Raw genomic sequence first — 144,179 nt, 5'->3', positions numbered from 1 at the left:
AACTTCCTTTTTGGTGTTTGCTGTTTCGATACACAAGTACCTTCTGCTGGCTGCAGCCTGCCTCGTTTATGGGGAAGGGAGGGGCTGGGCTCTCATGAGCCAGCGCCTCCTGAAGCCTGCTGGTGGCCACTCAGGGTGGGGCCCTGTGTTGGCTTTGCCAGGCTGGCCACCAGGCTGCTTCCTATGGCTTCCAGAGCCGAGTCACAGGTGATTGGCCTGGGGGGAGTCCGAGCGTTGTGGGGACTCCAACCCTGTAGCCATGAACAGGAGAGTGAACTTCCCGAAAAAAAGCTCGCCCACCAGTGACCGGGGTCAGCCTTGGAGAGACCGGGGTGGCGAGGGACGGCATCCCCAGGATATTCTGCACTTCCACAGGAGCTGTTACTCGAAGTGGAACCCCGGCGGCGCCGATAATAGTCGTGGGTGGCCGTGAGTGAGCCGCTGCAGGGAATGGCTGCCATGCTGTCCCTCGTGGGCTGGTGGAAATCTCCGCGTAGGATCACGGGTGGCGGGGACAGGGATGCTAGGCCATGGAGCCCATTTGCAGAGGAGACTGCCAAGGCCACTCCATAACCAAGCGTGCGTGGGGAAACTTTCTTGACCTCATGCTTGCCAGTACTGTGGGAGCACAACATGAGCTCAGACAAAAATCCTACAGACTCTCGTTTTCCAGTAACCTCGCCATCATTTCCCAGTCACCAATCTCCTGTCATCGTTACAGTCACAACTGTTCATCAAGAGAGGCAGAAGTGGGAATTTGGGTCTTTAGAGGACCACTTCTAGACTTACATGGGTCCAGGCTTCCAATATTTTTGCTTCTAAAAGTGTTTTTGAAAGTTTTCTCTATGTACAGTAACCATAATTCAAAATCCTAAGTTACATGAAATGAGGGGAGGTCCCTAATGTACCTATTATATTCTAATCACAACACAGATTACAGAAACAACCTCCCTTGAGCCAAAAAGGAAGGTTTTCAGAGGTCCTTCCTTTGGTATAATCCACTAGACCTTAGAAGAGGAATGGAGTGTCAGACAAGACTTCTAAGTAGAAGAACAGGGACACCTGGGTGGCTCAGTCGGTTAAGCATCTGCCTTCGGCTCAGGTCGTGATCCCAGAGTTCTGGGATCAAATCCCACATCTGGTTCCTTACACAGTGGGGATCCTTCTTTGCCCTCTGGCCCTCCCCTGGCTTGTGCTCGCTCGCTCTCTCTCTGACAAATAAATAAAATCTCAAAAAAAAAAAAAAAGACTTGTAAGTCAAAGAACAGAAAGAGAAAGATCTTTGGCAAGTAGACTTCACCCTGAAGACTTCTCCCCCTCCTTCCTCCTAAAATAGGGCCCCGAAATTATTCACCCTCATTCTGTTTCATTGCCTTTGTAAGCTGCTGCCAAGGCAGATGACTGCTCAGGTCCCTTCCAGTAGAAATCTAGACAGGTCAGAAGCTTGTATTTAGGAGAAGTACTAAGGAAGATTCAGATGTCCTTTATCTGTCCGAGTAGGCAGGAGGTCAGGTGCAGTTAAGGCAGAAAGTTCAGGAAGATGCCACAGATACAAGCTGGCAGTTGGAGTTACGATGGCCTCGTAGTGACCTGGAGGGAAAACCACAGAGAACAAACAGTCATTGCGCAACAGCTATGTACCAGATAATTTCTTGGGTCTTGCTATATATTGCAGAAACCAAGAGAGCTTTGGTCATTTGCCTGAAGGTATCTAGCTAGACCATGAAGCTAGGCTGTATGATCGAAAGCTCCCGTTCTTGCCGTCCCACTCTGGCAGAACGACTCTTCCCTGCCTTGGGGATGGCAGCCATGTGTTCTGCATCCCGAAGCAGAACCGGCAACAGTCTGTGGTGACGGTGTCCCTGATTTCGCTCACCTGCTGATGGTGCTGTTGAATCCCAAACAGCTTTTCTGTAGAGGTCATGGGAGTGTGAAATAGGGCAACAAGCGTGCAGCAATAGCATCTTCCTCTGCCGGGGGGGAAATGCAGAAGAGAAACCACTGTCTAACAGAGCTGCCCTTTCTACCTTTTTGTCTTCTTCCTACCTCCCCCAGCTCACTTTATTTCAGGGCTTGAACACAAGAGGCTAAGTTTAAAACGACTTCCTTTTAATAGTATCAATAGATTTAATCAAATGGTTAAAGTGGAGCCAGTTCCTTTTCCTGTAAGTGCCAGTAATGAAATTACCTCCAGTGTATCCTGTTAGGATTGGGTATTCATTCCACTTTTCAAAGAGAGATCCTACTCTCACCTTGGTTCATTGTTCTGTCACCCGGTAGGTCACCCCTGAGTAATTTGTGAACACCAGAGTGACTTAAAAATTGATTACAAGGGCTAGGCTTACACATAGATGGAGTTAGCATCACCTACTTTGAAAAGCACAAGGGGGTGCCTGGGTGGCTCAGTTGGTAAGTGTCTGCCTTTGGCTTAAGTCATGATGCCAGGGTGCTGGGATCGAGCCCGCAGCGGTGGCAGCCCCCCCCCCCAGCTCCCTGCTCAGCGGGGAGTCTGTTTCTCTGCCCCTCCCCTAACTGGTGCTTTCTCTGTCTCTCTCTCTCTCTCAAATAAATAAATAAAATCTTAAAAAAAAAAAAGCACAAGGAAGACTTCCTTACTCAAATAGACATAGATATAGATCTCCTACTAGCATATAACATTCCCTGAAATCCTGTCATTGCAGAGTCCTGACCTTGTGTTACTAGATCAAGTTGTCTTCAGAAGTGCTGAGAGCTTTGTCTCATTGTTTGAAGGGAAGATACTTACAGCTTCTTTTTGTTTTTCATATTAGAAATACTTGCTAAGAAATGAATAAAAAGATTAAGAGATGCAGGATTAAAATGACATGAATGGGAGAAGTACAGGACTAAAAACTTACCCGCGTCAGAATGATTGGCTGATTTCCCAACTAAATAAAATTGTGAAATGTATGAGTATAAATGGTGATTCCTGCTATGAACATTAAAGTGACCCTACAGATTGTTTCAGTCTTCTCCAGTTCCAGGACATTCCTAATAGATGGTTTTGCTGTCTTTAGGACATTATTCAGGTTTGAACACATTAGGTGTTTTTTGCAGTGCTTTTCAGTTTATGGCTTAACATATTCAGAAAGGGTCACGGTAGCCCAGCCAGCTGATTTCAACATTTCTTGGTTGTCTCCAGTTAATAGGCTGCACATGTGATGCCCTCTTTTATTTTTATCACCAGAAACCACAGAAATAAAGGGGGAAACATTATACCAGGAAGTCTGAATTAAGCTATGACTCAGATTTCCTAAGAAAGAGAAGATCAGAATCTACTTTGACCTATTCAGTCTTAAATTCAGAACCACTTTTGGGGCAACATTAACTAATATCCAAATTGGTGACCTTTCTACCTTTTTGTCTCCCTCCCACAAAAGTATAGCACATCTTCCCTAATTATCCTCTTCATACAATATACCTACTGACTTGACGTATCTTCATTGATAAGTTCTTCACTCCTGGGGAATGGCTAATTATAAGTGTATATATGGAAGGCAGTGGTTCCAGGGTGTGTGGGTTTAAGTCCCATCTTCTCCCTTAACATCTATGTGATCTTGGGCAAGTTACTCTTTATGTCTTAGTTCCTCTATCCATAAAACGGGAATACTAAGAGCTTTATTAATAAAATTACTGTGAGAATTATGTGAATTAATATGTGTACAGCACTTAGAGCAATGCTTGGTACAGAGTAGGTACTCAATAAATGTGAGCTGTTGTTATTCTCTTTTAGTAAATAGTGAATTTTACATATATAGTTGTAGAATTTGGTGAAGCCAAGCCAGGTGCTGTGCAAGACATTACAGAGCTGTGAGGGAGTTTTTGTTGCACAGTGTGCATTCTTTCATGTTTATACGGTTTTGTTTTTTTTTTTCCTTTTTATTCATGTTACCATCAGTCTCTTTGCTCATCACCATCAACCTGTGGTCACCAGTCAGGGCATTCTATTTCTATTTAATGCTGGAAATTCAAGGGTGCTTTCAGAGCAGAGATCCATGATTTTAAGATTCCCATTAAAGCTAAAAAGGTATGTGACAAGTCCATTTTTCCTGCCAAGAATCTAAGAATGAAAAGGTGAAATCCCATGTGATTATATTTCTTTTTTTTTAAGATTTTATTTATTTATTTGAGAGAGAGCGACTGCATGCGCGCAAGCAGGGGGGGAGCAGAAGAAGAAGGAGAGACAGACTCCCCACTGAGCAAGGAGCCTGATATGGGGCTTGATCCCAAGACCCCGAGATCATGACCTGAGCAGAAGGCAGATGCTTAACTGACTGAGCCACCCAAGTGCCCCATGTGACTATATTTCTTGATTCGATGAGGATTAGTTCTCTAGAAAGTCCCTCATTTTTTCATCCTAAAGGAAGTCAGTATTCAAAGTAAAAATCCTTTTTTAAAAATCCTTCATATTTTGATCTATGCTTTGCTAGTTTCGATTTTTATTTTCTGATAATGGTAACCATTAGCAAACATTTACTGTGATGGTTTTAAAGATATTCCGACATATTCCTTGATGCTTGTTCTCTCAAGAGGTGGAGCTTAACTTGTCTCTTCTTGAGTGTGGGCTGGACATAGTAAGTCCCTTCTATGACCGAAGATAGAATGACCAGACATCATGTCTGATATTAGGTTCTAAAAAGACTGTGTCTTCTGTGTTGGGTATCTCTCGTGTTCTCCCTTTGTTTCTTGAATCACTTGCTCCGAGAGAAGTCCGCTGTCATCATGAGGCAGCTTGGGGAGTGGGGAGTCAGCTGCCATGTCATGAGGACACTTGGGCTGCCACTGGAGAGACTCACAAAGTGAGGAACCGAGGCCTGCCAAAAGCCAGGTGAATGAGCTTGGAAGAGTACCTGCCCCTCGTTGAGCCCCAGGTAACTGACAGCTTGACCGCAAATTCATGAGAAACGCTGAGTCCCAACCACCGAGCTGAACCATTCTAGGATTCCTTCAGAAGCTGTGTGAAATAATAAATGTTTTAGCTGCAATCATGATGAATGAATCAATCTTGTATCCATTTCTTCAGCAATAGACTAAGTCACATTGCTTCACATAATTTGTAGCAGAAGGCTAGTTATAGGTTGTATATAACAATACGTGTGGGCAGGAGTTTTATTTTTCTGTTCAAAAACAAAATTGACTCCATCCTGACACCTTTTCATTCTTTATCATAAGTACATCTTCTTGGTGTGTATTATAATTCAGTCTCTCCTCTTTAGTAATTAGTCTGACAATCATGTGAAAATTTTTCCATTTTCTTCAGTGGTTCTGCCAGTCAAGGAAGAGCCGTCCCAAAGACTCTCTGGAAAATGATCCAGGTTCTTGGTGCTCTGTCCTGTTACAAAGCAGGGTAACTGAATGGGGAAGCAGTAGAGAGGAAGCATGTATTTTTTTCATCTGAAGCTATCTTAGTATTGGAACTTCCAAGGTTCAGTTTCTCTTAGAATTGTATGAAGCTCGTACCTCACTATGTTTTAAATTATAATATGTAACTTGTACTATTTGGCAAATTTAGGTAGAAAGCATTGAATAAACTTGTTTTCCATCTTCTGATCAAATGGAGTCTGAATTAAATAAACTTGTCCAATATAGATGCTAAAATCTGGTTTCTGCAAGCCTTTGAATCTTTAAAAGTTGACTTCCAGAAATGTGTTCCTAAATCTCAGGCAACCTATACTCCCTTTGGAAACTAGGTATAAATCTACCAGGTTTGGGTCTAAGATGGATTATTCCATTTGTGTACCCTCTCGAAGGCCATAAGAATTTGCTAGAGTTCATGATCATATTTTGAAAAGTATTAGCTGGTCAATTCCTTGATGCTTAGTGAAATACATTCTTTTATCTCTGGATAACCCTTTATTCTTTATATTAAAATAATTCTTTCATGGAGTGACAGTTCAGTGTTTTGTAATCAGGAACTTTCAGTATAATACATAGTTCTAGAATTATTTCTAAATTATAGCCTTAGAGATTTAATTCTTAAGTAGTGCTAAGACACTCCTCCCCACCTTTATTAAACTCCTCAACTGAATGTCAGTCACCCATCATTAACAGAGGACTGAAATAACATGTGTTTTTAATTTAAGATCCCGAAGGCTGGGAATTTCCCTTTGTACATTCATTTAAATCTGCAAGCAAGCAAAAACTCTGTAGAAGGTTAAGCATGTAAACTGAAAGTAGAGCAAAAGAAAATCAAGTACAGTAATTTACTATCTCCAGTGCGGAAATTGGGCACTACAGCATATGGTCAAAGCTTCTACTATTAATTAGGTAATCACAGAAAATTCCATATGGATGATTTGTGAACATTCTAAAGTCAGACTGGGAATTTGCTTCATCATGTTTTCTTTCTAAACAGAATTTTCTTAAATAGCATGTGGGTCCATATTCATATTTACAACTCGGTGATGTTTAAGAGCTTTGACATTTCTTAATGTCACTAATTTCCATTTTAAGATTTGACATATATTTGGACTCATGTTAAGTCAGCTGTCTTAGTCGTTATCACATGAAAAGAATATTTGAAAAATCTTTCTTGGGTATGGAAGAAGAAAAAAGATCCCCTTTCATTCCTTTCCTTAACCCCCACCCCCACGCACGTGCACGCATACACATGTACACGTACATATACACAGACATATACACACAGTCCGAGCCTTCCTCCCCACCAACTTTGTTCCGCTAACTCCTATTCATCATCAGTCAAAACTCAGCTCAGATATCTTCTTTTCATACCCCTGCAAGCAGGTTTCAACCTGCTTCAACTTCAACCGAAATAGAATTGTTTTTCTGTTCTCTCCCCTCTGGCACCCCACTAAACTGTGACTTCTTCACCTCGAGACTTCATCTTTTGTTTTTGAGTCCCCAGTTCCTATCAGAATGCCTGGCAAGGAGTGACAGTTCATCTGAAGCTATTTATAACCAGAAAGTGCTGGTTAAAAGCTTGCTAAATGAATGAATAACTTCAGCCTCCAGGCTAGCTCGCAGATGAGTTCAGAGGCTATATATGCATCATTTATACGCTCAGCCAGAATCTTGTTGCAGCCAGAGCGGCAGAAACTCAGCAAGTCAGAGACAATGCCACCCTGGGGTTTATAGCTCCTTCAGGGGCTGTATGAGGCCAGGCCAACATGGGAAACCACATGTGGGAGTGTCCTCCTGCCCCACATCCCTGCTGCCTGGCAGTTTTGTACTGTCTGTGGGCCAGGACCACCTCTGAGTGAGTGAGGCTCCTGCAAACATTTTGCCTATTCAGGAAGCCCAAGAAGTGAAGTAGTGAAGAGAAACATTCCCCCTGTGGGGCTCTAAACAAAATTCAATCACATGAATCATACTTCATGTTTAAAAACCTTGTTTTCTGTTCAGGTCAGAGGTTGGCTTCATTACTTTGGCTGGAAAGCAGGCTGGTGACAAGTGAAGAAACTACCTTCAAAAGAAGCCAGTTCAGGTTGGGGTGGATCCAGGGGAGCGGTGGGGACCTGCGAAGCTTCACTTCTCGCTGCCAAGCAGAGGGAGGGCTTTCCGGGGATGCTGGGGGTAGTGCTCGGATAACGGGGGTGGTGTGCCTTGGAGTACTCTTGATTGTCGGTTCAAGAGATGTCGCCCGCAGTTCACATAGTAAGTTAGGGTCAAGAGGGGATTTAGACTTACTCAGAGCACAGTGTTCCCTGTTTAATTATAGAATCTCCTTCTTACCTGACCCGGCCAGCTCCTTTACCAGGTGTGTTCCTGAGGCTCATGCCTGAAGTGTCGATTTCAGCTCGTGGGCCTGTAACTGCTGAGGCTTTCTTTTCACACTTGGAAAATAGGAGCTTTTAGGTTCAACAGAGGCTCGAGCTAGCAGCCCGGAATATGCCAGAGTTGGGGAAAATGCTCAGGGTACCAGACTGAGCCACTGAAATGCAGCTTACATTCTGGTTCCCTTGCAAACCAGCCACTGATTTAGTTCCTGAACCTGTTGCCTCGTTTGATAAACGGAAATTAGCAATGTCACTGCAGATGATCGGAAGAAGTATTTGACATCACTCCACAAACCGAATACTATCCAAGCCTCCATCTGCTGCACTGGAAGCATTACACTCTAAATGCCCCAGGGCCCCTTCCAGCATGACGTAGTCTCAGAGATCTGGGAGACGGTGTGTGTCGGACAGTGCTTCCAAACCGATCAACCCCTCTCCCTCACTTACGCCTTGGGTTTTCACTTTATTATTGTTCTGCCCACAGAAAACCACGTCCTCATTTTCCCATTCAGCCATGTATTAAAAAAAAACAATTTAAAAAAAATTTTATACAGCATTAGTACACTTGACCAAAAAGTTTTCTTTGAATATCTAAGTTATATATTGTCCCGTATTGTTCTTTAGTAGAAGCACATACAAGCTTTAGAGAATCCTTAAATAAAGCTATTTGCTGCCCAAACTGACTGCGTCCTTGCCACACGTCTGAGAGAAAATTTTAGAAGCCTGATTGAAGGTGTCAGACCTGGGTTCAAATTCCAGCTCTTCCACCCAAAAGCTTCTGTGGCCTTGGGGAGCCTCTTGTTCCAAATCTGTACAATGGAGGGATGATGATGATGATAATGGTGATACATACCTTGCAGGACTTTTGTCAAACTAAATGAGGCCCGGTATGTGTGAGCAGCAAGCAGAGTGCCTGGCCCATTGTAGCTTATAGTTAATGACTTTCATTTTCTTTTGTGACTCGAAGTTCTGGCATCCTGTAACTCCTCCTCTTTCGTCTCCTGTTCTCTCCCCTGACCTTCCTTCAGCCTCGCCTTCTGTAATGTGACACCCAGTTAGCCAGGGCCTGTAGCAGGAACCACCTGGCTGCCTTGGAAACTGGCTCTCCCTGGTAAAGGTTTCTTGTGCAACAGTTGTGTCACAGTCAGTCGGTTCCTGCTGCCGTCCACCCTCGATGGTCATCCCTTGTCCCTTTCTGGGGAGCAGCATCTAATCGTGTCATGTGGTAGTGTCCCCCAAGTGTGATATCTGCAAACCCAGAGCCTTCCGAGCACCACCCATGATGAGTCTGGGGCCTGGCGTTCTTCCTGATACTGTTTCTTCTTTCCTTGGAACTACACTGGCCAAAATGAAAGCAGAGAAGGTGAAGGCAGTAAGGCTTATCGGTATTTCAGTCGGGTAGCCTCAGTCTAACTGAAATGCCAGGCTGGTTCAGCAAGGAAAATTGAACTACTAAACAGAAAGTCCTGTCAAGTCATTGTGGACCATGGCAGAAGATTCTCAGTAGGAAGGAGAAATAAGTGCCTCACATTAAGAACACAAAAGTAAAAAGCACTGAATCTGGTAAAAGTGAAATAATTCCTATAAATGAATTACATTAAATGTGGAAAATTCAGAAAGTTTTTCAAAAAAATTTTTTAAACCAGCCTTAATAAGCGATATTTTCTTTTGTTTCCATTTAATCTTCTGTGTATATTTATATACATATTTATTGAAGTAAATGAAAATTAGAATAATATTTTGTATGGTTTCTTTCAAGTAAAAATACTAATTGTAATATATTTTTAAAGAAATTTTATGTACAGTTTTATTTCATTTTTCACTTATGAGCACTTTCTCATGACAATATATATTCTTAAGGAACAGTAGATTTAATGTTTATACTGTGCTTTATTATTTGGATATTTCATAATGAATATATCTCTACTCATTTTCATTATTTCTGTTATCTTGCTGTTCTAAATAATTCTGTGAGATCAGTCCTCGTACATGAGGCTCTGTTCACATCTCTGATTATTTTTTTAGGATGAAATTCAAGAATTGGCATTATTGAGTCAAAGAGTATAAACAAGTGTTTATTCTGTTCCTTGTTTCAAAAGTGAAATAGGAGGAAACCCCCTTTAGAAAACTGTTCCTTTTGTGCATTTTTATTCTACAGATTCTTTTTTTTTTTACCTCTTTCTTTATGCCAAATTTTTTTATACCTCTTTCTTTTGGCTATAGAAATTCATTAGCCTGCTGCACCTTCAAGAGAGGGCTATGGTTGGGGTGCCTGGGTGGCTCAGTCTGTTAAGCGTCTGCCTTCGGCTCAGGTCATGATCCCAGGGTCCTGGGATCAAGCCCCGTGTCGAGCTCCCTGCCCAGCTGGGAGTCTTTTCCTCCCTCTTCCTCTGCCCACCCTCATTCATGCTCTCTCGCACGCACACTCTCTCTCTCTTTCAAATAAATAAATAAAATCTTTAAAAGAAAAAAAAAGAGAGAGGGCTACAGTCTCATTTCCTCCCATCGTCCTCCCTGGATTTCTCCCCACCACCTACCATCTCCCCAGACCGAGCCAAGCTCCCTCCCTGCCATCATTCCCATCCACACACCCAGACTCTCATAGCACTGTCAAAGCATTTGCAGGCAGGATTCTAAGGTCTGTTTCCATCTGGTCATCAGGCAGTAAATGCCTTGGGATTAAGGACTGTATCTTATTTATCTTTATTGTTCCAGCATCAAGCCTAGTAATTTGCATGCAGTAGGCACTGAATGAGGGAACAAAGAACATAAAACTAGTTAGCATGAGCACACAGACACAATCTTATTATTAGGTGCAGGAGATAGAGGTATGAGAAAGAGGAGAAAGAAGGTCATTTTCACAAAGTAACATGGTTGTATTTTCCCAGGTTTTTAAAAAAGATTTGTTTATTTGAGAGAGAGAGAGAGCCGGGAGGAGGGACAGAAGGAGAGGGAATGAGAATCCCAAGCAGATTCTACACTGAGCTTGAAGCCCAACATTGGGCTTGATCTCACAACCCAGAAACCATGACCTGAACCAAAACCAAGAATCGGGGTCACCCAACTGACTACACCATTTGGTATTGTCCCAGTTGTTGAGGCATAGATGGGATATCACTTTTTGATATGCATCCAGACGGGCCAGAAGGATTTTACCAGATCTTTAGGACAGCAGCTTGCCCGGAGACACAGCTTTTGAGTCGTTTTCATGGTCCACTGAATCCAAAGCAAGCTGGAAAGTTAGTAAGTATTGGATCAAATTGGCCCAAATCTGATTTGGTTTTATTTATTTGTTCTAAATGAACATAAGTGTACAGCCTTTATTTTGTCCCTTTAAATGGGGATATCAGTGACTCTGTTGTGCTTGGACGGAAGAGATCGTCTGGAAATAATTTATGTGTAACTGCAGAAACTGCCAGTGGCATGCTTCTCAAGGGCAAATGGCTTTGGAGACTGTTTCTTCTTCCAGCTAGAATTCTTCAGTAGTAGATGTGTGCTGAGTCGGTGGCCAGGGAAGTCACGCTTGGTTATCAAACAGTTTTGGTACTGGCTATAGTATTTTTTTAAATTAAATTTCATAACTTCTAGGCCAGCGTAAAATTTAAAATGTGTAATGTGCAATAGACAGGAGATACCTATCCTCTATCTATCCATCCACACACACTACACGGCTGCAAAACAAACGTATAAAGATGTCGCTTCATTTCTCTCTCTAGAACTGAATATAGCTTGGATTTTTGAATCCACATTGGACCTGATACTAAAATCTTGCTCTATTTACTTCCAGATATATTGCATTATTTCCTGATTTTTCTCAGGTTCTTATATTAAGTTCATGTTTTCATCCCCTTTTCCCCAGGGGTGATCTGAGTGTCTGAATGTTGTTACTGTCCTGGTATCTGCTGGGATGACCCAGGGTGTCCAGAACCTGTGGTTGGAAGGCCCACTCATCCCAGCTCTGAAGCACCTGAGGGTTGCCGTTCCTCCCTCAGGGGAAGCCCAGCACTTCTCAGTGGTTCTGTCTGCTTCACACGAGGCTGCATTCATGAGCTCATTCAACCTTTGCGTCTCCGTACCAGGACGAAGGTTTATGATTTCTTGGACTGTGCCCTGGAAAGCAAGATTTAGCTCTTCTGTGCTTCAAGTTCCATGTGATTCTAGGAGACCCACACATCAAAGACACCCTCCTGTTTTCCTCTTTGTCTCCGCTCCATCTCCCCCACCCCCACCACTTGGCCAACCTCAGTGGGGGGGCCGGCAGGAAGGAAGGACTCATGGGCAGGAAAACCCGCTGTTTGCTCCATCTTCATATGCCTGTGGTTTAGTCCAGAATGTGGGCTGATGGATGCTCAAAAAGATTTTTCTCTTGAGAATACTGTTTCTTTGTGAGTTTCCATGGTCTCTTTAAAGCCGAAAAGCTACACGTGACTACTTCTTTTTCTTTGCACTTTGGCCGCAGCAATCCTAGTCTTCCCTAGGATGACAAGTGCCGCAAACTGAATGAAGGAGGGTCGTAGACACGCAAGGGATGCAAGGGCAGGAACTTCAGTGGATATCTCCAAATGGCGTTCTTCCAACACATGAATATGTAAATAGATTTATAGCTATGCGGTAATTTAAATAACAATAAATGAATAAACTCAAAGGCCAGGTTTGTTTTTAATTGAAACCAAAGGGTAGAGGGTTGATTCTACACTAAGAGAAAAAAAGTCAAAGAAAGTGTGATTCTACACTAAGAAAAAAAGTAAAAAAAAGTGTAATTCGTGGTTAAAGCACCAGAGGAATCAGGCTTCCTCTCCCCTCTTCTCTCTCCGCCTTTCTCCTCTCTGCCTTTTATTAAAAAGCAAACGGCCCTTTTATAAAGCTCAATTTCCGAAGTTCCTATTATACCCACTCCCACAGCATTCATAAAGAAGCAGAGACAGTACTTGTAATTTGCTGGGAACCCTAAAGAGAAGTGAGATATCTCACTGAAGAATTCTCAAATCACGTGAAGACATGAAAAAATGTAGCCAGTGCTTCTCTGGCTTATGTGGGAAGAATCAAAGAACCATGAAATTAATGTTATTTATCATTAATAGATACTGGACTTAGGATCCAGTATGTGATAATGTCATTATAAATTAAGCTCAGGAGCATGCTATCATCTGAACTAAATGTTAGCAGTAGTTACGAGAAGTGTATCAGTAGGCATCACAAAAGCTTGTCTGCTTACTTCTACCTCAAAATAGTCACGTCCAGCAAGTATGGATGAAAGCTCCTGCAGCAAGAGGACCTGCTAGGGCTTTCTAAGACTCCCCAATGCATGAGATCAGTTTAATAGAAACCAGCTCTCTTTAACATGTTCATACTTAACCGAAAAGGAAGGATTAGAAGGATGTCCATAGGCCACACTCAAAGGTGAAAAAAAGATTATTATTACAACAGTTGAAAGTAAAGTTGAAGAACATTTCAATTTCAAAACGGCATTCAAGAGCATCAGATGACACATCTATACTTTAACTCTGGTGAAGTGTGAAAATTAAATGAATATATTCCATCGGATTCTAAAAGCTTGAATTATGACCTCCCCCCACCCCATTAAATAGATTATTTTTCATATTTAGGATGTCACACCTCATTTGTGGAAAAGACCTTTCTGGCACTCATCAACTCTTCCTTATTTCTTCTAGTCATTTTATTTATTACTAAATTTTTGCCAAGGAAGAGCCCAAGTGTACCTAAGTCTAGAATTAAACCACATAGCACTAGGGTTTAAAATAATAGGATTTGTTATCAAGTTGACTGGCTCACATTCAGCGAGTGTCAAACCCAATGGGTGAAATTTTTGCTCAGGCAAAAATCTCACTGAGGAAATGAAAATTCACAATTTGTAATAGACCTTTTTCTCATAAAATGTTATTCCTGCCACTCTGCCCTCTGGCATGTGATGGGGGGGAGTTGAGGCAGCTTTGGGTTGCAAAGGAGGACCCAAAAAGGTGCAGTTTGGAGGAGCTTTCTGTCTGTGCCCAGCCCAGGGACTCACATAAGCCTCCCTGAATATGTGGGTGTGTCCCATCCCTGCTTCTTCCCTTTGGAAACCCGCAGAGATAGTTTGCCATACTAGTACTTCGGCTCTGGAGTAAAGAAGTCCTTAATGCGTCCTCAGTAACACTCAGTAACACTCCCATGTGGCCTTAAAGATGTTGCTAACAATATTTCATTCTTCAGGTTGGCTTTGGGGCTCCTACGAGTCCGCGTGCTCTTCTGCTGGAATTCCTCATTGAGTGGCCTTCTTCTATGGTGCTTTCTTCCTGGGGTGGCTGGGGGCCGGGTACGGCCTGAGAAGCAGGGCTCCCCATATCATTGTGCAGGTTTGACCACACAGCGTTAGGAGGCACCGTTCACGCTGTGGTCCTTATCAACTTGAAAATGTATTTTAGTGATTTTATGGTGATGGTAATAAAACGTCTTAGGGAAGAAATACCTTTTTCTGCTTTGCACAAAAACGCTAAATACGGGCTAGCAACCGCCTGCCCCGAGGTTGAAAGCAGCAAACACTCTGGCAACACACTGGTTGAGCTCTGCCTCTCACTAGCTGCGTGACTTTGAGCTAATCCCTTAATCTCGGCTTTATCATCTGCAAAATGGAGATAATAGTACCTCATAGGCTCTTAAGGTTAAAGAAATTACATATGTCAAGGACTGGGCATAGGGCCTGGCTCATAGTAAATGGTCAGTATGTGGTAGTTCTCATCACTGGGCCCGTACAAGCCTCTCTACACACATAGATCTCTTTCCAAACACCTCCCACTCAAGGCTCTCGTAGCACAAAATAGCTTTCAGGCTCATCACTACAAGACTCATTGCACTGGAACTATTTATTTTTAGTATGAGTCGTTAATTAGTATTAATTCAATAACCTTGTCTACAGAGTTAGCCTAAAGAGTGGTGATTCTCCCAGCCCAGGTACCTTGAAAAGGGCCTGCATCTGAGAGAATTTAGAGCAGGGACTACAAGGACTCAGGCAGTAGATGAGAGAAAAGGAATAAAGAAGGAAAGCTTAGAGCTCTTTAGCTTTCCAGACAACAGATCGGCCCTGACAGGACTGTCTCTGTCATGGCGTTAATTCCTACAAGAAAGACCAGTGAACAAGCTCTGAGCAGGCCAAACTTTGGCGGACGTAAAGATTATGCAGACAGGGGATGGGGGCCGGGGAGTCTTATCTACAAACTACCTGGCACTTTATCTGTGTTTCGGGGCTCTGCGCAGAGGTGGCTACGGGAGGTGGAGGCTGGAAGTCCCTGCTGACAGTGATCTTATCATTCCCCATGATTCTTTCATTAAGGACTGCCTTCGCCTGCTCTGTTTCCAATATGTTGCTCACCAATATAATTTCTGTCAGTCACCGAGCCCTGATGTCATCTAGCCTGAAATTGTGTTATTGAGCTAACATTCATTGTCAGACCTTTACAAGGTAAACCTACTTCTCCTCATCCTACGAATGTGTTGGTTTTCCTACGCTGCATACATTGAACGGCCTTTAGACTGTTAACACCTTCACTGAAATCCTCTCCCATGCATCTGCATGTGTGTATGTCCCCTTCTCCCTCTCCCCTTCCCTACCGCTGGTGACCTCTTCTCCACCCCACCCTCAATCTCTTGCTCCCTTTCCTAAAGAAAAAAATGGCACTTTTCCTTATACTTTTACAAAAGACTTGATGTCACAGAGGGGAGTCACTATGTGGCATTGTGTGGGAGCATGTCCCGGAGCATTTATGAAGCAAGGCTCCTGAGCTATGTTCATTCTACCCGGTTTTCCCCATTCTGCCTGGCCTCCCACTCCCACTCCAAGAAGAAATAAAATTACAGTATCTCTTGCATAAGAAAATGTTGTGGTAAGGTGAATTTCAGAAAATAAGGATTCTTGAGACTCCAGTTTTTATCTTTTTTTAAAAAAGAGTTATTTATTCATGTATTTATTTGAGAGGGAGAGAGAGTCTTTTTTTAAAGATTTTATTTATTTATTAGAGAGACACAGAGAGATAGCAACAGTGAGCCTGAGCAGGCACGAGCCAGGAGGAGAGGGAGCCCAAGGCCGGGCTCGATCCTCATGACCTGAGCCAAAGGCAGACGCTTAACCGACTGGGCCACCCAGGCGCCCCAGGGAGAGAGAGTCTTAAGCAGACTCCACACTGAGCAGAGCCTGACATGGGGCTCCATCTCACAACCTTGAGATCACGACTGAGCTGAAACCAAGAGTCAGATGCTTAGCTGACTGAGCCACCTAGGCACCCCATGTGACTCCAATTTTTAAATCACAGCTGTGGGCATACAGAAAGTGGGGGTGGGGAGTGTAAGGGATTGAGGGTAATGTGCTTTGGCACCAGGGCGGGGAGTTCTGCTCTGAGTAGAAGCTGAAAGTAGCTCTGCTAGGCATAAGGTGAGGCTGTTGGGCAGGGGGTGGGGGAGGTGCAGGCCTAAAGACAGGGGGGCTTGCTTGTCTGTCACTGAGTCATTGACGGATAGTCACTGATGATAGAATTTGAATCTGAACTTGAACTATCTGTGGGCAGGGCTTCTGTCACCGTTGTCACTGCTATGCTCCTGGGCTTTGTTTCCACCTGTACCAAGATTGTCAGCTCTGCTTTTCCTGTTTCATGTCTTGTATATTTTGGTTTATTCAGTGGATACGCTCCTGAAGTGTCCTGAATACATTTTGGTTTTAAATGACATATCGTGTTCATCTTAATACAGAAAAGTATAAAGAAAACAAAGTAGTCTAAAATCTTATCACCTAGATAACCCTGCTAATATATTTGTTAAATAAGGGTATGAATATTTACATGGTTAGAATATCTATATTTACAAAGTCCAAGGTGTGAGTCGTACCAATGCTACCATTAGTACGGGTTGCAAAAGCACCTCATGTCCGCTCAGTGCTTAGCACCGGCCTTAGCATTCGGAGTCTGCGCAGTGTGCAGAGCCCTGTTATGGGATACAGCAAGGAGTGCTGTATATAGCTCACACACATATAGAAACGTGTATACACACACACAACAGTGAATAAGGAAGGCATCACCCTGGCCCAAAGGGAGGCTGTTAGTCTAATGAGTCAAAGAATCATTTGACCACAGTTGCCTTTTGTTTGGCTTGCGCCTTTTTTTTTTAAATAAAAACTGCCAACATTTAAAAATCAGGAGAGTTGGGGATGCCTGGTGGCTCAGTTGGTGAAGCGTCTGCCTTCGGCTCAGGTCACGATCCCAGGGCCCTGGGATCGAGTCCCTCCTGGGGCTCCTTGCTCAGCGGGGAGTCTGCTTCTCCCTGTGCCTGCTGCTCCCCCTACTTGTGCTCTCTCTCTAACAAATAAATAAAAAATAACAAATAAATAAATAAATATCAGGAGATATATCTCTAACAAATAAAAAAATCTTAAAAAAATAAATAAGTATCAGGAGAGTTCACATAGTAATGGCTTCCCTTACAAAATCTGAAGAAAGGGGCGCCTGACTGCTCAGTCAGAAGAACATGTGACTCTCCATCTCAGGGTTGTGAGGTCGAGCCCCACGTTGCGTGTAGAGATTACTTAAATAAATAAATAAACTTTCTTAAACATCTGAAGCACTATTCACAAGGGGCCATATTCCCACCTGGCAGTGACCTTAACTGCTGAGGAGCAGCTGCCCCCTTCCCCTGTGTCGGCCACAAGCCCCACCCACATGCCGTGTTGTGGCCCTGACACCGAAACCTGAGGTCCCCTGTTCCTTATCCTCATGCCTGCCCTTTCGTAGAGCAGAAAACATTTCAGAACCCGTGCTCCTGTCACAAGTAAGAGGATAAGACTCCTCCAAGAGGGCCACAGGCTTTTCCTAACACATGACCTACTTCCCTGGAGACACTGGGGCCTGCAGTTCCAATTCAAGAGCAGCAGCATATTAAAGTTGAGAAGGACCCAGAGGTCAACTCATCCCAGCCACTTGTCTTTGATTTCGGAGTGGTTTGGCTGCCTTCTGATTGCTCATTATTGAGAATTTTCACTGTACCAGCTTTGTTTAAGTGAATACAGTCACCATTCTATTAAATCAACTTCATATCACATGATCAAATATTGTCTGGATTCACAAACTGTTCTGTGACTTGCACCAGTGTATACTGTAAAAGGGGGCGAGTTGATGGGGACTATTCAAAACAGAAATATGGGAAGAGGTCACAGAAATCTCTACTTCTGGGAGGAGGAGGAGAACAGCTTAGAACAGGAAGAAGTGCTGATTGTTAAAGTGGAGTCAGACCGTCCAGATATGTGACCTGGCCACCTTGTTATGCCACCCGAGACCTAGTTTCCCCATCTGTAAAATGGGGATAATTATGCCTTATCTCAAAGGGTAGTGCAGATTAAATTACACAATGTAAGTAAACGTTTAACATTATAATGAAAAACTTCAGTAATAGGGTCTATCATTGTTATTACTAGCGTAATCACTCTGGACTGCCAGGTATTTTAGTCACTTAATCACTAAGTATATACACCTTGAGCAGTGTCACCAAGGATAAGACACATGGATAAGACACTCTCTGCGCCCCATTTCCCCATCTGCTCAAAGGGAGGAATAATGCCTGCCCCTCACCCACACTGACGAGTCAGGAAATCAGCAACAGGTGTGTTTGTGAGCCACTTATATTGATATTGATAACTAGGGTTTCCGAAGATGCCCGAACTAACCGAAGTTACTTAACCTTCATTAGGTTTTACATTTTTCTCCGGGACACCCCAGTGGCTCAGTCGGTTAAGCGTCCAGCTCTTGATCTCAGCTCAGGCCTTAATCTCAGGGTTGTGAGATCCACGCTGGATATGGAGTCTACTTTAAAAAAAAGAGAGAGAGAAAAAAAGGATTTATATTTTTCTCAAGCTCAACTCACCAAGTGAATGAAGTGCCTAATTATATCCAACCAGAATATTTAGATCAGTCTAGAAGAGATTTTCTTGTGTGCCTCTACTTTGCCTTCCAGAAATTAAATCAGAGGAAAGAATTCTGGTTTAGAGGAACAGACTAATGAATAATTTGCATTTGTGGGTTTTCCCTAAAGAAAACAAGAATTAGCAGGCCAACGTGAAACTATGCCTGGTTTGCTCAAGTACAAATGGAGGTCAGAAGCAGACACAGAATGTGCATGTAATGACCACCACGAGGCACTTTTATCACTTCACAAGGTGCCACGGCTTTGGAAGGTGTGGTAAGGTAGAAGCCCTACCCATGTTTCATTTGCATTGGACTAGAAGCCTGGGCTGGAGGGAAGAACTCGGGACAGGCCTGGGCAGGAAGCTCTCTCTAGTTACAGGCAGCGTGCCTGTGAACGTTATACATGTACAGAGGCGTCCTCATGTTTTGATCAATGTGTAAAATGTATTTTGCTAGAGTTGGGCATCTCCCTGCTGTGGCAGTATCTGGAAGATGGTGTGCATTGTACTATTGACCTAGGTGGACATGTTCAGAGCAAGTCAGAAGGAGCTTAGCATTACGTCAGATCGGGATCAAAGAGACAGTGTGTGATTATTTATTCATTCGTCTATTAATTTGTTTATTCAGCAAATATTGAGTACCTGCCATGTTCTAGGCATCAGCATTGTAGTAGGGAAAACAAGCAATGTCTTTACCCTTGTGAAGTTTACATTGTACGGGGGAAGATTGGTATTGATTAAATTGTTTAAATAAATATACAAGATATTTACACAATGGTGTGTTGTGAGGGCAGTGAGGAAAGTAGAGGAGATAAGGTCCCTCCAATCAGAGAAGACCCCCTCTGATGATGTCACACTTAAACTAAGATATCCATATGCATTAGTCAGCCAGCATCAAAGACAACGAAATATACTAGGCAGAGGAACAGTGAGATCAAAGGCCCAAAGACAACAAAAGGATTGGCATGTTTGGGCAGCAGAAGGGAGGGAAAGCAAGGGAAAGAGTAGTATGATATGACATTGGACAATTTGGGTGGGGGCCAGACCATGCAGGATCTGGCCAGCAATGTTTTTCACCTGACTGGTGAAATAGCAGAGCTTAGAAAGGACAGTGACTTGGACTAGAGTCAACGTAATGAGAACAAAGAGAGCTGAAGGGATTTAAGATGTACCTTAGAGGTAAGAGTGGCAGAACTTAATGAGGGATTGAATGTCAGGAATGAGGAAAAGGAGAGAAACGAGAAAAACAGGGCTGACTCCTAGCTTGAGTAACTAGATTGTGGTGCCATTTTCTGAGGCTTAGAAGTTAGATAACTTGCAAGACCTCACTCGATTAGGACATCGAAGTCTAGTCTATGGGAATTCGCTTTTTTCATTTTTTTAATCTGTGAAGTGAGGTTAATAGGTTAAATTTCCAAGATATCTTCCAGGTTTGCAATTACATTCTTTTCTAGATTAAATTGTTAATATAGAAACATTCTGAGGTATTAAGTAATATTGTCAGACTAGTACTATTATGGAATAAATCTTTTATATCAAAACTTGTAGCCAAAATTTGGTGGGTGTTTTTTCCTCATGCAAGCAAAAGAAAAGGTGATTTTATCCATTTTCTCTTGGACACATGTTTTTCTGGAATCTTTCAGCAACAAGGTAGTTTGTTCTGTAAAGTAAGATAACATTATAAACTGTCTTTTGCAACCCCAAACTACAGCTGCAGAGCCCAAACGATAAATTGCTTACAGTGAAGCAGTTTTGTAAGATTATGCTTGGGCCCCCACCCAGGATACAGGCAGGTTTCTACAGGGAAGGAATGGTGACATTTCCTTGATCCTAAAAACTCCCTGCAGCTCTAATTCCACCATCTGGGGCTCACCCATTTTGGCCAGGTCTAAGATTCTATTGCTAACAAAAGCAGCTCCCATTGTTTCAAAGCAGTAAGTTTCTGAAATCCACATCATGAGATCTTTTTTACCCACAGAAACAATGGAATTGTATCCTTGACAAAGGAATTTGCGGCCAGAAATCTTAGGTATATGCAGCAACATGTGAGTAAAGCAAAGCAGCCTCTCTAAATCTATTCATAGACCTCCCCCCATTAAACTATAAGCCCCTGAATCAGGATGCTAAAAGGAACAGAAAAATCCAACTTAAAAATCCATGAGCAGCAAAGATATTTAATGTGTCACAGAACAAGTCAGTTTCAGGCTGGTTCCGCAGTTCCACGGTATGTTGGGGACTCAGGCTCTTTACAGTGATCTTTGCTCTACCCGCAGCAGAGTGCCTTGACCCAGAGGCATATGGCCTCATAGTTCAAGATGGCTGCCACGGTTCTGGGAGACACCTGAGGCAACACTGGACCAAAGAAGTGGGTTAGTTTCTTCATTGTGTCTCCTTTAGTGAGAGAGAAAGCCTTCCCAGAAGCCCCAAGCAGACATCCCCTTAAGTCCTTGTCTATGGAGCACCCAGTTCCCCTCATCTAGATAGTAGGACATTACCCCAGACTTGTTCCCCTCTCCTTTATTTCCTTCACTCTCTATGACCTCTCCATTCAGGTTTTAAATAATCTGTCTTCTCTCTATCTCTGTGTTTACTACATTAATTCAGATCTTCATTATCTCTGTCTTTCTCCCTGGTTCCACTGTATCTTCCATATTGCCACTGAAACGATATTTTAGAACACATAATCTCATCATGACACTATCCTGCTTAAAACCCTTCAGTGACTCTTAATCACATATGCGATTACATTTCAGGTTTTTTTTTTTTCTAGCTGTAGGAATGACCTCTCCCTTCCCTCTTTTATTAAAGAAGACTTATGTGGTGGCTCAGTACAGCTAACAGACGGGTGTAGAGCTGCTCTGCTGAAATGGGGTGGGGAAAGGGCCCAGAGCCAGGTGGATCCCTCTGCTCTTCTCACAGGGAAGCCGCAGACCCCTTCCGTGGATCCCCGGTGGTATAGGCAAATCGAAACACCTCTACCCCAGTTGATATGGATCTCAGGAGTGTCAGCCAGGCTAGCGACACAGGCTTAGATGGTAGTGGAGGCCAAGGTCAGGAACATGGTCTCTCAGAGCGTGCAGAGTGAGAAAGGAGGGGAAGAAGGCCAAAGAGAGCTCAAAGGGGTCTATGAATGCACTGCCCCCAAACCATGCAATATCTAATAAAGTATCTATTTCATCATCAAACTTTATGAATGTGCCTTATAGTCTGTGATTGTGTTAGACAGGTTAACCCAATCAGGTGCTTGAGGACAAAGTGAGAATGGTTGAAGACCAAAGGCAACTAATAGCAAAAACTGAGAATAACGATTTCTAATTGTATGAACTGTTTTTGTGTTTACATTTTCATTTTTACAGTGTTTTTTTAAAGGTAAAAGACTTGCAATTTGCTTGGAATCCCTAAGATTAGTCTTTTTTTTTTCTTTCACAAAGCTTTTCATATCAGAAATCCTGAGTTGACCAATATTTCATGTATTTCCATTTCTGGCCAAGACAGTTTTGAGTTAAATAGGCTTAAGAATGGAATTTCAAACTGAAATATAATACCTGAATATGCTAAATATTCTAATCATTCTCCCTGCTCTTGATATTGACCTTTATTCTTTATGTCTGCTTAAGAATTCAGTCTTGTTTATGGTTCTGTGAAGGCTAAAAGCTGTTTCGACACAGTTTACATTCTGTTACAGAATATGACCTTCTAAATGAGGAGGGAGATATTAATGAAGACATTGATGGGTAATTTTCACAAGCAAAGGCGTTAACAGTTTGAAGCCACAGCTTAATGGGTTGTACATTTCAGCAGGCATTTGCATACTCAGTGACACTGGGGGGCGGTGGGGAGAGGGAAGAGCTGGACAAAGGACACCGGGCAGGAAATAAGGCCGGGCTTGAGGTGGAGCAGACTGTCCATCTCTATTGCTTTTCTCCATTCTCATTTCAAGAAGGGTTTGTCCTTTTGTGTCTTGCGTAGGTTCCAGGCAAGCAGCCTGTCAGTCTGGCTCCCCTTCTGACTCTGACCACCCCAACCCCCACCTGCCATCTACCTAGATCTCATTGCTGTCTTTGTAGGTTTTTCTGCTCCTGCCTTTATAGTCTGCCCCCATCCCACGCTGAAGCTGACCTGTGTCTGGCTGCCAGGCTTTGCGTCAGACTTTGTGCAGGCAAGTGTGTGTAGGCAGCTCCTTCATGGAGCCGTAGGATCAGGCTGTCGGCTTCTGTCATTTACTGCCTCTTCCAGACTCTCCAGCCGAGGAGCCCACTCAACCCTCTCCTTCCCACTTTCAACTGGGACAGAAATGAGGCACCAATGAGAAGCAAAAAACATATATCAATTGTCAGAAGCTTCAAACTGATTTTGATTCTCTCCTAATCCTTTTAAATGGGATATGTGTTTAAATTAAGAGGAGCAGAAAGAAAAAGGATTTGGGAAAATGATAATGTTATCCTGGGCTATTTCAGTAACGTCCTAACATGGTTAAGAAAATTGACGGTCAGATTTGATCAGGGTTGTTGAAGTGAACAGCCATCATTCTCAAGCATGTCTGGAGTTAAATCTCACCCAGCAGGAGCAGCTTTAATGACCAAAGAATCCAGTAACAGCAAGCAATAGCTGCATCTCAGTGCCACTGCTGACCTCTTACAATGCCTCTCTCTCGGTCTCTCAGGTACAACGTGTCTGATTGCTCTGCTGTCAGATAAGGACCTCACCGTGGCCAATGTGGGTGACTCGAGAGGGGTCCTGTGTGACAAGGACGGGAACGCCATTCCTCTGTCTCATGATCACAAGCCTTACCAACTGAAGGAGAGAAAGAGGATAAAGAGAGCTGGTGAGCTTGTGAACGCCTCCAAGGACTGTCTGCCATCCTGTTGGGTGAACAGGTGGCTTGCTTAGATTGCCCACGGGGGATAAGATTTCAGTTACCCCGTGGTTAGTAGATCAGCACAGAGGCTGCTGCTGAGGCAGCTGGGGCTTGACTTTGTGACATTTCTTGTCAAATAAACGGCCGCCGAACTTGCCATTCCTCATGGCCAAAGATTCCCAAAGGGCCCTCCAAAAAGCCCTTTACTAGTTTAAAGGCTGATGAGATCTTTGGGCTCCTGCTTGCCATACCCTGCTTCCCTCCAGCTATACGAAACTAACCGTTCCCCAAGTGAACCATGTTTCTGCTAGCTCTGTGCCTCGGCAAGCGCCGTCCCCACCAGCCAGTGGATAACAATTACTTGTCCGTTAAGACTCAGTTTAAGGGTATCGTTTTGGTAAGCCTTCCCTGTCATTGTGCCAAAGGGTCCGCCAGTCTAGGTTAGGTGCCCCTTCATTTTCCCAACATCCTATGTGGGTGACCTATCAGGTTACCTTTCACAGTGTGCGGACATACTTGGCTCTCTTATCTGTTCTGCCTTCCTGATTGTGAGCTCTTTGAGGGCAGGAAGTTGGTCTTGTTCCTCTCTATACTCCCAGCATCTAGCTCAGTGCCTGGAATGAGTAAATATTCTGGGGTTGGGGGGGGTCCCTTTTTCATTCATTTTTTTCAACATCTAGAGACTGGGGTTACAAACTTAAATTCTGGAATTGGGATGGGATGGGGTATGGAGTAGACAGACATTAATAATAAACAAGAGAAAATAAGTAAATTATCTAGTATATTATAAAGCGATAACCATTATGAAGAGACATAAAGCAGGCAAGGGAATGGGGAGTATTGGGGAATGGTCACTACATGCCTCTCTAAGGTGACATTAGGACAAAGACTTGAAGGGAGATTATCAGTTGCTGATTACATTTTCATGATTCACTTTGGGGGATTCTCTCCTACCCATGGAAAGGAGGAATCCCTCCCTCTCCAGACTGACACTGCAGCATGTAGGCTCTGCACAATATGCCGGGCGACAGGCCCAGCTGTCCAAGGGGCGCTTATGTACTCTGGGTCTCTAACCAGAATGGGCGCCCACTGCCCAGGGTCATTGCAGTTGACTCTTGGTCTCTATAGGTCAGCATCTCCCCAGAACCTAATCAATATTTGGGTTTTCACAGTAGGAAACTGTACTGTTGAGTCAAAAAGTGTCGAAATTTATTATCACGTCCTACTTCAGTGACTGCTTGAGACGCAGAGTAACTTGTAAGAAGGCTTCAGTCAGGTTCTCTGTTGGTGGGATGGAACGAACGATGCTTTAGGAGTAGCTGTCCAGCTCTGCTGAGCTGCAAGCAGTATGAGTGAAATACTCTGGCCTCCTTACTTACAAAGACACCATTTCCCCATGAGTCTGCTGTGACCCTGGACTTCAGATACAGTTAGCCTACTCTAGTGCAAGCACAGGCAAGAATGTGTATATGATACCTGGAAATGTCATTTAGCATCCCGCGTGCCCTTCTGAAATGGCGTTCCCATTTTATCTTCTCTCCTTGTCCCTGCCATTCCCCCCACCTACACCCCCACCCTACAGGGATGCTTTACAGAAGCCAGTTTGGACACTGTCTCCAAGGAGGTTAATCTAGCCTGTGTCAAGGGTGTATTTTATAGCAAGGCTTAAGGGACAGTGATTGGTTTTATTACCTTTATGTGTATTTTCTCTGACCTCAGCCTTCCTTTCAGGGCACCTTTCCCTGTCCTGCTTAGTGTAACAATACACCGCGACCAGTCTGGGCCAAATACAAGTTGGTCCTTCCGTCTTCACTGCTTTTGTTTCTTCCAACAGCAGCAATGATATCAGCTGCCATTTGTTTGCTCACCCTGTGCTGGGAGCCAAGCCTAGCTCTTTACATAGGCTTTCTCTTTACTTACCTTATGAGGTTGATAATGTTGTCCTCATTTTACAACCAAGGAAATAGAGCCTCAAAGAGGCATGTGTGCGCAAGGACACACAGCTAGTGAATGGTGAGATGAGAATCGAGACCAGGACACTGACTGGAGCCCATGCTCTTGCCTACTAGACCACACTTCTGGAATGTTCTCATACGTCCCTGCCCATAGAAGTCCTACCCTTCGTTTGAAGCCCCACTTTATTGCTCACTCCTCCCTGATCGTCACAACCAGATATCATTGCTCCTCCTCCATCTGACTACAGCACTCAGCAGATACTAGTTTCATCCCGAAAGCATACCACTTTGTGCTTACAGTTGTTAATACGTGTAGCTTTTCCTTTCTGCTAGACGATCTGCTTCTTTAGAGAAAGGTCTGGATCTTGTATAACTTTATAGCCTGCAAATTGCCTTGCATGGAGCATACATTTATTTAATAGATATCTGATAGATAAGAGTGAATGAACAAAGTTCTAACTCCCTTAAAGAGAAAATAATAATATATGGAATAACTCCTTTATTTCTCACGACTCAGGGAATAGGAACTCTTATTGTCCCCATTTTGTAGCCAGGGCAACCTAGAATGAGAAAGCTAGAGCTTCTCATTTGAAATGACAGAGCCAAGAATCAAATCTATGCAGTCTGACCCAGGAGCCCGAGCCTTTCACCACTGTGCTAAAATATACCCTTCTTTAATCCCGACCCTACGTAGGGAGCTCTTTTGAGATCTAGCTGCACCCAAGGGCAGCTCAAGCTAAATGACGTAGCCCAGTGGTGGTCTGTGGTTCCCATCCTGGTGCCTTTCAGCGCTCTTTGGCCATTGTCCTTGAATCCCTACCGTAGGACTCCCTACTGTCAATCAATGAGCAGCTGAGGTGTTAAGTTAAAACTGATGCCCTCACCTACATGTATCTTCCTACCCTCAATATTTTTACTGATAGTCCTCAGAGCCTTTAAGATGCCAAGGATGAGGACATGAGGATCTCCTGGTAGAGTGTGAAACCTCAAGCCGTGCAGTGGGAAGGCTACTCCTTCCTGGCAGTGCCCGGGGAAGGTGAGGGGGGCGCATGCAGGAGATGAGCCTGTGTACATGCACCCAGACTCTACCGTGTGTGTGATATCAGCTGCTCAAGCTAATGGCTCATTCTGTCTTTGCAGGTGGTTTTATCAGTTTCAATGGCTCCTGGAGGGTCCAGGGAATCCTAGCCATGTCTCGGTCCCTGGGGGATTATCCGCTGAAAAATCTCAATGTGGTCATCCCAGACCCAGATATCCTGACCTTTGACCTGGACAAGCTCCAGCCCGAGTTCATGATCTTGGCATCAGATGGCCTCTGGGATGCTTTCAGCAATGAAGAAGCCGTTCGATTCATCAAGGAGCGCTTGGATGAACCTCACTTTGGGGCTAAGAGCATAGTTTTGCAGTCATTTTACAGAGGCTGCCCTGACAATATAACGGTCATGGTGGTGAAGTTCAGGAATAGCAGCAAAACAGAAGAGCAGTGAACCCTCCCAGGTCCTGGCTGCCTTAGACTAAAGGACTCTCAACACACTGGTCTCTTTTAATGTAGCGAAAGGCGTGGGAGTTACAGTTAGGATCAGCCACCTAGACGTGGGATTCCCTCCCTGGTGGTCATAGGTCTGTATGCAGTTATGAACAGAGGGTGCTCTTGGCCAACGTAGCTGAGAGGCTGGAAGATGGTTTCTTCATGTGTTCCCAATTCTTTCCTCCGATGTGCAAAATATATAAATATATAGCTGTAGAGTCACATGTATGACGTGAACGGCATATGTGCCATATATTCTCCCCTTTGGGATTCTTTTCAAGACCTCTTCCAGGATTCTCCAGGCATCAGGCTCTGTCCTCTCTTTGCAGCAGTGCACAGAGCAGGCCTTCAAAGCTGCAGGAGACAGGCTGCAGCGGCCCCTGTGAGTCTGGGCCGCCGGGCCGATGGCCGCTGCTGAGGGGCAGAGCTGTCCTGAGAAGGCTTTGTCCTCCGGAGCCCAGCTTTTCTGCTCAGCCGCAGCCCAGACACAGATTTGAAATGGTTTATTATTCCGTGGCTGCTTTTGGAGACGGAGGGAAGTGGGGAGGATGAGGGCCGCCTGCACGGCAGACATAACATTTTCCCCCGGCTTCCCTTCTTAAATGGACTCTGTGTACCACCTGACCCGTCTTCGTGCGTTTATCCTAATCGTGCATGACCTTAACCTTTTGCTTCGACCCCACCTTATGTAATAGGCAGCTGTGAAACTTCACCACCAGACACCACGATTTTTCGTCTTACCAGAAACCTGTTAGGGGAAATGAACAAAGCGAATCACAATACCGTAATTTCTTCAATCGTTAAGGGTAGATAGAGGGAAATAGCAGCCAGAGAAGTCACAGTGCCCCCTGGGAAATCTGCTGTTTGCATTAGAAGAGAAAGCTGGGGAGGTCACCACCCTGAACTGAGCTCCAGCGGCCATTTTTGTGCGGGTTTTTTTTTTCCCCTCTTGTCCTAGTAGCTTTCAAGTGTTGTTCACGCGGTGTTCTGAGCAGCACAGCCTAGAACTGCGTGTGTGTTCCTCGAAGCCGAGTACACAGTTCCCAGCGCAGTTTGGCATTTGACGATCAAATGCTGGCATGTGCTTCTCCTTGACAGTGGAAAGGCCGCCGCCCGTGGCATTCGGTCGCAGATCACTGTCCACACCAGGTAGCTTTCCCCAGGCGAACACAACCCGCCCCACACCACCCTGCGCTCCGTGGCAACCATGCTGGCTGGGAATTCAAGCTCAAACCTGTATTGTTAAGTGGCTCAGAGTTATTTCTGGGCCAGGCTTGCTGCTCTTCATTTCCTATCACCAAAGTCATGTTTCCAATCTCAGTATTTTATAAATTAATTGACAGAGAGTCCTGGGTCAGCCTGTTTGCCTGACTTAGGTGGCTCAAACAACCAAACAAGATTTTTGTTGTGTCCCCACCCCTCTGTGTCTGAAATGTCAAGGTGTCCACCTGGTTTCATCCTTCTCAAGTGGGCACTTGTTAAAGCTTCTCAAAGATCCAATTCACTGGCCACTCCAGCCCCAGCCCACTGTGTCGTCCCCCACCCCCACCCCCGCCCTCCACCCTTCCTCAACTGTGGAGCTTTCCCGAGGCAGGTTCCAGGGAAGAACTTGGGAGGATGAAGATTCCCTTATGGCCGCCAAGGACTGCAACCTGTCTTGACTCCTCCAAGCACTTCCATTTTTTTTTTTTTTTTTACTGCAATGAGAATTAATAATGGTTTCCTAAGAGATTTGCTCACTTTTGTAAACTGTAATATTAGACTTTCCAACGTTAGAATTAGAACCCTGGTTATTTCTTTTAGCTATAGAATGTTCTAGTACAAAATATCTGTCACCATTTTAGATTGAAATATTGGCCTGTCGAGAGACAGTGAACATTTGGATGTGTGTGTTTGGGGTCAGGAGAGAAAGGTAGGAGACAGGCTGGTTGTGCTTGGTGATGGGATGGGCAAGCCAGGTGGCCTGAGCTTGCTTGGAGATCTAGGACATTCCAACTCTGGAGAGTTACCAAAGCCCACCCTCTAACTGAAGGTCAGGAATAAGCGGTTTCAGCATTTTATGCTGTACAGTCCATTTTCCTTTTCTGTTTTTAACTTAACCCTAAAATTCATATTGACAAGGGAAAGATTTTTAAATTCCATCATCGTTACTGTCTAAAATGAAAAGAGACATGCTTTGGTGAAGATGAAAAAGCAAAGCTAGAGGAAATGAGTGTTTCTTTATCCCGAGCAGGGTCTTCCTCGGTGGTGGGTGGTGCCAAGGGCAGGAGCGCTCCCCTTCCCCTCCAGCTGAGGTTACCGGGTGTCTTCTAAAGTTTGCTTTGTAGAATTAATTCATTTCTGAACCTAACCATGTAGTGTGTGTATTTCCTACCCCCTTTCTTTCTGCCTCTTTTCCTCCCACTTTGGCTTGTAGATTTTTTTAAAGACAGATGTTTTAGGCAGAATAGTAGCAGTTTGATTAAGAGTTATGTCTAAAATCAGAGAACTTTGCTTCCTTCCCCTGTCCTGGAGCACTCCGCCTGCTCCTCGTCCAGCTGTTCGGGGTCTGCAGACATCACCCCCAGGGGCCCTGTGGCTCATTTTCTAGGGACAAGGGAAAAGTTGAATCTAGCCTTTAGGGAAATAGATTTGAGAAGTTTGCATGTGCAGCTTCCCCAAATAGCACTGCCAAAACTTTGGAATTGTCCCATGATGCTGCCCAGACCCCCAGCCCGAGTTCGCATTGCCAATACCCCCATGGTGCCAAATTTTGGGATGGTTTTATGGTCTTTTAGAAATGGAGTTGGGAATGAATGACCACGTGCTTACGAGCCCCCAGCAGATGCCAAGCGCAGACCCTCATGAATGCGCCGCTCCGCTGCTGCCCCCTGGCAAACTGTACTCTTAACATGGGTTGGGATTGGGAGGTGGGGGTAGGACAAGGTAGGGAAAATTTTTTTGAAAATTCACTGTATTTGCAATTCTCTAATTAAAGGAATAAACAATACTTACATTAAAAATTCCAAAGCTAGTTCCCAAGACCTGCATTGATTTTATGTGACCAACTTGCCCAAGGCACTGACCTCTGAAGTCACTATTCTAATACAACATGACTATGCACATATGTACACGTTACTGGTAACCAGTGACTACTTCTGTTCCTTGCCTTAGAAGGTATTGGCCTCTTGAATCTTGTCTATGTAGTAAGACTTACAGAGAGTGTTTTCTAGAGTAAAAGAGCATATGCAATCTGGGTAATTTAAAACAGGGCTTATTTCATACACATTTCAACCCACATCCATTCTGTGCAAACGGGGACTGCGTGAGAATCATGGCATCGTTTCAGTATTATCTGGAGTAATTCTGGGAAACTGATTCCATTATTGAATCGGATCACTGGAATATCCAGCAATACATGAGGGATACACAAGGGAGTGATCACTTTTTCCTTTGCCGGGTATATCTTGATTTTCTGGTTTTTTTCCCCTCTGAATTATTGCCAGATCTAATTCTCTTACAACTATGTCAATGAAGAAGGTTTAGAAAGGGCAATATTTCACTGTACATTTGAAAGTATGTGAATAGACGCTCTGGATGAAACTGTATTCTTCCATGATTCCAGAAATGATTTTTATCCTTTGACCCATCATCAGTAGACTGATGTTCTGTTAATATTCTCCTAAAATTGCCTTCGCTGGTCACACAAGCATTCCCGAACCAGCTCTGCCGAAATGACTTGAGTGTTAGACACCACACTGGGGCCTATCTCATTGCCTCTAGATTCAACCATTGGTATCTGGACTTTTGAACTACTTAGTTGGACACTGCAGGAATAATAGAATCCAGTGTTCCCCCAAAGTGTGTTCCATAGAACACAAGTTCCAAAGGTGATCTTCCAAATATAGCGTTCCATGGCCAAATGAGTTTGGGAAACATACTATTTTAAAAAGTCAGTACCTATAAGCACATAGAAGGTTTTAATTTAAATGTCCTATGTGTGGGCGGCGGACAGAGGGGAAGAAGCACACCACAAATGTAATTTCAGTTAGCTCAGTGTTTTCCAGATTAATTTGGCCAGAGAAACTTACCTGAGTAACACCTAGTAACATTCCAAGGAGCTCGTGTTCCATAGGACCCACGTTGGGAATTTCTGGTATATGGAAATATGACTATTTTCTTATTCATTACAACTCTTAGTGGTAGCAGCACAATTTGCAATTTTGAAACACTACTCCTTTTCACACGTGAGGCTGATTTGTTAATGAAAGCGGTGTTAAGAAACAGTATGACTTAATAAGACCCATCAGCAGCTTCCCATCGGTAACAGAAGCCCAACAATCCTACCTGAAGCTCTAAACTTCTCTCTTTTATAAAAGTTAGTAAGAAGCAGGAGCCTTGCCATATAGCCAGGATTTCTCAGATTCATTCCAACAGCTTTCAGTTTTGTTTTTGAAGTCATCTTTGCTTTCCAGATTGAATCAAAATAAATATTTTTACATTTCACCTCTATGTGAAAGTTTAAAAATACATATATTTAAAACAATAGAAAAGGGGGGGAAAGACATTTGGTTATAGTTCATTTTAAAATTTTAACTAGATTTTTTAAATTATATCCATTGTATAATAATGGGAATGTGAACTATCAACACTTATTTACTCTTTCCTCTGTCATTCTTTCCAGATTCAGTGAAATAATCTGAAATCAATCAAAGCTCATTCGTTCTAAAATCCCTGTCCCATGTTGTCCCACCTTTCACATTTTATGTATAGGATTAAGTTTGGTGAGTTATTTCTTGCCTAAAATATAGGGCTTGGCTATAGCTCTCAGCCACTCTTAGCCTGGGCAAGGCGGGGAAGCTCTAGGTAATCCCGAAACAACAGATGAGACAATTTAGTCCAAAACATGGTACACAGTGAATTTAGGGAAAGTCATTAATCAGAATTACCTCCAGTGTTTAGGAACGCATCCACCCTGTGGACATTATCCAAAATAGTAAAAACTGAAAGTAGAACTGCTTCAGCTAGATGGCAGATTTCAGAGGGGAAGTGACCGCTGACACGATGAGGCTTCCATTAGATATGTGCTTCTAAACCTGTTCGGTAATATGTAATTTTTTTGCTAATTCTTCATATTGATGCTTTGTCCATTTTTTTTTTTTTACCACTGTTAAACCACAGACTGTTTAACTAAGGGTGGATTATGATAATTTTGATGTGTTTAGTAGTAACCACACCATCATCTGTACAATCACTTTAATAAATACAAGTTAAGGACTTTGAAGAGAGCATGTGGTAGCCATGCATTTGAATGAATCATCATAGGCATTTTCACAGCTCAAAACTCTGCCAACAAGCAAGCTAGCAGCAAAGGTGCAGTTTGTATTTAGAGATGTGGTGCCATTTATTCTAGAAGTCCTATAATCTAGCATTATTTAACCACAAAATCCCCTCTGACATTTGCCAAATCCAAATTAATCTCAAAATCTCCAAGGACCTGAGTCCTTGGCTCTGAGCACAGGCAGATTGCTATGAAGGTTCTGGTGGCAGATTGTGATGGGGGTGGGTCGGGGCAGGACAGTGTGCCTGGGTCACTCGCTAGCTCTGTGGGAGAGGGACCGTGTATCAGCCACACTCTTCACCTTTTGTCATGAGGAAGTTCAGGGGTTAAAGATGATATCGTGTTTCTGTATAAAATCTGTCAATGCATAATTCAAAGCTTGTTCACCAACGGCAGAAGTAATAATCAAGGAATTGGGGAGGAAAACCTTTAGGGTACCCAGACATTAAAAATGTAAAAAGTAGGTTTTCCAAAATTTGGATTATCAGAGTTCGGTCATCACAACTGTGGCCACCTGCACACAGATCAGTAGAAGGCCGTCGTTCCCACGTCTCCCCTGTTCAAACAAGAGGCTCCCTGTGTAGAGTGTTGGCTAGTGCTTTTTTTATGTGTTAATAAAGACAGATTCTAAAGCTTTTATAGGACTGTTAGAACAGGCAGAATCACCTAAGAAAAATAATTTGGAACATTTTTTAATTAAAAAAAAAAGGCAAAATTAATTTCCAGTATGGCCAAAGTCAGAATGTAAAGAAAAGCATTTTAAGAAAATATGAAAGACAAAATTAAAAGATAATAATATAAGAGAAAATATTTTAAATTAAGAAAGGAAGCATATTTTATTACATTATGAATCATGCTCTCCAATATTTGTGTTTTTTCTGAAGTTAAGGAGATAACATTGAAATAAGAAAATGAACCTTGGGTTATTTGTAAAGTCAGTAAAATTACAGTCCTATTCTATTCTCTTCCAATGAAAATGGATATGCATGGCCTTATTTATTGCTGTCGTAAAGCACCTTCACTCTTCTAGCACCTTCACTCTTCTAGGTTCTGTTTACTTTGCAAATCTGAGTGGTTTTACCCTGCATCCTTCAAATTTTTGCATTTTCCAGGAGGAAATGCCCCCTTTTTAGAGGTTTTTAAATAGTAAGATAGAGTAAATGATGGGCCTTTCATTTTCGAGTGCCCAGGTAACACCGAAGTCAGATGGATGCAGTTGATCCAACAGAGAGTGAGTTTTAGTAGACGTAAGTTTTCAAATGCCAACATGGATACCAGTGAGTATTCAATTTAAAACAGACAATCACAAAAACAACAGGGTGATTCAATGTTCTTGCTTTTTGGAGGTTTTCTAGGCCATGTAATACAAAGGGTGGTATTTGCTCATAGTTTTTTTAAAAAACACCAATCGCAGAGAAATGATGTTTTAGACATCTTTAACCCAAGACAATGATGTCTCTTGTGCAAATTTTAAATTTCTGTCTGTATGAGTACATGTAAGAACAATGATTGCTTAGTGTACTAATGAAAAGATATAAATCCTGCTATTCGAGAAAAAACTAGAACCATGGGATGTTAAGCAAGACTACTGCCCCCATTTAGGCTTCGGGACCACAACCAGACAGTCTTCATGTGCTGACCATTTTGGTTGTCCTTTCCCCTCAGGTATACATTCAGAAAGTAGGGTAATAAATACAAAAATGTAGAAAATCCAATAACTTTTGCTTCTGTTTTAGAAGCAGGGGTGCCTGGCTGGCTCTGGTGGTGGAGCATGTGACCCTTGATCTCGGGGTCATGAGTTCAAGCTTCTCATTGGGCAGAGAGATTACTTTAAAAAACACTAGAAAGCAGTGTTTGCCCTTTTTAATTTGTCTGAAATACTTGTTCATATTGAAACATTAACACCTACAACATTGTCTCCAGTTTACCCTTTAATTACTAAAGCAAATGGATTTGATTTATGTCGCACTTACATGACTTCAGTTCAGGCTGTCCAGTTACAATTCATTTTCAGTGCCTCAGCATTCCTATGGTGAGCCAGGAAGAAGAAAACAAAAACAAAAGAAGAAAAAGCTTTAGTAAAGTCAAAGAATGGTTATTTTGACAAGCCTGGAAAATAGTAATGAAAAAGTTAATTCGAAAACACTCCAATGTGAACCATGTTCACGTACGTCATTTCTCTATGCCAAATGTACAGGGTGTATTTTTAAATATAAGCTTCCTTGCATTTATAACAGATTGATCTACTTTATCAACATATTTAATTAGAAAAGTCATTATTTTTGCTGTAAGTACATCTGCTTGTATGTTTTGTTCTTTTCCTTTACTTTTTTTTTTTTTTTTCTGAGCACCTGCCATGTGCCACGCAGAGGGAGTCTGAGTGGATCTGGTGGTGATCGCTCAGGCATCGTCTCTGCCTTCTTGGCGTTTACAGCCCAGTGGAGGCTTCATAGATACTATAATGCTCATTGGCTGAATGGGGTGAAAATTGGCATCTTTCCTGATTTCTTCCAATGGCCTTGGATCTGTGAGAACAGGGCAGAATTACAGTATTTCTCTCCTATAAGAGAGTGCATGACAAAAGATTAGGGACATTTTGCTCACATCCAAGCAAATTCCATCAGATAATTACTCCATGATAGATCACCTAGGTTTCCCAAGGATAGAGTGAGGAAGCGAGACAGGGAGCCCCTGCGGACCAGGGCAGGGGTAAGGCTGTCCCCGAGGGAGGCCATCACTGAGGCCTCCACCCAAGTGGAACAGCAGCTGTACAAGGGCTCAGTGGTAGTGTGGTCAAAGCCAAGGTGTCTCTGCCTCCAGGATCCTCTCCTGATGAAAGAGAGGATTGCAGAAAAAGAGAATAAGGAATAATGAGAACACCTCTCCATGGCCTGTTTTGATTTTTGTTTCCAAGAAGCTATATAGTGTAACAACCCTATGCCCCAAAAAAGAACCCAGAACCAAAAGTGTTTTGTTTTAAGATTTTATTTATTTATTTGAGAGATAGAGCACAAGCAGGGGGAGCGGGAGAGGGAGAAGCAGACTCCCTGCTGAGCAGAGAGCTTGATGCAGGGCTCGATCCCAGGACCCCGGATCATGACGTGGAGCTGAAGGCAGACGCTTCCCCGACTGAGGCACCCAGGCGCCTCTGAGAGTGTTTATCAACAGTGTCCCTGAATCTATGAATTAGTGAATTCATTACACAAAAAATTGACATGTCTCAGGAACATAATAATTTCTTGGTTTTAAATATGAACAGAAGACTAAATGCCAGATTTTTCTTAAATCATAAGGTTGGTATCCATAGTAACTTTAGACATTCCAGAGTCTGGGCATGGAATTTAAGTTTTATATTTTGAACAAAATAGCAACATCTATTTTCTGTATGGCAAAGCAAAACTAAATACCAGACTTTTATTTTTAATTACAGAGGCCACCACTTCTCAGTTCTTTGCCTGGTCATCTTCCGTAGACATCTCTTTCTGTTTATGCCACCTGCTTCTTCACCAGGTAATATTAGCTACCACCAAATTACTAATCTAATCCTATTGAATTAGGATAATTGAAAGTGAATGATAAGAGATTGAGAATATCTCATAGTGATCAGAAGTGGGGGATTCTCTTGGCATTTTGTTTCTTTTTTTTTTTTTTAAGATTTTATTTATTTATTTGACAGAGAGAGAGACAGCCAGCGAGAGAGGGAACACAAGCAGGGGGAGTGGGAGAGGAAGAAGCAGGTTTCCAGCAGAGCAGGGAGCCCGATGCAGGGCTCGATCCCAGGACTCGGGAATCACGCCCTGGGCCGGAGGCAGACACTTAATGACTGAGCCACCCAGTTGCCCCATCTTGGCATTTTGTTTCTAAGCATGAGAGCATACAAAAGAAAATTCAAATTAAGTCAAAACAATTTATGATTTGGTAAGCTTAAAACCAGAGGTGGAGCCCCGTTAGTAATGAAGGAAAGAAGGAAAGGAGAGTTGGAGTGAGGAAGAGAAAAAAATCCCACATAACTGAGTAGTGTTTTTTATGAATGGTATATCCCCAAAGCTCTGATCTCATTCCTGCTGGATTTTGAAACAGTAACTTTGTATAAGCTTTTATTAAACAAATTTCACCATCATGAAGGTTTTCCATCAACGTTTTCTTGCTATTTTAAAAATTATAAGAGGTTGTTTATAAAAAGATTCCAGGATCCATAATTTATTAGACAATGCTTTCTTTTAGGAATCTTCAGATTGTATTTAATAATTAAATCCCAGGTCAAAATGACTGTTCAAATCAGTCAGGCTTTCTGGTAAGTTAGTCCCTGAAAACTATCCATAATAAATACAACAGAACCTTGGTAAAACCTCATTACTCGTAGTAGTCTTCAGAGGTTTTTATACCTACTGTTCTATATTTGTCTCTAGGAGACATTTGGAACAATGCTAAAATGTCAGTTTGGTGTAGAGCTCAGAGTGTATGGCGGTGCACGGTCACTTGAGATGCATGGCGTGTCATTCGGGTCCCTTTGATGTGTGCTGGGGTAGATTTAGCCTTGTAGAGACTCACGTGTTCATGCAATCACTGATTCTGTGTTGTTGTATACAAAACGAACAGCTAAAAAGTCACCCTGATGACAAGATTAAAGCAAAAATAAACGTTAAAGTTATTGGACTTTATACATGGCGCTGCTGCTAGTCTTTCTTTTGGTTAAACTCATTTTCCATTCTACTGTCCGCTCTGGAGTTTTATCGTTTCTCAGTGCTTTCCAGTTAGAGTAGCTGTTGCGTTGAGATGCCATGTGGAAAGCAGAAGAACAATTCACGAGCCAAGACCAAAGCACCACAGAAGCAAGAGACAGGAAGACTGAAACTTTGGGTGCTTTCGTTTAGAACGGAATAAGCCTGGCTCTGATGCAAAACAAGGTAACTTTTAAAAGTGTACACAACAAAAATTGTTTGTTGTTCACACAACACAACTTTTTCCCGGCTCTATACTTCATCAACCAAGTTTATGTAGTGTATAACTAGTGTTAGGTGATAAGGGTTAGAGAAGTCATACGTACATGCCAACTCTAGCGACATGGTATGACACACCTCCGAGAAAAGTGTTCAGAAGAGAATAGCCATCTACAACATTTTTCACAGGTGCAGAAAAGAACACTGTGGAAGCTGGACACCCTGGAATAGATCGTGTCTACACACACGCACACATATACTACTACTTTCAGGTATTCTAAAGACGCAATGCTCAAGCGTGAACAGCACCTGGAACCTAGATGAAGAACAATAAAAGTGAATCAGCAGATTGTTGAATTTGGAATTGGGTGTAACAAAGCAGAAAAATAATGGCCTTGAATTATTTTTCTTCTTTTCGTTAAAAATATTTGATAGCCAGAGTAGAAAATGCCTCCCACAAATTATAGTCTTCTACCCCTCTCTTTAGGTAGAAATTTTTTTTCTTTTTCTTAGAGAGAGGGGAGAGAGAGAGAGAAAGCACAGGGGCAGAGGGAGAGGGAGAAAGAGAATCTCAAGCAGGATCCATGTCCAGCATGCGGCCCAACGCAGGCTTGACCCCATAACCCCAAGACCATGACCCAAGCCAAAATCAAGAGTCGGACAGACGCTCAACTGACTGAGCCACCCAGATGCCCCAGAAAATTTCCAATATAGAACGAGGGACATGATTCAAGATTTCAGGATGGATGTTTGTCATCTGGGTTAGAATAAGAATTCTGGACTTTTTCAATACCAGCCACCGAAACAAAGAAATAGGAATCAAGAGCCACAAACACCTTCACTTACAGTGATGGATTCTATTCTCTCTTTCTTTCCTTCTGTTTTGTTTTAAAAATATAGTTGTGGCAATCTCTCTGGTTTTTTGAGGTAACAACAGCAGATTCTGGTAGCTGAAGCAGAAAGGGGACTTTAAGGATTTTAATGCAAGTGGTGCCTCATGGAATTCAAGGTCAGTCGGTATTTAAGTGCAGTCTTGGGAACAATTTACACCTAAGACTCAAAAGCTATCAAGGAGTCTACAGAGTTTCCTCTTCCAGCTCGAACAGATTAACTGGTATTGAACTAGGCCATCTACCATAAACAACTCTAAAACTTGATGCACTATATTAAGCAACTGTTTTCAGGCTTGAGACGACCGTGCAAGATAGCCATCCTTGAGAGAGGGACCACAAATTGTCCTGTGATCAACTCAGCTGTCTGTAAGGAGATAGTTTCCTGTTTTCTTTTTTTTTTTTTTTAAGATTTTTATGTATTTATGAGAGAGAGAGACAGAGAGAGAGAGAGGGAAGGAGCACGAGCACGGGGAGGGGCAGAGGGAAAGGGAGAAGCAGACTCCTCGCTGAGCAGGGAGCCCAATGCAGAGCTCGATCCCAGGACCCTGGGATCATGACCTGAGCCGAAGGCAGACGATTAGACTGAGTCTCCCAGGCGCCCAAAAAGGAGAGTTTTCTGATTGTGGCACAGCAAGCTGGAGTCCAGGCTGGACTGAACCGAAGACACAGAAATCAGTTTGGGGCAAGTGACGATGTGACTAGAATCTGTCAGAGGGGGAGCTTCAGGAATTACGGGTGGGTCCTTCGTGAGTCCTTAGCTGAGGGCTCTACTGAGTGTGCACAGGGTGAAACACTGAGGCTTAACAGAAAACGGCTGCTGCTGTGTCGAGAGTGGAAGAGAAATACTGGATACTCAGCATTGCTGGGGAATACCAAGTTCTGGCCCCAGCAGAGTGGAGAGACCTCCTTAACACTGTTAACAATCCAGGGGCACCTGGGTGGCTCAGGTCATGATCTCGGGGTCCTGGGATCAAGTCCCTGCCAGGGCTCCCTGCTCAGTAGGGAGTCTGCTTCTCCCTCTCCCTCTGCTCCTCCCGTCACTCGTGTGTGTGCTCTCTCTCTCTCTCTTTAAATAAATAAATAAATAAATAAATAAATATCTTTAAAAACTAAACAACAACAACAAAAAAAACCCCAAAAAACACTGTTAACAATCCAGACGTCCAACCTCAGACACTCAGGCCTACCTAGAGTACAAACCACTATGTAGGTTAAGGCCTGCTTCAGACCTAACCTAACTAAGCCTAAACCCAAGTGCTGGCAAGATCCGCAAGGGAGGCTGAGGTGGGAAGCTGAGCTCCAACAAGTTGGAGGGGCTTGAGAACACCTCAGAGTTTTACAGACAGGCTGAAACAAAACAGAATATGTGCCCCCTTCCTCTCTCCATCCTTCCAAGCAAGGTCAAGATGATCTACTAATAACTGAACTACTTACTAGAACAAATATGAAAAATAAAACTCTTTAGAAGATAATAGAATCTAGAATATTTATATATTTATAACATATCACTCACATTTTCTAGTATAATACAAAATCAAGAAGTCACCAGACACCCAAAGAAACAGGAAAATGTGACCAATAGTCAATAAGAAATAGCTGTCAATAGCAACCACCTCTGAGTGGCCAAGATAATTAATCTTGACATATTTTACAGCAGCTATAATAAGTATATTCAAGGACTTTAAGGCAACTATGATCTTCATGAAAAAATAGATAAGGAATCTCAACAGAGAAATGGAAAATGACAAAGTGAAAATTCTACAACAGAAAAGTAAATAACCGGAATGAATACTTCATGGATTAGCTTAACAGAACTTGGAGATGGCAAAAGAAGGAGTCAGTGAACATAATCAATACAAATTACCCAATTTGAAGAAAGGGTGAAAAAAAAATTTGAAGGAAAAGTAACAGAAACTTAGGGATATGTAGTACACTATAAAATAGTATAAGATACATGTTACTCAAATGCCAGAAAGAGGCAAGAGTGAGAATGGAGCAGAAGAATATTTGAAGAAATAATGGCCACAAATTTCTCAAATACTAGGAAAAATATCAATATATGGAACCAAGAAGGTCAGCAAACCACAGGGAAGCTAAATACAAAGAAAGCACACCCCGAACTGTCGTAATGCCATGGCTGAGAAGTCCTCCAAAACCATCAAGTCAAACAATAATTTTAAAAAGGAGAATCAGCTAAGAAGGCAGCAGAGGAAATTACATGGAAAATTAATGCTTAGTCAGTTAACTCAAAAGAGGGCTGGAAGGAGCCACAAAGGTGCAAAATGGAAAGTAAATAACAGGATGGTATACTTAAACCCAGTCATATCAATAAATCCATTAAATGTAAATGGACTAAGCACCCCCTAATGGAGCAAGTCTTTTCTTTTTTTTTAATGTTGCTGAGACAACTGGGTGTTTATATGGAAAAAATGAACTTCAAACCCTTTCTTACTCTGATTAAAAATTTAAATTAGAGATGGATTACAGACCTAAATCTAAAACTAAACTCACAAAGCTTCTAGAAGAAAATATAAGAGAAAATCTCCCTGACTTTGGTGTAGGTAAAGATTTCTTGGGTGGGGCACAAAAAGCATGAACCATAAAAGAAAAAAAAAATGTGTAGGAATGTACAATGATATACTTTTGAGAACTATTTGGCATTTTATAATAAAGTTATACACACATCTACCCAATGTCCCAGCAATTCCATTCCTATGTGTTTACACAAGAGAAACAAAAACAAGTAACACACACAAAAAACCTGTACAAGGATCTTCATAGCAGTCTTATTCATAATAGCCCCAAACAGAAACAATCAAAATGGATAAACAAATTGCTGTTTATTTATATAACAGAAGAATTCTCCGCAATAAGAAGAATAAACTGACACATTTGTGGTCTGGAACCATCCTGAAGGTGCTAGGTCTGGAACTTCCCAAAGGTGCTAGGTGCCCCATCAAGATCTTCTGACTCCAGATGTCAACCCTTTACCCTCTTGGCCTCTATCTCCTGCCGGTAAGGAGGCCAGTCTGGGGTTGGCACCCACGGGGATCCTTGCTGTCTCTTGCAAGCTCTGAATGAAGCCTATAGAGTCTCAGGGCTACCAGCCTGGCCCTAGACCAGCCATGGAAAAAGGGCACTGGCCCTGGCTAAGGGTCTATTTGAACGTGGGCATTTTTTCTGTTTCCTTAAGCTACTGCCCTTCCATGAGCCCTAGACTCCATTTCTGAAGCTCTCCCCAAAGATTACAGTCTTAGCTTCACTGAGAGTCCACCAAGAGTCCAATGAGAACTGTGGACTTTGGGTGATAATGATGTGTCACTGTGGTGTTAGCCACCGTAATAAATGCACCACTCTGCTGAGGAGTGCTGGTAGAAGAGGCTGTGCACGTGTGGGGGCAAAAGAGCACATGGGAGGTTGCTGTGCCTTCCTCTCAATTTAGCTGTGAATTTAAAACTGCTCTAAAAAATGAAATCTGATTTTAAAAGAAAAAAAAAACAGCTAATAGCAAAATATCCCAGATTTTTATCTCCTTAGTTGGAGATAATGCTCATTCTTAGTTTGCGTTGCTTAGCCTTCATTCTAAATTTTTTGAGAAGGACTGCCATTGCCCAGGCAGTGTGAAGTAGACCACTGGACTGTCTCCAGGGTGCTGGGATCTTAAGAGGGCGGAATCCTCATGGCTTGGGTCACATTGTACTAACATGGTGACTTGTACTAACCACGTAGGTGGAGTTAGCTGATGACACATTTCTCAGAAATTTCTATAAGTTTCTAGAAAATAGGTTATTTGGCAGGTAAAGCAATAATGCCCCCTCTCCCTGCTTTCAAATTTAAGACTGAGAAATACAACATGCCACTTCTACAAATTTAATGCTTTTTAAAAATTTACTTTTAGTTACAAATCAAAAGAGTTTTAGTAACAAAAGTGAGGTTAAGTTACTCTCCTACTACTCATTGAGCGAAAAGATAAGGCTAATTATCACTTGACCTTAGAATATCAAATTAATCACTATTTATAGGTTTTCAACTATCCTGAAACCTTGAGACACTTCATTTGGAATTAAGTAATTACAGCAGCCTTGAGGCAGGAAGAACTGAGACCTGTGTCCCGAGCCCCAGTCACTTCACCGTGACTTCAACAGCCAGAGATTTTCCAGGTTCTCCTTTATGAAGAGGACATAGCGAGTGTTGTTACCATCAGGCCCCGAAACTACTTCGTGCCGAGCTCATAAAACAAACCTTCTCTGACAACAGTCAGGGAGCAAACCTTAAAAGGCAAGCAAGTGGGGCCCTGACGTCTCCTCTCAGCGGAGGAAGAAGCCCCGGTCCCGCTGGTGAGAGGGGTGGGCTCTTGGGTCTCCGCTCCCGGCAGAGGGAACCGCAGCCCCCGCCCTGAATGAAGACAGGCCCTGGCGGCGAGGAACAGAGCAGGCGTGGCCTCTTTGCGCCACTGTCCTCTGCGTCCGCGCCGGCCGCTCACGGGCGGGCACCGTTCTCCGGCCGGATCCGTCCCACACCCGCCAGCTCCCGGGTCGCACACCAGAGCAGGTCTGAGTCACTTCCTCACATCTCCCCACCCCCCGGGGCAGCCCCACCCGGACAGGGAGCGCGCTTGCGGGACACCCCACAGTTGGATGCGCTCCGTCGTGCCACGGACCGCTGGCCTCACCGCGGCCGTTACTTCCCGTACAAAGGGTCTAGAAGCGAGCGGTCTCAGGGCTGCCCCGGCTCGTGACCTCGTCCGCGACCCTGATCGTCGGGCTTGTCACTTGCTGGGATCCACGGGGAAGCTCTGGGTCCCAGCTCTGTAGACAGAGCATCCGACCAAGCAAAAAGAGCCTTTCTCCTTTGTCTTTTGTTAAGGAGGAGCCCGCCCCTCTGGCGGCGCGGGAGAAGGCGGGGGACCGGGCAGGCTGGGCCGTGTCCCCGCCAGCCTTTCCCCGGGACGGTGGACCCTGCTTTTCACCTTTAACTAAATTTATTAATGTATGTGTTAAACATAAAATAATTTATCCTTGTTGTTGAAAATGAAGTAACACAAGGTACTTTACACAGGAAAAAGTGCCTGAGGGGCACTTCTTGTTCGCATCTTGGCACAGTGTCATCCTGCTGGTTTCTGCGTAGGTTCCGCATCTGTAGTGAGGGCAAGAGCGGCGTTTAGAGTCACCGCTAGAGAGGCGCCCGGCTGGCTCGGCTGGTAAGTGACTGAAACTGGTTTGAGCTCAGGTCCCGATCTCATGGGTTATGCGGTCAAGCCCCAGCATCCGGCTCAGCAGTGGGAGTCGGCTTGGATATTCTCTCCCCAAAAATAAAATTGTCACTGCAGCTGCTCCGAACTTTTAAGAGAATGCCATAACGTATCTTGAGAGAAGTTGATTTCTTTGTATCTGGGAAACGTCTCGAATGGGCTTCCTTAAGGGGAAAATGTTAAGCGCGCTCACCTCCACCCTGCCTGCCACGCAGTCTAAAAGGCAGCAGTAAAACATAACGAGGACTGAATTGAGAACATTTTTTAAATTATTCATTAATGACCTAAAACAGGCGTGAAGGCTTGCGAGTGTGGAGAAACAGCCAGATGTGTGGAGGGAAGGGTTGGCCCGGGGCCTGTGGAGGGTCTGTGAGGGCAGCTGGAGCAAAGTACCACAGACTGGGTGGCTTAGGAACAAGAGGAAGTATTTGTCGCAGTCGAAGAAGCAGCAAGTCTGAGCACAGTCGGGTTCTGTGGGGCCCCCTTCCTGGTTACAGATGACAAATTTGTTGCATCCTTGTAAGGTGGAAAAATGTAGACCAACTCTCTGACCTCTTTTTATAAGGGCATTAATCCCATTCATGAAGTCTCTACCCTCATGACCCAGTTAACTCCCAAAGGCCCCACCTCCTAATACCATCACAATGGGGATTAGATTTCAACATAAGAAGTTTGGAGGGACACAAACATTCGGTCCCTAACAGAGGACTACAGATGATGGGAAATTTTCTTGAGGAGAGATGTTTTAATGATCTATGCATGACAAAGCACTGCAAAGCTTGATAGCTTAAAACAAAATTTAGGAATTCTCATGGTCCTGTGGGTTGATGGAGATCAGTTGGGGGGCTCTCGCTTGAGGTCTGGAGTTGTTGGAAGGCTCAACTCCAAAATGAGTTCTTTACTCACATGTCCGGTGCTTCGGCTGGCTGGGCAGGAGCACGGGAGCTGGCCGGGCATCTCTTCTCTCTCCACCTGGCCTTGCCCGGGGCTAGCTTGGCTTCTCTTCGTGTGGCGGCCTCAGAGCGGTGGGACTTCTTACAGAAGCGTCCATTCCAAGAGATCAAGACAAAGCCGTAAGGCTTCTTTTGACCTAGTCTCAGAGGACATGCAGCATCCCTTGCTACATTCAGTTGACTTACAGTTGCTTCCCTAACCAGCCACAGGGGAGGCACTCCATGACAAATTCTACTACTTTCGAAGTCCAAATGCAGCTTTTCATCAACAACACAAAAACCAGCTCATAGTTATATAGCATTTACCGTGTGCCAACAACCTATGAGGTAGGTCATTTCCTCTTTTTGTAGGTAAAGAAACTGAGGCACAAAAAAGGTGAAGTGACGCACCAGTGGCCACAGAGCTCGTAATTATAGAAGCCTTAAGTCAAAACCCAGGCAACCGGGCTCAGGCTTCCTGAAGAAGAAGAGAACCCACTTTAGTGTTTCCGGCACTGGGGTCTGAAACTGCAAATTAATATATTCCCCGTGGCAGGTGACTCGAGGGTTGCAACAGATATTTTGCTGTGTTTTTTTTCCTGGGTAATTGATGACTCTTCACTGAAATTTTAAGAAACAAGCAGAAGCCGGTGGCACAAAGACCCAGACCCTATTTGTAGCTATTGCTCTGGTCTTGACCCTTGTCCCCTTCTGGAAACCTGAAATTGACATCCCTGCCTCGTACACAGCCCAGGGCATTTCCGTAAGTGAACACCCCACCCCGACCATATGCACTGAGGACACACATTTATTTTGAACGCCTGTGCAGCCAGCTTTGTAGGATGTCTTCTCTTGCTGGGGCCTGGCTACAGGAACCGGTCATGCTCGATTGGCCACTGCCCACTGGCATCTTATTCTGCAGCCTGCATGACTTCCCCAAGACACCTGGTGGCAACACATTTCCTTAAATCCTTTGGAGACTATAGCCTCGCACCTCCAAATTCCTCTCACCCCTGAGTCAGGCACAATCCTTTTTAGAAATTTCTGCACTTCCACTGAGGAATGTGCTTTAACCAAACTCAATACCAGCAAGGAAAGAGCAGTGTAGCTGGACCTGGAACTTTCTATTCCTGGCTTGACAATGACCTTGGACAAGTTACATGCCTGCATATCAGAGAACAAGAGTTCCCAAGTCTTTTCTTGGCAAAGATCTGTTTGCCCTCAATGAACTATCATTCATGACTTTGCACTCACGAAATTATAACTTAGTTTCTCCATTTTATTAATCACACAAAATTAACCCCCAATTAAGCTTCGGTTTAGTATAAGCTGATCGTGGCTACTGTCGCAGCTGATTAAATGGAAATATTTTCATTAGCTTGGGCAACCTTAAGTAAGCATATGGATTCCTCTCAGCTTTTGAAATTTTGAAAATTGTGTGGACCCCATTAACTACTACCCCTGGCTGTGTTGACCATACCCAGGACTCAAAGACTAAGTCCAAGTATTGTGCCTCCGTCACTTACCTTAAATACAGAGTGATGGTATCTATCCTTGTTGGGCCCTTCTTTGTCCTTACAAGACCCATGAGTTGGCCCTTCCCTTGGGCACAAATTCTGTCAAGGGATTGCCCACTCAAATCTCCCCTTGGCTTTCAGGGCCTTGCTAACCTCCATCTCCTACCAACACCATCAACATATGCCACCTTTTGTGATGGACTCCTTGAAGATTTACTCCCATATTAACCACACTGGGACAACCAAGGAGCTGATGGAGAGTGTGAGGGGATTCCCAATTAGAGTTAGTCTCAGCTCACACAAAATTCAGAGAAGTTGGCTTAATATGAAGATCAATTCCCAATGGATTAAAGGATGGAACAACCCCAAAGATACCAGGATGGACCTGCCACATATTCATCCCCCCCTCCACTGAAATCTGGCCCCCTTCTTTTTTTTTTTTTTGAAGATTTTTAAATTTATTTATTTGACAGAGATAGAGACAGCCAGTGAGAGAGGGAACACAAGCAGGGGGAGTGGGAGAGGAAGAAGCAGGCTCATAGCGGAGAAGCCTGATGTGGGGCTCGATCCCATAACGCCGGGATCACGCCCTGAGCCGAAGGCAGACGCCCAACCACTATGCCACCCAGGCGCCCCTGGACCCCTTCTAACTCCTCTTTCTCTCCCTCCATCCTGCAACAACCGCCTACCAGACTGCAAGAGAGAAGGGCTTTGTCCTCAACCTCATGCTCAGAAATACTCTTGTTATAAATAGCTCAGCTCCGGGTGCTGTGCACCAGGGGAGTTGCTGGGAACACGATAATGCCCAGCGCACTGAGGGTGGAGCCAGGGAAAGATTAATAGGGGTGAAAGGGTAGCCAGCTCAGGCAAGGGATCAAAACACCAGCTCCACGTGAGCCAGAAAACTCCTGATCCACTCAGGCCAGACTCACAACTGCAGCTCCCTGAGCCCCCTCTCCCTTTCACACACTAGGCGTGCCAGATCCTATCACTGTACCCCATCCCATACAGCACGTTCCTGCTTGCCACCCCATGACTTGCGCTCTTTCCTGTAAGAATACACCACCCCACTGCTACTGGCACTAGCCCTGGCATGGGATTTGCTTTGGTCAGTGGAGACATATATAAATGTGTGCCAATGTGTTTTGCCAGCTCTTTTTTCCTTGCCTCTATAAGAATGGCATATTCTAGACAGGGCATGCCCTGCGGTGGGGATCCCGAGATGAGAAGACAGAAGCAGCAGGTCGTGGCCAGTGCCGGCAACCAGTGGCATGCGATGTGCATGAAAAGAAAACATGGCCAATGTCACCCTGAGATCTAGTTATTCTTGCAGCATAATCTGGCAGAAGCTAATGTGCTAGGAGTCACAAACTCCGTGCTGTGGGCAAGCAAAGCAGATGAGTGAGGCAGAGTGTGACGGCCGTGGGGATGGCGGGGCTGTGACAGGCGGCAGAGAATCGGTCTCAGGTGAGCCTCCAGCATTAAACTGTGTTATGAGTTAAAATAAAAAATGCTATTTGGTTAAACATCAAGAGGCCAAGATTTTAATAACAGCTGATATTTACTCCTGTAAGTTTAGACTATTAAGAAAAATGTAGTTAAAAACAAAAAAACATAATGACCCAGCTGCTTGTTTTTCATAATCATTTAACTTTTTAGAGATCTTTTAGGCATCAATTTCTAGTTGAAAAGAAACAATCTTCTGAAATTTAGCAATTATTCACATTTTAGTTGTGACTTTTGTTTTAAAGGGAAATTATTTAAAAGTTCTCTCTTAAGAAATTCTTTTAGCTTCCCCAACGTCAATATAAACTTCAACAAAACCAATCTAATCATACCACAAAAATAACCACCATCTGTCTTAAAGCGACTCCTCTATGAGTGGGGATTAGCAAGGGCATACATTGATTCCATAGACTTTTTCATTTAATTGATTTTATTGTAACTATCAGGTCTGAAACCAGGAAAATGGAAATAACCATCTTATAGTGAATCACACATTAAAATAGTTCAAACTGGGGACACCTGGGTGGCTTAGTCAGTTAAACATCCAACTTTTTTTTTTTTTTCCAGCATCCATATATTTTATTTTGGGCAAGCCCAGTGATGCCTTTTCTTTTTTTTTATAATAATTTTTTATTATGTTAATCACCATACAGTACATCCCAAGTTTTTGATGTAAAGTTCCATGATTCATTACTTGCATATAACACCCAGTGCACCATGCAATATGTGCCCTCCTTACTACCCATCACCAGCCTATCCCAATCCCCCACCTCCCTCCCCTCTGACGCCCTCGGTTTGTTTCCCAGAGTCCATAGTCTCTCATGGTTCATTCCCCCTTCTGTTTACCCCCCTTCCTTCTTCCCTTTCTTCTCCTACTGGTCTTCCTACTTCTTATGTTCCATAAATGAGTGAAACCATATGATAATTGTCTTTCTCTGCCTGACTTATTTTGCTTAGCATTATCTCCTCCAGTCCCGTCCATGTTGCTGCAAATGTTGTGAAATTGTTCTTTTTGATGGCTAAGTAATAGTCCAGTGTATATATGGACCACATCTTCTTAATCCAGTCATCTGTTGAAGGGCATCTCGGCTGCTTCCATGATTTAGCTATTGTGGACAATGCTGCTATGAACATTGGGGTGCATATGGCCCTTCTCTTCACTACGTCTGTATCTTTGGGGTAAATACCCAGTAGTGCAATGGCTGGACCCTAGGGTAGCTCAATTTTTGATTGCAGCTCAGGTCATGATGTCAGGGTCATGGGATCCAGCCCCGAGTCAGGCTTCAAGCTCAGCAGGGGAGTCTCTGTTTAGGATTCTCTCTCCCTCTCCCTCTGCCCATTCCCCCGACTCTCTCTCTCTCTCAAATAAATGTATCTTTAGAAAAATAAAATAGGTCTAATTGAAATTAAGCATTTCTTACAGAATTATAAATATTTGAGTATTACTAGACCTAACTACATATTTTCAAGTTTGTATTTTCTGCCAATGGATTTGATCTTTTGCCAACCTGTCATCCAGAAAAAAGGAATCACTTGTCCCATATGGGCCACAATGGGAAATTGCACAACCCCAAGAATACGGGGCAAGGAGTCTTGTTCTTTGACCTACCGGTAGGTCAGAGGTGACCTCCATCACCACTCTTACAAAGTAATGTGCTTCTACGTGACATGGAATTCAGTTATGATCTTTGACCGCATATTAGGGCTTTCCTTTTGATGTGAAACTAGTAATAACAGCAGCAGCATGTTTTTTCCCTCTTTATTCTCAAATTGATTGTTAATGAGAACACACATGGAACAGATTAATAACAACATTCATAATATCCTGGCCATTGGATTCTCTCTTTCCTTTTTCGTCTTCAGAGTCCTTTCCAAAAGGAAACATGCTGCCTGGCATTCCATATTATTCCCAGTTTTCAAGTGGAAAAATGAGGCAGATGTAGTGACATAAACACACTGGGAATTCTATGTTTAAAAACAAGACAATAATTCAGATCTTCTTGTTTTAATTCTTCTCTATATTACCACAGTAAAATATTTATCAAAGTCCAAGAGATTACTGATATGCAATAACGACCAATGACTTTACATTAATGGAGCTATCAAATAATAAACTCACCAGTGAAGTAACCGGAAAAAAGTTCAAATGTAAAGGGTGATTCACTATTCTCTTTATACGGTATTGAAACAACCATAACATTCAAACACCAGAAAGTCCTAAGTAATATTAAACAGTAATTCATAACTGTGAAATGTTGTAACATCTTGAAGTACTTTCTGAATGACCGAAACGGATGAAATTTTTCTGAGTATAACTTTAGTTTTTTACACAGAACTATGTATTTTTAAAACCTGGTAACCCATGTCAGATATACACAAACCCTTTACCTGACTAGACTGTTCAATGAATAGAACTCTACATTGTTTTGTTGTTATGGACTAATGAGCTTTTAATTCGATGAAACCCTTTAACAAGTTCTAGTTTCTAGAATGGCATGTTCAAATAGTTTGGTCCTATTAGTTTTATTAACAAAAATCTCCCAACTCCTTTATAAGATGTTTAATTCCTCTATCACCTTTGAAGGGCCTAACTTGATTTCTGTCTAAATAAATCACAAGTGTGACCCCCAGTCCCCAGTCCATGGGCACTTCACGAGTCTCAGTTCAGTGTAAGTCAACACAGTGACCTTCCCATGAGTTTTCCATTGGAGATTTTAATTTTAATACTTTCCACAAAGTATCTTTCTCTAGGCTTTTGTCAAATTAATAATGGCATGTGGTATTCCTCAGCATAACCTGCCAAAATGTGATAATTTCCTTGGAAGAAAAGCCATGAGCTGCAATCACACGTCTGAGTTGACAGACATCCAAATGGATCCTATATAAAAAGAAAAGGTTTGTGTCTTCTGGAATATGGATGTCCACCTTTAATAAATTCAAACAGATCCCAACATAAACATCTTCAAACTTGATGGGTTTTACGTGACTCATCATTTCATAGATTCTTGGCACCAAATCTCTGGACATTATATAACCCAACCCACTGCAGTAGGGAGGAAACACCTTGAAGGGATACTCCTGGTATGAAATATGGGCTTTCTGGTAAAATCCTCTATAGGAATAGTTATCGATCAGAGGATAACCTGTGAAAAACTTCTCTGAGTGGTTTACATTTAAAAGGTACTTCACTAAGTTGCCAGTATTGATGAAAACATCAGTGTCTGTCTTCATGATGTACTTGGCATTGGGGCAAAACTCAGTTACCCACCTGAATGCCATAATTGTTTTCAAGGTTAGATTATTGTACGTGTCTAAAAAATCCTGTCGTATTATGTCACCATAAAGAAGGTGTTCATCCTCTAAGGACAACGCTAACATTTTGTCTTCCTTTTCGGCCTGTTGGCCTAGTAAGAAAAATGTAAGAACCTCATATCCCCACCAAGACTTTTTTTCACCCCAAGTAACTCTAATGGCCTGTCTGGCTTTCACATCTGAAGGGTGTGAGGTCACCAGGATGACCAGAAATGGGTTTTGATGAGAGCAGTTTGAATGCTCTCGAAGCGTGAAGCGGAAGTCTTGCCTGTAAACTGGCTCATACTCATAAAAGTACATCCAGTTTACGCGCTCTATCACGTTGTAGTGGGGCAGGCTGAGGTACCACATGACCAGGAAACTCAGGAGTGACAGCAGCAGGAGGCTCCATTTGAGGGACCTCAGTGACATCCTACTTGGAAGGGTGGTCAACAGGGCCAGGGCCATCCACAGCAGCTCAGAAGCACGCACGCCTCAGGTTCTGGAAGATTTAGCAAAGACCCAACACACATTATTAAATGAGATCTGATTGTCTCCTTAAAGTCAAAGAGTTGGGACAATAAAAGTTCCCAAGCAAAACCAAGAATCCTGACCCAAACCTACTTAATTTCATGTAACTATAAGCAAATGGATACCAACGACCAAGAGCCCATTTCAGCTTTTTACATCAAGATCAGGTTAAAAACATATCCTTCGTTACTTTGGGAAAATTAATATTTTTTGTTTGATTTAAATAACTGTTGAAATGTGATTTTTTCCTGGATGTCCAGAGGGACAGAGAGAGATGAGTAATGGCAGTTAACAAATAAACCTGCAATGAAAAAAAAAGCCAAAACCCAAAACAGAAAGCTGCATTTCTTCTTCACTGCTATGGAAAAGAAGTAAAGAAAAATTAATGCAAGGAGATATAAACGTCCCAATAAACCAAGGGTCTTTCTCAGTTGTGTGATCGGATGTGGATTCTAGCAAATCCGGAATAAGGAAGACCCAGTAGCTACAATTATTCACGTGAGATGAGAGGAAAGCAGACTCCTCACCTGAGAGGCAAGTCCTCCAGACACAAACGGGATAACTCAACACTGTGAGGGAGCTTCTACTTGCCCAAAACGCATCTCAGCTCCCCTTTCACTGCACTGGCTGAACTCAGGGCTCAGTCTGGATAGCAAGCACTTAACTCAAAGGCCTGTCCCGAGTCCTGAGTGTTCATGCGTTTCCCATTCTAATCTATTCAGAAACCCTGCACCAGATCAGAATCATGGGACGGAACCTCCAAGAACACGTGCTTTTACACAGACCCCCAGCTGAGACGAGAGCAGAGGAGGGGACACAGAGCACTCAGCCCGCAGCGCGGCATCAGCTCTGCGCAAGATCCCAAGGACGAGGCTGGTTTACAATTCAGGATCCCGCAGGGCCTTCCTGGTACCACGATCTAAAGACAAACACATACTAAGTGTTTCCTAGATCTTCCCGACCCACAGGCTACACCAGGCGCTACGAAGACCAGAGGAAGGAGACAGGAGAAAGCAATTCCAAGGCAACGGGGAAACATGCCAGACTGTTTACATGAAACGCTAAGGGACGGAAGGGACAGGCCAACGTGAGGGGCAGGCTGAGGAGGCTCTGACGGTGTCCTTTCACCCACAGTCACCTGGGGGGAGTGCTCCTGGGAAGCCAGAACCTATTATGGGGGGTGTACATTAATGTCATTATATGGGAACGCTGGCCTCCGAAGCGTTCTACTTTAGGTCAATCTTGGGTCTCTGGACACACAGCTCTTCTGCATTTTTTTTTAAAGACTTTATTTATTTATTTGAGAGAGAGTGAGTGTGCGCACAGAGAAGGAGAAGTGGACTCCCCACTGAGCAGGGAGCCTGACATGGGGCTCTATCCCAGGACCTGGGATCATGACCTGAGCCGAAGGCAGATGCTTAACCCACTGAGCCACCCAGGTGCCCCGACTTCTGCTTCTTAAAACTATGAAGATGACAGGATCTCAAGACTCCTTGTCCTCTCTTGCTCTGATTAGTTCTGGTCACGGTAATATTTCCTTTCTCTAGTGCTTTCTATACTTGAAGTTACACAATATAATGGAATGTTCTGGCAAAGTCTCCAGTTCAGTTTTGTGTATATGTGTCTTGCCTCTCCATTTACATTCTATGACCTTGTGGGCAAAGTTTTTCTCACAACAGTCAAAGTGCAAGACAGAGAGAGATCTACAGCGGGGGTGCAATGAACAGAGACTTGTCTGTTATGCTATTTCTAGTTGTATAAGGGTAAGAGGTCGGTCTGTCCATCCCACCCCTTCCTCCGCCCTCCCCCTTACTAGCCTTACACAGCCAGCTAGCTCCTGGAGAAACCTGAAACAGAGGAGACCTAGGGAAAGGATTAGAGAAGTAACTAAGCTCTTCTTACATGTTCTCCTCATCTGGCTACTAGACACCGCACAACCTTAGGGCGCTCAATTTACTCGGCCAACGACAGCTTGTATGTTTATTACAACAGTCGTCAGGCGCAGTTTTACGTCGCATTCTAACAAATCAGTACATTATGATAAACTTCGGGCAAACAGAAGGAAAGTACCCTGGGTGAGGAGCAGCCTTTGTAGTTGCATACAGACGGCGAAGGCCCCGTTACTCTTCAACAATGGGAAGGACTCAAAACAGCAGATCTTATTACGAGAGTTATCCTACGTGTGTTTTATAAGCCATGGTTTCTAAAAGTGAAAAGGAGACTGTGGTTGTGAGGTCTACTGCCTGTGGGCCCAAAGAAAATAATGCAGCAGCAAGGAGAAGAAGAACTCTCTAGTCCAAAAACGGGGACAGGTCTTTCGAGGACCGGCCAGACAGACTTTAGATTACCCACAACACAGGTGGCTCTAAAGGCAGAGACCACAGTCCACGCCCCAGCTCTGACCTTCAACAAACAGGGCAAGCAGGTATGTTCTTCATCTCCCAGAGCCTCAGTTTCCACATCTCTACACTGAAGCTGTCGGGACGTGTAAATGGGGGATAAGGTGTACAAAACATGCAGCTGGCTATTAAGTGTTCAATAAATAGAGTCTGTCATCGCCAGCTGTGTTCCCTCCTGGGCAGCTATTCTTTCCTGTTTGTGTTCTCTAAATTGATTTTTATTGTCAAAGGAGTCATTCTAAAAAAAAAAATCTTCATGAATTCTTATCACTTAAAGAAAAATATATTTCAAAGCCATAAATATATTTCTATTTCTTACCTTCTTACTGATTTATTTCTTCTGAGTGAAAGACCTTCAATTTCACCAACTGGACATTCAGTGGTACGTAGCAGTCAAAAATAATGCTTGAAATTTCTGCAAGATAGAGAAGAAACTTAACAGCATTTACTTATGGGTCAGGGGATCAGAGGTCAAAGAAAGGGAAAGAAGCAAGCCCACCTCCTCCAATTTCTTTCTGAATTAGAAACAGATACTGAGATAAAAAGTTAAAAAAGTTACCACTAGTCCACAGAATTCAGAGAGTTCATGACTTCATCATGGAAAAAGCACTTGGTATTCAAGGCTTAACACATACATCTAAGTTCTCACACCACCCGGTGTCTTCGGTCACCCTACCAGTTTCACTTCCCTGAGTAAGAACTCAGGGATCACTAAAATACGGGAAACACAAAATTTCTAAGAGACGCTGTGCTGGTATCCTCTCTTTAATTCTCTGTCCACACCTGCATTCACAGCAGGCAACCCTGGCGTGTGACTGCGGACTTCCCAACCCACCCTTCCCCTTTGAACCTTCATCTCTATTCACAAATACCCCAGGCACATTAATAAACAGTGAGAAGAGAAGCAGTGAGGCAAATCTCACTTCCCGTCATGATTCAGTATGTTTGTATCTTGGTTTTTACTAGTCAAGTTTGAAAACCAGAGCAAGACATGAAAAACAGGGAGGCACCGACATACATCACTACTTACACAAAACATTCTTCCAGTGGATTGAAGAGTCAAGTGGGGGAAACAGGAACCTTTCAAAGCACTAGAAAATAACGGATGAATATTTTAATAGTTTTGAAGTGGGGAAGACCTTTCAATTACTCAACTGTAAGGAAATAACATAGGACCTATAAAGGAAATTTTGATGAAATAAAAATTTCAAAAATTTCTTGAACAAAATTGGAAAGCAAAAAAATAAAAACAAACAAAACACTGAAAAAACAAACAACAATAAAAAGCACAAATGAGGTTGAAAGTTAAAAAAAAAAAAAACAGGAAAAAGACACCTGAAATTTTATGACAAAGATTTGTAAACCCAATAAAAAAAGACTTCATACAAATTAAGAACAAGATGAATAATACAAGAGAATAAATGGCCAAAAGAGAAAGTCTCAAGAGAACTACAAATGATCATAAAATAAAAGCTATTCAAACTCACAAGCAGAAATACTGACAAAAATTGCAAACCAGCAAATTCAAGGAAAAAAACGTGACAATACTCAGTATGTGTGAGGGGGAAAGGCAGTGGAACTTACACGTTCCCTTGATACATTACTGAATGAAAAATGCAATTGTGAAACTGCTTATGTGCTGTGAGTCCTTTTGAAAAATGAAAAGATAATTATCTATAAACCCACAGAGTCACATACGCTGAGCCAGATTGCTAGAAGGATGTGTCCCAGTATGTTAATGGTTTCTAATCTGTGGGATTTCAGAAGATTTCTTCTTTCTTTTTTTTTCTCTTTGTATCATTTGGATTTTCCATGCTATTCATGTGTTATCTTTGTAAATACATAAAAATAAAGCCAAAAAATTGAATTTTATGCTTGCATATCTCAAAGTTGCACGGAGTAGTAGCAACCCTAAGACAGCAGTCAGGATTCTGAGTTTCATCTTATCCTTGTTCTTCTCCCGAAGTATGACCATGTACAATTCGTGATATTTCTATTCAGTACTATTCTCTTATTTTAGTGAATATTATCTCAACATAGTAAGGAATGATTTTAAAAATTCACTCAAAATATAGTAATTGTATACACACACACACACACACACACACACACATACAGATAAATATAAAAACTTATGAAATATTCACAACAAATATTATGTTTCCCCCCAATAATTCTATATAGTGGGCCAGCTGGTTTTACTGTACCTATTTTATAGATGTATTTTAGAGATCAAGTAAATTGAAGGTGAAATAAAGACACTTTCAAACAGACTAGGACTTACAAAGTCCACAAACTTTAGCTGAAAGTACGAAAGGAATATATTTTAGTATGTAGAAAAACGAACTCAGGAGGAAGGAATGGCATGAAAGAAACAAACAGAAGCAAGGAGATAATTAAAAGATAGTAAAAACTAATACAGGTAGTAAAACAAAGAGAGAGAAGGAGAAGAACAAGAACAAAAATAATTTCTTTAATGCGGTCAGAAAAAGTGAAACATCTAAAATACTATATAAAAATGACATGGTTGCTGTAAAAAGATTTTCACAAAATTAAAATATGTTAATATTCTTACCTAATTCAGGAGGAACAAGGAGAGAATGACAAACTTTAAGACTGTGCAAAAAAATTCATTTAAGAATGTACATTAACCTTTAGAAGGACCATTGAATTAATCAATATGGATTATATATATCTTCCATACTGATTGAGAAAAAAAAGAAACAAAGCAAGCTATCAAATCAATAGGGGATAGGAGAAGAGAAAAAAAGCAGAAAAAAATGCATGGCAAATAGAAAACACAAAAGATGTCAGAAGTAAATATAAATGGAGGCCCATGGGTGGCTTAGTTGGTTTCAGCTCAGGTCATGATCTCAGGGTTGTGAGATCGACCCCTGTGTCAGGCTCCGCCCTGGGCACAGAACCTGCTTGAGATTCTCTCTCCCTCTCCCTCTGCCCCTACTCCCACCCTCGCTCTAAAAAAATAAAATAAAAAGCTTAAAAAAATAAAAAAAGAAGTAAATATGAATGTGTTATCAGAGTAAATATAAACTTACCTACTAAAAGACAAGAGATTCTCAAATTGGCTTAAAATTCTGCCATTATACTGCTTATAAGACACATGCCTAAAACAAAACAACACAAAAGTTTTAAAATTAGTAAATAAGAAAATATATCAGGAAAATGCCAATCAGTAGGCTGCTGCAATTAAATACTAATGTCACATATTTTAAATGAACAACATTTAAAAGGGACAAGAAGATTTTGTTACTAATAAAAGGAGCCATCCAATTAGATAATTTAACAATCATGAAGCTATATAAACATAAAAACATAGCCTCAAAAATATATAAAGCAAACTCTGAAAAATATGAGTACAAATGGAAAAATTTATGATCCTAATGGGAGGTTTTTAACAAATCCCTCTAAATAACTAATACATCAAGCAGGCCAAAAATAAGGATATGCATGTTTCAAATAATATTAACAAATTTGATTTAATAGAATAGTATCCTTTTCAAAATCACATGAAACATTTATTAAAAAATCGATCATGTTAGGTTATATAAGCCATTTCAAGAATCTTTTTTTTGTTTTTTAAAGATTTTATTTATTTATTTGACAGAGATAGAGACCGCCAGCGAGAGAGGGAACACAGGCAGGGGGAGTGGGAGAGGAAGAAGCAGGCTCATAGTGGAGGAGCCTGATGTGGGGCTCGATCCCATAACGCTGGGATCACGCCCTGAGCCGAAGGCAGATGCTTAACCGCTGTGCCACCCAGGCGCCCCCATTTCAAGAATCTTTAAAACTCAATTTAATGGGGGCATCTAACTAGCTCAGTTGATAGAGCATGTGACTCTTGATCTAAGGGTTGGGAGTTCAAGAACCACACTGGGTATAGAGATTACTTAAAGAAAAAAAAAAACATCTTAATTTAACAGAGGTCACATTATTTGACCACAGTATAATTATAAGAAAAACCTAACTTGAGAAACACATAAACAAAAAAAAACTTGTTTGGAAACTCAACATCCTTACACACACAATTTCTGTTTAACCCATGAATTTAAAGAGGATACCATATTGGAAAGTGTACAACATGTGCAACTGAATAAGATCAACGTACTACATTTCAGCGAGGTGCCATACGTCAACCCCTTCCTTGAAACCATTGGTCTGGGGCAGGGTGTAGGAGAGAAAACAATTTTTTTTCCCCCTGCTTTAAAGAATGATCTGTTGTTCGGGGGAGACAAACAGCTCCAACTGAAGAGGGAAAACTCCTTTTATCGAAAAATGCCAATTGTAAATGTATGTAGAATGACAGAATAAGAAAACGATCATTTTGCAACTTCTCATGAAATTACTGATTCAGGCAATGATTATTAATCAGTGTTTTAATCATCAAAGGAAAGATTAATAAGGAATCGGACATCTGTGGGGTACCAAAGTAATACCACGAAGACAACATTTTACTCACAAGGACTGAAACAATTTAAACTTTACACTGGAGGAAACAGAGTGCTAATAATCAATGTTATTAGCACTATAAATGGTGGGACAAACACATACTATTTTTCTCCTGATGAGATACAGTGTGAAATGACAATATTATTTCCGAGGAATCCTAGCCAAAAATGTTAACTGGAATCTAATAAAAATATACACAAAGTACAGAGACTAGAAGAACAAGCTACGGAACACCACCAGCAACACTCGGAGAAACCCAGGTGCTGGGACTGTCGACTCGCATGGTGTCTTTAGCTAGTTAGTACCATAAAAAAAGGGAGAGCTGCAGATTAAAGAAGATTCAAGGACACACAAATTGCAGTGTATCGTCCTGGACTGGATCCCAGAGAAACATGACTACGACCTAAGTACTAGGTGGTGCCAGGAGGATTCTTAACCTATTTAGCTGTCATAATGTTAACAGGACACAGAAGAAAATGCTCCTGGGTAAATAAATGTGGTGTATCTACACAATAGAATACTATTCAGCCACAAAAAGAAACAAAGTACTGATACAGGCTGTAACATAACAGTTTTAAGAATTCAGAACATGGGGGCACCTGGGTGGCTCAGTCAGCTGCGTGTCTGACTCTTGTTCTGGGCTCAGGTCATGATCTCCGAGTTGTGGGATCCAGCCCTGTGTGGGGCTCCATGCTCAGCAGGGAGTCTGACTGGGATTCTCTCTCTCCCTCTCCCTTTGCCCCTCCCCCTGCTTATATTCTCTCTTTGAAAATAAATAGATAAATAAAATCTTAGGGGGTTAAAAAAAAGAACTCGGAACAGATGAACCTGGGCTCAGGTCATGATTTCAGGGTCGTGAGATCAAGCCCCACGTCGGGATCCTCACTCAGCTGGGAGTCTGCCTGAGATTCTCTCCCTCTCCCTCTGGTGCCCCTACTCTCTCTCTAAAATAAATAAATAAATCTTTAAAAAAAAAAGGAAGAGAAAAATGTATATTTGTATGTGTATGAGAAAAACAATGGAAAGACACATACAATGGGCAGAGAAGAATGGAGTAGATCAAAAAAGGGGTGAGACCATGCCTTTCTTTCTTTTTTTTTTTAAGATTTTATTTATTTGAGATAGAGTGAGCGAGCAGGAGTCAGGGTGGGGGCAGAGGGAGAGGGAGAAACAGACTCCCCAATGAGCAGAGAGCCTGATGCTGGGCTCCAACCCAGGACCCTGGGATTATGACCTGAGCCGAAGACAGACGATTAACAGACTGAGCCACCCAGGTACCCGGAGAGCATCCCTTTCTTGTATTAATTGATATTTCTTTGTTACATTACTTATAATATTACTTGGTTGTGTTACTTTGTAAGTTATATAGTTTTTACATTAATTTGATTCTCAAAACACCTGAATACATTCAAATTCAAAACAATGAAAATAAAAATTTTTCCTTCCCCATTTTAAAGTGGTACATGTAAAAACACACTGGATGTAACTAAAGCAGTCCTTACAGAAACTCATAACCTTTAAAAACAATACACATTTTTAAAAGTAGAATTATCTTATATACATTTTTTTATCCACTTGATCTTTTTAAACTGGTATATAATTTACATACAATAAAATTCACCCTTTTTATTTTACTGTTCTGAACATGTAACCACCAGCACAATCAAGATATGAATCAATTCCATCACAACAAAAATTCTACTAATGTCCCTTCATCAATCCTTCTCTGAACCTCCAGGCAACCACTGATCTGTTTTTCATCCCCATAGCTTTGCCAAACCAGAATATGTCACATAAATAGAATGATACAGTACTCAGACTTTCAAGTATAATGAATAATATATTTTTTAAAAAGACTGAAAATAAACGAGCTGACTACTTAGCTCAAGAAGTTAAAAGAATAATTCCAACGTTATTATAGAAAGAAGAAAACAGAAGGAATAATAAAGATCATGCGGAAAACAATGAAAACAAAAAAAAAAAAACAAAAAGGAAGATTATTTAAAAAAGCAAACATTAGGAATAGAAGGGAAGTGTCTAACCTGCTAGAGAAACTGTAGCAAAGTTATGATGAAACTTTAGAAATATTTCTATTAAAAGCAGAAAAAAGACAAGGATGCCCATTACTGCCTCTACTATTCAATGCAGTTCTAGAGAGTGTTACTGTCCACTAAAACAAGAAGAGGAAATAAGATGTAAAAACTGCTAAGTTGGAGAAGAAAACCTGCCATTATTTTCATATTATGTAATCATCTACATAGAAAACTCAGAGGGAAAAAGACAACAGATAAGAACTAACAGATTTACCAAGATGTTGGATATGAACTCATATATCCAAAACATTAAAAAAAAAAAAAATCTAAGGAAAAACACAGCACCAACAAAAACTACAGAGTGTCAAATAAAGCTAACAAAAAATGTGCAAGACCCTGATGTAGAAAGATTCTTTTCTGAAGAATACAAAAAAAAAAAAAAAAAAAGTGAATGAATGAGAGATGCATGTTCAGGGATAAGAAAACTCAAAAGTAAAGATTCCACTTTCCCAAATTAATCAATAAATTCATAGGATTATGAAAGGAACTTACTGATCTCGGGATATCCAACACAATTTTGAACACAAAGAATGAAGCTGGGGGTGGGCTAGGTGTTCTCAAATCATATGGAAGAGCTACCGTAATTAGAACAGAGTAGTAGACAGACCACACAGCTGAACAGCGCCCAGACTGGAGGCAGAGCCACCCACACGCTGGGACCTGAAAAATGGCAGAGGCTGCATCACAAACCAATGGGGAAAACAGTCAGTAAACGGTTTCGGAATAAATGTGGCAAAAGTAAAACCATATTCATATTTCTTTTCAAAATAAAATTCGGGTGGATATGAGAATTTTAAAAAGCAAAACAAACTATTATAGAAGAATACAGCAGAATATATTTGTGAACCTATGTGTTGGGAAAGCCCTTGTAAACAAGTTACAAAAAGCATATCCCATAAAAGAGGGGAGAAATACATTGGGTGATGTTAAAATATAAAGCTTACAGGACAAGGCAAGTTAAAAAGTGAGCCAAAGACTCAGAAAATATTTTCAAGTGAAAGGAAGGACTGGTATCCAGAACCTTTTCACTATATTTGTTATATAGTATATATTTGTAATAATCTGTTATTATTCTGTTTATATGGAGTTTATATAAAGCTTACAAATCAAAAGGAAAATGAGTGCCGTGTGAATAAGAAGTTCACAGAAGAGGAAATCAGAAAGGCCAATAAACATGAAAAGAGGGTCAGTCTCACTAGCGATCAGGGAAATGCAAATTAAAGTCAGATACCAAATTTTAACCCATCAGGAAATACCAAAAAGTTTATTACTAATCAGGTATTGGAGTAAATGCTATTTGTCACACACTGGGAGTCAAAGTTCATCATTAAAACCCCTTTGGAAGGTAAGCAGTATGGCTGCATCTAGTAAACTGAAAACCAGACTTTCCTTTCCTGGGACTACACCCGAAAAACTCTCGTATGTGTACACAGATGGACACGTGTGCAAGCGCACGCACTAGGGCGTTATGAAAACAGGTGATCCGAGGCAACTCCTATGTCTATCCGTAAGATAGTGAGTCACTAAAACCTGGCACTCTCTTCCAATGGAATCCTACAGGACAGTTAAAAGAAATGAACTGGATTTATACATAGACTATTAATTTGGATAGTTATTAAAAAACAAAATGTTGAGTAAAATATACAAGTTGAAAAATTAAATACATATGTCATACCATTTATATAAGTAGATTTAAACAGCACCCAAGAAACAGTGAGCTTTCAGAAGCAGCTATGCACACAAAACTTTTTTTCTTTCCTAATATTTTATTTATTTATTTGAGAGAGAAAGAGGGAGACAGCACGAGTCCGTGGAGGGAGGGGGGGGGGCAGAAGCAGACTCCCTGCTGAGCGGGAAGCCTGATCAGGACCCCCAAGATCATGACCTGAGCCGGTCAGCTGCTCAACCAACTGAGCCACCCAGGAGCCCCCACACAAAATTAGTTTTCAAAGGAACTACAGGAACACCTCCTGCACTCCACAGTGTGGGTTTTGCCGTGGAAGAATGAAAGGGGCATGTGGTGAAAAGAAGAGAAAACTAGCCACAAATACTATAAAGTATTAGCGTCTGTTCATTCAGGATGATGGAAATATAGGCATTCTCTTCTATTTTCAGTTTTCTTTGTATTTAAAATTAAAACAGGAAAAAAGCATAATAAAAATGTTTGGATAGCAGAGTTAAATGGCTCAGCTAAATCTTGGCTGTAATACTTAATGGTTGTATGACTTTGGGGAAGTGACTTAATTTCTCAGAAGTGCCTTTTTTCAGCTGTAAACTAAGTACCACGATACCAATTCAGCTACCGTGCGGTTTCTGTGGAGAACATGGACTATTCAGTCAGAACGCTCAGCAGTTTCTGAAGCTAAAGTGATACTCAGGTATGTGGTAAATGTGGACCCACTATGATGTCACAGGACTCAAACCGGCCTGGCCCGAGGCTTGGGATTGGCTCACCCCGACAGTGGGAGCACAGGACAGCTGTTTTCCTAGCACGACCATCCTTAGGAAGGCCAAGCTTTGTGACACTGTTGCGAATCGCATGTTCCGGGAGAGGGACAGATAGAATCCAAAACATCGATGAATAGAAAAATATAAAAAGGCCCAAAAGGAAAATACATCATTATTTTATTACTGACTTCTTAATAATGTCATTTATCACTATGAAGAAATTATATTTATAATTTTAAAATAATTTCCAGTTTATAAAAGATGAACTTGTGATTATATTAACTAAACATACATGCACCAACTAGGTTCTAAATAATTTACTTTAAACAAATCATCTTGTCTATCGCACAAGCCTAGCACAATGCTGGCGCACAGCAGGCCACCCGTAATTACTTGTCAATCTGTGGTTGATCCACAACAGCTGAAGATACATCTCAAATAACAGAAAAGCCCAGAAAACCTCCAGAGACAAACAGGCTGGCTGCTTCCAATGCTTTAACCATCAAATGAAACCTCCATCCTCAGAGAAGAGATCCGCATCTCAGTTACTAACACCAGAACTTTCTGGAAGCCAAAGATGGCTGCAGCCATGTCTTATCCACAAGTGTTACAGAGCCCTCAAAAGGGCTCCATGGACCAAAAAAAATGGAAGTCATTCAAATAAACTTAAATTAGCATTTCTTAATGGAGGGCTCCTCAGTTTTTAATATGCTAAGGTACATTCTCTGTGAAGAGGATATATCAGACAATGTTTCTCCAATTTATCTGAAGAACCTATTCTAATTTTCAGTGCCCCTGGCAAGGGCTGAACTCCATACTTTGGAAAGTCCTGTCCTAGATCATCTTTGTATTCCCTGAATTCCCTGAATTAAAACTAATTTTGGTGAATTAATAAATAAAAATTTAAGCAGTAGTTTGGAGTTAAAAAAAAATTGTACAAACTGGTTCAATTTTTTCTGGCAAAGTTTTTAGTGTTACTCACTAAAGCTGAACAACCATGCACCCTACGATGCAGCAGCGGTAGGCAGAACACTCGACAGCATGGAGACAGGAACACCAGAAATGCTCAAGAAAGTTCGTCACAGCAACCATCCATGATAATCCCTACCTGGAAACAACCATGGTACAAGGGAGAGACTAATTTATGTAAAAGCGCCTTATACAAAATGGAAATGAACAAACTACAACCTCACGTGACATTCTAGACAGTCTCTCAAACACAATGCTGAGCTACAGAAGCCAGACACATGAAGAGTAGACACTATGATTTCATTTACACAAAGCTGAGACGCAGGCAAAAGTAATCTATGGTGTCAGAGATCACCAAGGACTCTGGTCACCCCTGGAGACAATTAGGAAATATAATTGGTAGGGGCCTGAGGAGACTTTCCGGGGTGCTGGCCATGTGCTATTTCTTGACCTAGATGGTGCTTACAGATGTGTTCACTGTGAGAATTCATTTCCTAATCTGTACATTTTTTTGCAGGTTATACTTCAAAAAAAAAAGTTAAAACAGCTTGGCAATCCAATCAGTCTTTCTGTTTACTTGGTTACTGTGCACAATCGATGTTGGCAGGTGTCTACATGACATGCTGGCTGCAGGTGCCCAGCTGTGGTAAGAGCACTGGGAACGGCTACCAGGCACTAGCTCATGTAATCTTCAAGACAGCCCACAAGTAAAGGCGCTTCTGAAATCGTTACTGTTTGCACTGAATATCAGGTGAGGAAACTAAGGCTCAGGGAGAGTCAATAACTTGCCCAAAGTCACAGACTTGTAAGTGGTGGAGACAAAATCAAACAGGACTTCAAACCTCATGTTCTCGGCACTACCCTTCCTGTCCCAGGGAATCTACTGACTGACCGGAGTTGCTCTGAGTGGTTTTAATTTCTCATGACCATCGAAACTTGAAACAGTAAAGCAGCATCACAACCTTACCATCTTTATACAGAAAGACTCAAAATTCTCACTCTCAAAACTTTAAATATGGGTTATTAACAACAGTAATAAATAATAACTAGTAATGGGGTGCCTGGGTGGCTGAGTTGGTTAAGCGTCTGCCTTTGGCGCACGTCATGATCCCGGGATCCTGGGACCAGGCTCCCCATCAGGCTCCCTGCTCAGCGGGAAGCCTGCTTCTCCTTCTCCCTCTGCTCCCCTGCTTGTGCTCTCTCGCTGCATCTCAAATAAAATCTTTTAAAAAATGGTAACTAATAATTTATGCAGATACAGACCTTCTTATTTTGCATCAAAATATGCTGAGAACTATGGGGCACCTGGGTGGCTCAGTCAGTTAGGCGTCTGACTCTTGATTTCGGCTCAGGTCATGATCTCAGAGTTGTGAGATGGAGCCGCGTGTTGGACTCTGTGCTCAGCAGAGAGTCGGTTTGAGATTTTCTGTCTTTCTCTGTGCCTCCCGCCACCTTGTGCACTGCCCCCCTCAAAAATAAATAAATCTTTAAAAAACATGCTGGGCACTAGGAAGTTGGGGGACTGGGAGGGTGGTGGGAGGCATCAGTCCAAATGCAAGGACTCCAGAGAAACAGAAGAATTACTGCAATGGTACAATTATTTAGGCCAAAACAACCTGAAATTCTTCCCTGGGTTACAAAAATGTTGCTTATTCTCTGCAAAGGGAAAATAAATTCCATTATTTTAAAAAATGTATAAAACTTTTCTAATTGCAAGTGTAATACAGGTTCATTAGAGAATTGTGAATGCAAAACAAAGCACAAAGACAATGACAGCTTAAGGGTACCAATGTTAACATTTTCCGAAGAAGATCCATCTATCCCGGCTGTCTCTCTACCCTGTCTCTCAGGAATACACAAGCCCCCATCTCATCTGCTGCCATGCCTTCTCCCATCTCTATTTCAGCCATAATGGCTTTGTTTCTGAGCCTGACTGTGTCAAACTTGCCCTCCCTCGGGGACTCTGCACTTGCTGTCCCTCTAACTCGTAAGCTGGTTCCTGAAAAGGCTGACTCTTCTCCTGCTTCAGATCCCAGCAAAAGGTCACTTAGGAGAGTCCTTCCCTAAGCCCTTCTCCCAAGTTGTTCCTCTGCCCATACTTTCTTTCTTTCTCATTATTCTCCTCTTGGCAATTAGCCCACCTGGATTTTCTGTTTGTCTATTGTCTGTTCCCTTCCCAAGAATCTGAGGTTTGTGAGGGAGAAGGCCTTGCACGTCCTGTCCCCGCCATGTCCCCGGAGCCTATTGCACAGCAGGTGCTAGGCGGATATCTGAATGCTGTGCAAATGGTCTGGTCTGAATGTACTTTTATCCATTCAACATATTAAGAAAAGATCCCCCCAAATAAATTGAATCCAAAAGCAAACTCCTGAATCTGTTAGATTATGCTTACTTTTCTTCAGCTCTTGTGATACAAAGCCACTTTCTTTTTTTAATTTTTTATTATGTTATGTCAGTCACCATACAGTACATCCTTAGTTTTTGATGTAAAGTTCCAAGATTCATTACTTGCGTATAACACCCAGTGCACCATGCAATATGTGCCCTCCTTAATACCCATCACCGGCCTATCCCAATCCCCCTCCCCCCTCCCCTCTGAAGCCCTCAGTTTGTTTCCCAGAGTCCATAGTCATTTCCCCTTCTCTTTACCCCCCCTTTATTCTTCCCTCCCTTCTCCTACTAATCTCCCTGCTGTCAAACAGAGAAAGACAATTACCATATGGTTTCACTCATTTATGGAACATAAGACACAGCAGGGAGACAAAGCCACCTTCTAAAAGGGTACACTAATTCTGATCATGTTCATTTTAAAAGGTCCAGACATGAAAAAGCAAAAACAAAAAAACCCACCAAAAACCATATTTCAATAAAATTCTAAGCCCAGGCATACTCGATTTAGGGTCGCCTAAGGAGAAAACGTGTGCTATCATTAAAGATAATTATAAACCTACTGCCAGTTGAGCAAATCATGACTCTTCTTCCACATAAAAAACAGTAGTGCAAAGGGCAGAAATCCTAATAGCCCAGACGAGGCTCTGTGCACACAGCAGTCATGTCTTATTCCTTATAGAGGGAGAACCACATAGCAGTACACATCATCCCTACTAGCTCCCTCTCCAACTGAACATATTAATTCATAAACAAAGCACCATAAAACTCTACCATTCTGACCTCCTCTGATTATACTAGAAACAAACAAAACCAGCGATGCCTGACCACGACCTCTCCCTTCCCTTTTCTTTCTGAACCCAGCGGTTCTTAAGCTTGGCTGTATATTATAATCTCTTGGAGAATCTGAAAACCTCTGGAAGCCAGGCTGTACCCAGCACTAACTAAATGAAAGCTGCAGAGGGGAGTGAGGCTCAGATGGCAGTATCTTTAAAGTTTTCCCGGTGATTCCAATGTGCTGCTGTAGACCTCAGTACTCAAAGCACAGTGCAAGGGCACCACCCGGGAGCTTGCTGGAAATGCAGAGCCTCAGGCCCAACCCCATCTGACTGCAGTGAAACAGAAACTGTTTCATGAAATAACACAAGTTGAACATCTCGGATGGGGCTGGCACGCAGTAAGACCTAAGTAGATGGTGCTGCTCTCGTTATTAAAGTCCACTACATGCACCTCTAACGTACTCTTATTTGCTTACAATTGTTCCATTTACAGACCCTGCAGCTAGCTCCCGAAGTGTCTTACAGGACACCATATGGTCTACAGCACATGTAAACATACAAATAAACCCTAGTTTATCCATATTCTCCCTCAAATCAGTAAGCTTTCTTCTTCTTTTTTTTTTAGTAGCCTCCCCAACCAACATAGGGCTTGAACTCACGGCCCTGAGACCAAGAGTCACACGCTCTACCGACTGAGCCAGACAGGCACCCCAATAAGCTTCCTTTTAGAATCCAAAGATGTTGTTTCCTCTAGCATCTTAAAGTTCCTAACGTTTTGGTACCCTGAACATATAAACCCGTAGGAACTACTGGTAGAGGTTCACATGCCAAATGTGAACTTAATTCCTCTTCCACACAAGCTCCCCTCTCCCATGACCTTCCTCCTGCCCCATCATCTTTCCATAACTGGGAATGATCCAAACTCTCAAAAGGCCTCCAAGAGGGATCTCTGGCGGCTGGTGGAGAACAACAAAACACATTACCCTTTTCAAACCGAGGTGTGAAACATTCCAGTGGCATCCATCTATTTTAAGGATTGTGCATATTTGATAAAGCTTACATTCCTCCCTCTTACTTTGAAGCACAGCTGGACATGTAACAGAAAATCAAGTGTTATTTACTGAATGGATGAACTGCAACCACTACACATGCCAAATTTAATAACACTTGAAAATGAAATATGCTTTACCCTCTCGGGGCAAACAAAGTTACTGTTAAAAAAAACTTGCTTTCTACTTTATCCAATTTCTTCCCATCCCCCCCCCCAATAAGTTTAGCAAAAGCCCCTGCTTGGTCCTGGCACTGTAGTAAGTACTTTCCATACTTCCACTATTTGTTGATTAAAACCATCTATGAGGTAGGCACTACTACCCCAGCATTTATTTTCCAGCTGAGGAGACTGAGATGTGGACACCTGGTCATGAGCCGGCTCTCACAGCCAGCAAGCAGGGCTGGGAATCCCGGAGGCCTCATCCTGAGTGGGCTCCACAGCCACCGCACCCCTACGCATCTTTCCTAATTTGTGTTAATCTCGCTGGCCTGGCATCTTCATGCTTTTCTTCCACGCAGTGCAGCACTTCTCTCTTCCTCAGGGATGAAGGCTGTCAAAGCTAACCCAGAAACATAGAAAGGGGGGAATCCTATGTGCCAACACTGCTCAACTTCCATGCACATCATGCTTTCCCTAATTCTCACCCAGACAATATCCAACTAGTGCTCCCTTCAAGTACACTTTTCAGAAAAGGAGGAATTGCTGAGAAGAATAATGTTAATGAGTATATATTCCAAATAACCTTGAATAAATTACTGAGCTCCGGTAAATATCAGCAAACGCTCAGTCATAACGGCAACAACCGACCGTCAGGAGCCAGCAGAGATTCACAGCACTGCCTGCCTAACTCCTCTCCATATTCAAAAGGGTTCCTCCACCAGATCAAGGGAAGCCTTAGATAATTCACAAGCATTAAGTGTCTCTGAGGAGGGCAGGGCACTGAATGGTCTTTCTGAACAAAGTGGACAAGTGCGCCCAATGATGGTGTCTTGGTGGTTTCAAAATAGGCTGATCCCTCACGACCAGAGTGTTTCCGTGGTCAGTCATGTGTTCCACATATCCTTCTTGGGCTCCTGCTGCACGGTGAGAATACCGTACTGACCAAAACACCCAAACACAGCAAAAGTGGACGCACCTCTGCACTCAGGGGTGAGCAGTCTGAAAGAGCCACGTGACAGAACAGCCTGTGGGAAGAGGCAACAAGATATCTGGGTCTGGGGGCGCCTGGGTGGCACAGCGGTTAAGCGTCTTGCCTTCGGCTCAGGGCGTGATCCCGGCGTTATGGGATCGAGCCCCATATCAGGCTCCTCCGCTATGAGCCTGCTTCTTCCTCTCCCACTCCCCCTGCTTGTGTTCCCTCTCTCGCTGGCTGTCTCTATCTCTGTCAAATAAATAAATAAAATCTTTAAAAAAAAAAAAAAAGATATCTGGGTCTGGGGAGAAGCTAGGAAAACTGGAGCAGAGTAAAGATCACACAAGTTGGGCAGAACAGCAGGAAGGCTGCCTTGAAAGCTGGGCTTCCTGTCTCTGTTTTGTTATAAACAGCTTTATCCATTGGTGGAAAAGGACAGGGGAAGCTGCTCTAGTTAATATTTCTTCTCCTTGTTGCCCTAGATTAGGAATATTACATATCTTTTGTCATTCTTGTCTGTCAGGCTAAGTCACCGATTACCTTTCCCTTAGTTATCTGAGGCATTTCATTCATTTCTTCATTCAATATGCCAGACCTGTGTTAGAGGCTGGGACTGCAATGGGGAAAAAGATCCCTGTCTTGCCCTCAAGTTCTTGACACCATGTAGAGCACGGAGGAAGGTTGAGGACTTCACGGTTCAGAAAGAACATTACTGGGTAAAGCCCAACTGGAGAAGATGGGAGGGAGACCTCCCAGCTCACATGTCTCTAACTGTGTGGTCAGGGAGCTGACTTTGCACGTGCAGAATGTGCAGATGCTTGATAAAAACGCAAATTACACAAACTATTATCAGTTTAGAGAAAAGAACTATTTAACATTAAGAGAGAAGAGTTGGTAAGAGTTTTTTTCTCTTAGAAAGGGGGTATCTCCATCCTTGAAAACTAAGTCTGTTACCAAAATAGGAGCCAAATATAGTGCTTCTTTATGCTAACTTTTAAAAGTCTGTTCAAAACACACAGCTTGGGAGTTTAGCAGAATTCTATGCTCTAGCCCAGGAGTGGCAAAAAAAATTTTTTTTAAATAAAAGGGCAGATAGCAAACCTTTTCTTTGTGGGCCACACTGTCTCTGTCCCAGCCACTTGATTCTGCCTCTGTAGCAAAAATGGAGCCATAGACAATAACAAATAGGTGTGGCTGTGCTCCAAAAAACTTTATTTACCAAACAGGCTGCTGGTCTGGAAGTGTTGTTCTAGCCTCATGAAACGGCATACCTTAGAAAATCAAGAAAATCTCAATCTCCTGGGGTGCCTGAGAGGTTCAGTCAGTAGAGCATGTGACTCTTGATCTCAGGGTCATGAGTTCAAGCCCTACATTGGGCATGGAGCCTACTAAAAAAAAAGAAAAAAAAAAGAAAATCTCAATCTCCTAAAATATTTCTTCTCTGTGTTTACTTATTACTGAAGAGGGTATCCTAGTGGTGGTAACATGTTCCCACATAACATCGTTCCCGGAGGGTAGACAGGGCTGATGAGTATTAACCTGGGCTATGGATGCTCTAAGGGGACAAAAAAGGCCCGGCTTCCTAACTAATTCAGGGTCAGAAACACACAGAGCGAAAAATTAACAATCTACTCTAGCTTTCTGGCTTTTACTCCCTCATTTCTCAGAGCTTCAGGGGTTACAAGTCATCTCCCTCGCCAGATCTTCCATCCTGCAGCATCTCAGGGCCTCACCCTTGGGATGTGCTGTGGCTTCAACTTCCCCTCATTTAGACAAGCCTCCTACAAATCACCATGCTTCCTGCACACACCCTCACCTTCCCCTCTCATCTAATTCACAATGTACCAAAATCTCTGGTGCCAAAAGCAAATCAATATTAATAATAGGCAACTTTTTACTGAAATAAAACCACTCTTCACAGTCCCAAAAGAGATATCTGCAAAAGACATTCTGTCAAATGAACTGCAACTGTTGACTTCATCTGCTGTGCAAGGCCATTTAAGAGCATCCCATGTGACCCCCCACATTTGACCTCATTCATGAAGTTGTACAGTGTGGTTACCACACAGCGAGCAGGGATGAGCAATGATAACTGTTAGAACTGCAAGAGAAAAGTGTATTTGGCCTCGACATTATATTGTTGTGAATGGGATAGAGGCACTTTCTCAAATGGGATTCTACCTGTATCACCCAATGGGGTTAAGAACAGAGCTACAGACTGGGCAAGAGAGAAGGCAAATCATTTCAAGGGATAAGAATAGAGGAAAAAGTATCCACTGGAGTATTTTCTTAGGAATAAAGAGAATGGAGTCTGAAGTTGAATATGGCCACCAAATTAAATAGTTAACTTCTCCTGAGTTATCACAGTATTTTAATAATAATCCAATTTTTAGAAATACATGTATCATCCAAAATGGTTTAGTAAAGGTTAACTCTTACAACTCCTCAAATCCTTCAGGAAAAAAAAATATACTAGAATATACAACAGAATTTGTAACTGTGTAAAAGATCCTTAAAATCTTGTAAAGGAGACTATCACAGTCAATTTTAACCAGTTAGAATAATTTCTAAATTAAAATAAGATAAACTTACCCATAGAATTTCAGATGAGACTAAAGCACTAGCAGAAGTTTTTTCTGCTGTTTTCCATATTCCATGCTTAATTAAAAGATTTGCTGTGAACTACTGAGCAAAAGAGCAGAAAAAGAATACGTCTAAGTCATAACTCAACACCATCGAGCAATATGGCATCTAAAAGCGATGTTCTATACCTAGCAAGCTGCTACAGGAGCAAATTATTATACGTCAGCATTCTCTTCATTTCTGGAAAAGCTTTGGTCCTCTCTTCTTCCTCCTTGCTCTCAAATCACCTCATGCCTCCAATCTGGAATTATAATTAGGCCACTGTTTTGATACCGCTTTATTCTCATGGCTGTAATTACCCAACGACCATTCATTTGAATGAACCTTCTAGTCTAGAAGAAAAAAAATTTTTAGACTCTTCTCTCTTAATAAATAGCTCCCTTCTCTAGACTGATACAGGTTCAGATGCGCTTTTATCAGGCATCAACACATTCTGAGAGCACAAAATCAGTTCCCTACAGCCCTCTAAGACACCTGGGGAAAGCTAAAACAGAAACTTACTCTCAGTTGAAGACTGCAAACTCAAATCTTCCCTTTCTCTGAAAACAGAAAAAAAGATATGGTTTGGTAATCTGTTCCTTGGTACTAGCTTTTCCTGACAAAGCAGCACATCTTAAACACTGGTACTATGTGCAAAATACAGAGGAAAAAACAACCATCTCTGCCTTGTAAATCTCCCTCCTAGTCCAACAGTGAGGAGTGGAAGAGAAGGAAACGGGGAATGCAACCCGTGCTTACTTCTGGCATCACTCCTTACTGCTTGGAAAAGTAAGGCTCCATTGCACCTTCCAGATTTCTTTTAAAATGCCTGTATGCGTTAAGATCGCCTCCTATAGCCTACCTCCTTGGGGTTTCCTTGTTGTTTCCTTTTCTCTCTGCCCAATTCGCCCATTCTCCTCCTTGGGTCCATATTCCTCACAATCCCTCGCGATGAAGAAGAACCCTCCCACAATCCGGCTCCCAGGCCCTTCCCCAACGCCTTGGGAATGCGTTCGCCCCGGGCCTGCTGGAAAATCCACCAAAACCGAGGCACCATCCGCGTCCTCACCCCCACAGCCTCGGCCAACGCGCCCCGGGCTGCTCCCCGAGTTTGTCGCCGGAGCGCCCAGGGCGACGGGGATCCGGGGGCTGCGCCCTAAGACAGAGCCGGCAGGACAGCGAGCTCCTTGCAGCCGCGGCCTGGGCCCGCCACGCGTCCCTGCGCCTCTCAACGTTGCCCAGAGCCCCGTCGGGCCCCTTCCTCCCCGCTCACCGGGATCCGGCAGCTGCTCGTCGCAGAGGCCGGAGCCCCTGGGCGCGGCTGCCCCGGCGCCACCCCGGCCGAGCTCTGGGAAAGGGCCGGAGTGGGCGGCACCGCCCTGCCGGCCTCCTGGCCCCGCCGCCCCGGCAGCGCCGTCCCGGGTGAAGCGAATCCCAGGGCCAAGCCCGCCACCCAGCCCTGGGGTCTCCAAGGCTTTCGGATCGGCCCCAGCGACCCCGCCTCGCACTCACCTTCCGCGCGCGGCTCCAAGCCCGCTCCACACCGGCTGGCCTGCGGCCGACGCTGCCGCCCCGCGCGCACACGCAGCCTCCCGCAGCCGCACGCACGGCCGGGCGCGCGCAGACCACGCGCCGAGGCCCGGGAGCCCCTTGCTCGCTCGCTCGCACGCACGCACGCACGCGCGGGCCCTGAGCCCCGGCGAGCGCGGCCCCACTCGGCCCGCAGCCGTGCGCACTCTCCCGGGCGCGCTCTGTCGCAGCTCGCCATCACCCTGCGTTCCGAGTACGGTGCTGTCAGGTACGTGTTTTACATTTGCGGCTGGCAGTGGTTGGGCAACTTCGTGACGGACCTCTGGCAAGGATTTTGCCTTGTTTACTAGCGGCGTAAATATACGGCCTCGAGGCAGTCCTGGAGGGATTTACTTGTTAGAGTCCGCAAAGAGCCCTTAAGGAGAGAAGACACCTCGGGAAGTTCCTGATCTCAAAGAAATGTGTGTTCTTCCAGAATTGATGGAGAATGAAGGGGTGGGGTGGATACGTCAGGTTATAATGGTCTGGTGTATGAACGGGAGTCCCAGGAAGTCGCTTGCTTTCGGGGAATTCATCTCAAAACTCTTCTTTAGTCTGGAGAATTCAGAGAAGGTCTGTCCTACCCAGAGTCGTCGGTAACTGGAACAAGTGTGAGGCTTTTAGGCGTGGGAGCTGGGTGTTGCTGTATGGCTCTGGTCGTGCCGGTCTTTGGGCGGAGGTGGTTGAAAAATCCAGAAATAATGTTTCCTCTCCTCTCCCGGCACCGCTGGCATAGTGCCATCTGGAAAAACAATTCCCCATTCAGGCCGCTTGGCTGTGGGAACAGCTTGTTTCCAGCATCACCACGTGGAAAGTTGAAAGAGTAGTTGAGGGAGCACCACAGGAGTACTTAACTCCAAGGTCGAATAAGTGTTAACATTTTCCCATAATTGCTTTTTCTCTCTCCCAAATATTTCAGCCTGCATTTCCTAAGAATAAAGACAGACATCCTTCTGTGCAACCACATAAGAAACTTAATCACATCTAAGAAGCTTAATAATGCGATAACATAACCTGATATCTAGCCCAAATGCAAATTTCTCCAGTTGTCAAAAGATCTCTTATATATTGGTTTTGTAGAAAGAGAGTCCAATGAAGATTCATGCATTGCACTTGTTATGTTCATGTCTTTTAATGCAGAACAACCCCCCCCCCAACACACACACACACACACACTTTTTTTTATTTTCATGGCATTAACATTTTGGAGAGTCTAGGACGGTTACCTGGCAGTAGGTTCTGCTCTCTCCATTTGTTCAACCTTTTATTCCTCCTCATATCATTTAACTTTTTCTCTAGCTCCCACATTTACTGTAAAGTAGAAGGAAGATCAAGAGGTTTGATTAGATGTCGAGAATCTTTCAGACTTTAGGAGGTGCTCCTCATATTGTTTCCCATCCAGAAGAACATAATATTAATTATAAACACATAATATTAATTTTTAAGTATATAACATTAGGTTGCCCCAGTATCAATAACTAAAATCTGAATTGCCCTCCAGATTCATCTATATAGTCCATTATAAAGTCTATTTTCCCTTTTGTGGTTAATAGGTAATCTAGGGAGTGGAGACTTTGGAACTCTTTGTAAGAGAAAATCTTAAATTCCTGCAAGGAGAACACAGGTTTAAAGTCCATTCACCTGAGTGGGTAGAATAATCTTCTGGTTCATTCTGGTACCTATCACAGGTCACCATGTGATAGATGCTTCATTGAATTAAATTCTAGCTTTATTCACAAAACAGTAAAACTCTGACCTCTTTAGAGTTTGGGCCACTTTAGAGTTCCTGTGGTTAATTCTGTAAAAGCAGTGGTGCTTTCTACAGGTCTTGTGATGTATGTTTTAAGAAGATTTTATAAAATCCAGGACTGTCCTGTATTTCCCTGGGCATACCTGATGTATACTATCAGCTCCATTCTAACAACAGAAACACATCAAGAGTATATAATGCTGGGTGTTATCTCTGCCTGTGGTCCTCTGGTCTCTGGCTCGTGTAAATATCTATGGATGTGAGCTCATCCGTTTGAAGCTCATAAGCCGTGCTGGGCAAGAGCTACGTCAAGTTTACTCTGTGTAACAGTGACCACCTCCACTTCCGTAAGAAAGCTCTCAGGGGCATCATCTATTGCACAGACAAATGGAGAGTTCTCACCAGACAGCCTGTACCCCCAGTGCTCACACGAGGACAGTTTCTAGTAAGTTATCTAAGTCGCTGAGCCGCGTCAGTGGTTTTCATTCGCATCAGCTACTCAGTGTCTGCTCTTGCCCCTAACGGTTGATCTGAATTTCATCCGAGTCCGCATGCTAACAGTCCCAAGACCAGAAGCTGCAGGCAGAAGTGAGCCTTGTAAGTGATGCCGCATCATTTTGTCACATTCTTTTGGTCAAAAGCAAGCACAGGACTATCCAAGATTCAAGTGGAGGGGATCAGACAAGGGCAGGAGCACCAGGAGGTGAGGCCCACTGTGGGAGAGGAGGGAAATACTTGGAAAGGAGCGACCGCACTGCTCTAGGCCAAATGCAAATTCAGATGTGTAGTATTGATCGTATTAGTCCTTTGCTCAAACTCTGGTGGGTGTGGGTCATCCATTGAACCTTAAGCCTAGCCATAACTACCCATCCCCAATTGTGACTCACACATTTGCATCGACTGTAAATATGGCCCACCATTCCTTTTTGTTTACAGATTCCTTGGTTCACCTGCGCCGCTGCTTATCAAACTGCTGCTTTCCTTTGTCTGCAAAAGGGAAAGAATAGAAGAGGGAAATATGCATTTAAAAATCGTTTGTGATAATTTGAAGGTTCTCTGAAAATAATATAGGTGAATATAGGAGTTAAAATGGTTGTACAACAAAACTATATTTAGATAGTAGTAGTGGAAGTTCCGGCTGAATGAATATTCAGATCTAAACCATGATTCTTTTCCTGGTTCCAGCCCTGACAGGTGGCTGTGCCCTTTGCAAAGGGTAGAGTGATTGCTGCTAGCTAATGCCTTTATCACAGCCATTCTTCACCCCACCTTGCCTGACAGTTTACCTCACTAAGTAAAGGAAGTGTGCTGATAACAAAACTAGGCAGGCTCCGTTGCCAATAGGTTAATCTAGGGGAGGAAAAAAAGACCTCTGTATTTGGAAGGGTGCTTTAGGACACTGATATTATATCTTACAATTCTGTCTTTTTATTTTAGTTACAGTTCAATACTTGCTTTTTTTTTAAAGATTTTTTCTTTTTAAGTAATCTCTACACCGAATGTGGGGCTCAGACTCACAACCCCAAGATCGAGAGTCTCGTGCTCTGCCGACTGAGCAGCCAGGCGCCCCCGATACTTGTTTTAAACATGTTTTGAAGGTCCCATGAATAACATGTATGTGTGCTCGTAACTGCCAAAATCTCTCTAGAATTCAAAACAGAGCCATGGACAGCCAGATGGATGGATGGATAAGAAATCCATCTATAGGGGCGCCTGGGTAGCGCAGTCGTTAAGCGTCTGCCTTCGGCTCAGGGCGTGATCCCGGCGTTCCGGGATCGAGTCCCACATCAGGGCTCCTCCGCTGGGAGCCTGCTTCTTCCTCTCCCACTCCCCTGCTGTGTTCCCTCTCTCGCTGGCTGTCTCTCTGTCACATAAATAAATAAAATCTTTAAAAAAAAAAAAAAAAGAAAAGAAATCCATCTATATTAAAGTGAGAAGAAAAGGTCCAAAACCTTTAAGAGATTATTTCCTTTGAGGCAGTCTCTTTGTTCATTGTGTAGCATTTAGCACCTTGTGATTCAGTTATCCATTGCAGTAGAGCAAACTCTCCCATGTATTAAAAATATATGTTTAATATTTCTCACAATTCTGAGAGTTGGTTGGTTGGTTCCTTTGTGCTTTTGTTTGGGCTTACCCAGTTTTGTTCAGCTGTAGCAGGGATCAGTAAAATTTTCTATAAAGGGCCAGATAATGCATATTTTAGGCTTTGTCTCTGTTGCATATTATTCTGTTACTTATTTATTTCATTTTTTAAGCAAATCTTTGAGAAGCAAAAGCTATTCTTAGCTCAAGGGCCCAACATAAAAACAGGCTGAGGGCCAGTTTTTGCCCTTAAGCTGTAGTTTCCCAAACCCTGAACTGGAGAGTCAGCTGAGCTGAAAGTCCAAGGTTTTCTCACATGTCTGGCAGTTGGTGATGCTATCCACTGAGGGCCACTATTCTTCTCCTGGAGAAACTTCCAGGAGGATTCTCTCATAGGCAGGAGGATGTGGCCCCTCATCCCTCACAGGCTACATTGTCCATGTGTGGGCAACATCTATGCAGGTGGAGGCTGTGAGACTTGTTAAAGCATAGTCTGGGGAGTCAACAAGGTCACATATGCCACATTCTGTGGATCAGGGGATGCCCAAAAGCCACCTTGAATACAAAGGCTGGGCAAATAGTCTCTCACTCTTTATGGGAGTTGCTGCAGATACTGTGGCCACAGCTAGCCGAACTAAATGGCAGATTTCTACTGTGTGCAAGGGAGATCAAGGGCTGATGATGACCTTGACATTAGACTGGCTCTCAGAGCCTTATTCAGATCATTTCAAATTGAGTCATAAAACTTGGAATTTATGATCTCTGATGGCAGCTTATTGTCTTACTCTTTCCTTTGTCCATACTGCATTTCTCTGGTTCCTGCATTTCCTGTAAGCTAGCAGGAAGGTTGAGAGGTTTGATTAGATGGAAAGAATCCATCACACTGTATGATGCCTTTATACCTACCGTCCTGTTTCTGATTCTGTGAGCACTGACTCACTTTCCTCAGTACCTGTTTAGAAGTGCCCCTGCCTTGGGATTATCCACTCCCTGAGAGAAGTGATCATGCCCTCCCACTCTGCCTGGCTATGATATATCTTCAATAGATATGTGTTGAATTTAATGGAATAGTTTTACGAAGCTTGAAGTCAGATTATTTGCTTACTTCACAAAAGCAAAACAAATTTAAGAATCCCAGATCCCAGCACTACCTATAAATTCTAGAAGGACAGCATGCATCAAAGAATTGTATTTCATACCCTGATACTGTCTAACCAATCAGATGGTTAAACTTCTTCTATGTTTTCCAAACATATAATCAAGAGTCAGGAAGCCGTCTGCTTAATGATAAGTTTGAACTAACAATCACCTTTAAAGACTTATTACTTTTTTTTTTAAAGATTTTATTTATTTATTCAACAGAGATAGAGACAGCCAGCGAGAGAGGGAACACAAGGAGGGGGAGTGGGAGAGGAAGAAGCAGGCTCACAGCGGAGGAGCCCGATGTGGGGCTCGATCCCATAACGCCGGGATCACGCCCTGAGCCGAAGGCAGACGCTTAACCGCTGTGCCACCCAGGCGCCCCTAAAGACTTATTACATTTTAACTTTAGATTTGTCTGCAGATGAAAATCGAAACGTAACAGCAGCTTGTAATATATGCTGCCTATGTTCCAAGGCAGAAGTGATTCTGGGGAGGGTTTCTAGTCTACAGTAAATGCTGCTACTAATTGCTCAGCTGAATTTTTTAATACGTGTTTTCTCCCAAATCTCATTGTAGCTCTGTCTTCTTCTGCTTGATGGAAAGCGTTGACAGTTTATTATGTTTAGAAGCAGCTGGGGTGTATTTCTAATTGGTGATTTGTCATCTTATATTTCTTACTTGACTGTCCACATTTTTCATTCTCTTCAGCATTTTCCTCCAGCGTCTCCTGTCTTACTGAACTAGATGGATGGTGCTGCTTTTGTGCAAAGGCAGGCAGTATTTCAGTCCCCCTCTGCGTCCTTCCATCAGACTGTGGATACATGCAGGGCTGATACTAGATGACACGTCTGTGACTTGAACATTAACAAAGTGTATTCACATATACCGTATCAGCTGATTGTTAATGCATTGGTCCTGTGGGATGGATGCTATCACTGTCTTCATTTGGCAGGTGAGAAAAACAGTGAACAGATGTCCCAGAATACCTCAAATTTAATATGTCCAAGACAACCTCGTAAAATATTTTTATTCTCCTGATACCCGATTTGGTTAAAAGGAACCCCATTTATCAGTCACCCAAGTTTGACCTTCAGTTCTTCCTTTTTCTCCCTTAACTCCACAGGTCCAGTCAGTGACCAAGATCCTGTGGATTCTCTCTCTCTGAGATCCCCGCCCTTCACATTCATCACCTGCTCCCTAGAAAGCTTTATCTCATACCTGGGTTTATGTCCGGGCTCTCTATCCACTCCCCTGACTCTGGCTTGCCTGACTGGTCTTTGACATTACCATGAGAGCAGTCTTCCTCAAACCCAAATCTTTTCATGCACTTTCATTTTAAATCGGTCAACGGTTCCCTGCAGGGCATAATCCAAAAGGCTATAAAGCTGTTCCCAATCTGCTTTAGCCTACAAATTCCTCCTGTTCTGGTTTTTACTGTGGGTATATTTTCATGCACTTGTCTTTGCACCGATTGTACCCTCAGGATGTAGTTTCACTCTCTGATTCTCTCCACCCTAGAAACTCACCTACGTAACTCACCCAAGGCCTGTGTCTTCCGTAGTAGTGCTTCTCAAACTTGAAGGTGCATGAGAATCACTGGAGTTTGGGGGGTATCTTGTTAAAAGCAGATTCTGATTCAGTAGGTCCCTGGATGGAGCATGAGATTCTGCACTTTAACAGACTGCTTGGTGAGAGGATACTGCTAGTCGGTGGGCCACACCTCAAGCAGAAGAGTCTAGAGCTGCAATATCCAATAGAACTTTCTGTAAAGAGTAACATGCTGTCTGTTTTCTAATACCATAGGCACTAATCACTTGTACCCATTGAGCACTTGAAATATAGCTAATGAGACTGAAGAATTGAATTTTTAATTTTACTTAAAGTAGCCACATGTAGCTAAGCGACCACCATGTTGAACAGTGCAGATCTCTATGAATCCCTTTTCATCCTTCAAAACTCATTTCAAACATGGCTCAACCTCAGGACCTCATTTCAAACATGGCTACGTAATTTATGGAGCCCAGTGCAAAATGAAAATGCAGGGACCCTTGTTAAAAAATTAGGAATTTCAGGGATAGCAACAACAGAGCATTAAACAAAGCACACTTCTAAGTACATGAGTCCCACGCCCATGAAGACTGCCCTGCATAGACCAGGAGAAAAACTAACAAAAGATATGAACAGGTAATTTACTAAAGAGGAAATCTGCATGGTCATCTTTGAAAAGATGCACATTTTCGTAGGAATCAAGGAAATGCAAAGTAAAGCCACAATGAGATATACTTCCATACCTGCCAGAAATTTTGAAGTCCAGTAATACCAAGTTGTCAGCATATAATCACTGCTGATGAAGGCATTGTACATCACTTCTCTAGCAAGATTGAAGATGTACATATCCTGTAAACCAGCAACTCCACTCATCGGTGTCTTCCCTGGAGAAACCCTTGCACGTGTGTACAAGAAGACATCTGCAAGAATGTTTATGACAGCTGTCTTTTATGAGAGGAATTTGAAACAAACTAAAAATACACAAATGGGAGACTGATAAATAAATACAGTGTTTTCTTAGGAAGACTTTTATGTAACAGTTAAAATGGATGGATTAGAGCTATATTTCTTATCTTGGATAAATTTCAAAAATATAATATTGATCTAAGAAAGCGTGTTCCAGAAAGGTGGTACTTACAAATATGTTTTACAGATGTGAAATCCATAGCTATATATTGTTTGTAAATATACATGTATGGTAAACATATATAACAAAAGCACAAAAGCGATAAATGCCAAAATCAGCTCAGTGATTACTTCTGGGGATGGGATAAAGGGACAGAGACTAGGGTGCCCAGGGGACTTCACTGGATCCACAGTGATTTATTCTTTAAAAATAAAGATTTGGGGATCAAGGTAATATTGGCCTCATAGAATGAGTTTGGTAGCTTTCCTTCTGTTTCTATTTTTTGAAACAGCTTTAGGAGAATAGGTATTATTTCTTCTTTGAATGTTTGGTAGAATTCCCCAGGAAAACCATCCGGGCCTGGAGTTTTATTTTTTGGAAGGTTGTTTATCACTGACTCAATCTCTTCATAATTAATTGGCCTGTTTAAGAAATCAATTTCTTCCTGTTTCAGTCTTAGTAGTTTATAGGTTTCCAGGAAGGCCTCCATCTCTTCCAGATTGCTTAATTTATTGGCATAAAGCTGTTGATAAAAATTTCTAATAATCCTTCCAATTTCATTAGTGTTGGTTGTGACCTCTCCTTTTTCATTCATAATTTTATTAATTTGGGTCCTTTCTCTAATCTTTTGGATAAGTCTTGCCAGAGGTTTGTCAATTTTATTAATTCTCTCAAAGAACCAGATTCTAGTTCTGTTGATCTGCTCTACTGTACTCCTGGTTTCTAATTCGTTGATTTCTGCTCTAATCTTGGTCAACTGCTTCCTCATGTGTGGATTAGGCCTGTCCCTCTGTTGCTGTTCCAGCTTCTTGAGGTGAGAATATAAAAACTGCATTTTAGATTTTTCTATTCTTTTGAGCTATGTATTCAAGCTATGTATTTCCCCCTTAGGACTGCCTTTGCAGTGTCCCATAGGTTTTGGACCGTTGTGTTTTCATACTCATTGGTGTCCATAAATTGTTTAAATTGATTTTTGATTTCCTGGTTTATCAAATCATTCCTGAGCAGGATGGTTCTTAGTCTCCAAGTGTTTGAGTTTCTTCCAAATTTTTCCTTGTGGTTGAGTTCCAATTTCAGAGCGTTGTGGTCTGAGAATATGCAGGGGATAATTTCAATCTTTTGGTATCGGTTGAGACCTGTTTTGTATCCCAGAACATGGTCTATTCTTGAGAATGTTCCATAGGCATTAGAATAGAATGAGTATTCTTTGGTTCTGGGGTGTAGTGTTCTATATATATCTATGAGGTAATAGTGGGGTTAATCTTAATGACTTTACTTCCCACTCCAAATCTGTTTCTATGAGTGTTGGTTGTGTCCATTGATTCCTGCATTACAGATTAGATAATTCTCTACTTCACTTCTTTTTATCTACACATCTTTAGAGTTTAGACAGTGCTTTCGATTGCATGAGCTCATTAACTCCTCAGGACAGATGTTTGAGAAAATTAATAGAATTATTACACTCATTTAATAGTTGAGGAATCTGAAGAAAGGAAAGGCTGAGAGAAGCAAATCAATGATAAAATCAAGGCAATTATCAGACTCCAATGGGGTCCCACTCTTCAAACTATGGAATCACAGGCCAAGAACATTTGTCTCATTCTCAGAATGAAGAGTTGAAGAGTATCAGATTCCAGACGAGAGAGATATGTTTTCTGAGGGGCTAAGAAGCTGTCACTGATATCCAATATTGGGCATGAAAAAAAGCAGAAAATACTGTCTTTGAAGTTAATGGATCAGCTTCTTCTCCCTCACATCATGCTCCAGGGTGAGAGGATGATGACCACCGATCAGGTGTGGAGCAAGGCTTCTGCCCCAGGAGTGGGAAAGAAAGAAGAGAGAAGGTAGTAGTCCTGGGATGATGTGAATTCAGAAAGTCCCAGAGGGTGAGCAGGAAATCAAGAACCACTTGTTTGTTCCTAGAAGAATGTTTTGCATCTGGAAGTGCAGTCAAACGTCCCCCAAAAGGGGTACAGACTGAACAAACACAAAGAATTCCCAAAGGCTGATGAAGGGATTAACTCCTGTATAATAATCTTGTTGTATTCTTCTCCAAGGCCTTTCATCTGTAGATCTCAGCAGGCTTTGCAAACATCAATTAAATGTTACAGCATTCCTTTGAAGTAAGTATTATTAGGTCCATTTTCCAGACGAGAAAACTGAGAGTCTAAGGGGCTTGCCAGGGGCTACCCAACCAAGATTCTAGGAGACCAAGTGCTTCCAACTTCAGTTGTGCAGAGCTCTGGGTCTCACAGAGAGAGCCTGAGACAATCTGACAGTGTTGTTCCCAGGCTCTGAGAAGGACCCTAAAAGCATTCCCCCCACAATGCTCCACAAGCTCTGTAGAAACCTGGAAGGGCTTTTCCCTTGTCGAAGGTGCTGGGTCCAAAAACCGCAAGACTCCATGAATCATTCCTCAGCCTTCCAGTGGGATGTCATTTCTCCTCTTCAAAGCTGTCAACAACCATTGTTGCTACTTCTTTTATGCTCTACCTTGGGTCATAATTATTTATGTTGGCATCTGGTTTTTCTCTTAAGACTTCAGACAAGGATCTTACATTATCGTTTATGCTTGGTACAAACACAAGGTAAGAAGTAAATATGTTTTTTAGTTTATTTGAAGTGCGGTTGGTGGGAAAAAGTCAGAGCTGCAGATAGCTTCTACAAGGTGCAAGGACCAAAGTTGGTAACGTTTGTTTTCCCCAGAGACAACAATAAGGCCTGCCTACAACCCATGTTTTCATGTGAATAAAGGCACTTCTGGGTTTTCATGACTGCCAAAATCTCTCTTTTTACCCTAGGAGCCAACATTCAGTTGGGAGGTTCAAGCCTGGTCAACATTCAGTGAAGGAGCTTCATGTAAAGCCAGATGTGTGATAAGCATTTATGGTAATAACAGGCCCTTCTTATGAGTGTCATGCTTTATAATTTTTACAAAATATTTTATAAGCACTTTCAAATTTGGTTCTATTAAGACAGCATACAGTGGACAATAGGAAGGTCATTACCTTATTCTGTTGACCAATTTCATCAAGGTTAAGTGGCCTGCTCTCAGTCACACAGTTATTAAATAATAGAACCATGTTAGGAAACAAGAAACCTGGAGAAAGAGAAGAATGGCCACTCTCTATATTCCACAACTTCCTTTCCCTTTCTGGCCTTCCAAAACTGGACTTTTCTTTGTGCTTTCTTCTTTGCCCACCTCTGATGCTTGCGACCTATATCTCGGCAAGATCCATACTGGTCCACTTTTGGTCCTTTTAAGCCCTCATCACCCTATGGGCAGTGCCTGTCCAGCTGGAAATTCAGAGCTCACCTGAACGTGATTTGACTTTCAAGGAAGGGTTGAACAGAAGGTGCAATTTTGCTTCTTCAGGAACCCACTCCCAAAAAGACTTAAAAGAAGAAAGTCTGCATTAGAAGTGTCATTTAAAAATCCATTTGGATATTTTGGTGCAGTTGACCAAGCCCAAGATAGAGATATGCGAGACTTGGGTTATAGTCTGGGTGCCACCGACCAACGGCGGGTCCTTATCTTCATTTCACAGATATTTAATGAGCACCTACTATATGCTAAATATTGTGCTAGGTGCCAGGGACACAGAAATGAAAAAGATTGGTTTCTTACTCTTGAGGAATGAACACTGTATTATGAGACAAGACAGACAAGCAAGCAGACCAAAACATTACAGTATGACGTGTACTTTTATGGCGATGTAACCCTGCTGAGTCTTCCCAGAGGGGGAAATTCGAGCCAGTGCTGACCCCTTCTGAGCACAGGGCACCGTGGGGTGGCATAGTGTGCACGAAGCCAGTCTTGCCAACGAGATCCTGCCAGTTGCATAGTTTCTCTCTTGAGGGGAGTGTGAACACAAGTGGGGACAATTAGTGCTGCAGAGATGGAATCTCTCAGAGACCCAGGATGAGCTGAAGCCAGCAGACAGGGTGATGGGTAGTAAGGAGGGCACGTATTGCATGGTGCACTGGGTGTTGTATGCAACTGATGAATCATCGAACTTTACATCAGAAACCAGGGAGGTACTGTATGGTGGCTAACATAATATAATAAAAAAACATTAAAAAAATAAAGATTTGGCTGAGACAGACACACACACACAGGAAATAATGTAAATACTAGAAAAAAAGTAATGGATGAATTGCTTTTTAAGAGAAGGAAAATCTGCCCAATGTGACTCAAAGTTAAGCAATAAAAGATTCACAAGTACCCCTATAAACAATTTTAAAAACATTTTTCATTAGAAAAACCTTAAGAAAAGTTTTTTAAAAATGACAACTTGGAGAAAATATTTGTATTGTATATGATTAAAGGGCTACTATTTTTTCTCAGTATTTCATTATGAACATTGTCAAACATATAGCAAATTTGAAAAAATTATGTAGGGAACACCCATATACTCATACTATTATCAGTGCATTTCAAACTAAACAGCAAACATCAGTATACTGCTTTTTAAGTACTTCCACATGTTTATCATTAATCAGAGTTCAATATTTGTTTACACTTGTCTCCAGATATAAAATTTAAATGCAATGAATTCCCAAAATTTAAGTGTACTTTTACTGATTTTTGACATGCATACACCTGTGTAACTCAAACCCTTATCCAGAGAGCTAATATTAGTAATATATAAAGAGCTCCTAAAAATTGAGAAGACAAATACCAACAACACAATAAGAAAATGAGTGAAAGATATGAACAGACAGTTCCACCAAAAAGAGAAGTGCAAGTAGCCTCTAAATGTATGAGAAGATGCTCAACCTTTCTTTAATAAGGGAAATATTTAACAATGAACAATCAGAAAAGGAAATTAAGAAAGCAACTCCATTTACAACAGCATCAAAAAGAATAAAATACTTAGGAATTAACCAAGGAGATGAAAGACTCGTACACTGGAAACTATAAAACATTGCTCAAAGAAATGAAAGAAGACCTAAATAAATGGAAAGATATTCTGGGGGCACCTGGATGGCTCAGTTAAGCGCTCCATCTTGGTTTCAGTTCAGGTCATGATCTCAGGGTCTTGAAATCAAGCCCCACGTCCTGCTCCACACTCAGCACCAGGTCTGCTTGTCCTTCTCCCTTTGCTTCCCCCTTCCCTGCTCTCTTTCTATCTCATAAATAAATAAAATCTTTAAAAAAAAAAGAAAAAGAAATTCTGTATTCATGGACTGAAAGACTTAATATTGGTAAAATGTCAGTATTATCTGAAGTGATCTACAGATTCAATGCAATCCGTATCAGAATTCAAATAGCATTTTTTGCAGAAATAGAAAAATTCATTTTAAAATTCATCAGAATCTCAGGGGACCCCAAATAACCAAAATAATCTTGAGAAAGAGCGAAGTTGTAGGTCTCACATTTCCTGATTTAAAAACTTATTACAAAGCTATAGTAATCAAAACAGTGTGGTATTGGCAGTAAGATAAAAGGAATATAATAGAGAGCCCAGAAATAACCTGTCATATATATGTTCGAATGACTTCAACAAGGGTGCCAATATTATTCATGGTGAAAGTACAGTCTTTTCAACAAATGGTGCTGGGAAAACTGGATATCCATGTCCAAGAGAATGAAGTTGGACCCTGACCTAACATCATATTCAAAAGTTAACTTAAAATGGATCAAATATTTACATGTAGAAACTAAAACCATAAAACTCATAGAAGAAAATGTCGAGGAAAATCTTCATGACATTGGAGTCTTCTCATTTGCTTGTGGAAAGGAAAAATGTATAACCATCATGGGTGGGGGGGACTTTGGCAATGTTACCTTTGACTCAACAATCTCACTTCTAGGAATGTCTCCCAAAGATATACCTGCAAAAATATGATATTACAGGCACAAACCTATAAAACTGTAAACCACCCAAATGTCCAGGGACAGGGAACTGGTTTAATAAACTACGGTGCATCTAAGCAGTGGAGAACTATGCAGCTGTAGAAAGGAATGAGAACTATTTTCATATATTGGTATGGAACAATCTCTAGGCTATATTGTTAAGTGAAATAAAGCAAAATGCAAGAGAATGTTTGTATGAGAAATGGTGAGAAAATATTGTTACGGTGGGAAAACATTTGTTCATATTTTTCACAAAGTAACAATGAAACAATACATCAAAAACTAATAAAGATGGTTTCCTATATTGGAAGAGAGAGTGCAGGATAAAAGGGCAAAGATAGAAGAGAAAGTTCTGTGGGTGCAAATTCATTGTATATTTTTGACTTCTGAACCATATAAACGGTTTATATAATTAGAAAACGGGAAAAACAAATCCCTGAAATTGAAAACAAATGGAAACAAATGAACATAACCATATATCAATTTGGTACCATAACTATGTAGATAAAATGATTAATTACTTCATTTTAAAATACAGTAGACCCCTAGTAGGATGTATTCTAAGGAAAAAAGAACTGTGAAGAAATTTTATACTGCATTTGGTTGTCTTATTTGTAGTAAAAACAGTGATGACATAGGAGGAAAAGGCAGATAAATAATTGTGTTAATACCATTAGAATTTGATTGTCACTGTAAAAGAGATACAAGTATAAAATTTTAAAAGTTAGGTAAAAACAGCAATGACTGCAATGAATTGAATACATATAAATCTGTTGATGGTGCTGCTTTAAAGCACGCATTGGTTACCATTGGAGGTTGCCAGATTACTAAGTGATGTCATTTAAACACTGATGAATAAGGGAGGCTAATCAAGTATCCTGCCTTTCCTGTATAAATGAAATAATTAATGAGGAAAATTCTTTGTAGATGAGGAAGGTTTTTTGTTTTTTGTTTTTTAAGATTTTACTTTGAAGTAATCTCTACACCCAATGTGGGGCCTGAACTCACACCCCAAGATCAAGAGTCACACATTCCACTGACTGAGCCTGCCAGGTGCCCTGAGGAAAAATTTTTTGTAGATGAGTGCCAGGTCATGAATAAAGAAGCAATGATAGGATAGGCCATCACCATTTTGCATCCTCTTATGACGTAAAGGGTATCTGGGAAACATCACCTAAGGTTACTAAAAATATTAGGTACAATGTTGATAGGGAACTTTACAATAGAGAAAGCTGGCTATACCACCAGAGCCCAATGATCAATTTTAGCAACAATAAAGCTAGGACAATAATGTGTATTTTGTGGTGAGATGTAATTGAAAGTACACAAGAATCAGGTAAGTATTCTTGCATTAAAATCTAATTAGACTTCTATTTTACAGGAAATATGGGGGATAGAGGGATAATTAGAGCAGTGATAGAGGAAACATCAATAGCTTAAAATAACTTTATTAGTAAAAGTAGAGGAAAATGGAAATAAATGAACTAAACTTTTAATTCCAAACCTAGAAAGCGAAGAGTAAAAGAAACAAAAGGAAGAAGAAAATAAAGATTAAAAAGCAGAAATTAATTATTGAAAAAGAAAAAATAACAGAACTAGCAAATAAATCTTTGGGAAAACAAAACGAAATAGTTTTTAGGCAAAATATAAATAGACACACTACCAGCTAACCTAATCAAGAGAAGAAACAGGGAGAAAATACACAAAACAAGAAATGACAAGGAAGATCTAAGCTTTGCAACAGCAGAAATTTTTTAAAGTTTGAGACTACTTTATACAACTTTGTGCAAATGCACTTGCAAATCTAGTTGAAATAAATAATTTCCTAGGAAACTTAAAATTTCCAAAATTGTCCCTAGTGGAGATAAAAGTTTAAACAAATCAATTTTCATAGCAGTAGAGAACAGCCTATGCAGCAGAGATCCCTGTAAACCAACATGGAGTGGTTTCAAGGAATATTGTTAAATGAAAAAAAAAAGTAAGTTGTGGAAGAGTATATATAATACAAACATTTTTGTAGGAATGGGGGAAATAGGACGACATATATATTTGCATATTATTATTATTTTTTTTAGAGCGTGCACCAGTGGCAGTGGGGGTGGGAAGGGAGGAGGAGGGAGAGGGAGAATCCCAAGCAGTGGAGCCCAACATGGGGCTCAATCTTATGACCCTGAGGTCATGACTTGAGCCAAGATCAACATCGGACACATAACCAACTGAGCCACCCAGGTGCCCCTATATGTGCATATTATTTTAAAAGGAAATATAAGGATAAACCAGAAAATGTTGAAATAGTACGATTTCTCTGAGCTTACTTCTTTATGTAGTTTTGACTTTCGAACCATGTAAATGTTTTGCATATTAAATCAATAAAAATTTTTTTAAAGACCCTAATATTGAACACAGCAACAAATTAACCTCACTAATGAAACTATCACATTGATACCATAACCACTCAGAAAAAAGAATTAATTCAATTTAGTTTTGGAGCACAGTACTCCCTTAACAGAATGTATTTTAAGTACAAAAAGAATTGCGAATAAATAATGACATTTTCTTCATAGGTTGTTTTTTATAATGCTGTCAGTAAAGAGGTTCTGTTTGTTTTGTATATGTTGGGAAAATTATTGGAAACCATGAGATCTTTCCTCACTGTGGGAGAAAGGAGATTCCAATTGGAATAGGAGGAGGTTAGGAAGAATCATGTTTTTTTGAAATTAGATTTGATTTGAATTGGAGGTATCAGTATTAACTCATGCTTCTTTTTAAATGTCTATTTCCTAGTTCTGTCTCCTGAAGAAGCCTAGAAGCAATAACGTTCCAGTAACATTGGGCATATCTCGTACACAGATGCTGATTTCTAAATACTATTCTCCACTGAAAGGAACCCAGGTTCTTTGGGGAAATGGCTGATTTTAAGTCCAGGATACAGGAAATACACAGTAAGTTGGAAACACCTTGTGGGAAAAACTGAGGAAATACTTAAAATTACTGGGGACGTGTCAAAAAGATATAGGAATTAGCTTAAAGTTTTTCCTGCTGCCAAATTTGCGATACATCGAACATCAGAAAGAACAACAATGACAATGGATTACACCATTTTGAGTCAGAAAAGAACCCATTAGTCCGTAGTGACACTCAAAATAAAGGTGGTGGTGGAGGTGAGCTTTCTTCTTTCAAAGGCTGCCAGCTAATAAATATGGAAAAATGATAGAATTAGAAAAATCACCATTTGCAACCACTGTTGCAATCATTCAGGCAAGATCATCAAAGGATGCTAAAATTATTGGGTGGAAGATATTTGAGGATTATTGGGCAATGGGATATTCACACATTATCATGTATCACCTTGCAGATTGCAATATAGTACACACACACACACACACACACACACACACACACAATGTATTGAGATTATACCCTGATCTTTATAAACTTTCAGTAGCCCAGAAATGAGGGAAGCTCTTTTATAAGATCTTCAACAGTATTCTTCAATGGAAGAGGAGACGTCCCTTCGTCTGTGCGTATTGTTTGGGAACACTCCTCACTTCTAGAGACACAAAAGTGTTGTTCCTAGGGGAAACTGAGGCTACCAGAATGGAGATGTTTGAGAAGCTAAGCCAAATATTTTATTTTGTAATGTACTACTGGTGCGTCTTGCCAAAGAGTGGTATTTTAGCAAAGCCAAGACCATGCAGACTTGTGTCTTCCACAGGAGAAAGGATTATTTTCCATATTTGGATTTAGATTTTATCCTGTTTGGTTTTTATTGCTGGAGATGTGTATACATGTGTTCTTCTTGGAGAGTAATGCACAGAGAATTAGGAGCGGGAGAGATGGGCATACCTGATCTACCTCTGGGACTTTGAAGAAGTGACTTGGACTTAGTCCAGTTTAGCACAGAGTAGATTGTGGGTATGCCCACTAAGATTCTATAACCCAGAATGTCCTGATGTTGGCTGCCATTATGTCATAACGACCCTGAGGGGTGGGAAGGGTGGAGCTTAGAATAACCATAGCCCTGTTTGGGTGGTGAATCTTTTGAAGGGAAACAATTCTACTGACGATCACCCACTTGACTAGTAATTGTAAATTATTGGGGTGCAAAATTAAGGATGGAGGAGGTACAGGAACTAGAGAAGAAGAACTTTTTTCTCTTTCGAGTCCTTGCTGGGATATGATGTGGACCTTGAGACATCAAGATAGATGGGGGACAGCCAGGGAGGCAGTCAAGGCAGGGTCCCACTGGGGATGGCATCCTTGATAGAAGCCATTTCTACCGGCAGTAAGAAGTGACTGCCTGCACTAAGCTTCCCTGCCACCGTTTCTCAGCTCAGGTGGGGAGATTAGGGAAGGGCTTGTCCCAGCCAGGGCTCAGTGTTAAAGGGCAAAATACTGCCTCTCCCCGTAGGGCAAAGGAGGGATAATGAGGATGTCCCAAGTTAGCAAAGATACACAAATATTTTCCAAAGGGCATAACTTTTATATAAATCAATTAATTAACAGAGTGTGTACCCATAATTCATTGGTTCTTTCTTTTCCTTATAATAAATTCACAATCTCCTATCAATAAGGGAAATCCCAATGATTTTGAAAAATTAATAATTTTTGTAAGTTTGCCAACGGCAGGTCTTGGACTTCTCAGCCTCCATAACCGCATGAGCCGATCCCTTATGATGAATCTGCCTCTACCGTTATGTGGATGCGGGTAGATTTGGTGGATATACATTTATTGGTTCCATTTCTCTGGAGATCTCAGACTAATACACTAGGTAACGAATACACTCCTTCTTTCATAAAATGCTTGGTTAGGGAGAGCTTCAACTGTCATACGTTTACATCTGCCTCAGTCTTTTAACTGCTGTATGATATCCCTTGTTCTATGGTGTATTTAGCCATTTCCTTTTTGGTAGGTACCTAAGTTCTTCCTGTTTCTGTGTTCTATTCTCAGAATAATTGCAAGCATCATTTTGGCAAAGTAGGTTGCTTCCATTATGGATTGAGAATTGCTGACCCAGTCCTGGCCGTAGGGTAAAACACACATGAGAGGAAAATGGAAGTATCTTCCACAGTGAGGATTTGTTCCTCCTGTATCACAGACGTTAGGACGATAGCTCCCATTCTTATGGTTTGTGACCTTATTTTGCCAAGTAAGGACATTTTTTAAAAAGCAAAACAAAACAAAGAATTTCTGTTACCATTATCATTTTCAAAAGCAGGCTATTTTAGGGGTGCTGGGGTGGGCTCAGCCGGTTGAGCATCTGGCTCTTGATTTTGGCTCAGGTCATGAGATCTCAGGGTCATGAGAATGAACCCTGAGTCGGGCTCCATGCTCAGCACAAAGTCTGCTTGAGACTCTCTCTCCCTCTGCCCCTCTTCCCCCCTCTAAAATAAATAAATAAATCTTTAAAAATGAACAAACAAACAAACAAACAAAAACCCAGGCTGTTTTAACATAAAAGCATAGTGACAACTTCAGTTTGATAGATGGTCAAACTGAATAAATTCAATTTTAGTCAAAATTCGCTGCAATCTCTTTATTCTCTCTTTGTGGTCAGCAGGTGAATACGTTCTCACTCACCTGTTTTGGTCTCCATATCCATCAGAAGCAACTGCCTTAGTATTATTCTGACTTCTAAATTAACAAAGAATTTGGAAGATAAGTGAGAGAGTTCCTGCCTCTGACAAAGGGTGGGAGCACAACCTAAGAAAAGATGGTTAAGGATGTTTCCTTGGACTGTGACCAAGTTGGAGAGAATTCACACCTGCGTTCTTGAGGTCTCAACCAAAAGGAGAATGAATGGAAAAATGAACATGAGGTTGCCCGAAGAGATTGAAACCCATTGGGAAAACGCTGTGACCCAGTATGCTCTGCAATGGTACCACAATTATAGATACCAGAACAAATTATTTAGAGAATAACATCTGATTCTATTATGTCATCTTTACACCGCTTTCTTTAACACATTTCCCTTCTATACCATGAAAACATTGTGAGAATATAAAGTTCACGTGAAGTGAAAAATTGGTGATTGTCTTTTGAAATAAAATAGCCACTTTTAGTGGTCATAGCAGCCGTTCTATTTTCAAACACAAGGAGAAGAGTGAGGAATGCTGGCCCAGCAAAAAAGTGAGTGTGAGCAATAAAAGGATGGAGAAGCACTTTCTGTGGTTAGAAAGGGCCTGGAGATGGGGCACCTGGCTGGCTCAGTTGGTAGACCATGCAGTTCTTGATCTTGGGGTTGTGAGTTTGACCCCCACGTTGGGCATAGGGATTACTTAAATATAAAATCTTTTTTTTTTTTTTAAGATTTTTAAATTTATTTATTGGACAGAGAGAGAGACACAGCGAGAGAGGGAACACCAGCAGGGGGAGTGGGAGAGGAAGAAGCAGGCTTCCCGCTGAGCAGGGAGCCCAATGTGGGGCTCAATACCAGGACCCTGGGATCACACCCCGAGCCGAAAGCAGACGCTTAATGACTGAGCCACCCAGATGCCCCTTAAAAATAAAATCTTAAAACAACAACAACAACAAACAAAAGACAGGCCCTGGAGCGTCCTAAGCCGGGAGCATCAGTTCGGCCAGCACTGAAGTTCTCCCCCTATAATCACACTTGAGGCAGCGAGGTCTAGAATGAGACCCCAGCTAAAGATCTGTGACTTAGGGTCAATTCTGCCACTCTCAGGGAAAAACCTTGCACCAAACAATGGTCTTGCTGGTCCTTCATTTACTCTATAAAATTGGGGTAAGAAATTGCCTTGTGTGACAAGAGGATAAGTTTAAAGACCTGTGAAAATTAGAAAGTATTATACAAACAAATCGTAATAGTTACAAAAACCAGAAAGGTGAGGTGGGAGTTGGGATGGGCCAAAGCTAGGTCACATGGGAACTTTGTGCAAAGTAGAAAAAGAACCCCTTTTGGTGGACACAGCACAGTGCCAGGCTCACAGCCGGGTTAGTGGAACTTGGGCTGGATTGTAGCCCTACCATGTTCCCTGGGTTGCATGTGAACTATCTGCAAAACTGCATGTGGTGAACCCAGTGGTCAGGGCCATTTGTTCTGGGCCTCAAGTTCAAGGGAGTCTCCAATTCTGACTTTCATTCAGTAGAAATACATGCAAGGGATCAGGATGAAGCTGTATCACAATGATGATTCTAAGTGATATTCATCTATTTAAATCCGAGGGGTGAGCGGTCTTTGTCTCAAGCTGCTTGCGTCTTCCTGAGACTTTTGTAGAGCCTAATTCTTTAATAACCTTAAAAAAAATCCAGTGACATTCAACTTCAATTAAGGTCATTCCTTAAGTAACTGCATCAGCAATATTTAGATGTAGGACAAAGAAAATAATTGCACGTAGACTCATAACCAAAATGTGGTCTTCACCCTTGGACAGCATTTCATTTTGCCTTGTTTGAAACCAGCCTCGAAACTGGACTCAGTACTTTGTTTCATCTGCCTTCTACCCTCCCCATTAATGGCTCATTTTATCTGTTACGTTGGCCTCCTTTTCTTCTGTTAAACACATCAAATTCACCCAAGGGATAAAAAAATACTGATTTAAAGGGACACATGCACCCCAATGTTTTTAGCAGCATTATCAATAGTAGCCAAATTATAGAAAGAGCCCAAATGTCCATCAGCTGATGAATGGATAAAGAAGATGTTTACACACACACACACACACACACACACACACACACACACACACTGAACTACTACTCGGCCGTCAGAAAGAATGAACTCTTGCCATTTGTGGCGATGTGGATGGAGCTAGAGTGTATTATGCCAAGCGAAGTAAGTCAGTCAGAAAAATACCATATGATTTCACTCGTATGTGGAATTTAAGAAACAAAACAGATGAACCTAAGGAAAGGGGAAAAAAGAGAGAGAAGCAAACCATAAAAGACTCTTAACTATAGAGGACAAACTGAAGGTTGATGGAAGAAGGTGGACGGAGAATGGGCGAAATGGGTGATGGGTATTAGGAGAGCACTTTTGATGAGCCCTGGGTGTTTTATGCAAGTGATGAAGCATTAACTTCTACACCTGAAATCAATTTTACCATATGTTAACTAACTAGAATTTAAATAAACACTTGAAATAAACACACATACCAAGTTCATCTTACCTCTGGACATTTGCACTTGCTGTTCCCTATGCCTAGAATGTTTTTCTCCTGGAGTTCTGCATGGCTCCGTTCTTTCAGCTCAAGTGACTTCTCTCATCAGAGAGGCATCTGAAATAATTATGCAGCTTCTAAGCTGCACTTTTTTTTTAAATTTAGCATTTTAACATCTCTGAACCTGAGATGCCTTTAACAATTGCTAGTGTCTTACGGCTGTGATGAGCCAGGCAGCAGGCATGGCTTACTTGTCATTGCTCATGTGTACAGGTGCAGATTTGGATGTTATTCTTGGTGGGCCTACTGGACATTGGCCTCTTCTTCACAATTTAGTCAACCAATCAGGGACACTAGATACCTACATATCTAAGAGAGAAACTCAAATGATATCCTAAAGATCAGGAAGATTTTTTTTCTAAAGATTTTATGTTTTAGGTTCACAGCAAAATTGAAAGGAAAGTACAGAGACTTCCCGTACACTCCCTGCCCCCACAGGTGCACAGCCTTCCCCATTACCAACATCCTTACCATCATGGCACGTTTGCAGGAAGATTCTTCGTGTTTGAAAATGGTGAAGCAAAGCCAACTTTCCTCACCAAAAATGAGAAAACACAATTCAGTCTCTGGAGGGCTTCTCCTATGACAGAAGCCCACCTCAGGCATGTGTGTCACTGCATTTTTATACAATGTAAATTCATGCATATATTGTAAACTTCAAATTTATTTTAGAAAGTTATGTGCCACAAGTATTTATGAGTAATATGCATCTTTCCCAAGAAGACTATCAAGAATATGACAGAAGAATTGAGATATTTATCTTCAAAATATTTGCTCTCCAAAGGTTGAGAGGATTTATTGTTCTGTTCGTCTTAAAAATGAAAACCTAGTAAAACAATAAATTAAAAAAACTCAGTGACAGCTGACAGTAAATATTTTCTAGGATCTGCAACTTGTATTCTTCTGAAAATGAATCTTTTGGTGTTTCAAACTCTCTCGCTATTCACTAACCAAAGCTATTTCAAATAGCTCATCTTTCTCAAGTGGAGCCTGAAGCTTAGTTTGTAAAGTATTTGCTTCCAAAATATGTACTTCACTTGGTCTATTTGGCTTATATTAAGTTCAGCAGCTAACCTCTCCATGTCCATTTAAACAAACTATTTCGGAAGCTCACACTGCTATCACATTTTCAGTTTACTGGAGAGTCTAAATTTCCTTCTGAAAAAAGTAACAGAACAGTGCTCCGCAAACATATGCTTTTGAAAACTCAGAATTCAGTTTGGGTTTTTGTTTTATGTTGTTTTCATTGCTTCTAACCTCCTAGGCAGCAATTGTATGTCTCACAGTCTTGATTTTGTTTCAGAAAATAATGTTGAAGATGGAGTAGAAAAGATCTCCTAGTTCTTTTTCATTCTTCTAGGTTTTGAACCAGTTTTTCTTACTCCTGACTTCTCATAAGCAGATGTCATGTGTGAAATATCCATGTCTAGTGCTGATGAAAATAGAAGTATGGATTCCATACCTGCTTTGTCTGTTTGGCTCCCTGTTTTCCAAGAACCGACTCTTCTTTCCACTTGCCCTGCCCCTCTTCTTTCTCATCGTCAGGCTCCATCCATGCCAAAATTTGATAACAGTGGGAACACTCCTGTTCTCACAACTTGTCTCCACTCTCTTGGCCCTCGTCATGCACTCAGAGCACCTGAATCAAAGCTGGGCCAATCACAGTCCCTCTGAGGGCAGTTGGAGGGTAGACTAGAAATTCTAGGCTTATTTTGCCTCATTTTTTGAACAGAGGAGATGGAGACTCAGATATCAATGGATACTTTCCACCTTGTGAACCAGGAAGTAGGCCAAACCAGTGTGTAGTAAGAGAGGAGGGAAAAAGAAGATACAGAGATTGAAGCAGATTGGGGCTGGGGGGGGGGGGACGTACAGCACATTTGGCTGTTGTCGTACCCTTGGGCCATTTGAATCAGCTCTGCTTTTTATAATAAATTATCTTTTTAAAATGTCAGCTGGTTAGAAATGGTTCCTATTACTTATAAGAGAAATGTTAACCAGTACGGTACTTTCTACATGAAACTTTGGGAAATTTCTCTTATTTCTTAATTATTTTTATTAGACAGATGTTGTAATAGCCACAAAAGGACTTTCCTCAGAAAATTTTTCTTCCTTTTTTCAATCTCATATTTACATGTTTAATCTTTCTTCTTTCCTTGATAGAATCAATATTAAATGTCTCTCTGTAAGGGGAATGCAGAGGGTTGCAGGCAAATCTGAAAAGGCTGGAATGACATGGTCCACATACATCCTCTAAGTAGAGCTCCCTTCAGGGACAAAACTCCTCAAAGAAACATCTGGGGATAGAATCCATTTTTAGCAGGACACAGCAAAGGCCAAAGAAAAAGAACATCCAGCTTAATAATGGGATGGAGGTAGGAAGGAACGGTCAAATTTCAAAATGTAAGCTTGCCATATTCTTGCCAATTTTTCATTATAAAAAACATTGAGGGGCACCTGAGTGACTCAGTTGGTTAGGTGTCTGCCTTTGGCTCAGGTCATGATCCCTGTCCTGGGATCAAGCCCCATGTCAGGCTCCCCGCTCAGCTGTGAGGCTGCTTCTCCCTCTCCGTCTCTCCTCCCCCCTGTTCATGTGCTTGTTCTCTCTCTCTCTCATAAATAAATAAATAAAATAAAAAACACTGAAACAAGAGAACTCTAGAACTATAATGTTCCAATATAAACTTATCGAGGTTTAGATAGGAAGTTTCACTCTAAAGAGTTATCCAAAACAACATCATTTTTTAAAAGCTTAAGAAAACTAACATAATAATTGAGAAGCAGAAAAGATGGAGATTAAATTCCATCAAAGTTCAGGAAAGTGAGAATAATATACGTATAGATGATGAAAACTTCCCCAAAAGACATTCTCATAAAGCAGATTAAAAATGATAATGCAATATCTCAAATCAACACAAAGAAAATAACATAACAAATGGAAGAACAAATAAATTTTAATTGGGGTGCTAGAACTCAGAAAAGAATTAAAATTATTAAGAAATGAACAAAATGAAAAGGTAACCTACTGAATGGGAGAGGATATTTGCAGATGACATATCCAATAAGGGGTTAATATCCAAGCTATACAAAGAACTGAGACAACATCATTAACATAAAAAATATCTGGTTAAGAAAATGGGCAGAGGGCCTGAATGGTCATTTTTCTAGAGAAGACATACAGAGGGTGAATAGACACATGAAAAAATGCTCATCACTAATCATCAGGGAAATGTAATTCAAACCACAATGAGATATTACCTCACACCAGTCAGAATGGCTAATATCAAAAAGACAAGGACTAACAAGTATTGGCAAGGATGTGGAGAAAAAGGAACCCTTGTGCACTGTTGGTGGGAATGTAAATTGGTGCAGCTACTGTGGAAAACAGTGTGGAATTTCCTCAAAAAGTTAAAAAGAAATACCACATAGCCAAGTAATTTCACTTCTGGGTATTTACTGAAAGAAAACAAAACACTAATTCAAAAGGATATATGCACTCGTATGTTTATTGACACATTATTTACAATAGCCAGATACAAAAGATTTGGAAACAATGTAAGTGTCCACTGATAGATCAATGAATAAAGATGTGGTATGTGTATACAATGGAATATTACTCAGCCATAGAAAAGAATGAAATCTTTCCATTAGCAACAACATGGATGGACCTAGAGTATATTATTCTAAGTGAAATAAGTCACACAAAGACAAATATCACATGATTTTACTTGTATGTGAAATCTAAAAAATAAATGAACAAGCAAAAAAAACGAAAACAGAAACAGACAAATACAGAGAACAAACTGGTGATTGCTGTAGGAGAGAGATAGAGAGAACAAAATGGGTGAAGGGTATTAAGAGGGACAAACTTCCAGTTATAAAATAAATAAGGAATGAAAAGTGTAGTGTAAGCAATATAGTCACTAATACTGAAATAACTGTGTTGTGACAAATGATTAACTACCCTTAATGTGGTGAGCATTGCATAATATATAGGCTTGTCTAATCACTGTGTTGTACACCTGAAACTAATAAAACATTTTATGTCAGTTAAGCATCTGCCTTCAGCTTGGGTCATGATCCTAAGGTCCTGGGATCAAGCCTTGCTTTGGGCTCTCTGCTCAGCGGGAAGTCTGTTTCTCCCTCTGCCTGCAGCTTCCCCTGCTTGTGCTCTCTCTCTCTGTCAAATAAATAAATAAAATCTTTAAAATCTAAAAATAAATAAATAGAATTACTCAATGTAATAAATAGAATTCTGCCATTAAGGTGACTTAGGTCTAACAAATTATGTTCTGGGTGACCTTTAGTCCAAAATTTCAAATTCCTTAGAAGATATGATTGGCTCAGCTTAGGCCGATTATCAGTCCCAAAATCAACGATCTATTTGGGGAGGACAAGTTTATGTATTATAGATATGATTGGTGAATGGTCAACCTTGTATATCCAGGGAAGTTTCCAAAGAAACACAAAGTATTGTAAGCTCCACTATGCCCACCAACCCATTTCATACATCTGAAGCTTTCATTCTCCCACACAAAATTGCAGCCATCCTTTTCCAGCAGAAGATGATAAAACTTGTGTCGCTTTATCCATCTAGAGGAAATGCCATAGGAAACATATACCTGTAAGCCAAGGATTTCCTAGAACATTCTTACTCCAGTTCTGTCAAAATATCCTTATATATTCTATAGCCCATGAATTAGCTGGGAAAATTTATCTTTTGTTAAACGCTTATTCAGACTGGTAAAAAGAATCGTTTTCATTAACTTTAACGAGAGCATTGCTTACTTCAGTGGCTCCTGGGTGGCTCAGTCTGTTAAGCATCTGCCTTCAGCTCCTGTCACAATCCCAGGGTCCTGGGATTTTTAACCCCCTCCCCTTCTGGGCTCTGTGCTCAGCTGGGAGTCTCCTTGTTCCTCTCCCTCTGCCCCTCCCCTCTGCTCATTCAGGCGTGCGCTCTCTCTCTCCCTCTCAAGTAAATAAATAAAATCTTTTTTTAAAAAAAGTATTGCTTACTCTAAATCCATATTTATTTTTACTTGAAGTCTACTGCTGGCTGTCACTCATTAGCCAATTCTCTACTCATTTATTTATTCCTAAATGGTACTAATTAGATATATATTAACTAACAGGAATATGTTTTTAATTTTAGAAGTAATGCTTTCACTGAAATGCTTTCTTTAGATCTGCTTTTCAAATAATCCAACATTTTTCTTCTATTTTGTTAATTTGCACAAAATAGGTTAAACTGTACTCTTAAAAACCACAATTACGTTAAGTGTTATCCAAATGGAGTAAGGATGTAATATCCCAAATTAAATATTTTATTCAACTAAGATTAGTTCCTTTTTTGCAAATGATGATTTGCTGTTCTAATTTTGTCAAATGCATGATTACCAACTATCATTTTCAGACATTAAATGCAATTGCATGTGGGATGCCTGTCTGCCTCACTTGGTGGAACATGCAACTCTTGATCTCAAGGTCAGGAGTTCGAGCCCCATGTTGAGGATGGAGACTGCTTGGAAAAAAAAACAAAAAGGAAACAAAGTTGTGTGTGCCCTCTCTCTCACTCTCTCTCTGTATATATATATAGGAATAGCACTTCTCAGAAATAAAATCTGTAAAGATTTAAAAATCAGAATATAATTGATGCTGTACCCTTTCTCATTCTACTAATGAGTATTTTTCATCCATATATCCCTAGCTGTATAGTTTCTAAGCTCTGTCTAATTCAATAAGAGATGAATAGCTAATAAATGTTTTATTTTTATATTGATTATTTTCACCAAAATTTTTTTGTATGTATGTTGGTTTGATCATTTGTGTTTACATAATAATTGTAAGGTTAATTCAATGTAGGAGACATTTTTTTAACCTTAGAATCTTGTGTTCCAGAGAATCTAAAAACATTAATTTCAGTGTATATGTGTATTTTTGTGACACAGAGTAGGAAAGAATGGTCAATATAAGACACTCAAGCATAAAAATATAATACACGAGGATAAAATTTTGTGAGGGGAGTAGAATACAAATATGAATTCAAGGAGGAAAAACATGATATAGAACTTTTGACTGTTAAAAAAGAACTTGTTCAAAACTGATGGCTGCCAGAGGGGAAGTGGGCGGGATGGGGGGGGATGGGTGAAATAGGCGAAGGGGATTAAGAGTACGGTTATCATCATGAGCACTGGAAAGTGTTGAATTGTTGAATTGTTGAATCACTATATTGTACACTTGAAGCTAATATAACACTGTATGTTAACTACACGAATTAAAAAGAGAAATTGTTCATATATTTTTAATGGATGCTAGTAGCTTTCAAATTGTTGTACTGTAAAGTTTTTATTGAATTTATTTAAAAGCATGATGCATTTTATTTTTAAAAAATGTAAATACATATAATATGCCACAAATTATAACCACTTAAACTTATGCTGAAAAATTTTAGGTTACTTAAAATCATGCAAAAATATTTTTTTAAAATTATTTTGAAGAATTACGGCAAAGAAGTTTAAAGGCTACTGCTATCAACAGCAACAGGGGAAAAGAGGAAAGAAATTCAAGATTCTGCTAAATTATGCAATTCTGGAAAGGAAGAAGGGCAAAGGGCAATTATTCAATCTTCTGGCACTATTTTCACATGCCAGGCAGGAGTCTGAAGTCTGAAGAAGAAGTGAAAGCTATTACCTTCCCTTCAGAGGCAAGATCCAGAAATCGAGTCCGTCACTTCTTTCTATCCACTAACCCTTAGTTCGTAGTCATAGACAGTCGCAAGGGAGGCTGGACAATGTAATTATTATTCTGATGGTCAGTTGCCCAACCAAGAAAATACAGTATAAGCCTTGTTCTCATTTTCATAAATGGTCATGCAGCTTTAGCTTGGTGTTAATGAGTTCCCTCCTTTATCCATGCTACTGTTCTTTATGGCTAGAGTACATGGTAAGAACCCCAGGAGCATTATATGACTGCTTTACATTTTTTTGCCATTAAATAAATTTTTGTTTAGGGCAATATTGACAAAGAAACATGTTGGTATAAGAGGTTCAATAAGTGAACAGATGTTACTGCTGGCAGAGGAATGATGGATAGGGGAAGCCTATTCAAATGCACATTTAAGCATTTATTCTTGTTATAATCTACATGATGAAAGGGGTCATATAAAATCAGCCTGACAGGGTGTGGCAGGGTTGGCCTCTGGGAGGGAAGATCCCTTATTGAGTTCATGTATATGCCGTCCCTGCAAAAACTATTGGTATTAGATAATTATCTAATAGACAGATAGTTTTTGTCTGTTTGATCATTGAGGACACACCCAGCAGGTTGAGGAAAAAGGATAAGTGACATCCACACAGAAAAAGTACTCCTATGTATATCGTTATTAAGAGCCTTTTTCTAACCCCATGGCCTTGCATGATGAGTTAAATGGGATATGTATTAGTTAGTGATCTGTTTGCTTTTAGTAAGATCCAAATTAACGGTAAGATAGTAAGATAGATGTTTAAGTCTCCCATAATAGTTTAAACATCAGTAGTCTGGGGTTTCTATGGTATTGGAAATCCAGGTTCATTCTAATTACTCTGTCATCTCTAGAATATCACTTGCATGCTTATGGTGTTTCATAGTCATCATTACATTCACATGTCAGGCAGAAGTCTGAAGTCTGAAGAAGGGAGAGTGAAAGCTAACTCCCTTCCCTTTAGAGGCAAGATCCAGAAGTCGAGTCCATCACTTCCTTCTTCTATCCAATAAACCCTAGCTCATACTTGTAGAAAGCTGGAAAATTCAGTTCCTCAGTTATTTCAAGGGCTTACTCATCACCTGCAGTCATGGCTACTCTATTAAACAGCATAGACATAAAAAAATTGCATCCCTGTAGAAAGTAACATTGAACAGTGCTGCCTTGCGTCAAACTACAGTTTATAGGAAGTATGAAAGCTAGAAGAACAAATTAAATGATGCCATGAGGAAACAACCAGCAAAATTCTAAATTCTGGGGCATTCTATAAGATAAATGACCCAGTTTTATCAATTAAATGATATTTTAAAAGGGTTTTAAGAGACAAATGTGATTAGTAATTTTGAATCTTGATTGGAATAACTAATTATAAAAAAGACAATTTTGAGATAAGAAAATATGAGTATATACTGTATATTACATGCTATTAAGGAAATATTGCTTATTTTTAAAGATATAACAATGGCATAGTGGTATGTTAAAAGAATATTTTTCAGTTACAAAGGCATACTAAAATGTCTGGGATTTACTTTAAAAATATTTAAGCAAAAAGCAAAATAATAGAGAGGGATAGGTGAAATGAGATTGGAAACATTTTAATAATTTCTAGTTATATGACAAGTACATGAGAATTCATAATAAGTGATACTCATAATAAAAATTAGAAAAAGAAATAAAGGTGGCAACTACTAATATGTCCAAGCTGACTATTGCTATACAGGAATAAAGCCTTGAGTTGCCAAATCTCTACATTTTTCAAAGAACTGAAAACTCCAGATTTTTTAAAAATAAAATCTCTTGATTTCATAAAACAACAACAATGTGGCCAAACAAAATACATCAGTGGGCTGGAATTTGTCCTTGGCCATCTGTTTCTTCTCTAGGAATAACTTGTTTTGTTAATGAGCTGTTTCCCCCCAAATTTAGAGTGTGTTCAAGCTTTTGAATAACTTGTAGAAACCAGTGGTTAATGATTCCATGTCTGGGGACTCAGAGATGAGTGACACATTGCTACTATGCAAATGGAGTCTGAGTCTTGTCAGGGGAAGGGCATGTAGCCAAAGACTTAGATCACAATATAAGTGTATGCAGAGAGGAACAGGCAGAGATGCAGTATTAGTCCTGCCATGGTGTTATGAGCTGAATTGTGTTCCCCCAACACACACAAATTCATATTTTGAACTTCTAACCCCCAGTACCTCAGAATGTGACTTTATTTGGAGATAGGGACTTTAAAGAGTTAATTAAGTTGAAATCGAGTCATTAAAGTGGGCTGTAATCCAATATGACTGATGTCCTTATCAGAATAGATTAGGAAGAGAGCCAGGGAAAATGGCAAAGTAGAAAGATCCTGAATTCGCATCTTCCCACAGACACATTGAGGCAGCAACGATGTGTAATGCAACTCACTCTAAAAATGACCCAAGACTGGCAGAACAGACCATCCACAGCTAAAGACATAGAGAAAGCTACATCAAGAAGGGTAGGAGAGGCAGGGATGCTGTTGCCAACCAAACCCCTGGTGTGGCAACCCACAAGTGGGAGGAATATCACAGGCACAGAGGAGAGAGGGGATCAAGTCTCACATTGGGCACCCCCAGCCCTGAGAAACTGCAATAGGAAGATGAGCTCCCAGAATGTCTGGCTTTGGAAATCAGCAGGGCTTAACTTTAGAAGAACAAGATGGCTATAACTCTGCTCTTAAAGAGCCAGTGCACTGTATCCAAGAATGGGTTTGAGACCTAGCATAGAAGCAGCAATTTGACAAAAGCTGGGGATGTACTGTATGGTGACTAATATAACAAAATAAAAATTATTAAATAAATAAAATTTTAAAAAGCAGCAATTTGAAAAACACCTGGGATATATGGGAAAGATTTATTGAATAATTTTAGGACATGTGCTAGAGGGGCAGGGATTTGCAGAAGCTTTCTCTGGGAACGGAAGGGCTAGTGGATACCAATTTTCTTGTCTTCCTTCAGCCTTTCTAATCAAACACCTGTGGGAGGCAATTCTGCCATTCTCCATTTACCCTGCTAACACCACTTGCCCCACCCCAGCTTTCTCCTTCAGACCTTCCCCACCCAACCTGCCTGCTATGGCAGGTGTCCGAAGTGCCTCCTACATTGCCACACCTAGCAAGCACTATCAGCTGGGGCTGATGTCCTCCCAGAGTGACTGCCACAGCCCGTGGAGCCCCAGTGGAGACTTGCACCTGTCCAGAGTGACTCCTGCCCATGGAGAGGGGAACTAGCCTCACCAACCCACACCCTTGCAGTAGCCATAGCTGCAATAGCCTTTCAGCCAGCAGTGTAGGGGTAGGGGTAAGACCTGGCCACGAGTGTGCACAAGTCAGTTCTAGGCAGTTATTGCTAACAGCCAGGCTAGGGGCAGCCCCACCCACCAGCGTGCCCACAGCAGTTGCAGCCCACCCACGATAGGAGGGCTCACACAGCCCACACTGGGGACACCAGGTTCTGGTGACCAGGGAGGATTGCACTAGTGGGCACCATGGGACTTCTACACAACCCACTGCTTTCAAGGAGATGTAGCTGACTTACCTGATCTATAGAAACAAACAAAGAGAAAAAATGAAGAGATAGAGGAATATGTTCCAAATGAAAGAACAAGACAAAATCCCAGAAAAAGAGCTCAATGAAATAATGCAATCTACCTGATAGAGAGTTCAAAGTAATGGTCATAAAGACACTCAACTGACTTGAGAGAAGAGTGGACAAACTCAATGAAAACTTCAACGAAGAAATAAAAAAGATTTTAAAAAAAGAACCAGTCAGAGCTGAAGGAAACAATAAGTGAGACGAAAAACACACTAGAGTGAATAATAGATTAGAGGATGCAGAAGAAAAGATCAACAATCTGGAAGACAGGGTAGTTGAAAGCAACCAATCTGAACAGCAAAAAGAAATGAAAAGAAGTAAAAAATGAGGCTAGATTAGGGTGGAACAACATCAGGCATGCTAACATTTGCATTTTAGGGGTCCCAGAAGGAGAAGACAGAGAGAAGGGGCAAAAAATTTATCCGAAGAAGTAATAGCTGAAAACTTCCTAACCTGGGGAAGGAAATAGACATCTAGGTAGTAAAGGCAATAGTTCGATCACTTATAATGCTAGTATGAAGGTTAGAAGACAGACGTAGTAAAATCAATTATATCTACCAAAATTACTGAAGAGATATATAAAATAAAAATGTAAAATATGGCATCAAATACATAAAATGTGGAGGAGGGAAAATTTAGTACACATAGAATGTGTTCAAACTCAAGCAGCTATCAACTTAATACAGACTGCTATGTACACAGAATGTTATATATGAGCCTCCTGGTAACCAAAACCCAAAAACCTATAAGACACACACATACACACACACACACACACACACACACACACACACACACACACTAAAGAGAAAGGAATCCCAGCATAATACTAAAGAAAGTCCTCAAACCTCAAGGAAAGAGAGTAAGAGAAGAAGCAACAGAGAACTACAAAAGCAATCAGAAAACAATTAACAAAATGGCAATGAGTACATACCTATCAAAAATTACCTTAAATATAAATGGACTAAGTGCTCCAATCAAAAGAAATAGGGTGAGTTGAGTGAATTAAAATACGAGACTTATCTATATGCTGCTTACAAGAGACTCACTTTAGACCTAAAGAAACAATACAGACTAAAAGTGAAGGAATAGAAAAAGATATTTCATGCAAATGGAAGCAAAACAAAACCAAAAACTGAGGTAGCAATACTCATATCAGACAAAATAGACTAAATGAAGACTGTAACAAGGAACAAAGAAGGGCACTACATAATGATAAAGAGAATGATCTAAAAAGAGTATATAATAATTGTAAATATCTGTGTACCCAGCACAGGATCACCTAAATATATAAAGCAAATACTAACAGACATATAGGGAGAAAATGAGAGTAGTAATAATAGTAGGGGACTTTAATAACCCACTTGCATCAATGGCTAGATCACCTAGACAGAAAATCAACAAGAAACGGTGGCTTTGAACAACACATTAGACCAGATGGAATTAATAAATAATACTGAACATTTCATCCAAACAGCATAATACAAATTCTTTTCAAGGCACATAGAACATTTTCCAGGATAGATCATATATTAGGCTGCAAAACAAGTCTCAACAAATTAAAGAAGTTTGAAATCATATTAAGCATCTTTTCCAACTACAATATCATGAAACCAGAAATCAATTACAAGGAAAAAAAACTGGAAAAAATACAAACACATGAAGGCTAAACAGCATGCTACTCAACAACCAGTGCATCAAAAAAACCAAAGAAATAAAAAATTACATGGAGACAAATGAAAATGGGAACACAACAGTTCAGTATCTTTGAGACATGACAAAAACAGTTTTATGAGGGAAGTTTATAGCAATACAGACCTACTTCAAGAAACAAGAAGAATCTCAAATAAGCACTCCAACCTTACACCTAAAGGATCTGGAAAAAGAATAACAAGCAAAGCCCAAAGTTGGTAGAAGGAAAGAAATAATAAAAATCAGAACAGAAATTTTAAAAATGAGACTAAAAGAAAAAAAACAATAGAAAAGATCAATGAAATTAAGAGCTTGTTCTTTAAAAAAAATAAATAAAATCGATAATCCTTTAGCCAGAGTCATCAAGAAAAAAAAAAAAGAGCAAGGACTCAAATAAATAAAATAAAAAATGAAAGAGAAGGGTCACCTGGGTAGCTCAGTTGGTTAAGCGTCTAACTCTTGGTTTCTGCTTGGGTCATGATCTCAGGGTCATGAGATCGAGCCCTGCATGGGGCTCTGCTCTTAGCACAGGGTCTGCTTGAGATTCTGTCCCTCTCTCTCCCCCTCTACCGCCCCCCTCACTTTTGCTGTCTCTAAAATAAATAAATAAAATCCTTTAAAGAATAAAAAATAAATGAAAGAGAAGAAGTTACAACTGACACCAGAGACATACAAAAGATTATGAAACTACTACAAAAAATTATATGACAATGAATTGGACAACGTAGAAGAAATTGATAAATTCTTAGAAACATACAATCTTCTGAGACTGAATCAGGATGTAATAGAACAGACTGATTATTAGTAATGAAATTGAATCAGTAATTAAAAAAAACAAAACTCCCAACAAAATAATCCAAGACCAGATGGCTCCACAAGTGAATTCTACCAAGCATCTATTTTTATTTTTATTTTTGATTTAAATTTAATTGATAAATATATAACATATTACTGATTTCAGAGGTGGGGGTGAGTGATTCATCAATCTTATATAATACCCAGTGCTCATTACATCACATGCCCTCCTTGATGTCCATGACCCAGTTACTCCATCCCCCACCACTTTCCCCTCCAGCAAACCTCAGTTTGTTTCCTAGGATTAAGAGTCTCTTACAGTCTGTCTCCCTCTCTGATTTTGTCTTGTTCTATTTTTTCCTGTCTTCCCCTATGATCCTCTGTTTTGTTTCTTAAATTCCACATATGAGTGAGATCATATGATAATTTTCTTTCTCTGATTGACTTATTTCGTTAGCATAATACCCTCTAGTTCCATTCACGTCATTACAAATGACAAGATTTCATTTTTTCACTGCTGAGTAGTATTCCACAGTATATATAGACCACATCTTCTTTATCCATTCATCTGTTGATGGAAATCTGGGCTCTTTCCATAGTTTGGCTATTGTGGGCATTGCTACTATAAACATTATGGTGCAGGTGTCCCTCCAGAGCACTACATTTGTATCTTTGGGGTAAATCCCTAGTAGTGAAATTGCTGCGTTATAAGGTAGCTCTACTTTCAACTTTTTGAGGAACCTCCACACTGTTTTCCAGAGTGGCTGTACCAGCTCGCATTCCCACCAACAGTGTAAGAGGGTTCCCCTATCTCCACATCCTCACCAACACTTGTCATTCCTGAATGGTTAATTTTGGTCATTCTGACTGGTGTGAGGTGGTATCTCATTGTGGTTTTGATTTATATTTCCCTGATGCCGATGTTGAGCACTTTTTCATGTGTCTGTTGGACATTCGGATGTCTTCTTTGGAGAAATGTCTGTTCATGTCTTCTGCCCATTTCTTGACTGGATTTTTTGTTCTTTGGGTATTTAGTTTGATAAGCTCTTTATAGATTTTGGATACTAGCCCTTTATCTGATAAGACATTCGCAAATATCTTCTCCCATTCTGTCAGTTGTCTTTTAGTTTTGTCGACTGTTTCCTTTGCTGTGCAAAAGCTTTTTATCTTGACGACATCTCAATATTTCATTTTTGCCTTTGTTTCCCTTGCCTTTGGAGATGTGTCTAGTAAGAAGTTGCTGAGGACGAGATCACAGCGGTTGCTGCCTGTGTTCTTCTCTAGGATTTGATGGATTTCTGTCTCGCATTGAGGTCTTTCATCCATTTTGAGTCTATTTTTGTGGATGGTGTAAGGAAATGGTCCAGTTCTATTCTTCTGCTTGTGGCTGTCCAATTTTTCCAACACCATTTGTTGAAGAGGCTGTCCTTTTTCCATTGGATATTCTTTCCTGCTATTCTTTCCTCCAACTAATCTTTGTTGAAGATTAGTTGACCATAGAGTTGAGGGTCCATTTCTTGGTTCTCTATTCTGTTCCATTGATCTATTTGTCTGTTTTTGTGCCATTACCTTACTGTCTTGATGATTACAGCTTTGTAATAGAGCTTGATGTCCAGGATTGTGATGCCACCAGCTTTGGTTTTCTTTTTTCTGCTAAACATTTTAAAGAAGAGTTAATTTCTATCCTTCTCAAACTACTCCAAAAAAAAAAAAAAAAAGAGGAAGGAATGCTTGTAAATTCCTTCTAGGAGCCCACTAGTACTCTGATACCAAAACCGGATAAAGACAAAAAAATATGGATCAATATCCCTGATGGACAGAGATGCAAAAATCCTCAACAAAATATTGGCAACCTGAATTCAACAATACATTAAGAGGATCATTCACCACGATCAAGCAGGATTTATTCCAGGGATGCAAGGATGGTTCAATATCCACAAATCAATCAACATGAGACACCGCATGAGTAAAATGAAGGATAAAAATCATACAATCATCTTAACAGATGCAGAAAAAGCATTTAAATAAATTCAATATCATCCATGAAAAAAAGCTCTCCACAAAGTAGGTAAGTGTACCTTGACATAATAAAGGTCATATATGACAAACCCACAGTTAACATCATACCTCATTGTGAAAAGCTGAAAGCTTTTCCTCTAAGATCAGGAACAAGACAAAGATGCCTGCTCTCACCACTTTTATTCAACATAGTACTGGAAGTCCTAGCCACAGCAATCAGACAAGAAAAAGAAATAAATCATCCACATTGGTAAGGAAAAAGTAAAACCATCACTATTAGCAGATGATATGAAAACCCTAAAGACGCCACCAAAAAACTATTAGAACTAGTTAATGAATTCAGTAAAGTGGCAGGATACAAAATCAATATACAGAAATCTGTTGCATTTCTATGCCCTAATTACAAAGTAGCAGAAAGAGAAATCAAGAAACCAACCCCCTATACAATTGCATCAGAAAGAATAACATATCTAGTAATAAATTTAAACAAGGAAGTGAAAGACCTGTACTCTGAAAACTGTAAGACAGTGATGAAAGAAATTGAAGAGGACACAAATAAATGGAAAGAGATATCATCTTGGTAGAATTAATATTGTTGGAGGAGCCTGGGTGGCTCAGTCTGTTAAGCATCCAACTCTTGATTTCAGTTCGGGCCATGATGTCAGAGTTATGACTGAGCCCTGCATCAGGCTCTGTGCTGGGTGTGGAGCCTGCTTATGATTCTCTCTCTCCCTCTCCTTTTGCCCTTCCCCCACCTCTCTAAAAAAAAAGAAAAAAACCCAAATTCAAATGGATTAAAGCCCTAAATGTAAGACCTGAGACCATAAAACTAAATGAGAACATAGGCAGTAAAGACTTGGACATTGGTGTTCATAATATTTTTCTGGATATGTCTCCTCAGGCAAGGGAAACAAAAGCAAAAATAAACAGTTGGGACTACATCAGACTAAAGAGCTTTTGCACAATGAAGGAAACGATCAAAAAAAGGAAAAGGCAACCTACTGAATGGGAGAAGATATCTGATAAGGGGTTAATATACAAAATATATAAAGAACTCATAAAATCCAACACAGACCAAAAACCCCCCACAAATAATCCAATTAGAAAATGGGCAGAGGGTGCTCACTTTGGCAGCACATATGCTAAAATTAGAACAATAGAGAGAAGATTAGCATGCCCCTGTGCAAGGATAACATGCAAATTCATGAAGCATTCCATATTTTATAAAACGTGGGCAATAAAAAGTGTTACCAAAAAAAAAAAAGAAAATGATCAGAAGACCTGAATAGACATTTTTCCAAAGATATACAGATAGCCAACAGATACATGGAAAGATGTTCAACATCACTAATCATCAGGGAAATGCAAATCAAAACCATAATAAGGTATCACCTTACACCTGTCAGAGTCACTAGTATCAAAACCGACAAGAAATAACAAGCATTGGTGAGAACGTGGAGAGAAAAGAACCCTCATGCACTATTGGTGGGAATGTAAATTGGTGCAGCCACTGTGGAAAATATTATGGTTTTTCTCAAAAAATTAAAAAGAGAAATACCATACAACCCAGTAATTCTACTGGGTATTTACCGAAGAAGACAAAAGCACTAATTCAAAAAGATATTTGCATCCCTGTATTTATTGCAGCATGATTTACCATATCCAAGATTTGGAAGCAACCTAAGCATCCATCAATAGATGTATGGATAAAGAAGAAGTGGTATATATATTATCTTAATTATCATTAAAGAAATGAAATCTTGCCATTTGCAACAACATGGATGGACCTAGAACATATTATACTAAGTGAAATAAGTCAGACAAAGACAAATTCTATATGATTGCACTCATATGTGGAATCTAAAAAAAGTAAGCAAAAAGCAAACACAGACACATAAATACAGAGAACAAACTCCTGGTTGCTGAGGGGGGTGGAGGGAGAAAGGGCAAAATAGTTAAGAGGTACAAACTTCCAGTCACAAAATAAAGAAGTCATGGGGATGGAAAGCTCATTATATAGTCAATAATATTGTAAAAATGTTGTATGTTGACATGGTAACTACACGTTTCATGGTGAGCATTTTGTAATGTGTAGAATTATCAAATCACTATGTTGAATATCTGAAAGTAATATAATTGTAATACTATATATCAATTATACTTCAATTAAAAACAAAGAAGCTGGTCGTCCAAATGACTTGTTCAAACAAACAAATTTTTTAAGAAGGTGAAGAGATCAGGATACAGACACACACACACACGACCATTTGAAGACATAGCCAGGAGAGAGCCATCTGCAAGCCAAGGAGAGAGGCCTCAGAATTAAACAAACTGTCAACTTCTTGATCGTGGGCTTCTAGTTTCTAGCCTTGTGAAAAAATAAATTTCTGTTGTTTAAACAACGGTTTTTCATATTTTGTTATGGCAGCCCTTAAAAATTATTATACACATGAGAAGATTTAATTTTGCTCAGGGAAGTCTGTGAAGGTTTCATAAAGAATTTACATAAAGCTACCTGGGGTACCTGGGTGGCTTAGTCGGTTGAGTATCGACTCTTCGTTTTGGCCCAGGTCGTGATCTCAGGGTCATGAGATCGAGCCCTGCGTCGGGCCCACGGTCAAGCATGGAGTTTGCTCTCCCACCTACCCTCCTGCCCCCTTCTCGAATATACACACACACATTCTCTCCCTCTCTAAAATAAATAAATAAAATGAATTAAAAAAAAAGAATAGATACTGCTACTCATATATTTGCAATAAAAGTCCTGATTTCCCCCTGTCATGAGGAAATTCTTAGGTTCAAGGCATATTCTCTGCATCTCTCTAGGCAAGGCCCAATGACTTTAATTGCTTTCTATATGTTTATGGCTTTTAAATCTGTCTCTCAATTCTCATGTTTTCTCTATACCTGACCACTCTCCTGGCCATTAGACATGTCCACCTAGATGTCTCATAAACTCTGAATGAAAATATCTTCCTTTTCTGCCCACCCGCCAAACACACGCCTTCTCTTGTGCTCTCATTTACTATCCACCCATTGTCAAGTGGAGACCTCTGGGACTCAGACTATTCCTTTTGCCTCCACTTGTAATTCGTCACTAGTTCTAGCTCACCCAACTTCCTGATGATCCTGTCTTCCTTTACTGTCTAGACCTGCCTCAGTACAGGCCCTTCATTTCCTCTCTTATTATTTGTTGGTCTTTTCGGTTTTTCTTCTCCAGATTTTCTCCAAAAACTGTGAATCTGATAATGTCATTTCTTTGTTTAAAATCATCTGATGGTATCTCATCACCCGTAGCCCAAAATGAAAAATCCTAGACCTGTCAGACAAGGACTTTCACACAAATAAGTGGTGATTCCACATATAAGTGCCTACTTTCCTTGGTTTCACCTTCTCACTTCTCCATGTGTACACAATATTACCACACCCAGCTACTAGCAGTTCCTCAGATAAGCCATTATTTTGCAACTCCTTTGCATATTCATGCTCTCTTTTTTCTTCCTCGTTAACCTGGGGAACTTCTGGACATTGTTAAAGACTCTGTGCAGTTATCACCCCCTTTTATGGAGCCTTTCTTACCTTTCTGCACCTTCCTAGTCACTCTGTTCTTGAAGACAGTTGATGGAGACCATCCAGTACAGGCAGCAAATAAATGTCAATAAACAGCTCTGTTTAACTTTGCTGGAAATCCATCCAAAGCACCCCTGGGAAAGGATGCTGATTCTACCAGGATGACTGGTTACAGATAAACTGGCAGCCAGTACTCTGGCTTTGCTACAAAAACCAATAGCAGAATATTCTGCTGATTCAAAATTTTTCACATGGTCTTTGAATACTTTTGATGCCTCTCCGTTCAATATAACACCTTCAGGCACATGACTAATCTACATATGTACCTGGGCCCAGATCATTGGGATACTATCATGGAAGAGTCCAGGTCCTGGTCCAGGGCCTACTGATGTTGAGCATCATCCCCAAATGCCCTGGCCTGCCCTGCCCTTCCCATCCCCGCTCCACTGGAGCAGTCACTGTCATTGATCAAGAAAATCACCTGTTCCTGAGATATCACAGCTACCTTCTTTCTGAACACAGCCCCCCAGTCTTGTTATTTGATGTGCTGTCGGATTCCTGCATAATCATTTCCTTTTTGTTCTGATAGTTTGCAAAACATTTTTAAGCATGGTAACTGTCACAACAGTGCTAAATTGTACATAAAAATATAGAAATTGAAATCAATTACAAGTCTTTATATTTCAACACACATAAACCTAAATGGGGTTAAACGATAAGGAGAAGTAGATGATTTCTGAAGGGTAACTGAATAATCTGGAAGTAGGGCTAGCTTCAAGTGAGGCGGGATCAGGCTTCTGGGCTATGTCATTAAGAGCTGACTGAGTCTGTGAGGGAGATCACTGCCCTCACTGAACTGAGGAGAACAGATCACTGTGACACCAGCTACAGACTTCGGTGGTAGACAGCTGCAGGATGCCCTAAGGTGCCTCCCTGACTGGGAGACAGTCCAGGAAGCAGTAGAGACCAGCCACTCCATCTTAGACCACGAATATAGAGGACACTGTGGTTTTCCCAGGACCTACCTTGTCTCCATTTCCTGGCTGTGACCTTGTGTAGATACACACCTCACTGGTGGACCCAGAGCTTGCCTTGGAGAGAATCTGGGAAAAGGTATGAAGCTCTGAAAAATAGTATTTACCCTGAGATCATGACCTGAGCTGAAATCAAGAGTTGAACACTTGGCCTATATATATATATATATATATATATATATATATATATATATATATATATATATATATATATATATATATATATATATATATATATATATATATGTATATATAACTGGTGAGATGTACATAAAAAAGACAGAATAATTTTAATTACTTCTTATCCTATACAGATATTTTCCCTGAATATATCTTGATTTATAATGAATCAAGCTGAAATATTGGTCCAGATCACTTAATAAGCTCTAAAAGTAAAGTTTCACATATATTAACAATGCAGAACTTGTTCTTCCAACCAGTTTTGATGCAGTCAGATCAAATGGGGAGGCAAGACTTAGCTAGTAAATGTGGGCAGTGTCTCTTCCCAGCTCACACCACCCTGGATTGTTTATTTTTTCTTTGTCATTTTAACATACATGTAATCTATCCAAATTGCTTTCCATAAATGAATTTCATAAGGAGATTATATATATGTATATATTTATATTTATTTATATACAGTTCCAAATTATATATATTTCCAATGAGGGTAGCATTTTTAATTTCTTATTCAGCAACATCTCCTTCAATTTGCACTAACATCGGATTTCTTGGCTGACTCCTTTTCTCTGCCAGAGGTGAAACCAAGTGGAAAAAACAGTCAGCATTTTCCATTTTTTGGCCCAAAATGACCAGGATCCTGCATTTTGCTCCACTCTGCATAACTAGCTACACAAATGAACGTATAAAAAATAATACTAAATTAGGTAAGAGTAGGAACATATAAAACACTGCCTTTCCTTTTATTTGATGAAGCAATCAAGCTATTCTCTAAATATTTCTCATCGTGGTAAAAAGCACCCATTATTGCGTGGGCATTGTGTTATACTTCTGGTCACATATGTACATTTAACTGCACATACAAAAGGTAATCGTTATATGGCACAATGACATGTGAAATCTATTCTTAAATGTGTTCTATTAATGTAGCCTCTGTGTTGTATGCAAGCTAAATTTCATGTTTAAAGTACTTCTTGTTTTAACACTGACGAGTATATATTTTTTCCAGTTTAGGAAGGGGTTTCAGAATAGAAATATTTAAATAATGGTCAAATTTTACCATAGGTCAATTCTGATCTAGTATGCAGGGTCCAGTTACAATGGAAGCTGTACTTTGGCTCTCTTATTAAGGTCAGCAAAGATAGAATTCTATACATCTTAATCATATCTCCTATGACTAATTCAGTCCATAGGTTTATGCCTATGAATATTTTACATGTAGCTTCCAGTAATAGTGTTCATTCTATCAATCAATATCAAATTAACCTCAAGATTACTGAAAATCTGGAATAAAATATAAAATATTGAATCATTCATTTTTAATAGCATAGGTTATAAATGTGTATTGCTCTGGAGAAATGACTCTTGATTTTTAATGTAAAATTTATGAGATAGTTTGGAACCGTGGAGAAAGTTCTGCCTTCTTCCCTCCATGTTGGAGGGTCTGCTCAGTGGAAATAACTAGCTGCCATCATGCATAGGACGTTGGTCCACCTGTGTCTTGTATTCCTGAAGTTGCCCAGTGCCAATTCAACTTGAGGAAATTCTATTTAATGTAATATTGTCTAGCACTTCAATTTAATAAACATTTAATGAACAAAGTAAATGCAAGTTTGTATTAATAAGGTATCCTTTAGTTGCAAGGAAAGACAGTTCTAATTCAGGTTTGTTTACGTGAAAGGTAAGGGTGCAGAGAAGTCCCATAGAGCCTATGCTAACAGGACAGGCTGGCCTCACTGGAACGAGCAAGCTGCCAGACATCTTCCTTCCCCTTCCCTGACTTACACACCCTTTTCCTTTCTGTCTTCTGTTTCCTTTATTTTATTTTATTTTTTCCTTCCACTGCATGGCATTTTGCCCCTGCCATATTTCTGCTTCATTCTGCCTTCTGTCAGCCTCCTGTCTGCTCTCGGACCACCTTATAAATGACCCACAGGAGCTACCCCAACTAATAGTTTCAGGCTCTGTGTCTACCTGACCTTCCAACTAGAGTTGGTGTGTGAGTTTGTGTGTGTTTCCAAATTCAGAAGGCGAGAATCTGATTGGCATAGCCTAAGTCAAGTATCCACTTTGCTCCTGTTCGCTGTTGCCACAAGAAGAGTTCGGAAGGTCGTGTGTGGTTAGTGATGCCCCTTTTATACTTTTATACCACACAGGTAAATTATCTAAGAAGACATGGGAGTGAGGAGGATGAGTGAAATAGTAATTCTGGTCCCTGGGTTTTAGTCTTACGGAAAAGGCCAATACATAGAACAGTTTAGCACAAGACACATTGTTAAAAGAGGTTCAAAAAGCTCCTGGAGTATAGAGGAGGGTCTAGGAAAACTTCTATGGTTGGTGAGCACTCGGTATATCAGGAGTACCTTGAACAACGATTGAGAGGAGTGTGGAATGAAGCGCAAGTCGATGTGGGGCTATGGAGGCAAGCATGACTTGAGAGGCAGCTGGTGTTTATCTTCTACAACAGGAAATCATTAAAGATTTTTGATCAGGAGAGTCACATGATCCAATCTGCGCTTCGAGAAAAATGTTTTAGAACATGGTAAGTAGTGTAGGGCCTGGAACTCCTGTCCTCCAGGAGCTAGGCAGATCCATGAATCTGCATGAGGTATGCTAATGGTCTGAATTAGGAGAAAAGCCATGGAAAAGAGTGCTCACGAATAAACACTATATTGAACAAGATGATGTAAATTTCCTGCAGAATGCGTAAGTAATAACTGGAGTTTGGAGTGATGGCAAGATGTTAAATATTCCTAGTAAAATCTGGCGTGATTTTTATATGTTAATTTTTCCTCCATTATAGTTTTTTTATTGAAGTATAAATAACATACAGTACTATATTAGTTTCAGCTATACAGCATAATGATTCAACAATTCTGTACATTACTCAGCACTCGCCACAATACGTGTAGTCACCATCTGTCACCAATGTTATTACAATCTAATTGATTATATTTCCTATGCTGTACTTTTCATCTCTGTGATTATTTTGTATGGAAGTTTGTACTTCTTAATCCCTTTCACCTATTTCACCCATTCCCTCACCCACCTCCGGTCTGGCAGCCATCAGTTCTCTATAGTTAAGAGTCTGTTTCTTGGTTTCTTCTATGTTGTTGTTCATTTGTTTCTTAAATTCCACATATGAGTGAATCATACATTTGTCTTTCTCTGTCTGACTTATTTCATTTAGCATTATAGTTTTTAGTTCCACCCATGTTGTAAATGGTAAGATTTCTTTTCTTTTTCATGGCTGAGTAGCATTCTGTCGTATATATATCTACCACATCTTCTTCATTTATCTACTGATGGACACTGGGTTGCATATCTTGACTATTGTAAATCATGCTGCAACAAACATAAGGATGCATGTATCTTTTTGCATTAGTGTTTTCGTTTTCTTTGGATAAATACCCAGTAGTGGAATTACTGGATCATATGGTAGTTCTATTTTTAATTTCTTGAGGAACCTCCATGCTGTTTTCCACAGTGGCTGCACCAGTTTGCATTCCCACCAACAGTGCACGAGGGTTCCTTTTCCTCCACAGCCTGCAATACTTGTTATTTCTTGTCACTTTGATACTAGCCGCTCTGAGAGGTGTAAGGTGATACCTCATTATGGTTTTGATTTGCATTTCTCTGATAATTCGTGATGTTGAACTTCTTTTCATGAATCTGTTGGCCATCTGTACATCTTTGGAAAAATGTCTGTGCAGGTCCTCTGCCCATTTTTCAATCAGATTATTTGTGGGGTTTTTGGTGTGTGTTCAGTTTTATGATTTCTTTATATATTTTTAATATTAACCCCTTATCACATATACCATTTGCAAATATCTTCTCCCATTCAGTAGGTTGCCTTTTCATTTTGTTGATGCTTTTTTTCTCTGTGCAAAAGCTTTTTATTTTGGTGTAATCCCAACTGTTTATTTTTGCTTTTGTTTCCCTTGCCTGAGGAGGCATACCTAGAAAAATGTTTCTACAGCAGATATCAGAGACAGTTCTGTCTATGTTTTCTTCTAGGAATTTTATGGTTTCAGGTCTCATGTTTAGGTCTTTAATCCATTTTGAGTTTATTTTTGTGTATGGTGTAATGAAGTGGTCCAGTTTGTTTGTTTGTTTCTTTCTTTCTTTCTTTCTCGCTCCCTCCCTCCCTCTCTCCCTTTCTTTCTTTCTTTTTCTTTCTTTTCTTTTCTTTTTCTTTTTTCTTTTCTTTTTTTTTTTTTTTTTTTGCATGTAGCCATCCAATTTTTCCAGTTGTGAAGGCAGGCCGGGTTTGGGGACCATGTTTAGGGAGGGGGTCAGTCCCATGGGACCAGCCAAGAGGGTCCTTGGCTTCTCGCAGGATGGAAATCAAACATGAGCCAGAAGAAAGTGAAAGCAGAGTTTACTGAAGATAGAGAGAGAGCAGATAGAGATGGACCCTCTGCGAGACTCAGAGAGGAAAGGAACATGAGTCCCATCTTTGTTTGGGTCTGGGGGTTTTTATTGAAGATGGTGGTCTGGTGCACATATCCTCTCAGACCTCAGGAATCAGTTAGAACGAAGATGAGGGCCCAGTGTTATTCCTCGGAGCCAGGGAGACTTGGCATCAAGATGTCTAATGCCCGTGGTCTGGAATATGCACATGATAGCTTCTTCCAGTCATTCTCACCTGGTCCTTCCTCACATGTTATCTATTCTAGAGAAATCATTAACTCCTTGTCCCTTGCAGGGAAGACATATGCTATTTGTATTACAAGGCAATGTGTAGAGTGCGTAGGGGTGCAGACCCTAGCAAGAATAGAAGCCAGAAAAGAAGCAAAGGAAAAAGAACCAGCATGTTTTCTCATGGGGTCACTTCAGTTTCCCTGTCTCACCAGCAGCATTTGTTGAAGAGCCCATCTTTTCCCCATTATATAGAAAGCTTTCTGTCAGCACCAGAGGCCTGCTGGCCCACAGGCCAGCGGTGAGGATGGAGTCCTCTGCTTGGTCCGAGCCTGATGTGCTGAGGTGCCACGGCTGGTGTCTCAGTGGGGGACAAGGAGCAGCACAGTTAGTGATAGTGTTGATGTGAGGAGAAGAGGCATTGTGCAACCACCCAAAGTGACAGACCAATCTTAAATCCTGGATTAAAATGCTGATGAGGAAAGAGATCCCATAGGTTATAGGATAGAGAGCTCCGTAGAACGGGCAGGTCCCTGTTCTCTGGAAGGTAGTAAAGACAGAGAAATCAGCTCAGCGGATGCTGGGGAGAGATTAGGATATGGAGAAAGCCGGGATTACAAATCTGAATGGCATCTTGTACAAATGTTATCTCCTAGGATGTTTCGTCTGTGCCATCAGTGAAAATCCTCAGCCATGTAATATGTTCTTAGTGAACACTTAACAAATGCAAAACACAGTACAGGCACCAAGGGGCCTACAAAGCCAGTGGGGCAGAAAGGACTAACATTGTTGAGGAGGCTTTGCAATGCCACTTAATTAATTAAATTTAATCTAACTTAATTTAATTTTTACCTCTAGACCCATAAAAGTTTTACTGCAGTCATAGAACTTTTTCTCTATCTTCTTGCTTACTTTGTGCCATTCTCTAGGGTTCATTACTTTTTGCCAAACACACAAGGGTCAGAGGGAACGACTTCCCTCCAGAAGTCAATACTCAAGATGAGAAAACTTGCCTTGTCCCCACATCCTCTGAATTTGCCGCAGCCCAGGCTTCTGACTCACCCTTCATACCCTCAGTGCCTCTTCATCCTGTCAGCTCTGGGCTCTGCGGCTCACCCCGAGCTGCTCCTGTTTCTCCTCAGGCAGCTGCTTCCTCCAACCAGAGCACACAATGTATTTCCAGAGCTTCGCCTTCTGAAACCTCCCCTTCCAATGCGTGGGTCTCGCTCTTTCTCAAAAAGACAATAGTTTTTAAGAATACAAAAAACCCTGTCACCTACTTCCCCTCCAATTTTAGTATATGTGCCGCTGATTGAGCACCTGTCACCTACTCTCAAACATAGACCTTTGGAAAACAAAGTGCAGAGAAGATAACATATCGCACTATTTACTCTTGTAGACCTCACTGCTTTGAGTCTCTTTATTTGTTTATGCAAATAAGAAAACGTTTGCATTAATTCTTCTCTGTAATAATTGGTTTCCAGTTTACAAAGTAGAAAGTCGTTTGGAATTACAGACAGGTAAAACACGTATACAGAAGGATAGGGAATGGAAGGACGAAAATCTTTTAAATTCAAAAATGGTAGGGCGCCTGGCTGAATCAGTTGGAGGAGGGTGGTGACTCTTGATCTCGGGGTCGTGAGTTTGAGCCCCACATTTAAAGTAGAACTACTTTAAAATAAATCAATAAAATTTTTATAATGTTCACTTTTTAAAAAATTTAAAAATAGTTGTAGAGTAATTGAGGGTAAGTTTTTGCTGTTTCCAAGCTTTGATCTAATGTTATTATTTGGCTTTACAAATAAATGTGTTTTTTAAGTATTTTGAGTATGAAGTGCAAATAATGGATTTTTTTCCCTCTTGGGCTGGTGCATGATTCTCTCCAGCTAGTTTCCCAACTGCCTGGGTGTGAGTGAATTCCATAATAACAATCAAACAGTGTTTAACCCACATGAAGCATTATCTGTGTTCCAGCTCTTAGTTTATTCCAAACGTTGTTATCTTGAACAGGGTGCATTATGTTGCATAAGAAATTCATTATAACAGTTTAGATCGTTTTAGCAATTCATCTGTTTAATGAAAAGTATATACAATCACATACAACTATACTAGAAATATTTTCCACATATTTAGATATTTTAAATCGGATGTGTTTCTCTATCTGGAATGGGCTTCCTCCACTCATTGTCTACATAAATTCTTTATAAATTAAAAATCCACACACACCCTCCTTAAGTACATTTTTATCATAAAGATGGAAATAGTATAGGAGTATATAGAGATACTATCTTTTCTCCCTTAATGTTAAACAATTCTGTTCTGTTTGAGGTATTGATGTGCCCACTGACAAGCTAGGTTTGCAGGTTTCCCGCAGCTATGTGGGCATATGGCATAGTCTGCCAATGAGATACAAGCTAACCGGGCGTGACTGCTGGGAGAGCTGTTTTTTCCCTGAGAAAGACATAACTCATCTGGAACACATTTTTTTTCCTCTTTATCTTCTTCATGACTAGAATTTGGAGGTAATGCCTAAAGGTGCAACAACAATCTTGTGACTGTGAATAGAGGAGACACACCTGAAAGATGGTGGGACCAAACCTGGAAAGAGCCTAGAGCCTGGATTTGTGTGACCAAAATAAACTCCCGTCTTGTTGAGGTTAATGCTCCTGTTCTAGGTAGCTACATATCACATACTTCCAGCCCCCAATTCCAGACCCACCCCAGAGATACTGTGTATTTTTGAGACCCATCGATATGCATACCACATTAAAGTTTTATTCCAGTTTTTTTCCAAAAATGGGATAATACTATATGTCTTACTCTGAACCTCATTTTTTTGACTTAAGAATATGGTCTAGATATCTTTCCATGTCGGTACAAAAGGAATTATCCTTTTAAAAAATATTTTAAAGAGAAGACAGGGTGCCTGCCTGGCTCAGTCAGTACAGCATGCAACTCTTGATCTCAGGGCTATGAGTTCAAGCCTCACATTGGGTGTAGAATTTATTTAAAAATAAAATCTTGGGGTGCCTGGGTGGCTCAGGGGGTAAAGTGTCCGACTTGATTTTGGCTCAGAACATGACCTCAGGGTCATGAGATCAAGCCCCACATTGGGCTCTCTGCTGAGCATGGAGCCTGCTTAAGATTCTCTCTCTCCATCGAAAACCGGGGATGTACTGTATGGTGACTAACATAATATAATAAAAAATCATGTTAAAAAAAAAAAAGATTCTCTCTCTCTCCCTTTCCATCTGCCCCTCCCCTGCTTGTGTGCACGTGCTCTCTCTCTCCTTTTTCTCTCTCTCTCTCCAAAAAAACCCACAAAAAAAACAAAAGAAAAATAAAAAGAAACAAAACCTTAAATATATAAAATAAAGAAATTTTCTCTTTTCTTTTAAAGGTGACACTTGCTTATTCAAGCAATAAAGAAAACTTTAAGTAAAAAGCAGCAAATGTCCCTAAGTCCCACTATTTTGAAATAACCAGTATTATTATTATTGGTTTGTATTCTTATCAGCTCTCTCTGAAAATACTGGGAGTCATTCTCTTCCACTACCACCTCCATGTACATGTGTATACACATTCACACACATGCACATGCATACAAATACACAGAAATATAGACACAAATACACATACACACAAATACACACACAAACACACACAACACACAATCACAAAGACATATGCAAATATACACACCTACTCACATGGGAGAGTGAGAGAGAGAGAAACTTACAAAATCAGAAGCTATTAAAAAGTGTTCAATTTGGGTTTACTTGGGTGGCTCAGTTGGTTAAGCGTCTGCATTCAGCTCAGGTCATGATCCTGGGGGTCCTGGATTGAGCCCCACATCGGGATCCCTTCTCATCGGGAAGTCTGCTTCTTCCTCTCCCTCCCCCCTAGAGCTCTTGCTTGAGCTCTCTCTCTCCCTAATGAATAATAAAAAATCTTTTTTTAAAAAGTGTTTAATTTTAGTTGAATTAAACAGAGGAACTGGTAGAATGTCTTTGAAAGTAATGACTACAATTGTTATAGAAAACCAGAGAGAAATACCCCAAATTCAAACCAGATATCATTTTTAATACCCATAAGAGTTATAGAATTAATAACAGAAATAGTTGAGATCAAAATATGTCATATTAATATTTTCTTTTCCTAAAGAATCTGTGCATATTTAGCATTATAGGTTGTAATACTAATAAAAATTATACTTATTAGACTAACATAGACATGTGATTCCAATTTAAAATGTAGAATTGAGTAATTGGTTTAGATTTATGAATTTAAGAGAAATGTTACTGTTTATATATAGTATTAAAACATTTAGTAGGTGTTAAGTTTCACCATATTTTAAATTTTAACTAATTTAGTTCATAGGAATGATTTAATTACTTGGGAAGGTTTGTTATTTAGACAATTGAACGACTTAAAAGAAAGTCAATATATTAAATTTATAAACCCTGTTTAAAACGTTTAAAAGAGTTTAATTAACTACATTTGAGAATGTAACCAAATATTAATTGAAGGCCATTAAAAGTGACAATTCAAGTCTGCTAGACTTATAATGGAATAACGAAATTTGTAAGCTGAAGTTAAATGCTTAAGGAAGAATGAAATTAGAATCTGTAAATTAATAAATTGATTATTCAATTTTAAAACCAAAGTAACTTCTAAATTGCCTTTTCTGTGACCATAAGAAAACTCATATTTATTAAGAAGGAAAAATAAATTAAGTGAAGCATAAAGAATTGTCAACTTTGGATAAACATTTCCTCACCATTCAGATATATTGTGTCTCTTATCTTCCAAGATTAAGACAAAAGATTATGAAAACCATTAAGGATTTGTAATCATTATGCTTTTAGTGTTCTTTCAAATTATGTGTTGATTTTAGCATTGAAAATGTTGAGAGACCTTGAGAAGAAATGGTGCCGATTACATGACTCCCTGAGAGGAATCTGAAAATATTTCTCTCTTTGATTTAATCATTTGGTTTTGAGCCCAATTTACTCTTTTCCACCGTCCTAGTTTTTTAAAAAACTGGAATTTGGATGTATTTATTATGAGAAAATGAATGCATTTTTCCAAAAACTCTTTGTACATTATGGTTAATTGATTAGTTCAAGTCCGTTATTGCCAATAAGAGATATTGTTGTTAAAAAAAGAAAAGAAAAAGAAAATGTTCCTGCTATGAAAGATAACAGGATTAACTCTGGGAGATGGGGTAACCAACCATCCCAGTGTGCATGGGACTGATGGTTGTACTGGAACTCAGGACTGTCTGTGCTAAACCCAGTAACCTCGGTTACCCTAATGGAAGGCACTGGCGCATAGGTGCTAAGACTGTAGATGCTACATTTGAGTCTTGACTCTTTGATTTATTTTCTATTTATCATGAGCAAATAGTTTCTTTTCGTGCCTCTATTTTCTCATCTCTAAAATGGTGATGAAACACCTTTTCCCACTACCCAGGGAGGGAATCACAGGGTTTTGTTCTGTGTTCCCACTGTAACCTAAAGAGAAACTTTCACAATGTCCAGAGCCCCAATATCCTGCAAATGAAGGAGGAGGATATCCTTAAATTCCTTGCAGCAGGAACCCATTTAAGTGGCACCAACCTTGACTTCCAAATCAACAGTTCCTCTGCAAAAGGAAAAGTATGGCGTCTACATCATAAATCTGAAGAGAACCTGGAAGGAGTGTCTGCTGGCAGCTCATGCCATTGTTGCCATGGAAAACCCCAGTGGTGTGAGCGTCATATCCTCCAGGAACACCGGCCCTTGGGCAGTGCTGAAGTTGGCTGCTGCCAGTGGAGCCACTCCGATTGCTGGCTGCTTCATCCTGGAACCTTCACTAATCAGATCCAGGCAGCATTCTCGGTGTCTTCAGCATGTTACTGATCCCAGGGCTGCCCACCAGCCTCTGGCAGACATGTCTTACGTTAACCCGCCTGCCATCGCTCCGTGTAACCCAGACTCTCCTCTGCACTGTGTGGACACTGCCATCCCACACGACAGCACGGGGGCTCACGCAGCGGGTCGGAGGCGGTGGGTGCTGGCCTGGGGAGTTCTGCACACGTGTGGCACCATCTCCCGTGAACCCCACAGGAGGCCACGCCTGATCTCTCCTTCTACAGAGAGCCTGAAGAGACCGAAAAGGAAGAGCAGGCCACTACTGAAAAGGCCGTGACCCAGGAGGAATTTCAGGGTGAATGGCCTGCTCCAGCTCCTGAGTTCACTGCTACTCAGCCTGAATTGTGGACTTGTCCAAAGGCATGAAGGTGTCTTCTGTGCCTATTCAGCAGTTCCCTACCGAAGACTAGAGAGCCCAGCCGGCCATGGAAGACTGGTCTGCAGCTCCCACTGCTCAGGCCACTGAATGAGTAGGAACAACCACTGAGTGGTCTTAAGCTGCTCTTCCACAAAGGCAAACAAAACGGAAATAAGGTTAATGGAAAACAAGCAGTTTCAGTAAACAAGCAAACAGTCAACATCTATCCCAAAGGATTGTGAAAATTAAATGAGTTACTATATGGAAAGCATCTATAGTAATTAAGCACTAAATATACACTAACTGCTATTGCGAGCTCCCCACAGGAACATCAATTATTGGACAAGTCATGTTTGTTCTTCATTTTATTTTGTTCTCTGAAATTGTTTTAATTTCTTTGCCCTTCTCCTCTGCACTCATTGTGATAGCCTCACATCTTCCTTTCACGCCATCTAGCAAACAATGGCAGTTGCCTGCCTGATGTAAGTTTCTCTCTTCTTCCTCACTAACAGAACTCTATTTTAGTTTTGATGAAAATATATATAGCTTAAATACTTGATTTACTGGGTTGTCTTGAAGCAAGGGGTGGATGAATGACCTAGGACACAGTTCGGGCCAAGGAGATACTGGGTAAGTCTACCATGTGGGATATTTAGGAAAGCTCTCTGAAAGGGGTCTGACTAAGCTGGTGCATATCTTTTGTCTTTTTCTTCCTCATTATTTCTTTCTAGAATATAGATGCGTGGTGGAAGGAGAAGAGCTTTCTTGGTATAAGAGCTACACCCTAGAGATGCTAGAGCAGAAAGCTAGCTGGATCTTTCATAGCTCCTTTGAAGAATCAAAAAATAATGACACCATGATTTGTTTTAATGTTTCTTAAGTGTCCTGTTACACACAAGTGAAAATGCCACGGACCATTCATTTAATTTTTTAGCAATGTAAAAAATGTGGGGTACTTTAATAGTTTTCATGTCGTTTTGAGTTGGAGATTTGCTCCAATTTTGATATATGTGCTGCTGAAAAGACCAGGACACGGTTTCTTCTTTGATGGTGAGAAAAAGTTTAGGAGGAAAGTCAAGTCACCAAGATCAAGCAAATCTTGTCATCTTCAATGATAATTACATGAGCCAGTGGGGCGAGCCTCAGAAGGGGAGAGAGAAACACAATGGCCTGTTCTCCATAGAGAAATAGGCATTATCTTTTGTCTCTTTCTGCCAGGCATTCAAATTACCCTTTTCAAATTTTTGAGAATGAGATGTCTCTAAAAATTATTTTCTGTCTTCTATAGTTTTCCATTGTCTACTGTATAATAAATGCATATTGAGATAATAAATTTGATAACAGGTAATTAAAGCAAGAAAGCATGAAATAGTTCCACTCCAGAAAAAGGACTATGGCCAACATCAGTCTGGGATTGAGAACAAATCTGTACCTGTTGTTATTACTGAATTAGAGTTGCCTGGTAACTTTACCCAGCTGTGAAGTAAGCACTGAGGCAGCCACAGTCATTAACTCTTTCGGGTCCCCAGGACACTGCTTAGTTATTGCTTCAATTTACTGTACTAAGCTTACTAATAGGCAATGCCTTAAAACATTGAGAATATCTGGCTCATAATATGTTTCATCTTCTTTATGATTAGATGGAAAAAGCAATTCTAATTTCGTTCCTCGTTCATTTTAATTTGGTTTAGCAGATGTTCTATGTGTACTGCAGTCAACTATTTAATTTGCATTATAGAAGAGCCTATAATAGCAATTTATCAGGGGTTTTGTGTGTGTGTGTGTGTGTGTGTGTGTGTGTGTGTTGTTATAGCGTGGTTTTAATTTCCTCCAAAATGTGGCTATAAAAATAGGATACATTTTATTTTCTTAATTCGTGTGGAATATCCCGAGAGCAAAATTGGGTTCATAAAATTCAAGCAATATTTTAAAATTAGCTTTGTTCGAAAAGGGAATGAGGGAAATAGAGAAACAAAGTAAAGCAAGGAAAAGAAGGAAAGTGAAGGAAACAGTGACTATCTCAGCCCGCCAACGATGAGGACCCATTTGGAGAACAGGCTTGTGGTGGGTGGGGGAACATTCCTCGTTGTGGTATGATGTTACATTTCGAAAACTTTTCTTACATGTCTTTTTTTTTCAGGAGTGTGTGTATTAAAGAGGATGTTTGAACAAGCCACCGTCTGAACAAATGGAAGGGACTGTACATGTCAATATTTTAGTTTGGTTGTTATAGATTTTCCCAAGTCTTATTTGGAGTTGGCCAAACAGCAAATGTTTGTTGTTTTAAACTTCTAAGTTTTGGGGTAATTTTTTATGTGGTAATAGATAACAAATACAATCTATATCATAAGATTGTCTTGATGACTAAATGAGAGCAAGTGAATAATACAGATTATCATCATTGGGTTGGTCTATGAGAACTTTGGTCAGGAATTTACTTCTTTCATATTGATTATACCTATTCTCTTGACAAGCTCAATTTTTTGATGTTCTGATAACTTTCAGTTCTTGTTTTACATTTCTCCAAATTCTTTCACCACTCTTAAATTAGAAGGTACAGACATTTCTACTTTAACTTCATGTTGGAAATATATGATTGGCAAAAACAGTGAATTCCTAGATCTTACAATAAAAATAAATTACACTGAAAAAGTAATCCTGTTCTTTAAAAAACCTGTATATAGATGAACTAAAAAAATAGTTTCTGGCTGGTATGCTAGAAAGTCACTTCAGCAAAGCCTACATATTCTCTGTAGGGGTTTGATTAAAGAGTGGTTACTCTATAATCTCCTATATTTGGGACTGTTTCTCAAAGACTATTGGGCCTTATCAATAATAATTTCATCTTTACATCCGCTGGTGAATAATGTTTACAAGATAGTATTTTAATTGCTTAAGGCCTAGATCTCAAATTCAATCCCCTGGGGGCTGAGCAGGTCAGGAAAACGAATGGAGTGAAGGCCTAGATCTCAAATTCCATCCCCTGGGGGCTGAGCAGGTCAGGAAAACGAATGGAGTGAAGGCCTAGATCTCAAATTCAATCCCCTAGGGGCTGAGCAGGTCAGGAAAACGAATGGAGTGAGCCCAATGGGGAGCACAGGTCCTCCAGGCGCTGCAAATACTCCGCTAACCTCAATGTGCTCATGCAGGAATTTGAATGCTGGGTTGCCAGATTCTTCTAGGTTCAAGAGAACATGGAAATCTGGGTTTGAATTTATGTGTTTTAAAAATTTTTTCAGAGAAAGCTCTCTATATTTTAAAATATTATTTCATTTGTTTTAAACATGTGCAGATTGGATAAAATATATCTGTGAACTGCAGTCATTTCCCAGATACCAAGAGATGAGAGAGAAGCTGAGTGTATAGACTGCAAAGTTATTATTTTGTGGGCAGAACCTGTTTGTACTGGAAGAAAGTTTCAGAGGCTTGTGTTTTGCATATTTCCAGGTGTTAGATAAATAAGGCATGTTTTCTATAAATAGGCCAGCTCTGGCAGTGCATCATCAGACAAATATAGTGTTTAAAGTCTTCTCATCAAGCGTTCTCATTCATACAGACAAACTAGTTTTAATTTCCAAAAAAGACATTTCCCCCACGCCTATAATCACTTTCCTGCCGATTCACAGTGGCCTATGTTACAACACTGCTGTTTAACCAGCTGCAAAAACAATAAATGGAAGCCAGTGTAGAAAAGGTCATCTGTCAGTTGGATAGCACTGATTCATCATCACAAGGGCCAGCAAAGCTGGGGTTGGTTCTATCACCATCACCTTAGGGATGTCAGCAACCTGCAGGGTCCAAAATAGATGTGCTCTGCTTTTGACCTTTACTCTTTTCACTTTCACAGTGTTTGTTCCTTTATTCAGCATGAAAGCTTACGTAAAATGTGAATCTATTGTCATAATCTCAGGAATATTATTAATGCATAATTACATGGCAGGAACTACATTTTGAATTGCTGGAAAATGCGAGGAGATGACACCTTTAGCCTCTTCTAGGGTGGTTCACATTCTGCTATTTCTACCATATGTGTTGTTCTTCTTATAGCTACTATTTTGGACCTATTGATTTCTGGCAACTGAAAAGAATAATATAGAATACTTTGTTTTTCTGAAAGGTCTGTTGGGTAAGATTTATTGCATCCTAAATTTTGATCTGGAAACTAAACTTTCCCAATTAAATCGCAAAGGGAGTGGCTCCATCGATGGTAGACAATACTCACTGTATAAAGTTTATTTTACAAACTTACTAAGTGGTCATACTTTCCCAGACTGCTATTGATGATAAAATGTTGAGCAAGACCCTAAATTAGTGAAGTCAATCCAGGTGGAAGACAATTGATTACTAACAATATTTACTTTTCTATATAAGAAAAATCAATAGTTTTATCTGTTTTACATATAGTAGACAATGGACATTTTTCATTAGCCTATCAGTAAAAATGAACACATTTAATATTAGTAATTCTGTAAAGAATGGGGATATTTTGTAAAAAGCAAGATTAAGCAATTTCTTTTTTTTTTTAAAGATTTTATTTATTTATTCGACAGAGATAGAGACAGCCCGCGAGAGAGGGAACACAAGCAGGGGGAGTGGGAGAGGAAGAAGCAGGCTCATAGCGGAGGAGCCTGATGTGGGGCTCGATCCCATAATGCCGGGATCACCCCCTGAGCCGAAGGCAGACGCTTAACCGCTGTGCCACCCAGGCGCCCCAAGATTAAGCAATTTCTATACAGATTTTGATCCTCTTTTTATTATGCATTTAGTAAGGTTGAATGCCTGAAAATTGTGTGTCCATTGTCATATTTCTTTTGTCTTCTGAATGAGAATTATGAAGTAGGTGTGAACTAGCTTCTCCCAGTCCAATCCTCCTGCATACAATACCTGCAAATTCTGGGCAAAAATAAACAACTACCTAGAGGCATTGAAGACTAAAAGCAGGTAGAAATTGGGTCAACAGTTGGAAGAGGAAAATTGCACTGGGTGAGTTTCTCCATTTTCAAAGACTTTTAGTTTGAGGACAAGCCCTAGGAGGGGTAGCTAAAACCCCTGTGCATGGAAATCCACAATTTTATTGGCTTCAAGAACCAGAGGACAAAATTCAGAGGGACCACAACAGCAGGTGAATAAAGGGGAGAAAAGGAGAGAGCCTGAGAGGGGAACCTCAAATTCTGCATATGAGCTCTGCTCAAATTTCTGGTTGGGCCCTAAACCGTGCATACATGGGCAAGGCTCTAAGCAGCCCAGGTAAGGCTAAAAAAACTGAATAATGATTTCAGATGTACACCCACTGTGGGGAAGACAAAGTTTGATGTTTGATTCCACCCAAGTAAGCTGCCCACTAAAACAACAAAAATTAGCACTTTTCAGAGGAATGGGACCAGAATGGGGTCACATGCCCCTGTCCTAAGTGCAGCAGAGTTAAGGCAATGATAGTTTGCCATTTTCAGTCTTTTTCATAGGAAACAGACTCTTCTAGAAAGGGTGAGGAGGGTTGGAAAGCAGGTAGATAACCTACAGGGTCTATACATTTACGAAATTGATAGAGCCTAGTTGGGGCAACTAGCAATTCAGTTCTGTGGGATTGGACGAGGGAACTTTTTTTTCTTACTTTTTTATTTTTATTTATCTTATTTTTAAAGATTTATTTATTTATTTTAGAAAGATAGAGAGAGAGCACACATGAGCAGGGGCAGGGGCAGAGGGAGAGATAGGGAATCCCAAGCAGACTCCCTGCTGAGCACGGAGCCCCACAGGGCTCAATCTCTTGACCCTGAGATCTTGACTTGAGCTAAAATCAAGAGTCTGTTGCTTAACCGAATGAGCCACCCAGGTGCCCCGGAAAAAAAAATTTTTTTTAATAGGAGAAAAGCATACAAATCTATTTAATGTAAGCTTTATGTAGCATGGAAGCTTTCGTAACAAAATAAAGACCCAAGGAAATACTTAGCCCTTTGTACTTTTGTGCTAGGTTTGTTGTGGCAGCCTGAGCAATTAATACAATTCATCTGCATAATTACCTCTTTTCTCTTCCTCTTCCGTATTGTAATGGACATCTGAGTCCAGATGACTTTCCCACATTTTCAGTGTGCAGATTCTCAGCAGATCATCATGGAGATATGGTAATGTCTGCACCATGTGCTCCTGAATTTCAGGGTTTTGACTATGTTACCTATTTGGTTAAACTCATAGGCTTTGTTGCTTTCCTTAACTGAATTCTATTTTGAAGCAAGATAAATAGCTCTCCTAAAAGTCAGCATGAGGTTTTTGACAGATTGATGGTCAACATCTTGCCGTGAGTCCTTCATGAAGCATGGATGAGTCACACCAGCCTCCTCTAGCCTTGAAAATTCTATGATCTATTCCAAAACTCTGATAATTTCTCTAATCTTTTGACAGCACTTCTTGGCATGTGACAGGCAGTTATTTCGCACTTGTATTAGTGACAATAAGAAAGACAGCTTTATCTATATGTGGTCATTCCTCAGTGGCTACTACTTACTTTACATGATTTATACTTTCTAGAGCTCTTTTGCTATGCTCTTTGGATACATGATTTTTGAAGACAATTTAAGAGCATTAGGAGTCCAACTGAGGTTAAAATTGACACTTGGATACAGTTATCAGTCCCCTTTATTTTCCGGCTGGGCATTGACAACATATTTTTTAACCCCTCTGGTCATACAAAACCAAAAATCTTTGCTAATTTATATAAAAGCAGGATCTCATCGCTTGATGGCAAATAAAAGATATATCTCAATTTTTAGGTAAGACATGACTAAAAATATATATCTGAGAACAAAGAAATATGAAAAATCAAAGAAAAATAATAATTTAAAACTAAATCCAAGTATAGACATTTCTGCCTTCTGAGGGAGGTTAAGGGCTGTGTTGGGGAGGAAGGGATTTTCCACTGTTCAAGATTCTTCTAACCAGGGGCACTGGCCTGACTCTGTTGGTGGAGAGCATGTGACTCTTGAGTTCAGGGTTGTGAGTTCGAGCCCCACATTGGGTGCAGAGATTACCTAAAAATAAAATCTTTTTTAAAAAGGTTCTTCTAACTGGACTAAGAATTAAATTAACATGAGGCAGATTAGCAGGAGAAAATAAAATTTCATTTTGTACATGAGGGGAATCCTCACAGATATGAAATTCCAAAGACAGGCGAAATGAGGTATATATGTCATTCTCAACTAAGGAGAAGAGGGTAGGAATCTGGGACTTCAAAGGGAAAGAATACAATTCACTGAAAGATGAAAAAGGGTAAATGGTAAATGAATGTTTGCTGGCCCATGCAGAAATAATTGAACATAGGAATTTTAACAATTATACTTTGTTAAACTTCTTCTCTTCAATCCCTAATTCATATTATAGTATAGTTATCTGTGGTGATGGCTCTCTTCCTGGAGCAAGTCCTCTATTCTTTCCAGGCAGTTGGAAGGGAGGTCAGAGTTTTTTCTTGAGCCTTTTGGGCCTTGATTGTTTTCAATTCAAAATAATCTACATCCAAAATGGCCTGTCGTGGAGCAATTTTGTCCTTGGCCCCTATAATAGCATAATCCCTATTAGGAGTTTAACAATGTATCTTCTCTCTTCCTTCAGACACTGGTGAGAAAGGAAGAAGGGAAAAGACTGAAATTGCAAAGCTTCTGCCCATTTTACTCTGCAGGTAGTGGGTTCTGGAGTCAACACACACTCTTGTTAAGGCATTTGGGAGTGGAAATGTCTTTGATGTGCCAGAGCCTAGTTAGTGATTGGGAAACAAAATTGCTCTGCATAATAATACAAGGGAAATTGAGTTTACTGAGGAAATCTAGGGGAGGAAAGTGTCTAAAGCGGAGAAACAGGAAGTGTGGAAAGGGAATATGAAAACATGGCAGGAAGCCAGACCCTTTGGAGATGGAGGTGCTCTGGGCAAAATTGCAGCCATTGATGTGGCCCACAGAATTTAACAAGGACACCTAAAGTTCCACTTTCTGTTGTTTGTCAGGTGCCACTATCTTGTAGTCTCATTCTTCAGACACACCATTCCAGAAGCCTCAAAAGCTGCTGCACATGTGTGAGGATAAATAAAATGATTTTTCTCTGCTTGTAAAGGGAAAGAAAAATGTTCCCTGTCCCTTCTTCTTGAAAGGGTCTCTTTAGAAACAAAACAGTCCTTGATTCCCTGCTCTAACATTTGGAAAGATAGATAAATCTCTCCAGGGCTAGATAAGCCCCATCTCCTGTTTCCCTATGCAAAGATGTCTCCAAAGTCTGGGCTTCATACTCCTTGAAAGTTCCACATACAACTCTGGAGTTAACCTCACAGACTATCTTGAGTAACTATTTGTCTCTCAAGTAGATAAGAGGGGGTTAATTATTTTTTCTTCTGCTTTATTCAGTTAGTTATGTGAAATTTTATTCTCACTTCATAGTTACTTTGTTGCTATGTTACACTACATAGTTACATAGGCTACCTATGGGCATGTACTAATCTGTTGGCTTCCTGAGTAGAAAATTAAGTTCTTGGACTCAATTCCAATATGTTGTGTTTGGCAGTGGAAGCATGTCCCAAACACCAAGCAATTCTCAGACACCAGTAGGTTGTCTAAGAATTTAACTCAATTCTGACACTATCTACCTGAGATAGTATCAGATTCCTCAGGCTAGGGGTTCAGTTCTATAAGACTGCTCTCTACCAATAACACCCTTCCCCCCCACTTAAGATACTAGCCAGTCATAAGCCCAGACTATTACCTGTGCTTCTGAACAACTAGGTATAAATCAGATTCCCATGACCTCCCTTTAATTTCCTAGAGATGGAAGAAATGCTAAGTTACGGTATGGGGAAAGGAGTTGGAGTTGCCATGCCTTCTCCAAGCAAGCCACCCTCACCAATCTCCACATGTTCACCAACCTGGAAACTCTCCAAACCCCATCCTTTTGGGTTTTAATAGAGGCTTTATTAGACAGGCATGATTAATTGAATAATTGGCTATTGGTGATTGATTCAACCTCCAGCCCCTATTCCCTTTCCCCTCCCTAGAGGAAGTAGTTGGGATAGGACTGAAAGTTCCAAATATGAAATCACATCATTGGCTCTGCTGGCCACCAGCCCCCAGCCTTATGTACTTTCCAAAAGTCCTCTCATTAAAATAACAAAGACACGTATATCACTCTCCACACTTATGAAATTCCAAGGGTTTGGGGAGCTGTATGAGCCAAGAACAGTGGACAAAGACCAAATATATATAAGGAATCTATATTTGGTCATTTAGATGACCAAATATATATTTCTTGTAAATCACAGTATCACAAGTACTAAATCAATTTTCTTTCTTTTCTACATTGATGTGAAGGAGTCTCTTTGTTCATGGGACTTTTATTTCCCTAACACATGCAAAACGTCTTATTCTACACTTTAAAAGGAAATTAAGAAAAAGGAGATGTCACTTATATTGGGGACCATGCTCTAAAGAGGAGATATGGCATCCATACATAAATAATTTATCAAAAACAAAAGTTTGGAGCCAAAGAAGACCAGGAGAAAAGTAGTACCTCCTCCTCCACCCTCACTCCCACCCCAAACAGACACGGTATCTCTTGCCTTAGTTGACATCTGGGGCAAACACATAAACTAATGTTTGACCTAATCGGGATTATTCTGCATGGATTGTTTTGATTTCTACTCTCTCTCTTTTTTTTTTGAGTAAACTCTACACCCAACGTGGGGCTCAAACTCATGACCCCAAGATCAAGAGTTGCATGCTCCACTGACTGAGCCAGCAGGCACCCCTCTAATATTTTTCAAAAAGGAACATTTGTGCAACATCTTCCATGTTATGAAACATTTTTTACAACATCAGCTTGATGACTTTATGATAACATTGAATGGATACATAAAAATTTACTTAATAAATTTACTCTTGTCATAGATAACATTTCATCAAGTAGCTCTGTTTTTTTGTTTTGTATTTTCCTTATATTTTTATTTGGATACAATTTCAAACTTCCAGAAATTTGCAAGAATATTACAAAGAACACCCATATACCTTCTACCTAAACTCACTTATTAGCATCTTGTCTCAATTGCTCTATCATTTGCTTTTTTGGGGGGGAGGGGCATTTTTCCTCTACCAACTTAGGTCAGATTGGGGTCATGGGGACCTGTGAATTAATTGACAATGGCCAGATTCACAGGAGAAAAGACAAGATTTACTTACATACATGTGGGAGCACTCAGGATAGTTTATATAGCAGCTTAGTAGGGGGAAAAGGGTGTGGGTAGTTAAGAGCCTCAGTGGAAATGTATGCAAGATTCCTGACGTTAATGGGCCATCTCCTTCCTGGCTGGAAACTCCCCTGGAAGGCAATTTATGGCAGCTGGATTCTCAATTACTGGTTTACTCACAAACAGGAAAATTCCTCAAAGGGGGGTTAATGGCAGCTGTATATTCCGGGTGCTCTGCTTTAGTTAGATAAGGAAATTTCAGATAAGATTTTTGTGCACCTGTTGTAGCTCAAATGTTTCTCATTTAAAATAATCTTTGTGACTTTCTGGTGGATTATTAGTATCTTCATCTCATTCCATGTATATGTATGTCCAGTATATACACACACACATATATATTTATATTTATTTATATTTACATTTATAGAAGGAAGTAAAATATGCCACCCTAAAATATGTCTCTTTAGCATACTCACTATTTTAAGATGGTTATTTATTTTTTTTTTAAAGATTTTATTAACTAATTTGAGAGAGAGAGCACTCGAGCAGAGGGAGGGGAGGGGGAGAGGAAGAGAGAGAATCTCAAGCAGACTCCCCACTGAGCTCAGAGATCCATGGGGGGCTCAATCCTGAGATCATGACCTGAGTTGAAATCAAGAGTTGGCCGCTTACCCAACTGAGCCACCCAGGCACCCCTAAGCTGGTTATTTTTAAGAAATGGCAGACCCAAGAAACTCTGAAAGCCCAGTGGAGGTAATCTTTTTGTAAGAGATATGTACATTTATAAGAAAAGTCTCCTTTTGTAGGGGTGTCTTCCTGGCTGTACCAGGAAGAGGAGGAAACTGTTTGGTTTCTTAACCTCCACAAACTGTTATCAATGAAGAAGGCCTGGAGTTATATCTACATTACAACCTTACTCTTATTTCCTGTGCTCCTCCTGATAATCTCCCACAAGTGACTCCCCACCCCCAACATCTTCTTTTGTCTTTAGCTGAGGATGGTGTTTAAGGTGATGCCTTTGGCCATTTGGGGGAGTCACTCAGTGTTTCTGGGTCTCTCCCATGTATACAGGAGGTATACGTGTTAGTAAACTTTTGTTTGATTTTCTTATGTTAATCTGTCTTATATCAATTTAATTATTAGACCAGCCAAAGAACCTAGAAAGGTAGAAGATAAAATTTTCTGCCCCTACAATCTGTCTGTCTACATAGACAGATAGATGGATATATGGATTTAAACTCAGAGAATATGTATCTTTTTGTGAATCATTTCTTCCTACTAAACACAAATACTCCAGTCCATTTGAACTGTTTATTTTATTTTATTTTTTATTTTTTTAAAGATCTCATTTATTTATTCGACAGAGAGAGACAGCCAGCGAGAGAGGGAACACAAGCAGGGGGAGTGGGAGAGGAAGAAGCAGGCTCATAGCGGAGGAGCCCGATGTGGGACTCGATCCCAGAACGCTGGGATCACGCCCTGAGCTGAAGGGAGACGCTTAACCACTGTGCCACCCAGGCGCCCCCATTCGAACTGTTTAAAGATAACATATTTATTTTATGTTATATCTATAATTTTTTTAAGTTTATTTGAGCAAAAATTGATTAGAATCAAGCAGTGCCACCCTGGAAGTGGTTAGGGGTGCTCCACTGACAGAAGCAGGGAGAGATTTTTACAGAGAAAGTGGGGAAGCAAAGTAAGGAAATTATTTGATTGGCTGTAACTCAAGTTTATTTAAGTTTAAATCTTACGTTTAAAATTGCCTTATTTGGGGGCGCCTGGGTGGCTTAGTCCTTAGGCGTCTGCCTTCGGCTCAGGGCGTGATCCCGGCGTTATGGGATCGAGCCCCACATCAGTCTCCTCCACTAGGAGCCTGCTTCTTCCTCTCCCACTCCCCCTGCTTGTGTTCCCTCTCTGGCTGGCTGTCTCTGTCTAATAAATAAATAAATAAATAAATAAATAAATAAATAAATAAATAAATCTTTATAAATAAATAAATAAATAAAAATAAAATTGCCTTATTTGGAAAAGCCTAGCTGGCTGGGTGTGATTGGTTGTCCTTTGGTTTTGATTTCTTAATGTTGAAGTATTTATAGTCTTAGGTTTTGGTTTGCTTATGTAGAATGCTAAGGTATTAAAACCAACTCAATCTAAGGACCTTGTTTACTTAATATAACATTTCTAAGAGCAGGTAGATCTGTGACATACCACTGTGCGGTTTTCAACTCCAGCATATTTAACATTGACATAATTCTATTTCCTAATCTACCGTCCACAGTCCAATTTTGTCAATTGACCCAATAACGTATTTTATAGCAATTTTTTCCCCTTCAGCACAGGATTCAATCTAGGATCAGGTATTATATTTAGTTGTCACATCTTTTTAGTCTCTCTCTCTCTCTTTTTTTAAGATATCTCCATGTATATATGAAGTATATGTGTTAATATACTTCTGTTTATTTTTCTTGTGTTAATCTGCTTTTTATTATGGAGGGATCTTAGCCACCAAACCCTGAAAGGTAAAAGGAAAATTGTTTCCCTCTCTACAGTGGTAAGATGTCATTAGACCCTGCAAATACTCCCTTTTTATCAAAAATTTCTATCTTGGGGTGCCTGAGTAGTGCAGTCAGTTAAGTGGCTGACTCCTGGTTTCAGCCAGGTTATGATCTCAGGGTCATGAGATCAAGCCCCACATCAGGCTCCATGCTTAGCGTGGGGTCTGCTTGGGGGGTCTGCTTGGGATTCTCTCTTCCTCTTCCTCTGCCCCTCCTGTTCATGCTCTCTCTTTCTCTAAAATAAATAAATAAATCTAAAAAAAATTTCCCTCTAGATTTAGCATTTATTAATGATTTGTATCTGAACCAATCTTTACTGTTTTGGTTGAAAAATTAAGATTTTCCCATTTAAGCACTCTTTTCATATTAACAAATCAGCACTTTTTACACCCATAGTGCATGAAATTGTGCTCCTCTCTCCACCTCATTAACATTTACTATCTTTTGCCTAACTTTGTAGGTTAGAAAGTACATCATAATTTTTGTGTTTCTAGGCTGTTAATAAGGTAATTTTAACTTTGTTCATTAAATTATCTATTCACACTATATCTACTTTATCAAGAGCTTTGTGTTTTATATATTTGCATGAGGTATATCTATTTTAATGCTGTTAACCCATTCTCATACTTGTGACAGCTATTTCTCTAGTTTGTTATTTGCATTTCAATTTTGTTTATACTTTTACCTTATATCTAAATTTTTTTATATTGGGGGCACCTGGGCGGCTCAGTCAATTAAGCATCCCAATCTTGATTTTGGCTCAGGTCATGACCTCAGGATCATGAGATTCAGCCCTGCATCTGACTCTGCTCTGAGTGTGGAGCCTGCTTGGGATTCTCTCTCTCCTTCTCCCTCTCCCCCCTCTCCCCACACTTGTGAGCTCTCTCTAAAAAATTAATATTTTTTGGATTGAGTCAAATGTATTCATGTTTTCCTTTGTGATTTTTCCATTATATAATAATTAGAAAGTCTGTTTTATATAGTACATAAGTTACATAATCAATATTTTAGTGTTGATTATATTCATTCTGCCTATATTGAAAGGGACTTTGTGTCTGTGTGTGTCTGTGTGTCTGTGTGTGTCTGTGTGCGCAGAAAAGAAGAGATAAGGAAATACAGTGATTAGTTCCAAGGATAATTTCATGATAATAACAATTATTAATACTGGAACTGTTAGTGAAAAAGACTGTGTGTGTTTATAAGAACTCTTTTAACACCAGATCATTCACAATTTTTTCCTTGGGGTCAGGTGTAGTTAAAAGATATGTGGAATTTAAGAAACAAACCAGAGGATCATAGGGGAAGGGAGGGAAAAATAAGATGAAGTCAGAGAAGGAGACAAGCTATACGAGACTCTTAACTATAGGACACAAACAGGGTTGTTGAAGGGGGCGTAGGGGGATGGGGTAACTGGATGATGGGCATTAAGGAGGGCACGTGATGTAATGAGCGCTGGGTGTTATATGCAACTGAGGAATAACTGAACTCTACATCTGAAACTAATGATACACTTTATGTTAACTAACTGAATTTAAATAAAATAAGTTTTTTAAAAAAGGTAATAAGACAACATGAAGCAAAAGATTAGCTGCTGTTATTTTTTACAAAAGACCAAATAGGGTAAAGATGCCCTCTAGTGGAAGGTTAGGTCTTTCTACAATCAAACTGAAAGCATAAAAAATCTGCTATCCATTGTTTTATAAAATGCTCTACATGTGCAATTGAGATGTGGGGTTTTTGCTTTGTTTCTGAACAATAGAATCAACAATAGAACTAAGAAATTAATTCTCTTACATAAGAAATTATATTCCCATTCATATGTTCTTCCTGGATGGATTTTATTTATCTTAATTACTTCTGTGGTACATTATCCTATAAATAGGAAAAACTAAATTGTCACTGTCTGTTTTCTTTTTTGAAAAAAGAATTGGTCACTATTTATTGGCAAGTATATCTACCCTTATAAGTTTATACAAGAAAATATTGACCTGTTCAATAGATAATCTGAGTGTGTTATCAGAATTTGCTTTAATTTTATGAAAGAAATTGTTTTAATATTATGAAAGTAAATAGTTTGTAAAGTTATCAAAAGACGTCATGATAAATATTAGAAAAGGAAGATGTTGACAGAAATGCTTATTATGGGGCGCCTGGGTGGCTCAGTCATTAAGCATTTGCCTTCGGCTCAGGTCATGATCCCAGAGTCCTGGGATAGAGCCCCGCGTCAGGCTCCCTGCTCAGCAAAGAACCTATTTCTCCCTCTCCCACTCCCCCTGCTTGTGTTCTCTCTCTCACTGTGTCTTTCTCTGTGAAATAAATAAAATCTTTTTTAAAAAAATGCTTATTATACAACTTTCAGTGTTGATCTTGTTGAAAAAGAGATAAAAGGATAAAGGAAGTGAGTGTGTAGAGTTAATTTTGTGGTCTTTAAAAAAAACCATTCTGGGCCAATTGGATATCCATCTGGACCAAAAAAAAAAAAAAAAAAAAAAAGAATCTTAACTTCCCCCTCACACCATAGAGAAAAACTGATTCCAAGTGGATTGCAGATCTAAATGTGAAAGGTAAAACAGTAAAGCTTTCTAGAAGAAAACATAGTCATCTTCAAGATAGCAAATATTTCTCGAACTGTATACAAACAGCACTAACTACAAAGGAAAATGTTGATAATTGTACTAAATGAAAATTAAAGAACTTCTTTAAAACAACATTACTAAAGGGAGTGAAAAGGCAAATCACGTGCTGGGGGAAGACATTTGCGTTACATGTATTCAATGAAGGACTCATCAGGAATATGTATGGAATTCTTATAAATCAATAAGAAAAAGAGCATAGTAGAAAAATGGACAACTTAATAGGGACTTTACAAAAAAATTCTAGTGACCAATAAACTTATGAAGATGAGTTCAACTTCCTTGGTCATTAGGGAAAGCACACTTAAATCACAGTATGATAGATAGCACTATAACCAGAACTGTGCTGGTAAATGTAGGACAATGGACTTTCTCGAGGGGGGAAAAGTACGGTGTGTATATCACAAATTGACAAATAATAAAAAAAATGCAATATAATATGTATTATTTATTCTAAATTCTTATATAGTCAATTGATTTTTATTGAATGCTTTTATTGATTTTTGCTGAACTCTAGTATCCATATCTATTTGTAATTCAACCATGCTTTGATAAATTTTTTAGCTACTCACAACGTATCAACGACAAATATGACACTTTTGAGTTTAACCTGCATTATTAACATTTTCCCATCACTTTCTTAAGTCTATATAAATCAACAGTACAATAAATCGAGCCCTGATCAGTAATGTTTCTCAGTTTCAATGGTGTAAACACTGCACTGTAGTCAATACCCACAAGATATTGCCGAAGAGATGCATGGCAGTGCACCATTACATAGTATTTCCACCTACAATTGGTGGAAATAACCTTAGTAACATTGATGACAGTCAGATGTAGTAAAATAGGAGATAATGAAATTTAATACTTTTTACCTTTGTTTTAATATAACTTAGTTAAATTTACACATAATTTAATTTTGAATAATGATTGTGTTTAACAACTAGCTCTCAAAATTATTGAAAATTTAACTGTTGGCTCCTAAGAGCTGGTATGAGCCAGCTCTAGCATACTCTTCAACCTACCAGAAGAAAAGACAGTCAATACCAAGTGAAGCCCTATGACCTGACAATTCAATTCCTAGATAAACGACAGAAACGCACACATAGATTCCCCAAAGATATGTACGAGAATGTTCACAGCAGCACCATTCATAATAGCCCTAAGCTAAAAGCAACCCCAAAGTCCATCAATAATAGAATGGATAAATCAATCACAGTGTATTCAGTGAGAACAAACCAACTACTATTACATGTACCAATATGGGTGAATCTCATAAATGCAATGTTGGGTGAAAGAAACCAGACCAAAGGCATACATACTGTATGTTTACATTTATATAAAGTTCAGAAATAGACAAAATTAATCTCCAGTATAAAGGTCAGGAGAGTGAATACCTCTTGGGGTTAGGGCTAAAGGGGATCATTTAGTGTCCCAATTATGTTCTTTTTCTTAATCTAATCTTTTTTTTTTTTTTTAAGTAATCTCTACCCCCAACGTGGGGCTTGAACTCACAAACACAAGAGCAAAAGGCACATGCTCTATCAACCGAGCCAGCCAAGCACCCCGTGTTCTTTTTTTTATCTGGAATTGTTTACACAAATGTGTCCAGTTTGTGAACATTCATCGAGCTGTACGACGTGAGCCCTGTGTGCTTTTCCGTAGTGGTTGCATTTCAATAAAGCGTTTACTTTAAAACATTTTTATTTTATAAGAATTTTATTTATTTATTTAACGGGGAGAGAGAGAGAACAAGCAGAGGGAGCATCAGGCAGAGGGAGAGGGAGAAGCAGACTCCCCACTGTGCAGAGAGCCCGATGCGGGGCTCCACCCCAGGCCCCTGGGATCGTGACCTGAGCGAAGGCAGGCACTTAACTGACAGAGCCACCCAGGCGCCTACTTCAAAACATTTTTAAATGCAGTCTCTGGATTTCAAAAAAATAAAACTGACCTAACTGATAATTTCAAGGTAAAAGTAAATTGGTCAATTTAATTATATCTGAAGGAGTAGGGGAGTAGAAACCTGAAGGCTAGGTAATGGAGTCCCATTATTTAACCATGAGACCATGTGAAAGGAATTTTATTCCTTTTGTGACTCAGTCCTTTCAAGACAGTAGTGTTGATGAATTACACAAACCAGAAAATGATTGAAAGAAAAAGCTAATCACATATCTGTATTAACCTTAAAAATACCTAAATGCTTTATGAAGCTATTATGTCAGAGAGTTCTATATCCAGAAAAATTCCGTGTTTTCCCTAAAAAGATGGCTTTAATGATAAGAATGAAATAGCCACTTAAAAACTTTTCAAAGACATGATAACGTTATTCATTTTTGCCTTTGGCCTGTATCCACAGAGGGAAAACAGCTACAGGCCAATAAAATAAAGAGGAAAGGAGTGCCTCTTGGTGAAAGATATGGGTAAATGGTTCAATGAATATTGGAAATGGAGTGAAGTTTCCCTCAGCTGTAAACACGGGGGAAGGCAAGAAGCAGCTTTCTGCTGAGTGGAAGTTAATTTAACAGCATATGTTGCAGATGAAAATATTTTCCAGAGATTATTAATTCCTATAGATCTACACCTACATTTTCAAATTAGTATCAAATTACTTTTGAAGCTGTGTCCTCCCATACAGCATATCAAAATATTACGTAAAAAAAGACATTTGATTCTGTTGCTACACCAAGACCCGCCTAGAAGTCACTGCTATAGCACATCTCACATTTCATAAATTTTTATGCCCGCTTTGACCTAGACTTGCCTTTCTGTGTGAGTTACTTAGCAGAACTTGGCTTAAGAATATGCAATATGTCTAAAAGAGTATTCATTTTAGGTGGATGTGATGGGAAGAGATCCTTTCTCGAAGGTTCCTGCAAGCCTTATGTTTTGGTCAAGGGTGAGCACCACCACCGAGCACCAGTTTGGCAGTAATCCTACACATCTCCTCTGAAAAGAGCTCGGAATTTTAATCAACAATCAAAGATCTTGGAATTCTTTTAGACATTTGGCTCTGCTCACATAACCAAGTTAATAATGTGAACAATAGGCTCAGATCAACTGAACAACCAGACGCAGACACGACTTGGGAAGTCAAACAAGGATTATGTATTTAGAAGTGCAGTGTGAAGTCAGAGTGGGCAGGGTACAGTGGGGAGATCAGTTCTCATTTGCTGTAAACAGACAGAAATGCTTCTCCTTGAATAGCCCTCAAAAAGGCCACACACAGCAGACACACAGTTGGGGATGGTCAATCTGAGCAAACGAAGTTCATATCATAGCTTTCAAAGCTCAGCTGCCACTTCAGACCCAGTCTTACATGCATGGTGCTGAAGCAGTCTAGGACACGGTCTTGCTGGGGGACATGCTGGAGACAGCTGCACTGTGGCCAGGGATATCTCA

General features: G+C 40.6%; 2 protein-coding genes, 2 long non-coding RNA genes, 1 other non-coding gene and 1 pseudogene across 14 annotated transcripts in view; 5 read left to right on the top strand and 1 right to left on the bottom strand.

The window, feature by feature from the left end:
- Positions 1–30,040, top strand: part of PPM1L (protein phosphatase, Mg2+/Mn2+ dependent 1L) — a 281,177-nt gene extending 251,137 nt beyond the window's left edge. The window contains exons 3-4 of the mRNA XM_008710875.2: positions 23,354–23,515; positions 26,644–30,040. Of these exons, the coding sequence (XP_008709097.2) occupies positions 23,354–23,515; positions 26,644–26,990 (509 nt within the window). The 3' untranslated portion in view covers positions 26,991–30,040. The remainder of the gene's footprint in view (positions 1–23,353; positions 23,516–26,643) is intronic.
- Positions 30,041–40,955: 10,915 nt separating this feature from the next.
- LOC121104245 lies at positions 40,956–62,602 on the top strand. Its single transcript, XR_005836524.1, has 4 exons — positions 40,956–42,735; positions 43,243–43,384; positions 47,218–47,351; positions 62,440–62,602. It is a non-coding gene; the product is annotated as an uncharacterized LOC121104245 (long non-coding RNA).
- Positions 49,136–72,908, bottom strand: B3GALNT1 (beta-1,3-N-acetylgalactosaminyltransferase 1 (globoside blood group)). Of its 10 annotated transcripts, none has more exons than XM_040636611.1 (8): positions 72,834–72,902; positions 72,083–72,120; positions 71,710–71,822; positions 71,531–71,623; positions 56,668–56,736; positions 54,642–54,702; positions 53,931–54,026; positions 49,136–51,183 (listed from the first exon to the last, which is right to left on the bottom strand). In XM_040636611.1, the coding sequence occupies exon 8, from the start codon at positions 51,147–51,149 to the stop codon at positions 50,154–50,156; it is 996 nt and encodes a 331-aa protein (XP_040492545.1). In that variant the 5' UTR covers positions 51,150–51,183; positions 53,931–54,026; positions 54,642–54,702; positions 56,668–56,736; positions 71,531–71,623; positions 71,710–71,822; positions 72,083–72,120; positions 72,834–72,902; the 3' UTR covers positions 49,136–50,153. The 10 variants fall into 10 exon arrangements, with proteins under 10 accessions (XP_040492545.1, XP_040492546.1, XP_008704719.1 ...); XM_040636612.1 differs by having other exon boundaries at positions 71,531–71,620; XM_008706497.2 differs by lacking the exon at positions 72,834–72,902 and adding an exon at positions 72,423–72,441.
- Positions 72,909–73,241: 333 nt separating this feature from the next.
- Positions 73,242–92,695, top strand: LOC103677233. The gene is made up of 3 exons (XR_005836523.1): positions 73,242–73,358; positions 89,423–89,580; positions 92,197–92,695. It is a non-coding gene; the product is annotated as an uncharacterized LOC103677233 (long non-coding RNA).
- An 18,104-nt stretch (positions 92,696–110,799) lies between these two features.
- On the top strand, positions 110,800–110,905 carry LOC121104306. Its single transcript, XR_005836604.1, has one exon. It is a non-coding gene; the product is annotated as a U6 spliceosomal RNA (small nuclear RNA).
- Positions 110,906–124,383: 13,478 nt separating this feature from the next.
- Positions 124,384–125,909, top strand: LOC121099742 (annotated as a pseudogene).
- The last annotated feature ends 18,270 nt before the right edge of the window (positions 125,910–144,179 follow it).

The sequence above is a fragment of the Ursus maritimus genome, unplaced genomic scaffold (genome assembly GCF_017311325.1).
Source record: "Ursus maritimus isolate PB19 unplaced genomic scaffold, ASM1731132v1 scaffold_20, whole genome shotgun sequence".
Lineage (NCBI taxonomy): Eukaryota > Metazoa > Chordata > Mammalia > Carnivora > Ursidae > Ursus > Ursus maritimus.
Note: the sequence above shows the minus strand (reverse complement) of the source record. Positions and strands in the feature narration are given on the sequence as shown.

Excerpts from the sequence above, each read along its gene's own strand:
- B3GALNT1 (XM_040636618.1), bottom strand. The coding sequence starts at position 51,149 with ATGGCCCTGGCCCTGTTGACCACCCTTCCAAGTAGGATGTCACTGAGG.